Here is a 119,008-nt window from a genome sequence, read left to right on the forward strand (position 1 = left end):
CAGAAAAAGCCAGAAGTGGTGCTGTGGCTCGAGAGGTAGTGCTGGCCTTGAGCAAAAAGGAAGCTCAAGGACAGTGCCCACATCCTGAGTTCAAGCCCCAGGACTGGCGAAAATAAATAAAATAAAATGAATGGAATGGAACGGCATCCTTAGTTGTGGACCCGGTCTCTGGGTTTTCTAACTGCATTCCTTCTGAATCTGATCATCTCAGGGGGATAGGGGACCTGCAGAAATGAGAACCAGCTTCTGGGCATGAGATTAAGAATCCTCCTTCCTTCCCCCACCCCAGCAGAATTTGAACTCAGAGGCTGCTAGCAGGACTGGCTTCTCTCTTGGCTTGAACTCCACCACTGGAGTCACACCTCCAGCTCTCAACTGCAACTTAAGGGGGTCGCTGCTGCTCACTTCTAAACCTGCAAAGGAAGTGGAAAAGAGCGGCCAGCCAGGAGAGCTGTAGAGCGCAGTGAGTATAGAGTGACAAGCAAGAAGCCAGACAGCCATGGGGGCACGTCAGTTCATTGAGCTAAACTGAAGGCGCCAGTGGGGCCTAGAGAAAGCCTTAAGAACTCACAGGGCTCCTCCCCAGCTTCTCCACCCACAGTCAGAAGCATGCTCCTCAACATGCTGCACACAAAGGGGAGCAGGGACCTGGAGGTTGGGGGTCAGCGGGGTGGTGTCTGAGACCCAGAGGGGCAAAGAAGGCCCTGGGCCCCACCCAGCCAAGAAAGGGGCTAGTGCCATCCCAGGTCCATATGTCCAACTTCTTCTTTTTTTGGCAGTCTGGGGACTTGAACTCAGGGCCTGAGCACTGTCCCTGAGCCTCTCTGCGATCAAGGCTAGTGCTCTACCACTTGAGCCACAGTGACACTTCCAGTCTTTTGGGGGGTAATTTATTTAGGTAAGAGTCCCACAGACTTTCCTGCCAGGGCTGGCTTTGAACCACGATCCTCAGATCTCAGCTTCCTGACTAGCTAGGATTATAGGTGTGAGCCACCGGTGCCCCATCTTACTTCTTCTTGATGCTATGAAGCATTCTGGTTGTTCCATTAACAGAGATAGACACTTTTCTTGTGAGGATTGTAGTGGAAATGGCAGTGGAGGTTTTGATGCTTTGAAATCTCAGACTGTTTTGTGCCAGAATAATATTGGTAAGCAAGCACATAAGAATGCGTTTGGCCACTGTGGTGCCCAGGCGCACTGGTTTACCAAGGTAAATCTGGCCTGCTCTGAGATTCGAGCTGCTAACCTTAGTAGGGACATTCACGCCAATGAAATATTCCAGCTCCATTCTGGATTAAAATGACACTATCAGACTTGTGTGTGAGACAGAGCCATTCTTTCGATTCTGGCTGTCAGGAATATCAACAGAGTAACAGCTCAGAAGGCTGTAGACCGTGAACCTTTGGGAAGGATCACATAGGGAGATATACCCAAAATACTCTCACAGAGGCTTTCCGAACTGTGATGGGCGTTGAGTCAGAATGCGAAGGCAAGGACCAAGTATGTTTTAGAGCTTCAGTGATCATGAAGAAAAGATGACTCTTAAGGAAACAGATGTATAAAATGTAAATGATTAACTGAATCTAGATAAAAACACAGGATGTTGCTTTTAGCATATGATCAGAGAAAGTAACTGGGGAAAAAAATGAAACAGCTTTGATCTCCAAGGTATGACATATCTTTGTAGCTAATCAGTTGCTAAATGAGATAAATAAGTTACATTTTTATATTAAAGAAAAAGAACTCTTGTCTAAACTGGCTCACACCTGTAATCCTAGTGTTGTGCCAAGTTTCAAGACCACCCCAAGAAGACCACCGAGATTCAGACACTCCGAAATGCAAAAGCAAGGCAAGGCTTTATTTAACGAGCTGCCAACTCGGGCCTCGTCCTACCCACAGACACAGCGGAGGTTAGGAGGAAGCCCCGAGCTGTGATTACACAGGGCTTATAAAGGCAAAGAACAAGGTTACAACCATCAGCTGTGCAAGCAAGATTAGAACACAGGTACAAATCTGATTGGCTCAGGGTTCGATTCTAAGATGGGGTTCACGTGGTGGGGCCTGACTTCAAAGTCTGGCACCTCATTTCCCCCTTTTTCTTTTTGGTACCTTGGGAGCCAATCATGGCTCCATTCTGTCCATTTCAATGGCTTGCATGTCTAGGGGATGATATAGAGGTAAGGCATGGGCCAGTAGGACCCAATGTAGTAACCAAAGGGCCTGTCACCATTTCTTACAAGAATATTCTCTGTACCTCTGTTCTGCATGTCTCTAGTTTATCCTGCCTCATCTTCCCAAAAACAACTCTGGTCCCTTGATTTTAAAGGGGGGCTGATGGGTGAAGATCATCCATCTTCTGTAACTTCTTCAGGCTGACTCAGGGGCGTAGACCTTACCTAGCCAGGAACCTATAACCTTAGTCTCAGTCTAACTTTCTTTTCTTGAGGCGAAGGTAAAGCGGCTGAGTTGGGTGCTTGGAGACCTCCCATGTTCCATCACGGTAGTTGTCATCCAGGGCAAAGGGGTCAGCTGGCCTGGCGTGGGAGCAATGGACCCAAGTGGTGATGCCGTCTAGGGTTCCTTCCACCGTGGTTCTTAGGATTTCAGTCCCCTGGTCTGAATAAATGGGGGGTAGGGACAGAAGCAGAATCATATCTTTTAGAGTCCAATTCATTTTCTCTACCTATCCTGCACTCTGGGGTCTATAAGCACAATGCAATTTCCAATCCGTCCCCAGTGCTGCAGCTATTCCCTGACTTACTTTTGAGACGAAAGCCTGTCCGTTGTCTGACCCAATGGTGGATGGGAAGCCATACCTGGGTAGGATTTCTTCCAGGATCTTCTTAGCCACTACATTCGCAGTCTCATGCTTTGTTGGATAGGCTTCAACCCATCCTGAAAAGGTGTCTACAAAAACTAGCAAATATTTGTAATTTCTGTGAAATCTACTTCCTAATACATGCCTGGCCTATTCCCACAGAGACGAGCTCCTTTAGTAATCTGTTGATTGGGGGCATTGGTAAGCTGACAGATCTTGCAATTTTTAACAATATAGCTTTGCAGGCCTTTAACAGATCTCAATAAGGACACAATCTCAGGTCTACAAGCTTTCTTTACTAAACAGATGTATGAGCTTAAAATTCTCACTGCCAGTCAGGGCTTTGAGTAAATGCGGGGGGTGAGATTTTAATCTATCCTCTCATTTGACAAACTTACCCTTACTAACCACTATCACAGATGACTGGTAAATTCCTGCCCAGTAGACAGACATGGGCATTGGAAAGGCATGCTTATGAACTATTCTTCTAGGACTTCCCGGCTTTAACTTTTGAAAGGCCAACAGTAGTGACTCTAGGATCTGACACCATCTCTGCCATCCAAGCAGTGGCTTACTGCCTCTGGATGCTCCATCACTTTTGTCCCAGGAAGAGTGACTTTTGACTTGGACTCAGGGCCTGAGCGCTGTCCCTCAGCTCTCCAGCTCAAGACTAGCACCCTACCACTTTTGAGCTCCACACCACTCCGTTCCCAGCACTCTGCTGGCTGATTAGAGACAAGTCTCTCACAGGGACCTTTCTTTGCCCGGGCTGGCTTCCAACCGCAGATTCAGATCAATGAGTCTTATAAGGGGCCACTTTACTCCAATTATAAGCAACAAGGTGGTCCACACAGAAGTAGTTTTTAAGCATGCTCTCTTACCTGGAACTTATTAAGGGTCAGTATTAGATCTTGACAAACTTGTAGGAATCACCTGTGCTTCTCTGTGGGCCTGCTGGAAACTGTTACAAAAAACCTACAAAGAAGCTGGAATGGCAATTAAACATTTTGGTAGCCATAATTCTCCTTTTCTCACTTTGCAATAATTATTTAGGACAATTTTACTTCCAAATTTCTTATCTAGAAATGTATTCTTGATTTCCAAAGCCTTTTTAACACTAACACAACACTTTAGCTTTTATCTGCATCGGAAAAACTGAAGCTCACAGGCAATCTGAAACCAGGTGCCGCCCTTTGCTTACGGGCTGCTTGTTTCAAAAGAGCCTTTTTTTTTTTCTTCAGTCCCAGTTACTGCATGGCATGAAGACCTTTGAATTTAAACTTAGTTTTGCATCATACTGCAGTCTTGAACATGTTCACACTCACACATGCACACACACATTTTCAAAAGATCTTAAAGCACGCTGAATAAGCATCGGCCGTACATTTTAAGACAAAACCTTTAACAAATGATTTTAGCATTCTCCAGCCTCATTTTCCAGGGCTTGATAGTTTTAGTAAAACATTTTTAGTCTTAGTAAAACATTTTAGCGCACCAAACAATTTTCTGCTTAAGAAGGCTGGGTGGGGGTCCCCCTAGAGTTCTTTCTGTGGACACTCACACTCTGATTGTGAACCATCGCCTGTACATCTTTCCAATGAGCTATGCAGGTTTGACACAAAAGAGACTGTTAGACTTACAAACAACACAGAGATGACAACGCAGCATGGTGAGGTCACTCCCTGCCACCTGTGGGTGGCTTGGGCTGGCCCTACATCCACCCCGTCGGCGGCTGCGGGTCAGGACTTGGACTTGGGGCTGATGCGTCCGTGTCCTGGGCTGTCAGCGCCGGCGAGTCGACTGGGCAGGACCCTCCGGAGCGGAGGGCACAGCTGAAACATTTTCCTCAGAGTCCTCCTCTTGTAGAGTTAACTGGGATGGGGAGTATGGAGCGGGAAACATTTCCTCCTCCGTGCTTCCTCCCTATGTCAAAGCTCCCTCAATTTCCTCAAAGGTGGACCATTCTGACTTGCACAGGGTGATCCACTTTTCCTTTTTAAGGGCCACACCTTGGTTCTGAGCTATCTCCTTAACCTCCCTCCAGTGAGCTAGGATCAAGTCTAGGGGGCTAGATGGAGGTCCTCAAGATAGAACGTTACCCATAGCTCTGATCAGAAGTTCAGTCCAAAAGGCTACAAAAAACAAAACAATAAAAAAGGAGGAAAACACACAGGCCTGAGAACAAGAAAAGCTATGAGTTGGAGATCTCCCAAGCTGGCCCACAACCTCCTACAAGGGTGCAGAAGGAATGGACCCAAGTTGGCCCACAACCTCCTGTAAGAAGGAGTGGACCCGAGTTGGCCCACAACCTCCTGCAAGGGTGCAGAAGGAGTGGACCCGAGTTACGAGTTGGAGATCTCCCAAGTTGGCCCACAACCTCCTGCCAGGGTACAGGAGGAGTAGACCCAAGCAAAAGCAAAACAGACAGACAAATTACAGGACAAGACAAATGAACAGCGCTGTTTTCTTACCTTCGGAGTCTGGGATCTCGGGGTCTCTGGGGCTATCCCGGACGAAACCCCAAATGTTGTGCCAAGTTTCAAGACCACCCCAAGAAGACCACCGAGATTCAGACACTCCGAAATGCAAAAGCAAGGCAAGGCTTTATTTAACGAGCTGCCAACTCGGGCCTCGTCCTACCCACAGACACAGCGGAGGTTAGGAGGGAGCCCCGAGCTGTGATTACACAGGGCTTATAAAGGCAAAGAACAAGGTTACAACCATCAGCTGTGCAAGCAAGATTAGAACACAGGTACAAATCTGATTGGCTCAGGGTTCGATTCTAAGATGGGGTTCACGTGGTGGGGCCTGACTTCAAAGTCTGGCACCTCACTAGATACTTAGGAGGCTGAGATCTGAGGATCACAGTTTGAAGCCAACTGGTCAGGAAAGTCCAAGAGACTTTTTAATCTATCAGCCAAAATCCAGACATGGAGGTGTGGCTCAAGTGATAGAGTGCTAGCCCTGAGTAAAAAAGCCAAACTTCAGTACCAGCATGCACAAAAATGTCAACTTTCCAGCCATACAGAGTGTTTACCATTGTTTCCATCTTCAAAGTTTTCTGAGGAAAACCAATAGCCAGGATTCAATAGCTGAAGGGAGGGAGCTTCTTAGAGTGAAGTTTTTTTCTTTTTTTCCTCCTCTTACATTTCAGCTGCTGGAGAAGGAAGGGACAAGATGCAGAAAAAAATAAAATGGTTAAGAAGAGATAATGTAAGCCACGTATCAGTGGCTCATGCCTGTAATCCTAGCTACTCAGGAGGCTGAGATCTGAGGGTCATGGTTCAAGGCCAGCCCAGGCAGCAAAGTCTTACTCCAATTAATCACCAGAAAACCAGAAGTGGCACTGTGGCTCAATTGGTAGAGTGCTGGCCTTGAGCTGAAGAGCCCAGGGACAGTGCCCAGGCCCAGAGTTCAAGCCTCACAAAAGAGAGAGAGAGAGAGAAAGAGAGAGAGAGAGAGAGAGGAAGAGAGAGGAGGGAGTTAGTTCATTACAGAAAGGAAGGTGCTATCCAGAGAATCAGAGATTGTTCAGCCTCTTTGGGTTGAAAGGAAGAGCTCCTGACTTGATGAGTAAAACAATGTCAAGGGGACTTGCTTCAGCTGAGGACATGAAAAGCACAGGCAGAGAAAGGCGCCTGAGAGTAAGCCTCAAAGAGGGCTGAGGTCTACAAAGCCAGCTTTCTATTTTGTTAGAAATGAGAAGAAAGGCTGCGCGCTGGTGGCTCAGGCTTATAATCCTAGCTACTTAAAAGACTGAGATCTGAGGATCAAGGTTAGAAGGAAAGTCCAGGGGAATCTTATCTCCAATTAAGCACCAAAAAAAAAAGCCAGAAGTGGAGCTGATGCTGAAGTAATAGCTCAGGAACAACAGGCCCTGGAGTCAAGCCCCAGGGCTGGCACACACACAAAAAAGAAGTGGAGAGAGAGAGTAATGCTATTGACTGGACTTATTCCATGTCAGGAAGGGTTACAGGAATTACCCAACATTATTTTGATTTTAATTAACTATTCACAGAGTCAGCATGTTGGCCACAGGTGAGGAAATGTATGAGGAACCCAGGTCTGTCACACCACAAATATCTTAAGGGTTCTCTACTGGCTGGTCCAGATAATTGGTAATGCAAATAAATACTGTCCCAATCAATCCTTATTCTTCACACCCTAGGCTGAGTCTATAGACTGTGGATTCTATCTCCAGCAAAACAAAACAAAGGCTTTTAATTTGATCACTTATTGTGTTTGAACTCTGGGCTTGGCAGCTGTCCTTGAGCTTTTTTGTTCCTCTATCTCTTAAACCACAGCTCCACCTCTGGCTTTTTGGTGGTTAATTGGAGAGCAAAGGCTGACGGACTTTCCTGCCCAGGCTGGCTTTGAACTGCGATCCCCAGACCTCAAGCTCCTGAGTAGTTAGGATGACAGGTATGAGCCCCTGGTGCCAGCACAAAAGCCTTTTTTTTTTTTTTTAAACTTTTTTATTGTTATTATTAAGGTGCTCTACAAAGGGGTTACAGTTATTGTCTGACATATGTAAATGTAACCTCACTGTAAATCACCTCTAAAGTAACAATAAACTTAAAATTGTATTGTTAGAATGGTGATATACATAGGGGTTACAGTTACATAAGTCAGGTAAAGATTACATTTCTTTTGGACATTGTGTCATTCCTCTTGTTCACAAAAGCCTTTTAAATTCAGTTGGGGACAAACATGGATTGAATTGTGTGTATGTGTAGGTGTGTGGGGGGTGGGGGTTGTTGTGGGGGTTGTTATGGTGCTTGAACTTGGGACCTTGGCACTGTCCCTGAGCTCTTTTTCTCAAAGCTAGCGCTCTACCATTTTAAGGCACAGTACCACTTTCCTTTTTCTAGTGGTTAATTGGAGATAAAGAGTTTCTCTTGTACTTGCCTGCTCTGGCTGGCTTCAAACTGTAATCCTCAGACCTCAGCCTCCTGAGTAGCTAGGATTACAGGTGTGAGACACCAGTACTCAGATGGATTGAGGATTTTTATCTTATCGTCTCCCATTGTAATTTGTTTAATTTGTTTTGTTTTTGTTACCAGTCCTGGGGCGTGGACTCAGGGCCTGAGCACTGTCCCTGGCTTCTTTTTGCTCAAGGCTAATACTCTACCTCTTGAGCCACAGCTCCACTTCCAGCTTTTTTTCTGTATATGTGGTGCTGAGGAATCGAACTCAGGGCTTCATGTATACGAGATGAGCACTTTACCACTAGGCCATATTCCCAGCCCCCACTGTAATTTGGATATGTGTGCTCCTCCAAAAAAAGGCTTGTTTGTTGCAGACTTGGTCTCCTACTAGTGGTGCTTCTGACAGAGCAAGTGGTCCATGAGAATGCCAATGTCATCAGTGGAATCATTCATTCATGTGTTCAGCCCTGCATTGGCTATTAAGAGATGAGGCCTGGGACTGGGAATGTGGCTTAGTGGTACAGTGCTTGCTTAGCATGAATGAAGCCCTGGGTTCAAGTCCTCAGTTCCACATAAACAGAAAAGGCTGGAAGGGACACTGTGGCTCAAGTGGTAGAGTGCTAGCCTGGAGCAAAAGAAGCTCAGGGACAGTGTCCAGGCTCTGAGTTCAAGTCCCAGGATTGGCAAAAAATAAAAAACAAGAGGTGAGACCTTAAACCTGGTCCTGATGGCTCACACATGTTAGCCTAACTACTGAAAAGGCTGAGATCTGAGAATTGCAGTTCAAAGGCAGCCGGGGCAGAAAAGTCTGTGAGCCTCGTATCTCCAATTAGCCATCAGAAAACCAAGAGTGGAGCTATAGTTCAAAGTGGTAGAGCACTAGCTTTGAGCAAAAGAGCTCAGGGACAGCCCCCAGAATTGACCGCCCCCTCCCCCTCCCAAAAAGAGATGAGCCTGGTTGGAGGAAAAAAGTCTCTAGGGGCATTTTTTTTTTTTAGGGGCATGTTTTTCAAGATGCCTTTTCTCTGGCCCCATCTTGTCACTTTCTTTTTCTTCCCCCAGTCCTGGGCTTGGACATGGGGCCCGAGCACTGTCCCTGGCTTCTTTTTGCTCAAGGCTAGCACTCTGTCTCTTGAGCCACAGCGCCACTTCTGGCTTTTTCTGTTTATGTGGTGCTGTGGAATTGAACCCAGAGCTCCATGCATGCTGGGCAAGCACTCTACCACTGAGCCATATTCCCAGCCCCTCTTGTTACTCTGCTTCCTGGCTGCCATGGGTGCTGGAGCTTTGTTGCACTACATCCTTCTACCATGATGCACTGCATCACCACAGGCCAAAAACAACAGACCCTGCAACCATGGACTGAAACCTCTGAAACCCAGGTCCAGGAGATCCTTCCTCTTGAGTCGTTTTTCAGGTATTTGTCACAGCAATGAAAAGTGATCAATACAACCTACCTACCATCCCTCAGAAACATAAGGAATGCCTTAAAGAAGGCACAAAAGCCTTCTCAACTGTGAAGAAAATCGTACCATGAACTGACTCAGCATAATGGTAGCCTGGTTTCCCAAGTTCAACTGTGTGCTGCCAACTACCTAATGAGAAAGGTACAAACCCTTGACAGAAATTGAAGTTATGCTCAGAGACCATTAATTCAGGGATTACTGGCAGGCGTATATGCTATCTTACTTAATCCTCCCAGAGCCCTGTAAGGTAATACCACCATTTTTATGAGCAAAGCTGAGAGAGCAGTTCAGTGTCCTGTTTGAAGCTACACAGCTGCCAATAGGGCCAAGGGAAAAAAACAAAACTGTGGTCCTTTCATAGGCTCTGTCCTTGGGGTCTCTACACTGCAGATCCCTTCTATGAAAGAACCAGAGTAGCAGCGCCATAGGGCAGGTTAAGGTATCTGAGCACCGTCAACAGGCTTGGTTTATATATACTACCATCTTTTTTATGAAGACGGTGGCCACTGCAAAATATTAAAGAAAATGCTCTGCAGCTGTATGGTAAAGATCAATGGAGGGTTAATACTCCCGATTTTCTCTGGTGTCTTCCTTGAAATACTTTTCCCATGAGGGAGCCTGAACTAGATGAACCACAAAAATACACAAAATACCACAAAAATAGTGGTTCCAAAAGCAATGTTAGCGCGAGTGTTCCCAAGTCCTCCTCTTGGAAATGGACAACAAATAGTATGAACTCTAAAGATGTAGTGCAATAAATTATTCTGCTTATGTCGAATACACAGTTCCTCCAAGGTTCCTTGACCAAGGGAACTTTTACTACCCTTGATGTTTTAATGACCTCTCTAAACCTACAGAACACATCTTGGAGAACACCAAAACTAGTCTAAGGCATCTTCAGCCAGTTCTGTGGTCCTCCAGCCATGATATGACTCTGAATGACCTTTCATTCACTCCCTGAAGGCAGGAAGGATCTGGTGACCTGTCTTCTAGTTTCATTCATATTTATGCCCTCCAGAGCTGATGGAAACTGGGGATTTGCATGGGGAATGTTGCCACCTACTTTTTTTTTTTTTTTTTGGCCAGTCCTGGGGCTTGGGCTCTGGGCCTGAGCACTGTCCCTGGCTTCTTCCCGCTCAAGGCTAGCACTCTGCCACTTGAGCCACAGCGCCACTTCTGGCCATTTTCTGTATATGTGGTGCTGGGGAATCGAACCCAGGGCCTCATGTATATGAGGCAGGCACTCTTGCCACTAGGCCATATCCCCAGCCCCTGCCACCTACTTTTGCATAGCAAGAATTCCATGGAGTTGCCATGTGATCAAACATAATCAAGCTTATCCAAGGTGAAATCACATTATAAAGAACCATCTTCAGGTTGGTGAGTATGTGGTTCAAGTGGCAAAGGGAAAAAAAAAGAACCACCTTTTGACAACAGTACCTGCTTTGAAAACTTTTTTTCTGGGAAAGAGTATATGGCTTATATTTTCTTCCCTTAGTGTTGGTATATATTTATATGATGCTTAACATGCAAGCAGTCTTTGGAGTAATCTAACTCATTAAATTTCTATAAGTAGTTCCTATAGGGATGGGTATAGTCTAGAGTGAGGCTATGAGAAGATATGACAGTATATATTGACATGTAAGAAAAGTGAACCAGGAATAGTGAAACTAAAAATCTCATTTCTCCTTGTGTTCCAATGATTAAACAACTACTTTAAAATGGGGCTGGGCACTGGTGGCTCACCTCTGTAATCCTAGCTACTCAGGAGGTTAAGATTTGAAGATCAAAGTGTGAGTCCAGCCCAAACAGGAATGTCCATGAAACTTAAAAAAATTTTTTTTATTTGTTGTCAGAGTGATGTACAGAGGGGCTACAGTTTCACAAGTAAGGCAGTGAGTACATTTCCTATCCAACTTGTTACCTCCTCCCTCATTTTTCTCACTCCCCGCTGCAAGGAAACTCTTTTCTCCAAATAACTACCAGAAAGCAGGAGTTGTGTCTCAAGTGCTAGAGGTTTTAGCCTTGAGCAAAAATGCTCATAGACAGAGCCCAGGCCCTGAGTTTTGTGCCAAGACATGTACACGAGAAGGACTCATGTGCAGGTTGGGTCATGTGAGGTACATGCCTGTACACCTAGCACTTAGGAACCTCAGGAAGGAAGATGCCAAGTTTGAAGTCAGCCTGGTCTTACATTTCTGTCCTAAATTTTTCCACTTTGAAATGACTTTGGAAATCCTCTAGCTCCAAGGAGATACCCTGTATCTCATGAGGTTAGTCAGTCTTAAAAAGTTAGGTAATAGGTCCATTTAGCTTGTCTGTGGAAGAGATGGGGCTAGAACTCAGCTCATCTTCCTAGTGTTTCTTTTCCTTACTGTCTTCATTCTAATCTATTTTATAACATTTCAATTCCCCCCCTCCCCCTCTACTGGGGCTTGAACTCAGGGCCTGGATGCTGTCCTTGAGCTTTTGTGCTCTACCACTTTCAGCCATAGCCTGACTTCCAGCATTTTGCTAGTGAATTCCCTGCCCCAGCAGCTGGCTTTGAAGCACGATCCTCAGATCTTGGCCTCCTGAGTAGCTGGGATTATAGTCCTGAGCCTCCAGAGTTGCTTTCATCATCACTGTGTATTAGGAAATAACTTTTTTTTTTTTTTTTGCCAGTCCTGGGGCTTGAACTCAGGGCCTGAGCACCGTCCCTGAGCTTCTTAGGCTCAAGGCTAGCACTCTGCCACTTGAGCCACAGCGCCACTTCCACCCTTTTCTGTGTATGTGGTGCTGAGGAATCGAATCCAGGACTTCATGCATGTTAGGCACACACTCTGCCACTAAGCCACATTCCCAGTCTAGGTAAAACTCTACCTCATTTGTTTCCTTCCGTTTGGCGTGGGAGGCTAGTCCTCCTAGCACTCAGGAGAGGCTGTATTCATTCTTGGTGGTTCTTAACTTTGCCCCTTTTCTAACCTTTGTCCCCGACTTGCTCTCTCTCCCTTTGAAATAGTTATCTTTGGAAATATGTGTATGATTTCTTAAGCAGTTTGGAATAGTTTTGCTTTGAGTTTTTCTACCATGCTTGAATTTGGAAGACTGTGTGGAAGGCTGAAGAGCCAGCAATTAGTCAACTGCCACCCTTTCTTCATTGGCAGGTCTATGGCCTGTCATAATGAAGAATTATGAAGAAGGAAGAAGTAAGGGTAGAAATGTCACTTGGGGCTACTTGCCTACCCCTAGCCAAGTTCAAGGCTGTTCTTCAAGGTCTGACTGTCTCCCTGGTGATCATCTGTAGTCCAGTCCTCCAGTCATCTTCAGACATTGTGTCAAGAAAGCACGCGAAGGAAACAAGAAGCTGGGTGGTTGCACTGAAGCAGGCGTGCCACGGCTAATGGCAGCTGGTGGGAAAAGTGACTTTCTCTGAGTCTGGGGTCGGTGGACCCCTTTCTCATGGTGGGCTAGCTTTGGAGCATGGCCCTTCCTCTCGTTCCTCAGCAGCCTTTCTAGAAGCAGGCTTGTTTTTCCACTCCAGCGCTCACCCTCAGACCCACCTCAGCACCCTGGAGGGCCGCGTTTGTAATTGGAGGCTGCGATGGGGCCTCCGCCTGGGGGCTCCGGGGGAGTCCCCCAAGGGTGGCGCCCTGCGCCCTCCGGAAGGCAGCATCCGGGCGGAGGGCTCGGCCTCGACCCCGCGGCACCTCCCGTCCCCGGAGACCCCCTGCCAACCCGGTAGGTCCGCGGAGGGAAAGCGCGGCCGTCCCCCCCCACCCCACCCCCCCGCTCTGGGCCTCCAGGAGGGGTCCGGGGACCGCGTGGCGGCCCTGGGGAGTGGCCAGCCGGCGAGCCCGGGAACCTCGGGGGACCCGGCGAACTCACTAGCGGGGCGTCTCCAGGAAGTCCGGGCGGGGTCCGCCTCTCAAATGCATCCCCGCTCCGCTCTCACCCAAACTTGTGGAGAGCGGGGACGAGGCGGGCGCGGGGACCGCCCCGCTTCGCCGCGAGGACCCTCGGGCGCGCCGGCCCCCCCGCCCCGGGGCGCATCCCAGCCCGACGGGGCCGGGGGTCGCGGACACAAAGGCGGCGGCTGAGGCTCCGGGGCTCCGGCTCGGCAGATGGCAGGGCGCCCCGGAGCCGCCCGGCCGTCACTCGCGTCGCGGGAGGTCCGCCAGCGCCACTCGCCGCCCGCCCTCGGCCGCCCGGCCAGGCGCGGCCTCCGCGGCCGGCGCGGGGTCCCCCGGTTAACCCCTGCCCGCCAGCCCGGGCGCTGATTGGCGGAGGCGGGGCGCCGGGGCCGCGGGGACCCCCCCACCTTCCTGGTTTCCTCCCCCTCCTCCCCCACAGTCGGCGCTACCCCACCCCCCCAGGACCCCCCCCCCGCCTCCCAGCCGTGCAAATCTCGCGAGGAAACACGCGGTTTCACTAGTGTGTTTACACCGATCACTACTAATCCGGACCGAACCGATCCGGATTAAGGGGCCGGAGGCGGGTCCTGGGCACCAGCGGTTCCGACCCCCCCTCCCCCGCCCTCCGCGCCGCACCCGAGTGGCCCCCAGCCGAGCGGGCCCCCACCTCCCCGGCCGGCCTGGGCCCTTCTGCGCCTCCCTTGGCCTTTGTCCGGCGCCAGGAGGCCCGGTCCCGCGCCCCCCGCGGCCGCCCGGGCCCGGGCCCGCGTCAGGCGCCTGGCTCTGTACGCGAGCCCGGGGATCTGCGGCCTCCGCGGCCCCCCTCCCCCGCCCGCCCTCTCGTGGAGCCCGGCGCCGGCGGCGGCTGCCCGGGCGGGGGGTTGCGGCGCTCAGGAGAGGCCCCGGCTCCACCCCGGGCCTGCCCAGGGGGAGAGCAGAGCGGTCCGCAGCCGGGTCGGGTCGGGGCCCCTCCCGGGAGGAGCGTGGAGCGGCGGCGGCGGCGGCGGCAGGTGAGAGGCTCTGAGCCCCGGGCGAGGGAGGGCGCCGGGCCTGAGTCATTAACCGTCTCGGAGACCCCCTCGGCCCACGGAAACTGCGACCTGGGCCCGCTGTGGGGCCGGCGCTGGGCCGCGGCTCCTCCGCGCCGAGGCGGGAGGCGCTCCCCGAGGGCTGCGAGGTCGCCGAGGGGCCCGGTGAAGATGGGGCAGGCCCAGGCCTGGGAGTGGGGCTGGCGGTCGGCTGAGAGACGGGGGCCACCCCGGGAGCTGGAGGCCCCGGCTGCCGCCTCGGCGCCCCCCGAGAGCCGGCTGCTCTCTCCCTCCGTGACAGGTGGGCCTGGAGTTGGGGAAAGTTTGGAGGCGGTGAGGGGCGCCGGGAGCAGGCCCGGCGGTCCTGCTGCTCGAAGGCTGTGGGCCACGGGGAGGATCCGGGTGCAGAGCCCCGCCGGGAGGAGACCGAGTGGAGATTGGCTTAACATGAGTTGACATTAAATGGAGTAACCGCTGAGGCGTCGTTTTCCGGGTCAGGCCTAGGGATGGAGGTTTGTTCAATGTTTCAAGAGACCTTGGGGCTGGGGAGAGACTGCAACCTCTGCCATTTCCATTAGGGCCGGGCGAGACGCGAGGCAGGCCGGCCACTTCAGGAAAACTCACTCTCACTAGCTCCGTTTTAGTGTTTCTCTGTCTCTCTCTCTCTCTCTCTCTTTTTTTTTTTTCCCTTTCCAAGAATTTGCTAGTTCCTCTGTAACCTGTACTTGGATGTGTGGGTGAAACTTTAATTTGTCACCCTCTCATTCCTCTTTGCCCCGGGCTCTCCATCCAGGAAGGGAAATGAAAACTGGAAGACTTGTAGGGGTTGTTGCTGGCAATTGTGGAGTTGTTAAGATTGCAAATTGACTCACGTTTTCGGTGAACTTTAAAAGCACTCCAATCATTCCCATCACCACCTAATGGTCCGTGAGAAGTGGGGGGCGGGGGGAGCTCTGTGTAAAGGATCCATGCTGCTTTCCCACTTTTTAATATGGAGGAGATAATTTCCGTGCAACTTGCAAGAGTTGAGCGCTTACAATGGATGGACATATCTGCTCAAAGTGCCTGTGCATTATTTTGGTCAGGGAAGGAGTTTAAAAATGGTGTCCTCCACGTTCCTGCCTAGGACTGCTGGCTACCAGCAGATAGAGTGGAGAGAAACTTACTGATCCTGGGAGTGGTCAAGCAAAAGATTTTGCAAGAGGGATTGTTAAGGAATTATATTAATTTCCCGAATAAATGGAGGTTGATAGTTTCACCAAGGTTCTCTATTCAATTTAAAATAAAATTCCTTTTATTTTTTTTTGAAACGAGCTACTGTGAGTTCTGCAGAGAAAGGAGATATATGATGTTATTTGCGATTTCTAGTTCGTGCTATGTTTGAAATTATTAGTGGTTTATATTTTTAGTTTAAGGACTGGTTCCTGTGTGTTTGAGAAATAACTAAAAGTAGATAGAATCAAAGGTTGATGGAAGGAGTTTTTTTTTCATTTTGCAAGTTTGCCCTTGTTTCATTCCCTGTGCTCAACTTTTATAGTGATTTTGTGAAAGGTTTGAAGGTCTATTTTAGTTTTTTTTTTTTTTTTTGTTAAATTCATATCAGAACTTGGGGAGAGTAAGTGACCTTCGTGGAAGAATCTTTAAGTTGCTATGTAACTATTGATAACATCAAATAACTGTGTAATGAAGCTTATCATAGTTTACCACTTGTAGGGTGGTTTTTTTTTCCCTGTAACCTGTAATCATTCAGTGACACTATTTACTATAGTTTTGTTACAAATATAACTGTTTTTTTCCCATTTTCGTTTTCATAGTTTCATAGCTTTCTTTTTTCTTTTTCTTTCTGTAGAAATGATGGAAGAATTGCATAGCCTGGACCCAAGAAGGCAGGAATTATTAGAGGCCAGGTTTACTGGAGTTGGAGTTAGTAAGGTAAGTAAAATGATGATAATACTATTTATAGTGTAACTTAAACACATCTTAAAATGACTTATGTGGAACATACTGGGAGACTTAGCTTGTGGTATAAATGGTTTTAAAATCTAAAGTGTTCTATTTGGGAGAATATGTTTCTTTCCTCTTCTAATATAGAAGTTTCCCAAGGGGGTTGTTGCAAGAATATGAACAGGATGCATATCTAGATTCTGTGCTATATTTTGTTAAAACTCTCTAGTCTCTGGAAGTGGGGGGGGGAACCATAATTACAAGGTATTACATGGCTTCATTACACTGGATTTTTTGAAGATGGTTATGTGGTAGTGTTGAAGAAACTGCCTCTGTGAAGTCTGCTGATTCTCTAAATCTGCAGTTCAGCAGGTTTCTCTAGCTCCCAGATTGCTTTTTTCACTCCTATTTTCCTTCAGGTTTACTGTTTTTATTTTTGTTGTGGGTGTATAAACTGAGATCCAACCCCCAGTATTTGGTAGATGGATAGTTAAGCAGTATTGTGCTTTTTCTATGCATCTTTATGTAGTTGCTTGTCTACCTACCTCCTCTAAGCAGTCATTTTAGTACAGTATATAAGTATATTTATGATGTTTTGCTTAAAAGCTTCGATTCAAGATGGTTACTTAATTGGGTTTGAAACATGTGAGATAAGAATTTTTGATCTTGAAGTGACACAACATTTTTGTGTTTGCTTTTTAAAATTTCTGTATGGTAACTAAGATGTTAATCTTGTCCTTTGGTCAGTTTCTTCTACAAGAAGGGGTATGTTAATTTTTATATCTGGAAAATCTGGCTTTTTTGATGGGTCAGGCAGTTTTGTCGGTTGTGGAGCTTGAGCTTGTGGGCAGGGTGCTGTCCTTGAGCTCTTTTGCTCAAAGCTAGCACTCTACCACTTTGAGCCACAGCATCACTTCTGGTTTTTTGGTGGTTTAGCAGAGATAAGAGTCTCACGGACTTTCCTGCCTAGGCCGAGTTCAACTTCGATCATCAGATCTCAGCCTCCTGAGTACTAGGATTATAGGCATGAGCCACCAGCACCTGGTTAACTAGTTTTTGTGTATTAAACAAATACTGAGTGCTTAAAGTATGCTAGGCATTGTGTAAGGTGTTCTAGATGATATTGTAGCATAGTGCCTCCAAGCCTGCAGTATGTGTGGTGGGTGGAGAACACAAGAGAGAATACTGTGCTGAGAGCTAAATTACAGCTGTCACAGGTTCTGTGGGACACAGGATTTGATTACACGTTAACTTTCTTTCTTTTTTGTTTTTGAGACAAGGTCTTGTTTGCTATGCAGCTCAGGCTGGCCTGGAACTTAGAATCCTTCTGCTTCTGCCTTCTACTTCCTGGGGTTATAGATGTGTACCACCATGCCTTGCAACACATTAGTTCTTTGTCCGTTTTACTGATTTAGTAGCTTCACATAGACATGAGCAGTGTATTTGAGATTTAAATGGATCCCTGATTCAAATGATTATTTATGTGTTTGTGCATGTACTTTTTTGTGTGGCAGTACTCGGGCTTGAACTTAGGGCCTTGTGCTCTTGCTTATTTGCTTTTTAGCTCAAGGTTACCATCCAAGCTATACCCTTACTTTCTGTTTTTTGCTAGCTTATTGGAGATAAGCATGTCTCTAACTTGTCTTCCCAGGCTTACTTCAAACCACAATCCTTAGATCTAGCCTCCTGAGTAGGATTACATATGTGAGCCACCAGTGCCTAGCTTGTATTTAAGCAGAGTTCTGATAGATGTCTGTCTGTCTGTCAGGCTGACTTTGAGCTAGACCGTTAGCCTAGCCTTCTGAGTGCTGGAATTGCAGGTATATTCCACCATGCTTAGGCCTTTTTGATGTGTCTTTTTTCTTAATACAATTTTAGTCCTAGGGATTGAATGTATGTCCTTGTTCATGTTAGCAAGTCTTCAACCTCTGAACTATCCCCAGTCCTGATGTTTTTTTTTACTTGAGAATTTAACCAAAGGCTCATACCCAAATTTGTCCAGATGATCCTTCCTGAGCAAGTTGACAGTAAGTTTGTATTCAAATTGCATGTGCTTTAAACTCATTGGTCTTATTTGGGATGTTTTCAGGCACACGATGACTTTATGTGTAAATTTGGTGAAATAGGGTATAAGTCATGAGAATGAGTAACATTCTGAATTTTGCTGCCTAGGGCCGAACATTTTCAAAGGTTTCAGAAAACTTTGATGTACTGATTTATTGGTGTAAGAGGAAATTCTACCTATAACATTAAGAGAAAGAAATTTTTTTATAGATGGAAAGAATTTATATCCAGCTGCTTTTGTGCTATTTATTGTGTATTGCTTTGGTGTTTTTGTCGTGGTTAACATGGTTATTAAAATAAATACATTATTCTGGGCCTAGCAAGGGAGTATTGTTTTTCTTAGCAAAGAAACTTGGAGGAAAAGTAAGCAAATTACTAAGTAGTTTGTACAACTAGGAAGTGAAAAAGAAAATATCCATTTTGTATAACTTCACCTGTAGGACATTGTATCCCCTCAGGCCATAGATTTAAAATGGGGTCAGGATGGAGTAATGGTACTGGGAAAAACAAGGGTGCTTTTGGATGAACTTCTTCAGGCTGATTATTCTTCCTTATAGGTTATAATTCCTCAGTGAGGATATTACTATGTTGATGACAGCTTCCAGTTTTGCTACTATCAAGACAGGTTTCAACCCTTGGCTGCTCCAATGAGAGCAGAGAGACTTGCCTCTGATGGTGCCATCTAGTGGGATTGGCATGCCTCCTGGGCTCTTTTGAGTTTCTCCTAACATTTTCTGTACTCTTTGCTGTCCATAGAAGGAAAAGTCAATGCTATTGTGGATTCTTTCTTAGTGGATAAGACTTCTAATAGCTGTAGTCTTTGAACTTCCTGGTTATTGTCGATGTTCTAGCATAACCTAGTGTTTTTTACACCAATGAATTAGATATACTTCACAAAATTTATCAAAACAAACACATTTATCATTCCGCATTTATTCCCAGAATTTTAGTGCTTATTTATATTTAGGTTCCTAACTTACAAATGTCAAATATTCTTGTGCTGCAACATTTACCTTTTCTAAAAATTTTTTTTGGCCAGTCCTGGAGCTTGAACTCAGGGCCTGAGCACTGTCTCTGGCTTCTTTTTGCTCAAGGATAGCACTCTACCACTTAAGTCACAGCGCCACTTCTGGCCTTTTCTATATATGTGGTGCTGAGGAATTGAACCCAGGGCTTCATGTATGCGAGGCAAGCACTCTACCACTAGGCCATATTCCCAGCCCCCATATGTGGTTTTTGTTTTAAAGATAAATGATAGTGGAAAGATGCCTAATGTGCACTGAGAAGTCCATGGCAGATTCTTCTAGTTTAGCTTCCTCCTTTTAGAAGAACTTGGAACCATTCTTTGAGCAAATTTGAGGTAATAAGATTAAATTGAGATATGAACCTACTTCATATCTTATTGATATTTTGAGTGTTGTTTTTTTTTTGGTACCAGCACTTGAACTCAGGGCCTATGCTCTTGTTCCTGGCTGGCACTCTACCACTTGAGCCACACCTCTACCTTGGCTTTTGCTGGTTAATTGGTGATAAGAATCTCTTGGACTTATCTGCTTAGGCTGGCTTTGAACCTTAATTCTCAGATCTCAGTCTCTTGAGTAACTAGGATTATAGATGTAAGCCAGTGGTACCCAGCTGAATCTTTAAGCCTTGGATAATCTACTTTTGATCATGTGAAACTTCCTATATCTTACATTCGTATGTTTTTAATCAGGGCCTGTTAGAGCTAATATTCTTAATTTGTTCCCTTTGGGCAATATAAGTAATATAATATAATATAATAATATACATATATAAATAATAATATACAATATAAGTAATCTCCGATTATATAGTAGATGGACTATATGATAGATGGAATTCGAACCTTGCATGCACTGCTAACCTATTTGAGTACTGAAGCTAATATAGGAGCAAATACAGTTCTTACTGTATACCGGCTCACTACCCTAGGAGCTACAGAAGCAATAAGTGAATTTACATATTTTATAACAGGAATATTAAACTCACTGGATTCATGGACATTCTCCATTTTCTCCTTACTGTACTGGTTCCACTAGTTGAATTATAGGCTTGCGAAGGATCACTTTACTATATCTTGCCCTTTGTGTGTGTGTGTCTGTGTGTGTATGAAAGAGGGAGAGAGAGAGAGAGAGGGAGAGGGAGAGAGAGAGAGGGAGAGAGTGTACTGGGGCATGAACTCAGGGTCTGGATGCTTTTTTGTTCAACTACTCTACCATTTGTACCACAGCTCTATTTCTGGCCTTTTTGTTAAGTTAATTAGAATTAAGAGTCTCATGGACTTTCCTGCCCAGCTGGCTTCAAACTGTGATCCTCAGATCTTAGCCTCCTGAGTAGCCAGGATTACAGCCATAAGCTACTGGGTGCCCTGTTCTGCCTTTGTATTTGAATTACATAATATAATAAAGAGTTGCATAAACCAATGCAATATGACTGCAAAATAAATTTTTTATTTCTTTGAAAACTAAGCTGTTCTAAAAGCTCTGTAAAAATGTTTACACACATACTGTATTTATGTATATTTTTACTTTTTAAAGAAATCAAAATGAAATTGTTGTATGATATGGGTGTGATTTGTCTTAAGACCATAGTGGATCTATAAAGGCCTAACTCAAAAGACTGGCAAGAATGTACATTTAGGGCTGAAGATATAGCCTAGCCTGTGCTAAGTCTGGAGTTTGATCTTGAGTGTGTTGGTTAGCTTTTTCTTTATTGTAACAGAATACCTGCAGAATCAGCCTGAGGGATAAAAGATTTATTTTGGCCATTGCAGAGGTTTCAGTCCATGGTTGCTCAACTTTTTTTCTAGGTTTGTCTAAGGTAGAGTATCATGGTGGACAGAGGGCATGATAGAGTAGAGCTTACTTGGCAGCTTTAGGAAGCAGCGAGAGAGGGATCAAGGGAAGGGTTCAGGTACAAGATGCAGACCTCAAGCATGCACTCCTCTCTTCTAGGTGCACTTTCCATCAGCCCATTAAATTATGAGCCCATCATTAGATCCAACAACTTTCATAACGTCCCACCTCTGAACATGAGTGATCAAGCCTTGAACACATGAGCTTTTGTGGAACATTCCAGATCCAAACTATAATAGATAACCTAGCATTGCCAGTTTTAACAAATTTGTAAGGCTTGTACATGATCAGGTTACATGAACAAATCTGACTTTGGAAAGATATTTAAAAAATGGATGTCTTTTAGTCATATAGTTAATTGCAATTGGAAGCTTTTTATGTATAATCCATCCTGAGCTCTTTCACATTAGTAGTGCCATTTTCATTATGTTTAAATATGTATGCTTAATCATGCTAGACAATACAATAAGCCCAAATGACCCAAAGAGTCTACACTGCCCTCATGACTAGTGTTTTCCCAATATTCCTTATATTGAAAATGGCTGGTGCTTTCACATCATACCAATCTTTCTTAGAAAATGGATCAACCACTTTCTTCTTGGCTCCCATTTTACCGCCTTTTGTAAGGCGTTTGTTCTTGCCGAACTCTATGGTGCTGGTCAGAGAGCCTAAAGGGAGATCTTTGCCTCTTGAGTAGCTAGGATTACAGGCAAGAACCACCAGTGCCAGCAAGTTTTCAGCTTAATATAGGGAAAGAAAAAATGAGTACATTTTATGTTTATGAAATAGTAAAAGGAAAAAATATTCTAGTTTTGTGTTTCAGATATATGAAACTGCAAAAATAATGGTTCCTGTACGTTTTTTTTTTGCCAGTCCTGGGGCTTGAACTCAGGGCCTGGGCTCTGTCCCTGAGCTTCTTTTGCTCAAGGCTAGCACTCTACCACTTGTGCCACTTCTGGCTTTTTCTGCTTATGTGGTAATGAGGAATCGAACCCAAGGCTTCATTCATGCTACACACAAGCACTCTACCACTAAGCCACATTCCCAGCCTTTGGTTCCTATACTTATTAAGATAAAAGAGATAATGCATTTATTTATGTATGTATATAGGAACATATGTATAGTGTTCAGTAATATCTGTAGTTTCAGGTATCCATTTGTAGTCTTGAAATGTATATCTCTAAAAAAATAACTACCCTGCTGTACTGCAAGTTATATTGGAATGGAATAATTTCATTTGATCCTAGTATCTACTCAGAAGTTAATTAGCCGAATAACTTGCAAATTACTTCAATTCTTTGGACACTTCCAACTTAATTTTTTTGTGTGTGGGGGTTTCTTTTTTATTATTTAGTAAAAACTTGGAGTTTGAACTCAGGACCTCAAGCCTGCTAGGCAGGTATCCTATCACTTGAGCACTTTCTGTTTTCACTAGTTTTTTGACATAGGTTCTCACTTTTTGCCAAGTTGGCCTGGACTTCTGTCCACTTGTTTATGCCTCCTATGTAGCTGAGATAACAGTTGTGAGATGAGGTCTCCCTAACTTTTGCTGGTCTGCTTTGAATTGCAGTCCTTCTGATCTCAGTCTCCTGAGTATTTGGAATTACAGGTATAAAATACTAGTTCCATGGGGCTGGGAATATGGCCTAGTGGCAAGAGTGCTTGCCTGGTATACATGAGGCCCTGGGTTCGATTCCTCAGCACCACATATACAGAAAATGGCCAGAAGTAGTGCTGTGGCTCAAGTGGCAGAGTGCTAGCCTTGAGCAAAAAAGAAGCCAGGGACAGTGCTCAGGCCCTGAGTTCACGGCCTAGGACTGGCCAAAAAAAAAAAAAAAACAACTAGTTCCAGCTTATTATTATTATTATTTTTTTACATTTTTGAAGCTGGTGTGGTAGGGCCTACCTATAATCCCAGTACTTGGATTGAGGTCTGGGGATCTTAGAATTGGAGGGCACCTGGGCTACCTAGCAAGAAAGATTGGTCCTTGGACTTTATTTTTTATGTTGTTGTAAACATATATAACACAAAATGTAATATTTAAACCACTTTTATTTTTTTTTATTTATTTTTTTTTTTGGCCAGTCCTGGGCCTTGGACTCCGGGCCTGAGCACTGTCCCTGGCTTCTTCCCGCTCAAGGCTAGCACTCCGCCACTTGAGCCACAGCGCCGCTTCTGGCCGTTTTCTGTATATGTGGTGCTGGGGAATCGAACCTAGGGCCTCGTGTATCCGAGGCAGGCACTCTTGCCACTAGGCTATATCCCCAGCCCCTTAAACCACTTTTAAATCTATGGTGACATTAGTAATTTTTCCTGTAGTCATTCAGCTAACATTAGTATCCATCTGGAATTTTTTCATCTTCTCAAACTAAAACTCCACACCCATTAAATAATAACTCTTCATTCCTGTCCCCCTTCTTTTCTACTTCCCTTCTCCCCAGCCCCTGGTAATCACTATTCTATTTGAATCAATGACTTTGACTATGCTGGGGACCTCATGTCAGTGAAATCATTCAATATTTTTCCTTTCTTGATTGCCTTATTTCATTAAACTTTTTCTTTTTGTGATACCAGAATTTGAACTTAGGGCTTGAGAGCTATCAAGTGCTCTTTCAATAGAGCCATGATATCCAGTCTTCCTTAGTGTATCTTAGAGGTTCATTCATATAGACTTTTGTTTTTATTATTTTTTAAATATTTATTTATTTAATGTGATACCAAGGAATTGAACCCAGGGCCTCATGAATGCTAGGCAAGCACTCTGCCACTAAGCCACACTCCCAGCCCTAGACTTTTCTTTTTAAAGTTGACTAATAGTCCATTGTATGTAATCACTTGGATTGCTTCCACTTTTTTCTGTTGTGAATATTTATTGAACATAGTTGTTAGATATCTCTTCAAGTCTCTGTTTTGTATTCTTTTGGTAACTACCCATGAACAGAAGTAGAATTGCTGGGTCATCCTAAACCATACCCTGTTTTGTTTTGTTTTTGGCAAGGGATGGCATTTTGGACACAGGGCCTTGCACTTGGCTGGCAAAGACTCATCACTTGAACTGTACTTCTTATCCCTTTTTTGCTCTTTTTTTTTTTTCAAGTAGAATTTTGTGATTTTTTTTTTCCCCTCCCTGTCCAGCCTGGACTGTGATTCTCCCATTTATGTTTCTTACGTATCTTGAATGACAAGGGTATACCACCATGTTCAATTTTTTATTGGGATGTGATTTCCCTAACTTTTTGCTTCAGCTTGCCTCCTGATTTCTACTCCCCAAATATCTAAGATTACTCACAGGCCTGAGTCACCATACCAGCTTAAACTATGTTCTTACTGAGTTTTGACCTCCTCTTGGGCCTTATCAAAAGCATTGATGATGGACAGTCAGTAAAGGATGTGTCAGTAAAGGATGTTTTAGTTGGCTTAGATCACACTCTATAGAAGCGTTAGAAGTCTTATAAATTTTGCTAACATTTGCAGGTGAACTAATAATTTTTAAATTGTGGCTATTTTTGAAAATAGCAATATGAGCCAGTAAGTTGAAGACTTAAGCCATCATGCAACTTATTAACTTTTATTTTAACTAACAGCAAATGACTATTCAGATTTGCTCTGCTATATTTAATTTGTCTGTTTTGTAGTGCTGAGGATTGAGCTAAGGACCTTGTGCATAATAGGCAAATACTTACACAGAGCTGGATCCCTAGCCCTAGAATAATTGAATTTCATAGTTGAGTATTACCTTAAATATTTAGTCCTTTAAAGACTGGTGAAGTCCACATAAAAATAACAAGATGTGACCTAGTGACTGATAACTTTGTTTCAAAAAGGGCAAATTTGTTGCTTTTACCACTTAAATGACTACTAGAATTAGTGTTCATTCAATTTTTACCTTGCCTGACTACAGACTACTGCTATGGATTAATTATGAAATTAAAATGTAATCAGAAAGAATATCTAATCACAGGAGATGATTCTTCCCGGTTCAGGATATCTCTTGTTATATTAATAAACTTTAGCAGCCACATTTAATATCCCAATTTTTCAGAAGCTGCTAATATCAAACTAATTTGTCTAATGTCTGTTACAGAAACAATTGACCAGCTAGACTAAGATGTAAACTATTGTACCAACTTCTTGTGAAAAGTTATTTGAACTACCTGTATCTGGATAAGATGAAGAGAAATAGTTTTTCTTTTTTGGTTGTGGCGTTTGAACTAAGAGGCTGAGCGCTGTTCCTGAGTTCTTTTGCTCAAGGCTAGTGCTCTACCACTTCCAGCGACAGTACCACTTCTGGTTTTCTAGTGGTTAATTGGAGATAAGAGTCTCATGGACTTTCCTGTCCTGGCTGGCTTTGAACTGTGATCCTCAGATCTCAGTCTCCTGAGTATTTAGGATTACGGGTGGGAGTCACTAGTGCTGGCTTAGACTATATATAGAATCCCACCCCCTCACCCCCGCCCTCAGGTCCTGGGGCTTGGGTGCTGTCCCTTAGCTTCTTTTGTTTTTTTTTTGGCCAGTCCTGGGCCTTGAACTCAGGGCCTGAGCAGTGTCCCTGGCTTCTTTTTGCTCAAGGCCAGCACTCTGCCACCTGAGCCACAGCGCCACTTCTGGCCGTTTTCTGTATATGTGGTGCTGGGGAATCGAACCCAGGGCCTCATGTATACAAGGCAAGCACTCTTGCCACTAGGCCATATCTGGAGCCCACTTAGCTTCTTTTGCTCAAGGCTAGCATGCCACTTTTGGCTTTTTCTGAGTAGTTTATTGGAGATAAGCGTCTCATGGACTTTCCTGATTGGGCTGGATTTGAACCGTGATCTGCAGATCTCAGGCTCCAAGGTAGCTAGGATTACAGGCATGAGCCACCCACCAGCTTCTGGCTAGAATCTTCATATTCACATTCTCAGCCTTTGAGTTCAACCAGCTCCTGAGTCTGCATTGTATTTAGATGTAATAAAGGATTTGGAAAATTATTCAGTTGCACTCTCTTTTTTTTTGGCCAGTCCTGGGGCTTGGACTCAGGGCCTGAGCACTGTCCCTGGCTTCTTTTTGCTCAAGGCTAGCACTCTGCCACTTGAGCCACAGCGCCACTTCTGGCCGTTTTCTGTATATATGTGGTGCTGAGGAATTGAACCCAGGGCCCTTGCCACTAGGCCATATCCCCAGCCCCCAGATGCACTCTTAACGTACTCTTCTAACATATATAAAAATGTTCTTGAGGGCTTATATGTTGAAAGTTTTGTCCCTAGTTGGCGGTGTGTAGAATTGGATCATTAGGATGCTAATTTCATCAATGGATTAATCTATTGGCCCACTGGTTAAGTTCGTTGCTGAATGGGCTGTTAAGAAGCAGGCCCTCATTGGAAGTAGGTCACTGTGAGAATGACTTCAAAGGGTATATCTTCTCCCTTTGACCCTTCCTGTTGCTCTTTTCAATTCCTAGTTGCTGTAAGGTGAACAGCTTTCCTCTGTCCTGATTTTTTTTTGGGGGGTGGGGTGGGGCCTACGGTTCTGCCTTGCCACAGTCCCACAGTGATAGAGATGTTGACTATGGACTGAAATCTCTGAAACTATGAAGCAAAATTACTCCTTCTTATGGGTATTTTGTCCCAGTGATGAAAAAGTTGACTAACATAGACAGAGTAGGCAAATAGACTCAGATATCTGTGACATACAAAGACAAATATCAAGGTAAGAGTCCAAGCCAGGTATGGTGGTATATACCTGCAATCCCAGTGCTTGGGACCCTGAGACAGGTGAGTTTAAGGCCAGCTTGGGCTACATAGCCATCCTGAGTGGGATTTGATCTCCAGCATTGAGAAGAACAAAACAGAGCAGATATTATGAGTGCTGGAGGTGTGGCTCGAGGGGTAGAAAACCTGCCTAGCAAATACAAGCCTCTTGAGTTTTATAACACCAGTACCATATAAGAAGATCACATACATAATGAAACTCTCCCAAAGTTATTGAACAATACAGGAGAGGGAAGGACAACGAGTAAACTAGGGGTCAATCTGATTAAAATACAGTATATGGATATGTGAAGTGCCAAGGTAAAATCCCTTTCAGTAATTAATATACACTTAAAAAATAATGAATGGAAACATCCTGTTCTGGCTGTAAGTTCTAGTGGGAGAGCAAATGGAGAAGGTGAATGAGAGAGAATATGGTTGAAATGATCTATCTATGTGAAAATTAGGTGATATTGTATTGAGATTGTTGTAGGAAGGAGAGAGAGGATGAAGGAGAGGGATGGAAGGGCTGAGTCTGATCAAGGTTATTATTGTATGCATCCAGAGAAAGGTAAAAATGAAATCCTCTTGTATTACTAATGGATGCTAATAAAAAATGTGGATAAGGACTGGAGATGTGGCTCAAATAGCCAGTGGCTCAAATAGCCTGGGAGTGAAAAAAGCTAGAGGAGTGTAGGAAGTCCTGAGTTCAGGCTCTGGTGTACTGACATGCAAAAAAATGTGGATAAGCTAGGCACTGGTCCCTCACAGCTGTAATCCTAGCTATTTTGGAGGCTAAGGCTTGAGGATCATGTTTCAGGAAAGTTTGAGACTTTTCCCAATTAACTACCAAAAAAGTTGGAAGTAGCTGGGTGCTGGTGGTTCACACCTATAATCTTATCTACTCCCCTACTCCCAGAGGCTAAGATCTGAGGATTGTGGTTAAAAGCCAGCCTAGGTAGGAAAGTCCATGAGACTTATCTCCAGTGAACTGTGGTTCAGGTGATAGAATGCTAGCTTTGAACACAAAGAGGCTCAGGGACGGTGCCCAGGTCCTGAGTTCAAGCTCCAGGACTGTCCTCTCTCCTCCCCCAAAAAGCTGGAAGTGTCAAGTGATAGAGTACTAGCCTTGAGCACAAAAGCTCAGGGACAGTATCCAGGCCCAGAGTTCAAACCCCAGGACTGGCACATGCAAAAAAAAGCAAAGGTGGATAAAAGATGTTATGAGTCTAAAACACATAAACAATCAGTATATTCAAAGGTTGATTTGAGTATTGGTCAGAAAGCAATTGAGATCACTGTATGAACAACTTAAAAATTACAATAAGATATTACTACGAGTGTCACGGAATGTTAGTATAGGATGGCTTTTCTTTTTCTGTTGAAACACCCTCACTACATAGCCCATGCTGGTTTCCAACTTAAAATCTTTATGCTTCATCTTTCTCTCCATTTGTTCAAATACAAAAAAGAGTGTGTATGTACCTATGTATACTATCTATAAGTATCCAGTCTCTATTATATATATATATATGCTGCTTATTGTTCCATTGTACAGTGGGACATAATTTAACCCGTTTCCCTTTGAAGGTTGTTTAGATATTCACAACTGTATTTTGTAGATAAATATAGTTTTGTAGTTTAGCCTTGTATATAATGTTGTTTCACACATATTCAGATATGCTTAGAGGATAAATCCCTAGAAGTAGTATTACTGGGTCACAAGATATGAGCATTCGTCATTTTACTAGCTATCACTATACCCCTCTCCACAGAGAAGAGGAATGTAATATATTCTTCCATTAGTAACTGAGTGAGTCTATAGATGTTAAGATCTTCTTACCTTATAAAATGTTAGTGGGCCAGGCTAAAGCTCAAGACCCTATTGAAAAATAAAGCAAAACAAAAACAAAAACCCAAATAACATCTAATAGGGATGTGACTCAAGTGGGCTCAGTAACTCTTTGTAATGAATATAAATAAGAAAAAAAGTTCAAGGAAAGAATATGTAAAAATAAAATTTTTTCTCTTGATTGACATCTTGCACAGTGAGTTCCAACTTGTAACATAAAAAGCATTTCAGGGGCTGGGAATATGGCCTAGTGGCAAGAGTGCTTGCCTTGTATACATGAGGCCCTGGGTTCGATTCCCCAGCACCACATATACAGAAAACGGCCAGAAGCGGCGCTGTGGCTCAAGTGGCAGAGTGCTAGCCTTGAGCAAAAAGAAGCCAGGGATAGTGCTCAGGCCCTGAGTCCAAGGCCCAGGACTGGCCAAAGGAAAAAAAAAAAAAAGCATTTCAGACAGACAATCCTGAAGGTCCGGATTTGTTACAGAAAGCCACGTAGACCTTATAAGCAAACAAAAAAATGGACTAGTAACTCTGTTATTAATGTATAGAAACATTAACATTAGAGGAACAGTGAAGTTAAAAATAATGCTAAAAGCAACTAAAGTAATGATGGCATTTTATTCATAATTACTTTTAAATTCATAAACATGATCTTTAAAATTTCATAACCCAGGGCTAGGAACGTGGCTTAGTGGTAGAGTGCTTGCCTAGCATGCATGAAGCCCTGGGTTCAATTCCTCATTACCACATCAGCAGAAAAAGCCAGAAGTGGTACTGTGGCTCACGTGGTAGAGTGCTAGCCTGAGCAAAAAGAAGCTCAGGGACAGTGCTTAGGCCCTGAGTTCAAGCCCTGGGACTGGCAAAAAAAAATCATATCCCCAGGATTTCCTACCAGCAACAATGTGTCTGTAATGTAACAGGATACTCCTTAGTGAATAGGAAAAAAGAAATACTGGATTAGCAGACCCTCTCCCTTGTTAGCCTTAGAGAGAGAAGAAAAGCAAGCTATCTGCAGGAATTCTGCCCATCTCCATTTCCTTTTCCATACCTCCCTTTCTTCCAGTGTCTTTTCCTGTTTAAGGCTCACTATGTATGTTCTTTTTTTCTGATTAGGTAATTTCACAATCTAAATGATAGCAAGAGATACATACTGTAAAGTTTTGTCCACATCTGCCACATTCTTCTCAGTCCCTTAAGTGCATGTAAATTTAAATATCAGCTTTAAAGAATGGAAAAAGATACTATATAAAGGCTAATTAAAAATACTGAAATGACAATATTAGACAAAGGTCCCAGAACAAGCAAAATATTAATAGGAACAACAAGGTAAATCTCATCATGGAATAAGGATCAGTGTAATGCCAAGATATGGTAGACAAAAATGTGAGTGTCTTAAAAGAAAGAGTGAAGCAGGGGCTGGGGGCATGGCCCGGTGGTAGAGCGCTTGCCTAGTAGCACCTGTGAGGTACTGGGCTCAAATTCTCAATACTGAAAACACAAGAGTGAAGCAAAAATTGACCATTGAAAGTGGAAGTAGACAAATCCATAATTAAGAGTTGGAAGCGGCAACCTTTTATCTCCATAATTGATAGAGCAGGCAGATAAAAACAATCTGTAAGGCTCAGTGCTGGTGGTCACACCTGTAATCATAGCTACTTTGGAGGATCACAGTTCAAAGCCAATCTAGGCAGGAAAGTCTGTGAGACTGTTATTTCCAATTAACCACAAAAGCTGGGAGTGGAGCTGTGGCTCAAGTGATGGAATGCTAGCCTTAAGTACAAAAGCCCAGGGACTGTACCCAGGCCCAGAGTTTAAGCCCTAGGACTGGCGGGGTGGGGGATGGGGGACAGACCAAAAACAGTAAGAATATAGAAAACTTGGGCAGTATTCTCAATGTTCTGAAGGGACAGTACCAAATTGACATTTATTGAATGCTCTGTTCACATTCATTTCAAGTGCACAAAGAACATTTACTAAAATAAATGCCCATGTGCTGGGCTATAAGACATATTTCAACAGATTTAAAAGGATGGAAACAATGTAGAAACTATTTTGACTACAGTAGGAATAAATCAGAAATTGAGAAACAGAAGGTATCTATTAGAAGTGAAATGACATATTTCCAAATAGCATTTGGATCAAAGAAGGACTTAAAGGGAGTTTGAAAGTATTGAATCAAAACATAGTATTTTGAAATTTATAGGGTTAGCTTTAGAATGAATCTTACAGCTTCAAAACAAAGGTCTGAAATCAGTGACACAAGATTCTGCCTGAAGAAATCTGGAAAATAGAACAATCTAAACAGAGGGAGAAAAATATTAGAGTTGAAATAAGTTAGGAAGCAAGTCTAAATAACACTATACTTATTACAGAAATGAATTGGTAATCAATTGTTTTCCCACAAAGAAATTTGAGGCTTTTGACGTTGTTGAGTTCTATCAGACATTTAAGGAAGAAATACCACAGATTTCAGAACACATTTGTGAGATCAATCCTACTATGATACCAAATAAGACAGGACCAATAAGAAAAAACAAAACTACAATTCAGTAACCTTTATGCATATACATGTACAAAAATCACTAACAGAATATCAGCAAATTAAACTAAGCAAGGGGGCTGGTAGGTGCAGGGCTGATTTAATGTTGTAAGTCATTGGTGTTTACCATATTAATAGAATAAAGAAGAAAAACTAAGCTTTATGTATCTGATAATAGATACAGAAAAACGTGTCATACTTTATGAATTCCTCTTTGCAGGTGGCTGTGAGTTGTGGTGGTGCATGCCTGTAACTCTCTTTTGTCTTTCTTTCCTGTGGTTTCACCCCTGATATCACTGTAAATGATTTCAGTACCCTGGATATTGTATATACATGTATTGGAACTAGGGAAGGGAAAGGGAATGTCAAAATCAAGAGACAAAGGATAAAAAGATGAACAATGCAACAGCAATACTTACAAAACTATATGGTGTAAACCAAGTCTAAAACTCATGGGGGGAGAGGGAAGTGAAGAGGAGGGAGGTGGGGGAAAAATGAGGGAGGAGGTAACAAGTTGGATAAGAAATGTACGCACTGCCTTACATATGAAAATGTAACCTCTCTACATCACTTTGACAATAAAGAAATAAAAAAAAAAAAAAGAAGAAGAAGCTCTGCACCATGGTGCATCTTGAGATCTCGACCTTGGGTGCAGTCCAGGGCTTTCTCGCTCAATAAAATCCCCCCCCCCCAAAAAAAATCTGTGTACGGGTGGCTCTTGCCTAGCTAATCAGGAGGCTGAGGTCTGTAGGAAAGTCCGTGAGACTCGTTATCTCTCGTTAGTCACCAAAAAGCCAGAAGTAGAGTTATGGTAGCACCAGCTTTGAAAAAGCTAATGAGTGAAAACCTGAGTTTTGAAGCCCCAATGTGCAAAAACAAGCAAAAAACAAGCAAGCAGCTGTCAGCTAACTAGGGAACTCCTTAAGGTGATGCAAGGCAAATGTATGGAAAACTAGCAATTAATGTATTTTTTCATGAATGGAGTGCTTTTACTTAATATTCAGAGTAAATCAAGGAAATCAGTCCTCATAACTTTGTTAAAGTGTTCTAAAGGTTCTGGCTGATGCAATATAGGCAAGTAAAAAGAATAAACTCACAAGTTAGAAAAACAAGTAAAATACTTATTTTGATGTCATGTAGATGATGTGATTGTACACATAAAAGGTCCTATAAGTAAGCTGCAAAAAAGCTGCTAGGGCTTTTGCATTTAGGTAGGTCAGCTGTTTATAAGATCAGTTACAAAAACTGTGTTTCTTAAACCATCAGTGAACAATTGACAGTTGAAAAAAAAATTTAAAAGCCAGTATCATGAGTTGGCTATGTGGTACATGTTTGTAATCCCAGCTCTAGAGGCTGAAACAGGAAGAAGGTGAGTTCAAGGCCAACTTGAACTACATAGTGAGAACCTGCCTTAGTCCTCTATTCCTGCAAAAAAAAAAAAGTGTATTAGTGTCATTTATAGTATCATCCAATAATATGCAATATAAAATATTTGTCAAGAGAGAATATTCTCCATTAAATCTAAGGAACATTCCCACTCATGTATTCTCAGTTCAAGAGTTGAGATCATGAAGGTACCAAAAGTTAAGGAACTTTCATTTGTTCATGAGCACACCTTATAAACACCTTCTATTGAATAGTTACTATAATTACAGCTATCAAATAATTTCATTAAATATTCTTTTTGCAGTGCTGGAGATAAAATCTAGGGCTTTCTACAAGCTAAATAGGTGCCTACCATGGAGACCTGTTCTCAGCCCCATCGTATTACTTATTTTAAAAATGCATGTTTTCATTTCTTGAGACAGGCTGTTCTTGTGGAGTCCGGGCTCTGTGTTCAAACTCTTTTTTTGGCCAGACCTGGGCCTTGGACTCAGGGCCTGAGCACTGTCCCTGGCTTCTTCCCGCTCAAGGCTAGCACTCTGCCACCTGAGCCACAGCGCCCCTTCTGGCCGTTTTCCATATATGTGGTGCTGGGGAATGGAACCGGGAGCTTCATGTGTAGGAGGCAAGCGCTCTTGCCACTAGGCCATATTCCCAGCCCTTGTGTTCAAACTCTTGAGTTCTTTTGCCTCAGCCTCCCAATTGATAGGATTGATTACAGTGTGCACTGCTACATCTGGCATCCCATAGTAGCATTTAATAGGTAGTCTATAGTCTTCCCGGTTTTGTCCTAATAGCATGTCTCCCCCACACCCAAGGCCTTACTCACACCAGGCAAGTGCTCCAACCATTTGATTTCATCCTTTGACGTTAATGTATGAACCTTCTAGCTCCATCTCCCTAGTTGTTAGGATTAGAGAAATATACCATGGTGCCAATCCTCAACAAAATTCTTTTTCTTTTGCCTTTTTTTTCCCCTTCCATTTTTTTTTTTGTAGTTGTAAGTAATGGAGTTGAACTTAGGGCCTTGCCCTTCCTAGGCTGTCATCTTACCACTTGAGCCTGTAACTTTTTGTTGTTGTTGTTTTTTTTTAAATCAGTTGGGGCTTGAACTCTGGGTCTGGGCGCTGTCCTTGAGCTCTTCAGCTCAAGGCTAGCACTCTGCCAATTGAGCCACAGTGCCACTTTTGGTTTTATGGTTGTTAACTGGAGATAAGAGCCTCACAGACTTTCCTGCCAGGACTGGTTTTGAACCACGATCCTCAGATCTCAGCCTCTTGAGTAGCTAGGATTACAGGCGTGAGCAACTGGTACCCAACTCAGCCCTTAAGATTTTTATAGCTGCTTGTTTTTCCTTTTTGGCAGTAAGAAGTGTTAGAGTTTGAGTTTAAGCCCTTGACATGGCAGGCAGGATAGATTTTACCTTTAAAAAAAAAAAAACAAAACAATCCAGGGAGCCAGTAACTGGTAGCTCTCTTGAGTAGAAAAACCTCAGAGACAGGGCTCATGTCTCAAGCTAAGGCCCCAAGACTGACAAAATAAAATCCATGGCCACATCGGGTCTCATGCACTGAGTTGAATGCCTTTTAAAATTCTTTTAATCTAGTTCAGTGTTGGTGTATGTGTGTGTGTGTGTGTGCGCGCGTGTGTACGTGCATGTGAAAGAGAGATATGGGGGGAAGGAGAGGGAGGGAGAAAGTACACACAAGTCCTGGAGCTTAAACTCTAGGGCCTGGGCACTGTCCCTGAGCTTCTTTTGCTCAAGACTAGCTGGCATTCTACCACTTGAGCCAGAGTAGCTAGGATTACAGGTGTGAGCCCTGACACCTGACATGAAAGATAGTTTTGGAAGTTTGAAAATGCTTTTTTTTTTTTTTGCCTGTAAGTTTTTACTCAACAGTAAGCATTTCTAGGGCAGGAATCTCAGTTATTCTTGCTAATTAAATTTAATCTACTGACTTAAAAAAATAAGAGGGGCTAGGAATGTGGTTAGTGGCAGAGTGCTTGCCTAGCATGCATGAAGCCCTGGTTCGATTCCTTAGCACCACATAAACAGAAAAAGCTGGAAGTGGTGCTATGGCTCAAGTGGTAGAGTGCTAGCTTTGAGCAAAAAGAAGCCAGGGACAGTGCTCAGGCCCTGAGTTCAAGCCCCAAGACTGGCAAACATAACAATAATAACAACACCAATAGTAATATGAGATGTGCTGTATTTCAGAAGATGGAAAAGGTGAGATTAAATAATTCTTGCTCCTTTTTGTACTTTTGGTTAAATTGTAGAGATTTTTCTTAAGCCTCTTACATTAAGATTTCAAATACTACAATGTACATCAGCATATGTTTTACCTTTTTTTATTATTTGCAGTTGCTAATAAAAGTAGATAGGTTGGTTCTCTCATCTGTATTCAACATTCTTGCCATTTCCTTTTCAATGTGTTTGTTTTTTTTTTGTCAGTCAAGGAACTTGAACTCAGGGCCTGAACACTCAAGGCTAGTACTCTACCACTTGAGCCACGGCACCACTTCTGGCTTTTTCTAAATACGTGGTGCTGAGGAAACGAACCCAGGGCTTCATGTATGTAAAGCAAGCACTCTACCACTAGGCCATATTCTCAGCCTGGACATTTCCTTTTGAAAATGAGGGATATTTGGTGATAAAGTGGGTAGTTAAAATGTATCACATTGTTTCATTACTGTCCTAGTGTGAAAGTGCTTCATAATGGTAACATTAAAGACAATTCATGCTTGGATTGTGGCTGAGTGGTAATGTTTGCCTAGCAAGTTTAAGGCTCTATCTCCATCTAGCACTTCACCCCCTAAAAAGATAATTCATGAACTGAATAAGTTAAAAATTCAGACAGAAATATTCAAAGTAAGTTATTGTAATTATGTAAATAAAGCTCTTGTTTTCATTTTAAAACAATTTTCTTCATTCAGTTGTATTACTGAACTCTGTAAGAATAAGTCTTTTGTTGACTTATGTCACTGGAAATACATGATTTGATTTGATTTCTTCAGTTTTACTTATTTTATTTTCCACTTCACAAGATACCTCACTGTGACACTTGCTGAAAAAGTATGCTGATTATAGTTTTAAGACTTGATTTAAGGACATAGTGAGAGAAATAGGTAGTACAATGTTAGTAAGTATACAATTTATTTCTAACAGGAAACCTAGTAACTTTGACAAAAAGCAGCTTTATTGGGATACAATTTATACATCATACATATATTATATACTACAAAATTATACAATTAAACCATAATTCAGTGGTTTTTAGTTTGTTGCCAAGTAAGTATACAACATCAGAACAGTTTCAGAACATTTTCATTACCTTCAGAAGAAAGCCTATGCCCTTTCACTTTTACTCTTTCACCTTTCATTCCCTCCCACCCCTACTGTTATCTTCAGCCTTGCAACTGCTAATTTATTTTCTGTGTGTTCTAAATTTCTCTATTCTGGATTTTCATAGGAATGGAGATATTTGCTATATGGTCTATTCTGACTTTTTATATTTTCTTTTCTTTCTTTCTTTTTTTTTTTTTTTTTGTGGCCAGTCCTGGGGCTTGGACTCAGGGCCTGAGCGTCCCTGGCTTCTTTTGCTCAAGGCTAGCACTCTGCCACTTGAGCCACAGCGCCACTTCTGGCTGTTTTCTGTATATGTGGTGCTGGGGAATTGAACCCAGGGCCTCATGTATAGGAGGCAAGCACTCTTGCCACTAGGCCATATCCCCAGCCACACTTTTTATATTTTCAAGGTTTACCAGTAGCTGTATCTGTCCTCATTGTAATTGGATTTATAGTGAATAATACACCACTATGGATACTTTTTTTTTTTTTTTTGCCAATCCTGGGGTTTGAACCCAGGGCCTGGACACAGTCCCAGAGCTTCTTTTGCTCAAGGCTAGCACTCTACCCCTTGAGCCACAACACCACTTCTGCCCTTTTCTGTGTATGTGGTACTGAGGAATCGAATCTAGGACTTCATGTATGCTAGGCACACACTCTGCCACTAAGACACATTCCCAGTCTAGGTAAAACTCTACCTCGTTTGTTTCCTTCCGTTTGGCGTGGGAGGCTAGCCAGGCAGGCACACTATCCTCCCTCTAGCATTCAGGAGAGGCTTAACCTTTGTCCTCTACTTGCTCTCTCTCCTTTTGAAATAGTTATCTTTGGAAATGTGTGTATGACTTCTTAAGCAGTTTGGAATACAGGTTTTGGTTTGAGTTTTTCCACCATGCTTGAACTAGAGGTGTGTGTGTGGGGGGGGGGTGGCATATATAACTATTAAACAGTGGTGGTCAAAGTTGATCATTGGTACAGTCCTCACTTTTGTAAAGAATTCTGGAGAAGTTAGCTCTGTCATTACTGGTTAGGGAAAACAAGTCTTTGTTGGCTGATGGGTGGTCTGTTCTAAGGAAACTCTGTTCTCTAGGGGTAGTTTTAGACTCATAAAAATGTTATTGACAGTCACAAGTCCTGTCATTTCCCCAATTCTAAAGTCACTGCAGAGAGAATGACTTAAGACAGATACAAAATGGAGGCAGAGATGCCAAGCTTTTCTCCTGCTTTTAGCTTACTTGTGTGCCTAGCATATGCAGTGTTTATGTATCTCTTATAATCAGGTAGTTTTTATTTTACTCTGTGTGTGTGTGTGTGTGTGTGTGTGTGTGTGTCCCAGTACTAGAGCTTGAACTCAAGGCCTCCTGCTCTTGCTTAGTTTTGTTTTTTGCTTAGAGCTGGCATTAAATAACAGCATATTGTTGGTTTATTAGAGATGGAGTCTTATAGACTTTTGTACCTGAGCTGGCTTTAAACCTTCATCCTCAGATCTTAGCCTCCTGAGTAGCTAGGATTACAGGCCTGAGCCACCATTGTCTGCAACTCTTAAATTGCCTGTGTCAGCCTCCCAAGTGCTAAGAATACAGGCTATGCCACCATACCTGATCTTTTAAGAATTTATTTTTCATTTATTGATTGGTTGATTACTTGATTATTAGCAGCAAGGATTGAGCCACTGACTAGATCTCAAACTCTCATGTAACAACTCTGGGAACTGAATTTTCCCCTAGTTCCTGTGCTTGTTACTGTTACATTTGCTTTGGGGCTGGTAGAAGTGGGTGTGGAAGTGGACAAGTGGCGGGGGAGGGAGGGGAGCACCTAGCTGAGTTATTTTAAGGACGTGTTCTGCCTCATCCCTGCCTCTTAGTATTGACCCTCTGATCCTGAGAGAGGTACACCTTTCTGTGTGCCAATATTCATCCTGGGATGATTATAGTATGGATGGGACTCTATTTCTGTACCATATCCACCTGTTAAATACCACTAACATCTAGTTGTTCTTCCCCCGTCCCTCCCCCCCACCCATCAATATCCTGGGAAAATTCCATTATAATCTAATTTAATCAAATGTAGCATCTCTGAAGGGCTTCTGCACATTTTTTTGGTTAGTTATTGGTTCTGACCCTAGGAGGATTCCTCCCTTGTGCCCTGGTTCTCAGTTATAAACTAACTGGTTTACTGTTTAGAAGGTTTCGAGTCTAGTCTAGCTTCATTAACTTTCCTTTTATCACAATCTTTTCTTTTTTGAAGGGGGGAATGCACAGATAGATCCCAGAGAGTCTCATGTATACACATATTCTTTTACTATGTTACACCTGCATCTCTGCTGCCACTATTCTTTTTCTGTTGTTGTTGGTTATGAACTTGGGTGTAGGTACTGTCTTTAAACTCTTTTTGCTCAAAGCTAGCAGCTACTACTTTTGATTTTCTGGTGGCTAATTGGAGATTAGAGTCTCACAAACTTTCCTGCCTAAGCTGGCTTTGAACTGTGATCCCCAGATCTCAGCCACCTGAGTAGCTAGAATTGTAGGCCTGAGCCACCAGTGCTCAGCCAACGATTCTTAAGAATATTCTTTTTAGCTTGGTGCCAGTGGCTCAGGCCTGTAATCCTAGCTACTCAGGAGGCTGAGATCTGAGGATCATGGTTCAAAGCCAGCTGGGGCAGGAACGCCCATGTGACTCTTATCTCGAATTAGCCACCAGAAAACCAGAAGTGGTACTGTGGCTCAACAGGTAAGAGTGCTAGCCTTGAGCTGAGGAGCTCAGAGACAGTGTCCAGACAGAGTTCAAGCCTCATGACTAACCCCATCTCCCCTCCAAAAAAGTATTTTGTTGTTGTTGTTGTTTGGTTCACCTGGGCTGGCTTGGAACTGCGATCCTCAGATCTCAGCTTCCTGAGTACTAGGATTATAGGTGCGACCCACCAGTACCCAGCTTTTAATTATACACTTAAATTTGTTCATACTTGAAAATGAAGTCAAGTCCTTTGGATACTGTGTTCTTGTTTCTTCCCTTAGGCTCAAAATGCTAGTTAATGTTTTGAAGGCCTGGGATAGTGACAAGCTATTTTTGTGAGTGAAGTCCTCTTGGTTTCTTTCCTATGGTGGAACCACTGCCTTTGGAGGAATGAAGAGCTGTTGATTTGTTGTGTTTGCTGTGCCATGCCTATGGTAGAGCCTCTGTTCCACAGTAAGGGTTTGCCAGAAAAAGGAAGGCCCTTGCTTTTGATAGCACTTGTCTGAGGCAGCCTCAGCAGCAAGGCCTGGAGTCAGGAATGCTGAATACGTGGCTCTGGGGGGAAGGGAGCCCTGGGTTGTTGACCAGAACAACCTTGAGCCAGCTAAATCTTGGTTTGAGTACCACAGGCATTTCCCTTTTATGAATGAATTTTCATAGATTTTATTGAATAGTTGTTTCACTGTTTTCTTTTAGGACCACTTCCAGTGGTGTTTGTTTTGTTCCTATTCCTGGGGCTTAAATTTTGGCCCTGGGTGCTGTCCCCATTTCCAGGTTCTTTTTTTTTTTTTTTGCTGGTTAATTGGAGTTAAGAGTCTCACTGACTTTCTTGCTTAGGCTGGCTTTGAACTGCAATCATCATATCTCAGCCTCCTGAGTAGCTAGGATTACAAGTATGAGCCACCAATGCCCAGCTTCCAGGAGTTTTGAATGCTTGCTTTTTATATAATTCCACCAGTTCCATTGAGGACCAGTACCTGAAGCTTGTGTTACTGTACAGTCAGTCTCATGTAACTTTTTTTTTTTTTTTTGGCCAGTCCTGTGCTTTGGACTAAGGGCCTGAGCACTGTCCCTGGCTTCTTTTTGCTCAAGGCTAGCATTCTGCCATTTGAGCCACAGTGCCACTGGCCATTTTCTATATATGTGGTGCTGGGGAATTGAACCCAGGGCTTCATGCATATGAGGCAAGCACTCTTGCCACTAGGCCATATTCCCAGCCCTCATGTAACTTTTTTGTTCTTTGGTTTTTCTGAGGGGACAGAGCCCGTCTATATGGGTTAGACTGGCCTCAAACTTATGATCCTTCTGCTTTTAGCCTCCCAAGTGCTGGAATGTAACTTTTTTTTTCCAGCTTGCTTTCATGCTTCTGTAAGCATGACTTAGAATCACTTCCTTTATTGTGGTTCCTAACTCTCTCATAAAGAACTCTTAAGATACTCCTGAGCATCACAGCTTCTAGGTACTGCTTTTATGATACATAAGGCAGGGAGAATTGATTTCCATGCTTATTTTCCTTTAAGAATGACTTCAGAACATGTGAAAATACTTCGTCAGAGAAAACCTGTACATGAATAGTTTGTAAAGCAGGTGAAATTAGTAGTAGGTAGAGAATTTTCCTTTGGAGGGCATAGTTCAAGTTACTGTCATGTTGATGAAGAGGTATTGTTGCTACTTCCTGGCTTCTCTTACCTAACTTAGACATCAGAATCAGCAGGCTTCTTCAGTTTTGTAGTCATCTTAAATTAAAATTTCTTTTGTTTTTTGAATTTTTTTTTTCAGGGGCCACTCAATAGTGAGTCTTCCAACCAGAGCTTGTGCAGTGTGGGGTCCTTGAGTGATAAAGAAGTAGAGGTAAGAAACTATACTCCGTCAAGACTTCTACACTTCTAGTCTGGGTAAAAAGATAGCATACCCTTTTGACTCCATGTGAATTGTGTGCTGTTTGTATTTGTGTATCTTTGATGTGGTATTAATGGGCTTTTATCATGTTTTTATTTATTTTTATTTTTATTTATTTATTTATTTATTTTTGGCCAGTCCTGGGCCTTGGACTCAGGGCCTGAGCACTGTCCCTGGCTTCTTTTTGCTCAAGGCTAGCACTCTGCCACTTGAGCCACAGCGCCACTTCTGGCTGTTTTCTGTATATGTGGTGCTGGGGAATCGAACCCAGGGCCTCATGTATACGAGGCAAGCACTCTTGCCACTAGGCCATATTCCCAGCCTCTAACATGTTTTTAAAGAATAATTTTTTTATGTCTTTTTTGGGGTAGGGCATAGGTACCATCAGTAAGGCTCCAAGAGCTGCAGGTGTAGCTGAATTAAGTTTGGTATTTTATTTTCTTGAACTTGGCTTGTTCATTGTTCTGGAGCTTTTGTGCTCAAGGCTAGCTAGCACTCTACCATTTGAGCCACCAGTTCACTTCTGGCTTTTTGTTGGTTAATTGGAGTTAAAGAGTCTCATGGAGAAATATAGTTTTTTTAGTTCCGCATATATTTTAGATGTGAGGCTTTTGTCCGTTGTATGGCCAGTAAAGATCTTTTCCCAGTCTGTGCTCTGGACTTGAGCCATGATCCTGAGAGCTCAGCCTCCCGAGTAGCTAGGATTATAGGCATGAGCCCACCAGCGCCTAGATAAAGAACTTCCTGGTGTTTGTAAACATGAAACATCTCAAAGGTGAGCCTCCCATGACTGGTTGAATTATGTTTCATTTGTCAGAACTTCAACAGAGTGGGTCACTGGCTGACTTTAGTAATAGAGGTTTCTTGTTTGTTTGTTTGTTTGTTTGTTTTGAGGAGAGTGGTATTGGAGTTTGGACTTAGGGCATCACAGTGCTATGCCCTACCACTTGAGCCATACTCCCAGTCCTTTTACTTTACACTTTTTTTTAGATAGTCTTAGGTTTTTTTCCCATCATGGCCTCTCTCCCTCTCAAGTAACTGGAATTATGATATGGACCACTATACCTTGCTTACTTGTTTTTAATTTTTTCTGCTCAAATTTAAAGTATTAGACTACTCTAACTGCATGGATATAGATGTAAGTAAGTCTGCTGCGATCAGCTTTTATATAAGACTTGGAATTTCATTTGTTTGGCACATATTCCATTTTTGGAAAAAGAGTATTGGTTTAAATACTAGTTTTTTACTTTGTTTATATTTTGTGCTGGTAATGGGGCTTGAACTCTTATTCTTAGCTTTTTCACTCAAGGCTGCCATGTGCTACTTGAATCACATCTCTACTTTCAGCTTTTTGCTGGTTAATTGGAGATAAGAATCTCAGGAATTTTTCTGCCACTGTGATTCTCAGATCTCATTAGATCTAGATCTCACCAGCCTCCTAAGTAGCTAGGATTTTAGGTATGAGCCATCAGCTCCCAGCTGGGTTAAGCACTTAACGTTGTCTGAGAGTAAACTAGACATGCTACATTTGTGCTTTTAAAAATGTTTTTGTGGTTTTAGAGCTCACACCTCAAACTTGTGATCCTCCTGCCTCAGCCTCCCAAGTGTTGGCATTATAGGCATGCACCATCACACTTATTTAACATATATGGAAAATTTAACTTATATATCAGTAAATCAGAAGTGTAATATGTTAAGCAGCTTGCCAAAAATGTATTTTTTTCTTTGTCCTCAGAGTAAGACACCAATTCAGGAGGTGTTTTTGCCAGGGTTATCTCTTATATATTTGTTATTTTGTATATCCTCTATTTTTTGTAATGTGAAAAGTTTAGCAAAATACTAATTGTAACATATGTGATATTTAACAGACTCCTGAGAAAAAGCAGAATGACCAACGAAATCGGAAAAGAAAAGCTGAACCATATGAAACTAGCCAAGGTAGTATTTCATACCAATTGAAAATACTGAATCTTTATGTATTTAAATTTTTCTAATTCACAATAAGTTATTAGCTTGTATACAAGGATTCCTAATAAAGTTTTTGTATCTTTAGGCAATATCAGGCTATTTCATAATAGGCTTGCCTCCAATATATACCACACAAAATAATGTCAGTTCTTTGGAGGCTGTTTTTCCTCTTTTTTTTGTCTAAGACTGGGGGGACTCAAAATCTGACACTTTTGCTCATTGCTTGGTGCTCTGCCAATGAATACAAACCTCTAACCCCCTTCCTCCATTGTGTTTCAAGCTACTTTTCTATCGTAAGTTTTTCTTCAGACCAAGTGAGTTGTGTACAAAACAGGATACAATGAAGTTTTAACCATGTCTTAGATTAGATCAGTGATTTGTTAGTAGCCAACATTTAAAAAATGCACATTGCTGGTATTCCATGGCAATTATTTACTTCAGGATTGGGGTCCATTGGAATAAATCTATAAAGATGACAGTTATAATGCCAAATATGTACTCAAAGAATAGTTTGGCCCTTATTACTTCTGTTGTAAGAAATAGAAAGCCTGGTAGTTTTTCATTAATCTCACATCTTGGAAGGAAAATTCTCCCATAGTGATAAAGTCATGTGTTCTTCATGTGAAACAGAATCAACTCGTAAGTTTTGAATGGAGATTATAGATGAGTTTTGTTTTTTCTCTTTGGCATGTATGGTTAGTATATGTTAGTATGTTTATAAAAGAAAGATTATTTTCAGCTCGTTTGTTACAACAGTAAAGCCAACACTTGCATTACAGCAATGTGTGCAGTTATAATGCATTTTGGTTGTGATATTTTACATGTGCATTGGAAAAACTGTACTCACTTTGGTTTTGTTTTCAGGGAAAGGCACTCCTAGGGGACATAAAATTAGTGATTACTTTGAGGTAAGTTATATTTTGTGGGGGAAAACCTACAGTGAATCTTTAAAAACCTATGTCTGTATTCATTCGATACATTAGGTTGCAATATTTTGTCTTACTATAATTGTCCCCTTTTTCTTCCCATCTTTATCGCCTAATGCTGCCCCATCTCTTGATAAGAGGAAACTGCTGCTAACTTGCTAAATTTAAAATAGTGGTTATTATGTGTTTTGTTTGTGATGATACAAGAGTTCACATGAGGTTTTTTTTTTTTTCTCCCCCTTGGCCAGATGAGGGTTTGTGTCTTTCAGAGATTAAGGTGGAATGACTTCTCTTCTTTTGTCCTCTTCCCTTAGTCCAGAGGAATGTGTGAGAGCTCAGTGACCCATTCTTAGTGTTACTAAAAACAACTAACACCACTGGACCACTGCATTTCTGCTATGTGTATTTTGAAGCAAACAGAGAAAACATTCTTCTGCCTTTCAAAACCATGTGCATTTTCAGCTTTCCACTCATGTTTTCTATATATCTTGGTGTATTTCTGTAGCTCATTCTTTAAAATCTCATTGAAAAGAGCAGAATTTCACTTACATGAGATTTTCTTTCAAGAATAAGATATATGACTTAAAAGGGCCATGTGTAATTAAGACCTGTTTGTGTTTAATCTTTTACTCTCCTTATCTGAAGCATAGTACTGTTTTGAATTATTCATATCCATTTTTCCCTGTTGGCCAGTTTGCTGGGGGAAGCGGGCCAGGAACCAGCCCTGGCAGAAGTGTTCCACCAGTTGCACGATCCTCACCGCAACATTCCTTATCCAATCCCTTACCGGTAAGCATTCACCTGGAGAAATATGACACCTGTTATAGGAGACCAGAAGCTCAGGAACACTCAAGCAGTTTCTCTTCCATTAGTTACCCATGGGGAATGAGGCATGAGGGAAAAAAAAACTCCCTAGGAATAAGTGATTCACTTACTTCAATTCAAATCTGTATCACTAAATTCACTTTAGAAAAGAGCTAACCATATTCACTCAGTATATAAATTGCCTCTAAGATTATTTAGCTTAGTAGTCAGTCAAGGAAGTGATTCCAGACCAAACAATAATTCTTTTGTTGGTTGGTTGGTTGGTTTGTGTCTGTCCTAGGGCTTGAACTCAAGGGCCTGGGTACTGTCCCTGAGCTTTTGTGCTCAAGGTTAGCTTTCTACCACTTGAGCCACAGCTCCACTTATGGCTTTTTTGGGGGGGGTGAGGGGCAGGGTAGGGGAGGTTGATGATTAATGGGAGTCTCAAGGACTTTTCTTGCCCTGGCTGGCTTCAAACCAAGATCAGATCTTAGCTTCTTGAGTAGTTAGAATTACAAACAATACTTTTTTAGTGGCCCGTCCTCCCTCCGTACACACACACTGGTCCTGAGGCTTGAATTCAGGGCCTGGCTGCGTTTATTTGCTCAAGGCTAACACTCTACCACTTGAGCCATGGATTTACTTTTTTGTTATTATTGTTGTTGGTTAATTGGAGATAAGTGTCTCTTTTACTTTCCTGCTGCTGGCTGAACTGAGATCCTTAGATCTTAGCCTCTTGAGTAGATAAGATTACAGAGTGGGGCACTAAACTGTAGGGTTGTTTTGTTGTTGTTTGATGCTGATCTTTGGGCTGGAGCTTAGGATGTGGGCTCTGTCCGATTTTGCTCAAGGCTAACATTCTGCTACTACTTCACTCAGCTCTACTTCTGGTTTTCTGGTGGTTAATTGGAGATAAGAATCTCTTGGGCTTTCCTGTCTTGGTTGACTTTGAACCTTGATCCTCAGATACCAATCTCCTGAGTAGTTAGGATTACTGGCATGATCCAGCATTCAGCTAACCATAGTTGTGTATGTGTGTGTGAATCCTGGGGTTTGAACTCAGCGCCTTTTGCTGTCCCCGAGCTTCTTTTGCGCAAGGCTAGTACTCTACCACTTGAGCCATAGCTTCACTTCTGGCTTTTTTGTAATTTATTGGAGATAAGAATCTCACAGATTTTCCTGTTTAGTCTGGCTTTAATGTGATCCTCAAATCTCAGCCTCTTGAGTAGCTGGAATTACAGGTTTGAGCCACCAGTGCTCAGCAACAGTAGGTTTTAATTCTTGTCAAACATACATGTTTTTGTAACTAAATTCTTTTTCTTCCTTTTTACAATTTGGTCACCACGTGGTATTCAAGTTGCCTCTAGAGCTTACATAGAAAGCAGAAAAGCTGGGCTGGGAATATGGCTTAGTGGCAAGAGCGCTTGCCTTGTATACATGAAGCCCTGGGTTCGATTTCCCAGCACCATGTATATAGAAAATGGCCAGAAGTGGCACTGTGGCTCAAGTGGCAAAGTGCTAGCCTTGAGCAAAAAGAAGCCAGGGACAGTGCTTAGGCCCTGAGTCCAAGGCCCAGGACTGGCAAAAAAAAAGAAAGCAGAAAAGCTAATACCATACACATTTGGGACTGGCTCTTTTCAGCTTTTCAATGAGACCACAAATTCTTAAAATCATTAGAGAGCCATTAGTGGTTTTCAGCCAGAGACAGTAACGATATTTGGAGTTATTTTGGTTCTTAAAGCTAGGGAATGGAAGGATAGATGTCATGACATCTACTGGGCAATGGCTGGAGTGATGGTACATATCCTACAAAGTTAGGACAGTTGTTCTACAAAGAAGAATTATCTGATTGAGATGTCAGTAGTTCTGAGATTGGTAATTACTGAACTAGCTAATGTCGGAGTTCGGTTAATTTGCTTTAGTCCCTTTAGATAATTGGTAGATAGTAATAAAAACTCCAATACTCTGTCCATAATGCCATGGATAGTGCCTTTATTGGAATCTTAAGGATCAGAGTTGCTACTGTTGGCAGTTGTCATCTTGGATCCCTGTTTGTTTAGGAAAATTGTTTTCCTTTGCCTTCTTAGCACACTGGATAATACTTCGCTTTTCCTGAGTGACTTAAGCTTTTATATTGTTAAAGCATTTAAGATATACTTCATTCTCCTCTACTCCTTTATAGAAGTATGTTTGTATTAGGATGAGGGTAATTGTTGAAGTACTTACAAAAATATAAGTTAAATTTATGAAACTTGACATTTTTTCATCACTGCCATATTTTAATCATGTTAAATGTGTATATCTGCTTGCATAGATTGAGGTTTGTTAGGTAATGGTTGAGGAGACTTGTCTGTTGTCTCTGTTGCCTGTTTCCTTAGGATGTAAGCCAATTAAAGTTAGAAAATATTATATGAGGTTGCAGAATATTTGGCACAGATATGTTTTGTAGAATGTCTCAATGTTGTTTCCTTCTTTTTATTGTATTGGTCCTGATTCTTGAACTCAGGGCCTGGGCACTATCCCTGAGCTTTTTTGCCTAAGACTAGCATTTTACCACTTGAATCACAGTTCCACTTCTGGCTCTTTTAATGGTTGATTACAGATAGGAGTGTCATGGACTTTCCTGCCATGGCTGGCTTTGAACCTCAATCTTCCGATCTCAGCCTCCCGAGAGTAGCTGTGCTTATAGGCATGCGCCAAAAGTGCTTGTCTCTTTTCTTAAAATTCTCTCTCTTTTTTTTTTTTTTAAAGTAGTGGGACATCTGTGATGTGTCAGTTGACATAATTATTTTTATTATCTATCTATAAAACTCCATAGTACCTCTTGTAATTGCGTTACTAGCTTTGCTATTTTACTTTATTGAAAAAATAGAACTATGCAGAAGGGACTTCCACATTCTGTGCACCCACCATGCTGCCTGCGTCAGTGCTGGGCAGAGACTGTGATGCTGGTAAACATCCCATGCACAGTCAGAGCAGCCCTCTAGTAACAAACAGCTACTCATTTAAAATGTCAGTAGTGCTGAGGTGGGTATTTCCTGAGGTAGCTAATATGGCTAGCTGTCTTTTGCATAATATCCATATCTGCTTTTGTGAATGAGTGAACTTGTTTGCCCTTCACTTAGGTTCTGGTCCCCCTGGTGAGTATATCTCGCTTTCCTTCTTGAGATTGCCACTTGTATTCAATGCACAATTTATATTTTAACATGTTGGAAAAGGGGCTCTGCATTACCTCATGTAAAATAACTTCAGACTACTTTTCCTATTGTCTAGGCTGTCTTGGTTGGTGACAGTTTGATCTGCTTTTTAGGTCATGACTTAAACTGCAAAGTATATAATCCATCAGAAACTTACATTTTTTTCCCCTTAAAATATATTGGAATCCAACCACTTTTATTCTTTAAGATCTCTGCATTATTTTCTAGCTTCCACCATAGACTCTTGTTTTTGCCATTTCTGATATTGTTTCAGTGTCCTAGTCTGAGAGATAAGAAAGTTATGGTTTACCTTGCCTCTCCTTTGCTTGCAGTTGTGCAGGGGCTTCCTATACTGAAGCCCCCGTGTGACCTGGTAGCCCGTCTCACCTGGGTTCCGCTTCTCTGTCTATTGTCCATGTTGTGTGTGGCGGCAACACACGGTCTTCTTCAGTACTGTGAAGCACTCTTCTGCTTCAAGGCCTTTGTTGCCCTATTCCTTATTCCAGAAACTTTGTTTTCCAGAATTGGCAAACTCTTCAGCAGGTTGTTGTGCAAAAATGACCATAGCTAGTTCATCCCTGGCCAACCTTTCTAAAATGGTATTCTTATACCTTGTTATTGTCTCTTTAGTTCTTAATTTCTCCCTTCCCCCTTACAAAAACACATGCTAATTTTTACACTTAAATTTTTTCTTGATTCATATTTATAACTAACAGAAGAATACACTTGTAGTCTACAGTATAATTAGTTCTTTTTTTTTTTTTTTGGCCAGTTCTGGGCCTTGGACTCAGGGCCTGAGCACTGTCCCTGGCTTCTTCCTGCTCAAGGCTAGCACTCTGCCACTTGAGCCACAGCGCCGCTTCTGGCCGTTTTCTGTATATGTGGTGCTGGGGAATCGAACCTAGGGCCTCGTGTATCCGAGGCAGGCACTCTTGCCACTAGGCTATATCCCCAGCCCTATAATTAGTTCTTTCTTTCCTTTTTTTTTGCCAGTCCTGGGCCTTGGACTCAGGGCCTGAGCACTGTCCCTGGCTTCTTTTTGCTCAAGGCTAGCTAGCACTCTGCCACTTGAGCCACAGCGCCACTTCTGGCCATTTTCTATATATGTGGTGCTGGGGTATCGAACCCAGGGCTTCATGTATATGAGGCAAGCACTCTTGCCACTAGGCCATATTCCCAGCCCCCCCATTGTCCTTATTATAAATCATCCATTGTCATTTATGTGTGGTATAATTGTATTTTCATCTAATAATTTATTCTAATTATTTTTTTCCGGTCCTGGGGCTTGAACTCAGGGCCTAGACTCTGTCCTGAGCTTCTTTTGCTCAAGGCTAGCACTCTACCACTTGAGCCACAGCACCACAACTGGCTTTTTCTGTTTATGTGGAACTGAGGAATTGAACCCAGGGCTTCATGCATGCTAGGCAAGCACTCTACCACTAAGCCACATTCCCAGTCCTCAGCATACTTTTAACTTGTATGTACTTCACCAGTTCTCTCAGTTTGACTCTCTCTGTGCTAGTTTTTGTGTCATTCATTTGCTTTACAAAGAAGAAAATTGCCAGGTGCCAGTGGCTCTCCCGCCTATAATCCTAGCTACTCAGGAGGGTGAGATCTGAGGATAGCCTTTCAAAGCCAGCCCAGACAGGAAAGTCTATGAGATTCTTATCTCCAGTAAACCACCAGAAAACTGGAAGTGGTGCTGTGGCTCAAGTGGTAGAGTGCTAGTCTTGAGCAAAAGAGCGCAGGGTCAGTGCCTAGGCCCAGAGTTCAAACTCTACCACCAACAAGAAAGAAAGAAAAGAAAGAAAAGGAAGGAAGGAAGGAAGGAAGGAAGGAAGGAAGGAAAGAAGGAAGGGAGGAAGGAAAAAGAAAAGAAAAGAAATTAAATTGTACTGGGCCTGGGCACTAAGCTTCTTTTTGTTCAAGGCTAGTGCTCTACCACTTGAGCCACTACTTCCATTTTTGCCTTTTTGCTGGTTAATTGGAGATAAGAATCTGGCAGACTTTCCTGCCCAGGTTGGCTTCACACCACAACCCTCAGATCTCAGCCTCTTGAGTAGCAAGGATTACAGGTGTGAGCCACTGGTGCCTTGCCTGGCCGTTTGCTTTCTTTCTTTCTTTTATTTAGTTGAGTCATCCATGTATGGTATGAACACATTTAACATAAATGGTTGACTTGTACTCGTAATTTGATGCTCTTAATTTGTGCTCTTAATAATAAATCTTCAGTAACTTTGGCTAGGGTATGGGTATGGTTCGGTGGCAAGAGCCCATACTTAGTATACTTGATTTCCAGTGCTAAAAGAAAGAAGTAGAGTTAGATTAAATAAATTCATTTTTTATCGTTTGGTATTTGAATGTGTTCTATCAGCTACTAAGAGATGTATATTTCTTTCTCTGATTGTAGAAGTCTTCTTTTTTTCTAATTAAATGCAGATTATAACAGTTTGAGTGATAGAGGTACTGCTCAAGTGGTAGAGCATCTGCCTGGTGAGTTCAAGGTCCTGAGCTGAATCCCTAGTTACACAAAAGAAAAAGTTTGACAATGGTTGAAATGCAAAGTTCCCTCCTAAAGAACTGTCACTGTGGAATATAGTGGGCAAATGGTTATGTGAACCTTTTCTTGATATACAAACATGTATGTTCATTTTATAATAGGTTTTGTTATTTCAATTTAATATTAGTTTGTGTGTGTGTGTGCTGGTACTGGGGCGTGAACTTAGGACTTTATGTTCTTGCTTGGCTTTTTTGCTTGTGACTAACCCTGTCATTTGAGTGGTACGTGTGAATTCCGGCTTTTTGCTGCATAATCAGAGATGTGAGTCTCATGGATTTTTCTGCCCATGCTGGCTCTGGACCTTGGTCCTCAGATCCCAGTCTCCTGAGTAGCTTGGATTATAGGTGTAAGCTACTGTGTCACCTGGTTCAGGAGGGAGGGATTTTTAAAAACATTCTATGTGCCAGTATTAGGTCTTGAACTCAGTACTTCACACTTTTCCTTTAGTTTTTTTTGCTCTGGGCTGTTGCTCTGCCACTTGAGCCACACCTCTAGTTCCTCCACTGAATTATTTAGTCAGTATCCTAGAAATATTTGTTTATAGTCCTGTAGTGGACTGAATAGCCTTGAATATATTTCTCTCCTTACATAGTATTTTTCTTTATAATCTTTTAAAAATATTTAAGTATTTGTACAAAATTTGTACTTCTAAAGTCAGATTTTGAATACATGTGCATCTTGATCATTATCACTGCTTCCATCCTTCTCTCTGTCTTTCCCCATCCCATCCCTACCTTCAGATTATGTAGTTCAGTTTTTATACAATATCTATTGAAGATAATGACTGCATTTGTTCTCCCTTCTTACTTCCATTGGTATAACCCCCCCTCTATTGGTATAACCTCTGGTCTTGTTGCCTCCTCTTTTCCCCATGTTCCAGCTTCTATGGTATTCATTGTGTTAAATGGTTTTGTTCAAAGGAGTTACACCTTTGAGCTCCTCCCCCAAGTATACCATCCTTTTAGTCAGTTGGTGTGTATATGCATATAAGTGTATTTTTATAATCTTTAACTAGTGAGAAAAATATTTTGTTTTACCTTTTCATGTCTTCACTAGTGTTGCTAAGCATCTTTTCATATATTGGATGGCTTTTTCAATTTCTCTTTTAGTGCATATTTTTTGCATCTTTTCCTGTTGGAATGTTTGTTTATGCTAGTGTTGGATAGGAGCACTCTATTAAGATTACTAACTCTTTGTGTCAATAATTTACTTGTTTGTGTTCCCATAACTTTCTATTGAATTTTCCATTCAGAAGTAAAAAAAATTTTTTTTTGGCCAGTCCTGGGCCTTGGACTCAGGCCCTGAGTACCGTCCCTGGCTTCTTCCCACTCTAGGCTAAGCACTCTGCTGCCTGAGCCACAGCACCCCTTCTGGCCGTTTTCCATTTTTGTGGTGCTGGGGAATCGAACCAAGAGCTTCATGTGTAGGAGGCAAGCGCTCTTGCCACCAGGCCTGTTTCCAGCCCCAGAAGTAAAAATATTTAAAGAAGTCAAAGTGATCAGTTTTTCCTTTATTACTTTATGGCCTTTTGTTATTTATACATGTTCTTATGGTTTACAAATACATACACATATGTTTGGCATTGCTAGAGCTCTAAATTATGACCTTGTACATGTTAGGTAAGTGCTATATCCCCAGCTGGGGTGTGTACACACACACACACACACACACACACACACACACGTATATATATATATACACACATTTATTTTTTTGTCAGTCATGGGGCTTGAACTCTGGGCCTAGGCTCTACCACTTGTGCCACAGCACCACTTCTGGTTCTCTGGTGGTTAATTGGAGCCAAGAGTCTCACTGACTTCACTGCCTGGGCTGGCTTTGAACAGCGATCTCAGCCTCCTGAGTAGCTAGGATTACAGGCATGCCCAGCTTACACATATATATTTAAATATAATTTTATTGTTATTCTTTAGATGTTATACAGATGAGTTACCATTTTGGTTTATGTTTTTAATGTTAATGCTTGAAAGGCCTCACAACCATGTGCCAGTAACTCATGCTTATTCTCTAGCTACTTCAGAAGCAAATGAAAGAATCTTAAGTTTGAGGCCAACCTGGAAGAAAAGTTCTAGAGATTCCTTTTCAACCCAAAGCTGGGGGCTGTGTTGAGAGGCCAAGACTAGGAGGATTTTGGTTCAAGGCTAGTCTGGGCAGAAAAAGTCTGAGAGATTTCATCTTGTCTCCTCCCCTCTGCTCCCCTGGTGGCAATAATAAAGATTAGAACTCAGGGCCTTGTGTTCCCCTCCCCTTCCTCATATTTCTACCCTTATCACCCTGGCTAAAACTTCTGTAATAATGTGGCCAGGTATGATGTCACACACTTGTAATCACAGAATTTAGGAGACTGAGGCAGGAGATTTTTTAGTTTAAGGCCAGTCTGTACCAGGAAGCTAAACCTTATCTCAAAACAATAGTAAACAGTAACAAAAAGAAAACCAAATGTATTAACTGTTTGATTCCTAGCTTTAATTTCTTCTTTTAATTCTTTCTTTTTTAATTTGGTGGAGGTAGGGGCTAAGCTCAGGACTTTATGCTTGTTAAGCAACCGTTCTAGAATCATGCTCTAGTCTTTTTTACTTTGATGATGATGATTATTGTTATTATTATTATTTTGCCAGTCCTGGGGCTTGGACTCAGGGACTGAGCACTGTCCCTGGCTTATGCTCAAGGCTAGCACTCTACTGCTTGAGCACAGCCCCACTTCTAGCTTTTTCTGTTTATGTGGTGCTGAGGAATCGAACCCAGGGCTTCATGCATGCTAGGCAAGCACTTTTCCATTGAGCCACAGTCCTAGCCCTTTGATTATTTTTTGAGGGTCTCACTCTTTGTGCAGGCTGACCTGAATCACGATTTTTCTGATTTTGCTTCCTGTATTTGGATCGTCATGGGCATACCACTGTACTCAGCTGCTTTTTTTTTTTTTTTAACTTGGTTTTTCTTTTTTACTTTTTATTGGTTGAGATGAAGTCTTGTGAACTTTTTTCCCAGGCTAGCCTCAAGCTTGAATCCTTCCTATCTTTACCTCCTACCTAGCTAGGATTTCAGTCCCTGGCAAAATTGATATTTTTGAAAAAATACTTCGAAGTATTAAACTGAAGAGTTTTTAAAAATTGGCCAAAAAGGTACCTACTTAATTGAATTAGATTGGTGATTTTGCTTATGTTTTAACTATCCTTACATTTCTGAAAGAAACTTCATAATTATATTTATTCTTTTAATAAACTGTGCTTGTTTTGTTTGCATTTATTGTAGTTTTTTATACAAAAGATTTGGTATATTGAGATTCTAATTGCAAGTAATATAAGGTCTATGTATAAAAGCATAGACCATCAGTTGTCCTAATTCTTTATTTGCAGGATTGAATAAGCTATCTTGTCTGGGAGAGAGTATTATGAAGTGGATTCTTGAGCTCTACCAAGTAATCTGTAAATTCAGAGTTCTATGATAGAATATCATTAGAATGTCATTACATGGAGTTGAATTATTTCCTCAGGTTTATAGTGACATAAATGAGTGACAGTATTGGTGCATTCTCTCTCTATAGGCTTTTTGTAGATCATACGTCTTACAGTCTGTAGCTGTATGGTTCCATATTTTGGTAGTATTATTATCTCATGAAAGATATTCCTTTAATGTTTTCCAGCGGCGAGTAGAGCAGCCCCTCTATGGCTTAGACGGCAATGCTGCAAAGGAGGCCTCGGAGGAGCAGTCTGCCCTGCCAACGCTCATGTCAGTGATGCTAGCAAAACCTCGGCTGGACACGGAGCAGCTAGCACAAAGGGGAGCTGGCCTCTGCTTTACTTTTGTCTCCGTAAGTGTAATACTATGTTTTTATCCAAATGTTTCCTGAAGCTTCTTGATGAAGTTGCTTGCTTTATTTATTTATTTATTGCCAGTCCTGGGGCTTGAACTCCTTTTTGCTCAAGGCTAGCACTCTGCCACTTGAGCCACAGTGCCACTTCTGGCCGTTTTCTATATATGTGGTGCTAGGGAATCGAACCCAGGGCTATTCCCAGCCCCTGTATTAGTTATTTTAATAGAGATTATAATTTTTATTCTATGTCACCTCTAAAAGGTCTTTCAATCACTTGAAGCTCTGAGGAGAGACTGTTTTGTCCAAACTGAGCTTGCAATGGAGAAAGAATTAATAAGTTTAGGTTGACAAAGAAGAAAAGAAAGTACAGATTAAATTCCATTACAAGAAAAATGTTTGTGTAATTAAAAATAAAACCTCCAAACTTTATCTTTCACATCCATCAGCTAGTGTTCAGGTTGGTATTGTGTAACGTGTAGGTTCTGCAGAGGTCTTTTCTCCTGTGTGATTTGTGGGCCATCCACTTACTTGCCTTCTCACTCCTTTGAAATATTTAATAGTTACTTTTTTCAGGACCATTTGGCTGTTTTCCTCTTTCTTCTCCCTTTTTAAAGAACCAAGTATTCAGTATTATAAAGGCTTAGCTCCATTTTAATTTGACAAATTACAATTCAATATGAATAAAGTTATTTTCCTTGGTTTCTGTGTCTGTTTTTGTCCGCAGTGCTATAGGAGAACGCCCTATTGCCCCAGTCTTCATTTTCAGTGCTGTGTTTCAAAGCTAATGTCATCACTAGTTCAATTTTTTTCCTCTTATTCATTTTTTCCAGTTATAAGTCAAATTTCCTCTTTGCTCTGTGGATTATTCTTCATTTAGAAAAGTAAAAATGGGATTTCTTGAGGAAAGGAAGTAAGAATATAATTAGCTGGGAAGGAAATCATTGTGTATTGTTGGGATTTTTTTTTTTTACAGCTATTGTAGCTTTGCCTTGAAAAACAGATATGACTTTTGACAAAAGAACTACAAAATTGTTTAGTAATTCAAGGAATGGGAGAGCTTCCTGTGTAAATGTAGAAATGTTTCTAGCACATGTGAATTAGAAACGGGAGAATGGGTCACGATGACACTGTGGAGGGCAAGAGGGTAGTGTGGAACAACTATGCAAGAAAACAATAGTTTCCTATAAGCAAATATGTGTTTATTATTCTCTGTCTCCGATCTCACTTTCCTAGGTAAAATGCTGGATAAGACTTGTTTGCTTTTGCCTTAAAAATGATGACTTTTTCACTTCAGTGGTGTCTTTGTTTTTCCCACACATTTACCCAGTGCCATGGGCATATAGTTAAACACAGGATTTTTTTTTTTTTTTTTGGCCAGTCCTGGGGCTTGGACTCAGGGCCTGAGCACTGTCCCTGGCTTCTTTTTGCTCAAGGCTAGCACTCTGCCACTTGAGCCACAGCGCCACTTCTGGCTTTTTCTATATATATGGTGCTGAGGAATCGAACCCAGGGCTTCATGTATGCAAGGCAAGCACTAGGCCATGTTCCCAGCCCCTAAACACAGGATTTTTATTTTTATTTTTTGTCAGTCGTGAGGCTTAAACTTGGGCTTGAACTTAGCCTGGGTGCTGTCCCTGAGCTCTTTTGCTCTAGCTTAGTGTTCTACTACTTTGAGCCAAAATGTCACTTCTGGTTTTCTGGTGGTTAATTGGAGATAAGAGTCTCATGGACTTTCCTGCCAGGACTGTTTTGAACAGTGATCCTCAGATCTCAGATCTCAGCCTCTTGAGTAGCTAGGATTATAAGCGTGAGCCTCCAGGGCTTGGAAGCACACAGGATTCTGATTACCAAACTGTCCTCTATGTAAACCTTCCTTACAAGACGACTTGGGTCTGTGGGGTGGAGTGGGTGTGTCCATGAAGGATCATGCACTCAGTCCTGTCATCTAGAATACTCAGGCTCTCAGAGGAGTTGTGGGTACTCTAGTAAGACTTTTCTCTTAGGGCAGAGAAGAGTAACATTGTTTATGTATGAAGATTAAATGTGTAAAGGGTACAAAGCCAAAGATCTAAATGCTTTGATACAGCTTTTTTTCTTCTTAGCAATTCCAGCCATTACTAATATGATGAAAGAAAAAAATTAAGAGGGTTATTAACTTTAATATACAGCAGTAGACTAAATATGTAATTTCCAACAGACCAAGGGATAATTTCCAACCCTAGTACTATAAAAATAAATAAGTAATTTTTAAGAGTGTAGGAGGTTCTCAGTTCAAAATAACCTCCCCACTCCAATAATAAGCAATTTCCTGGAAAACAAGCAGTAAAGCAGCTTTAAAAAAAAGTCAAGCAACTAATAATGTGAATAAAAAAGTTCAACTCAGTTTGTATACATGAATACAGAATAAAACAAGGTAAGATTTTATACCAATTTAATTGACCAACAATTCAGTAATTCTCAGTGTAGTTGATAGATTTAGAGACATAGGCAGTTTTGTATAGACTAGAAACTAGTAGTGTAGCCATTTGGACAAACTAGTAATGTATTTTCAGGTTAAATTTGCATATATTTAGTCCAGATTCTATTATTTGTAATTGTAAAAATTTGGAAGCAGTATTCCCTACCAATATTCCAAATGATGTAATTTCCACATTGTTAAATCCAACAAACAATTCTCAGCTCGTTCCAACATGAATTATTAGCCTTTGTTGGTCTTTCCCGTCTCCTAACTCACACTTTTTGCTTGACTTTTAATCTTTCCTGTTTTTAATCTGTAAACATTAGAGTGTCTTAGGGCTCAGTCTTCAGATTCCTTTATCTTTCTTCATTTTCTGCTTAATCTTACCAAGTTCTTTGTTTATTAAAACCTATCACCATTATTCTGTGGACTGCCACATTTATTTCTGTAGTTAAGGTTCCTGCCTTGAATTCCAGGCCTGTATTGTCTGTTGCTTCCAGTTATCAACAAGCAATTAGATTTAAAGTGTCCACAACTCTCTTTTCTGTCTCTAAGCTTAGAATGAGTTTCTCCTACAGCCTTCTATTTCTCAGTAACTGTGAATTCTTCTAGGCTAAAAACTGTGGAGTTGTCTTTGTCTCTGTATATACCTCAAATTATACTACTTTTTAATTCTCTCCACAACTGTCCTTCTAATCTAACCCATTGTCTTCTGCTGAGATGTTGGCTTCCTAATTAGTTTTGTATCTACCTTTGTTTCCTTTTAATTTTTTTCTCAACAAAACAGTGATCATATTGTAATGGTAAGTTCTGTCTTGTCTCTCTCCTGTTTAAAAATCCTTAAAATGGCTCTACATAGTTTACCCCCTCTGCTCCCATGTCATATTACTACTACCTCCCTTTCTTGTCCTGTTCCATTCACACTGGCTGCCTTCTTTCTTCAAATACTATCAGCCATGTTTTCACTTCAGGGCTTTTATATTTAATGTTGCCTTAACATTCTTCTAGATATCAGCATGCCCCAATTCTTTAGTAGAGAGGCCCCACCCTGAGTACACTTTATAATGTAGCAACCCCTCTCCTACCCATTATCTAGCTCTTAGACCCTACTTTGTTTTTCCTTCTTTAGTTAATCAAGATGGCCTGTTTCTTTGTACTTTGTCTAACTTCCCCCACTGGAATACAAGCTTGTCAGCTCAAGAACTTTGTTCAATTCTGTATCTTCAGTGACCCATGGAATTTGCTCCTGTAGGAACTCAGTACAGTTATATGTTGCATGAATTAACAAAGGCAACCGGGTGCTAGTGGCTCAAACTTGTAATTCTACCTACTCAGGAGGCTGAGATCTGAGGATAACAGTACAAAGCCAGCGGAGGCAGGAAAGTCCTTGAGACTCTTATCTCTAACTAACCAGCAAAAAGCCAGCAAAAGAAACTCAGGAACAGTGCCCAGTCCCTGAATCAAGCCTCAAGATTGCTGTGCAGAGACAACACACACACACACACACACACACACACACACACACACACACACACACACACACACGGATTCTTCATAGAGGGTTTGGTTAAATAAATTACAATACATTTGAATGATAGAATCTAGCAATATAACTGACAAATATGCACTAACAATGAAAGATCTGTAAATTTGTATGGATAAAAAAGCAGGTTAGGCTTGGGCATGGCTCAAAGTGATAGTATGTTTTTACCAAGCTTGATGCCCTGAGTTCAAATCCTGTTCAGCTTTTTTTCCCCCCCTTCTTCTTCTGACTGTCTTGGGGCTGAACTCAGGGCCCTGGGCACTGTCTCTGAGCTTAATATTCCACCAGTTTGAGACATAATTCCACTTCTGATTGGAGATAAAAGTCTCAGGTCTTTTCTTATACCACTCCCCTGGCTTTGAACTTTGATCTTTAACTCTCAGCCTCTTGAGTAGCTAGGATTATAGGTATGAATCACCACAGCCCATTCTGTTCAACTATTTGATTCATTCCTTCAAAATAGGTTTGAGGGGCTGGGGATATAGCCTAGTGGCAAGAGCGCTTGCCTCATATACATGAAGCCCTGGGTTCGATTCCCCAGCACCACATATACAGAAAATGGCCAGAAGTGGTGCTGTGACTCAAGTGGCAGAGTGCTAGCCTTGAGCAAAAAGAAGCCAGGGACAGTGCTCAGGCCCTGAGTCCAAGGCCCAGGACTGGAAAAAAAAAAACACAAAGCAAAACAGGTTTGATCTTTTAAAAATTTAAATTTATTACATCATTTTATGTTTTAGCATAGAAAGTTTGTTTTTAACTTTAAGCATATAATTTCTAAGTTGTAAAAGTAGTACATGTTCTTGACTTACAAGACATTTTAAAAAATGGAGACTGAAATTTCCTCCTTTGGACCTTCAGAGACACAACCACAATTTATATTTTAGATTTTCTAGTGATTACCATTTTAACTTCAAATACCATCTCCTATTTAATTAACTTTAATTGTCTGTTCATTATGAAAGATAAATTTAATATATTCATAAGATTCAGTCTTCTTGCCTTCAGTTTTCAGTTGTTACATTGTGAGTGACATTTGTTATTTTAGCTATAACTGAGTCTTTTTTGCTTTGTAAATTATTCCAAGACTTGAAAATGAATATTTACAATGTTATGATTGTTTTATTGTTGGATATTATAAAGCCAAATGATTTTATTGAACTCAGTGAGAAGAAACTGAATTAGTTTTCATTAAATAAAACACTTCTTATCAAAACCTACTGGATTTTTGAAAAAAGTACCAAGCCTATTATTTCCTTGAGAGCTGTAGCTTTTTTTTTTTGCTAGTCCTGGGGCTTGGACTCAGGGCCTGAGCACTGTCCCTGGCTTCTTTTTGCTCAAGGCTAGCACTCTGCCACTTGAGCCACAGCGCCACTTTTGGCCATTTTCTGTATATGTGGTGCTGGAGAATTGAACCCAGGGCCTCATGTATATGAGGCAAGCACTCTTGCCACTAGGCCATATTCCCAGCCCCAGAGAGCTGTAGCTTTTAAAATTATATAGGTCTTCTTAAAAGTGTGATTTCCCCCCCCATCCTCCTTTTACCTACCAGGGATTCAACTGAAAGCTCTGTGTATACTGAACAAGTGCCCTATCACTGAGCTATAATCCCTGTCCCTGAAAACTTGATTTATTTATTATTTATTTATTTTTGGTGCTGATCTTGAGGCTTTAACTCTGGGCCTGGGTCCTGTCACTGAGCTTCTTTTGCTCAAGGCTAGCACTGTACCACTTGAACTGCAGCGCTACTTCCAGCTTTTTTGGTAGTTAATGGACTTTCCTGCCTGGGATGGCTTTGGACCAAGAGCCTCAGATCTCAGCCTCCAGAATAGCTAGGATTACAGGTTGAACCACTGGCACCGGACCTAAAGCTTGATTTTTGAAAAGAAGAATTTGTAGTTTGCTTTTATTTATACTGAAGTATGATTCAAAAATACACCTCAGAATTCTTGGCCTCATCCAAATAATTTCATGGCATTTTTCTCTTAAAAACCTGACATTTCCTTAGATACCCAAATTAGCATCCTACTTTGTAGCTTGTTTTACAATGTAAATTGAACTTTCATCTTCTCCTGCTTCTTAGGGTGTGCTCACATAGTTTCACTGGAAAGTCAGTGTCTAGTTTTGTTCATTTATTTTTTTTTGTATGGTCCTGGGATTTGAACTTATGGCCCTGGTGCTGTCCCTGAGCCTTTTTTTCCCCCCTGCTCAAGGCTAGCCTTCTACTACTTGAGCCACAGCTCTACTTCCAGCTTTTTGATAGTTTATTAGAGATAAGAGTCTTACTGACTTTCCTGCTTGGGCTAGTGTTGAACTGCAGTCCTCAGGTTTCAGCCTCCTGAGTAGCTAGGATTACAGGTGTTGATTTCTTTTTTTTCTCCCATGATTTAACAATATTTATTGCTTATTTTCATAAAATCCATTACAGCTCTATGGACTCTGGAGCAGCTACCTTCATTGTGCAGATTCCAAATTTCAGAATATTTTAGTCTTTGATCTCATGGCTCTTCTCTCCTCTCTCCATCTTCCTCTCCCTCCCTCCCTTTCTCCCTTCCTTCCCTATTCTTCCTTCTCCCCTTCATTATTCCTCTCCCTCCTCTTCTCTCTTCCTTAGGAGAAGAGAGTTTGTTCCAAGAGTCTATCTATAGATGAGAGGGTATTGAATAAAGAGCTATGTATACCAGGGCTTTAGAGCTGATTGCACTTAAGAAATAAGTCTTGTTATAACCGAGTAGAATAAAACTATTGCTGAGAGCTTGAGACTAATAGTAGCTCTTTATGACATAGACGACATAGCTTTGAAGCCAAGTATTAAATTAATTTAGCATAACTGCCATCACAAGTACTTACTAGCTCTTGAATAGAGCCACAATAGCCACAGATGCACCTCTTTTTTTTTTTTTTTAATGCAGTCAGTCCATCCAGCATCACTGGAGAACAGAGAGAAAGGAAAGAAAATACATTGGCTATGTTTTACCATGACCAGGACTTGTTTTGGATGCTCCACTTTTTCTATCTGTCTAATAACCCAGAGCAGCCTGAGTTGAATGCTGTTTCTGTTGTAGAGAGAAAATGGAGACTTGAGTTTATTTTAGGAACCCATGATGAAACAATAATGTTTTGTAAGCTAGACCTAGATTCAGGCCCATTGTTCAGAGATAGCATAATTAATCCAAAACTAAATGATAACCAACACAGCCTTTAGTGGTGGTGTCTTAAGCATATATATATATATAGTCTTTGAGCCTCAACTTCATCATTTGTACTATAGTCTTGGAATAGGTGATTTCTTTAACCTTTGTGAATAAACCTAAATGCTTAGTGGGCTCATACCTTAAATCATTGTTATAGCTACACAAGTGAGTTGTAAGAAGATAAGTTTTTTCCTTTTTATTACCAATTTTAATTTTTAAGTAAAAATTTAAAATTCAAAGTAGAGAATTGACTTACTATTAGTTTCATTAAGTAGTGACAAATAGCTTTCTCTTAATTATAACAGTTTCACTGACTTTTTTTTTGCCACTATTGGGGATTGAACTCAGAGACTTAGACTTAGTAGGCAAGTGCTTTGCCATATCCTCTCTACTTTCCTACCATTCTCCCTTCCTCCCCTTGAGGAAGTGGGGAAGGGAAGATTGAGTCTAAGACTTCACACATGCTAAGCATGTGATACATCACTGAGCTGTATAGTTCTCCCTTACCCTCTCTTTTCTTTTCCTTCTCTTTTTTTTTTTTTTTTTTTTTGTGGTAAGGGGGAAATTTGGGCCAGCTTGGCCTTTGACCTCAGGTTCTCATGTGAGCATTCTACCACTGAGTTACATCCTGGCTCTAAGGTCAGGTTTTCAAGCCACTAAAGTTTAAAAAAAAAATGTTTTGGGTTGTTTCAGTTTGTTGAGACAGTCACACTAAATAGCCTAGGCTGATCCTGAACTTGTGATCCTCGCCTTCATTCCCAAGTGCTGAGATTGTAAGTATGTAGCACTATTGCCAACTTCGAGTTAGTATGTTGATAATGATTATGTTGAGACTGTAGATGCATTTTTAGACTCCAGGAAAAAAAGATAATTTAACATTTCATTCCTCTGAACAGGATTTCAGTTTTTGTTTTTGGTTTTTTTTTGGCCAGTCCTGGGCCTTGGACTCAGGGCCTGAGCACTGTCCCTGGCTTCTTCCCGCTCAAGGCTAGCACTCTGCCACTTGAGCCACAGCGCCGCTTCTGGCCGTTTTCTGTATATGTGGTGCTGGGGAATCGAACCTAGGGCCTCGTGTATCCGAGGCAGGCACTCTTGCCACTAGGCTATATCCCCAGCCCAGGATTTCAGTTTTTAAGTATGTAGATCTTGTGCTGCTTTTGTTAAAATGATTTCTAATTATTTATTCTTTTTTGTTTATTTGTTTTGTTTTTGTTGCTAGTCCTGGGGTGTGGATTCGGGGCCTGATCACTGTCCCTGGCTTCTTTTTGCTCAGGGCTAGCACTCTGCCACTTGAGCCACAGCGCCACTTCTGGCTTTTTCTATATATGTGGTGCTGAGGAATCGAACCCAGGGCTTCATGTATACGAGGCAAGCACTGTACCACTAGGTCATATTCCCAGCCCATCTAATTATTTACTCTTTTTGATGAGATAGAATCACATTGATTTAGTTTTATTTTAATGTTGTTCATTGCCACAGCATAGAAATACAATTGATTTTTGTACATTGATCTTGCATCCTACAATCTTGCTGAAATTCATGTTCTCATCATTTTTTACAGCTTTTTATGTCTAAAATCATGCTGTCTGAAAACAGAGATAGTTTTTTCACTTCTTCCTTTTCAATCTGGATGCCTTTTCTTGCCCTGGCTAGAAACTCTAGGACAGTGTTGAGTGGGAGTGGTGAGAATGGACAGCTTTGTCTTTTTCCCAGCCATAGGGAAAAGTGCAGAGTCTTTGACTAAATGATGTTCAGTGTATGTTTTTCAGAATTCTCTCTGTGAGTTTGTTTGTTTTTTTTAATCGGTTGTGGGGCCTGAACTCAGGGCGCTGTCCCTGAGCTAGCTAGTACTCTACCACTTTGAGCCATAGCTCCACTTCTGTTTTTGTGGTAGTTAATTGGAGGTCAGAGTCTCGTGGACTTTGCCTGCCCAGGTTGCCTTACAACCATAATCCTCAGATTTCAGCCTCCTGAGTAGCTAGGATTACAGGTGTGGGCCATCAGTGTCTGGCTGTAAGATGCTTTTTTAAAAAAGTAACTATTGAAATGATCATATGGTACTTTTTTGTTCCTAAAGTCTACCTGCTATATATTTTTTTGGTGGTATAGTCAGCTTTGTCCATTTCATTATTTAACTTGTCTATTCAGTATTTAAATTTATGATAATCTTTGCCACACTTATATTTTCATGTTTTTCTTAGTATTTTTTGATGCTCTGAACATTTTTCTTTCTATCCATCTATCTTGTGGTACTGAGGCCTAAACTTCTTATGCTGCTAAGTAGCCACTCTCACTTGTCCTATTTCTTGAACTTTGAGTATATTCCCTTGTTCTTTGAATATTATTATTATTTTCAATGCTGGGTGTTGCGCCTGTGGGTACTAGGCAAGTAAGTGCTCTACTACTCATACTAGCTCATGTAATTCTTCAAATTGCTTATGTTCAGTTATCTGTGTTCTCTGTGATCAGGTTTTTAGTTTCTTTTTCTTTCTTTCCAGTCCTAGGGCTTGAACTTAGGAGCTGAGCACTGTCCCTGGCTGCTTTCTGCTCAAGGCTAGCACTCTGCCACTTGAGCCACTTGAGTCACAGTGCCACTTCTGGCTTTTTCTGTTTATGTGATGCTGAGGAATATAACCCAGGGCTTCATGCATGCTAGGAAAGCACTCTACCATTAAGCCACATCCATAGCCCTGTGGTCAGGTTTTGATCTATTTCTTATTGTTGGTTTTCTTCAAAATGTGTATTTTTATTGAATAAAGGATTTGCTGATTCGTATATATTGTTAGCATGGATTTTTTTTTTTTTTTGTAGCTTAGTTCTGTTTTTCAAATAGTTCTCCCATGATAATGGTGGTAGAGTTGGTGGTAGAGTTGGCTATTTTTATGTTTTGAAAGCTCTGAGTGGGAAAACCAGCTTCTCTACAGTTGTTGAAATGTAGAGCTTTATTCTGATGGATAAGCTTTTTTTTTTTTGGCCAGTCCTGGGCCTTGGACTCAGGGCCTGAGCACCATCCCTGGCTTCTTCCAGCTCAAGGCTAGCACTCTGCCACCTGAGCCACAGCGCCCCTCCTGGCCGTTTTACATATATGTGGTGCTGGGGAATCGAACCGGGAGCTTCATGTGTAGGAGGCAAGCACTCTTGCCACTAGGCCATATTCCCAGCCCCCCCCCTTTTTTTTGTATTGGGATAAGATATTGTTGGCCTTGAGCTTGCAGTCCTCCTTTCTGTGTGTATTTCCTAGTGTGTGTATTGCAGGTGTGTGCCTGTTTGCTACCATTCCCTATCTGTTTTCCTTCTTAAGACACTCTTCTTTTTGTCCTTCTTAAGACAATTTGAACTATAACTTTCAGAATTTCATATTCTCCATTAATTTGATCATGTTATATATATGCATATCTATCTATCTATCTGGAGAGAGAGAGAAAGGAAGAGAGGTATCAGTTATGGGTGGCTTGAACTGAGGGCCTGGGCACTGTCCCTGAGCTTTTTTGCTTAAGGCTAGTGCTCTACATTTTGAGCCATAGCTCCACTTCCCAGTTTCTGGTGGTTCATTAGAGATATGAGTCTCATGGACTTTCTTACCTAGGTTAGCTTTGAACTGTAATCTTCAGACATCAGCCTCTTGAGTAGCTACAATTACAGGTGTGAACCACCAGCACCTGGCTTGTGATATCTATGCGTTTGTGTGTGTGTATGTGTTCTGGTTTTTGTGTGTGTGTTTTTTTTATACTGGTACTGGCTAAAGTTTACACTCTCACTTGGCTTATAACTGGTGCTCCATCACTTAAGCTATGTCTCCAATTTCAGCCTTTTGATGGTTAATTGGCAATAATCTCTCAAATTTGTCTTCCCAGGCTAGAATTGAAATGTAGTCCTTAAGTCTCAGCCTCCTGAAAAGCTAGGGTTATAAGTGTGAGCGTGTGAGCCTATAAACTTAACAATGCTCTCTTAAAATTAAGTATAGCAGTATACTCTTGTAATCTCAGTATTGAGTGGGCAGGGCAAGGAGTGCAGAGATACAGGAGGATTATAAATTCAGAACCATTCTGGGCTATGTAGTCATAGGCCACATAGTGAGATACTGTCTCACAAAAAGAATTCTGATCCTTATCTCGCTCTTCTTTCTTAGTGCTATCATGATTTTATCCAAATAGTCTGTGGCCAGTTAGTAGCACCCAAAAAATTGGAATATAAAGTTTTTAAATGTTCTGTATTTCTGTGGGATTTTGGAAGATCCTACCTGTCATCATGAATTATAATTAATATTATTCTCACAATAGGACTTAATTTACAATTACAGCAGCTTTCCTGGCTAGTGAGGTGGATTGTGTTCTTTTCCTGGGATATGTTTGATTACTGATTTAGGAGAGTCCCAGGTGTCAATTGGCAATTTTGTTGGTTTGGTTTTGCTACTGGGCTTTAACTCAGCTCCCCAGTGCTGTCCCTCAGCTTTTTTTTTTTTTTTTTTGCTTTAAGAGCAAAAGCCAAAGCTCCACTTCCAGCTCTTTGGTGGTTTATTGGAGATGAGAGTCTCAGAGATTTAGTTAGCTGTTAGGGTTAGCTTTGAACTGTGATCCTCACATTTCAGCCTCCTGAGTAGCTAAGTTTTTTTGTTTTTGAAGTATGAGGATCAAACCTAGGGCCTCCCCTATGCTGACCACATGTTCTACCATTAAGCCTAATTCCCTAAAATTCACATATTTGGAAATACTACATTCTCTGATGAGATAGAGGTAGAAGGATTTCTGTTTGAGACTAGTGAGAGAAAAAGCCACGACTTCTAAAAGCAAAAGGATTGGGTTTATGTCTTAAGTAATAAAGTGTTTAGAAGTTCTGAATTCAATCCGCAGTACTACAAAAATAATAAGAAAGCCAGCCAGCCTAAGGGCTAAGGTGTGTTGCTCAGTGTCATGGTGCTTGGTTAATATGTGGGTTTGGTCTGTACTGCTGCCAAAAGAAAACTTAAAAAGCCAAAGAAATGATCTATCTTAGAATGCTAAGTAAGTGAGTGGCAATATTGGAAACCAGTTGTATTCCAAAGTACTTAAGAGCACTACATACTGAATTCAAGGCTTCATGCTCTATTGCAGTTTTCAGCTTGAAGTTTTACACCAGTGTGTTCATAGCTAATATTGGTATATGTAGATTATTCTGAATATTAGTTCATAGTCCTTTCTGCTTTCCCTTGGGTCTGAGATGCTTTTCTTTTCTTTCCAGACCAAAAAAAAAAAAAAGTACTAAAACAAGTGAAAACAAGTTATTACAGGAGTAACTATCCATATTATCTAATTTATGTATTTGAAATAATTTGGATATATTTGATATTTAAAGCCTGCTTATAGAAACATGGTCTAAGCCACCATATCTAACTCTTAATGTCTTTGATTTGTTTTATTTTAATCTTAGCTATAACTTCTGACTTTCATCAGAAAGAGTTTGTTTTACATAGAGGTAATTGTTTTCATTCATACAAATGCTTATGGAGAAAAATGCAAAACTTCCTGTGATTGGTGATGTACCTTTATTATAGGCTCAGCAAAACAGTCCTTCTTCTACAGGATCGGGCAACACAGAGCATTCCTGCAGCTCACAAAAGCAGATCTCCATCCAGCACAGACAGACCCAGGTAGGTCTTAATCAACCAACAGTGGAGATGTACTCAGAAATAAATTTCATCATTGAGAAACGGCAATTTTTCCACTTAGTCTTCCCTTTGTTTATTTGTCTGTACTTCCTTACTTGTGTGCACTGTAATTTCAACTTTCATTATGAGTATTAAAAGTCTTTGGAAAATGCTTTAACTGTTTGAGATTTTCCTTTATCTTTCTGGTGTATTATAGGACAAGTGGTACAGCATCCTATTGAGAAAAGAATATATGCTTTGAAGGACTCTGGGCTTGGGTTCAAATTCTGTCTCTGCCACTTGTACTTTATTTTCCTGGTCCTCAGTTTTACTTAGTAGAAATCAACTAAAAATGTACTCTTGTTTATCTTAGTGTTTACAAAATGTTTGTGAGGTTAATGTTTATAGTAGGCTTTCAATAAATGTTAACTCCCTGCTTTTTTTTTTTTTGTCCAGTCCTGAGCTTGGACTCGGCATGAGCACTGTCCCTGGCTTCTTTTTGCTCAAGGCTAGCACTCTGCCACTTGAGCCACAGCGCCACTTCTGGCCGTTTTCTATATATGTAGTGCTGGGGAATTGAACCCAAGGCTTCATGTATACAAGGCAAGCACTCTTGCCACTAGGCCATATTCCCAGCCCAACTCCCTGCTTTATGAAAGGAATTTATTTCTTGTACATGCTTGCTTATTGCAAAACTAAGTTAAACTTCTTTAAGGTGCTACACTAACATAATTTCCTTCTTAAATTTAAGGAATCTTGTGAACATTTAAGTTATATATACTCTGAGTGTGGTGCATGCCTGTATTTTGGCACTCTAGAGCCAGAGGCAGGAGGATTGCATATTCAAGGCCAGCCCAGGTTACATACCAAGTTTCCAGGACTACACAGTGAGCCCTGTCTACACAATGAGACCATGCTTAAAAAAAAAAAAGTTAAAAATTACATCTGACAGTTGGGTATGGTAGCACACACCTGTAAAGGTAGCACAGGAGGCTGAGGCAGGTGAATTCATATTTGAGGCCATCCTGGGCTATCTAGAGAGAACCTGTCAAAACCAAGAGAAAGAAGTGATGGGGATTCAGGGAAGGGAACTGGAATCTCTTTACGTTTCAAGAACTATACAAACTCCTGGAGCAGATTTTTTTAATTCAGAGAATAGACTTGGTTGAACATGCAGAAAACTTTCTCCTTCTGATTTTTCTTTGTTTCCACTAGGTGGCATTTTTGTTCCTTAGCAATTTGGGTCATGTCTCCATACAATCATTTTCTATTCAGTTTTATTTCTAGAGTATTGTATTTTTGTGTGGTTCAATGCATAGTAGTTTTAAGAATTTATTTGCTTCCAGAACTCACATATTTTCTAAGTATTTGTATAGTGGGATGGAAGGAACCAGTAGCTAATGTTTGAAGTATGGGATGAATAAAGCGTATTTAAATTTCTTCAGCTATTCTAGGCTGTCTGGGATAGAAAATGCTTTTAGTTCCTTAGAAAAGTAATGACAAATGTGAACATGTAATATTTTGCTACTAATCCTAAATTTGTTTTTCCTTTGTTTCTGTAGTCTGACCTCACAATAGAAAAAATATCTGCACTAGAAAACAGTAAGAATTCTGACTTAGAGAAGAAAGAGGGAAGAATAGATGATTTATTAAGAGTAAGTATCAAAGTATAAGGCATTTTATAACTAGGATTATAAGCATGAGCCACTGGAAGCCTGCATAAAATAATGTTCTTAGACTTGAAATTTAGTAAGTCTCATCTTAACTAGCATATCTTTTATGTTTATATTATTAATGATAACTATTTTATTCAAGAATAAGTTCTTGGGGGGCTGGGGGTATGGCCTAGTGGCAAGAGTGCCTGCCTCATATACATGAGGCCCTGGGTTTGATTCCCCAGCACCACATTTACAGAAAATGGCCAGAAGGGGCGCTGTGGCTCAAGTGGCAGAGTGCTAGCCTTGAGCGGGAAGAAGCCAGGGACAGTGCTCAGGCCCTGAGTCCAAGCCCCAGGACTGGCCAAAAAAAAAAAAAAAAAAAAAAAAAGAATAAGTTCTTGGGCTGGGAATATGGCCTAGTGGCAAGAGCACCTGCCTTATATACATGAAGCCCTGGGTTCGATTCCCTAGCACCACATATATAGAAAACGGCCAGAAGTGGCGCTGTGGCTCAAGTGGCAGAGTGCTAGCCTTGAGCGGGAAGAAGCCAGGGACAGTGCTCAGCCCCTGAGTCCAAGGCCCAGGACTGGCCAAAAAAAAAAAAAAAAGAATAAGTTCTTATATTTATAGACAGCTTCAAGTTCAGATGTTTAGAAGTTGTTCATCGTGGTCATTAGCAATATATTTTTATATCTTTTGTCATTTTGTGTCATCTCTTGATTGAGTGAATTACAATTTTTAATAAATATTTTTCAGGAAGGTTACATCAGGTTAAAATTTCTGTGCTCTTCCTAATCTATGAATTCTTTGCTTTCCTCCTCCTATATAACAAAGCAGAGTCCATAAGGTTTTCGTGTCATAGCCTGTTATAATTTTCTTCCTGCTTCCTAAACACCATCCCCTCTTTCTTTTTCTCTCTTTCTCCCTCTCCTTCTCCCCTTCTCTTTCCCTCCCTCCCTCCCTCTCTCTCTCCCTCTCTCCCCCTCCCCCCTCTTCCTCCTCCCTCCTTCCCCCTTCTTTTTTTGCCATGAGGCTTAAATTCAGGTCCTGGGTGCTGTCCCTGGGCTTTTTTCACCCAAGGCTAGCCCTCTACCACTTTGAATCACAGCACCACTTCTAGATTTTGGTGGTTAATTGGAGATAAGAGTTTCATGGACTTTCTGTGCAGGCTGGCTTTGAATCTGATCCTCAGATCTCAGCCTCCTGAGTAGCCAGGATACAGGCTCGAGCCACCAGTGCCCAGCTCATAGTGTTTAAAACCACAAAAAATGGAAATTCTTCACATTTTGAACTGCCAGCAGTTGATTGAGTCTATACATTTCATTAGGATTTTGAGAAAATACTGACTTCCCAAGTGAATTGAATTTCATGTAAACATTCCATTATCGTTGACTTATAGATTCTTTATTATTAGAGGTTTATCTAAATGCAGTTACATTTTGATAACATAATCTCTAGGATTCTGTAAGAAAAATGGATAGAATTGTGCTTATGGAGACTAGACATATTTGGAGATGGAAGCTGTTTCACATCAGTCACTTTAAAAATGAAGATGGGCTGGAGGCGTGGCTCAAGTATGAAATAGCAGAACTCCAGCACTGCTAAACATAAAAAGAAAGAGAGAAGGAGGGAGTGGGGAGAAGCTGAAAAGCCCAAAAAATGAATATCTTGTAATTATCTTCTGTTTGTGCTTTACTGTATCAGAAATGCTTGTATCATTTGATTGGGAAATAACATTTTTTTCATCATTCAAGGAGGTTATTATAAAGTAGCATTATTTTCCAAGAGTAGAAATCCTTTGTTTAATGCAAGAATAAATTCAGGATTTGCAAGCCAAATTTAACCTTGGGTTAGTGGTTCTTTCCTTTTCTGTTATTGTTAGAGGCTTGAAAAATTCATAGTATTCAGTTTGTAACGGAGTTCCCCCCACCCCCAAGGGAGGGACCATGACTTAATGGGGTCTAACGGGGGATATCCCCCATCCCTCCAAGAGTCCACCACTCAGAGACAGTCTCAAACAAAAAGATGGATTTATTGGGGAAGTAAAAAGTGAACTGACTGGCCAGGGTCACCGCCCAGACTTGGAGCTGGGACCGTGCGCAAACACTGCACGGTCAAGCTTGCCACACACAGGTGGCCAATGGAGTTACAATCTGCCTCATAGCAACTGTTTGAACCAACCTATCATTTTAGTTAGACTTGGTGCATGGATTTGGCGGGGCTCACATGATGCAAGGGGATACACCTACTCATGGGAGGTTTAATCTTGAATGTTCCATGACTCTAGTGGTCTAGCAGTTTACACAATCTTATCACAGTGAAGGGGAACTTCCCTGGATAGGGTGGGGGAAATCTTAAGGAGGATGAGTCAGCTTCTGCTCTCTTTAACTAATCTGAGATGGAGTCAATCTGACACCCCTCAACAGCCAGTGATTGCCCTGGCCAGAACTGACCTCCATATTACAAGTTCATCTTGCAGGTTTCTGACCACAACTAAATTAACAGTGTATTTACATTTTGGCATTCATGAATTAGGACCTTCTGTGTTTGTTCTGTCTTTTGTGTGTTCTGTCTTTTGTGGATATGCGTGTGTGCCTGGCTTTTCTGATGAGAATCATTTATAAACTCAAATTTGTTATATCTTTAGAAGTAAGAGCTGCAGAAAGAATAAAATAAAGCATGAAGAATATTATGTGGTTTAAAAAATCTAGTTCTTGTAAATGCTAATCAGACTTTATTTAATCTGTAAATGCTTAATCACCTTTAGTGTATATTTTGAACATTGGCTGTAGATTGTTTTAAATTTTACTTCCTGATAATTTAAACTCTTTGCATAATATTAGATGTAACTGGTAATTGTGAGAAACATTCAGAACAAAAGAATTATTGACAAATATATAATATTGAGTGGTTAAAGGGGCGAATAATTTCACCTTTCATAAAGTCATGCTTATCTCTTGAATCTGAATTTTGCTTTTGATTTAATAACGTGATTTTTCTCTCTCCTTAGATGCTACTTTTCTGTTAATCTATCATTTTGGGGACTAATTTAAAAATATTTTCTATTAAAGGCTAACTGTGATTTGAGACGGCAGATTGATGAACAACAAAAGATGCTAGAGAAATACAAGGAGCGGCTAAATAGATGTGTCACAATGAGCAAGAAACTCCTTATAGAAAAGGTTAGTGAATAATGGTGGCTTGAATGCTGTGTCTCAGGGTAGTTAATGTCTGTCATTGTGTGGTTCTTTCTTGACTGAGATGCATCTGTTTAGGGCTTTATAGGAAAAGATTTGTGTTCTGCTCTCCATATCAAACCCAGGACCTTATGTATGCTAGGCAAGTGCCTTATTACTGGGCCATAACCTTTAGTCCAGGAAAGGCTCTTTTCAGTTCTTATATTCATTCTGTCAATGGAAGTGAGGGTACTTATTAAGACTACAATGTTTTAACTGTATTTCCATTTTAGAGCTGGTATTTGGATATGATTATGTGATAATTAGGCACTATGTGTTTCACAAAATAATATTGTCATGTGATTGTATATAATTACTTTAATTGGCTTATGTTTACCTTACTTTGCCTTAAAATGGCAGTATTTCCTAGAAAAAAAAAGATTAAAATCTAGAGGCTTGAGATACACTGTGGTTATTTTTCTTACAGTCTTTGGAATGCTGTTAAAAAGACAAGGAGCTCTCTTTTTCAGTGAATGTGAAAGGGATTATTTTACTGAGGCCAAAAATACTAGGTAGACCAGTGCCCCATTTCTTTAATCATTAATCAGTTTAAAAGAAAGGAAAAAAATCTTTTTTCCCTTTTTGTAGTATTGAGAAATAATAAAGCTAAATGATATTAGAATATGCTATTATAGCCCATTTATTTAAAGTTTTAAAAGACACTTCCTGAAATCAGCCTACATCAACCAGTTGTACTGAAATCTGAACTACCAAAAAATAAGCATAATTCTATTTCTGAATTTTCATGGTACTTTGTTCTTTTTCTTCAAGTTCTTTATCATAATGTATGCTTAGAATTACAAATTAATGCATTCAGTGATGGTAACTCTCTTTGGTCATAAACACCTGCTTTTTTCTTTTTTTTAAAGCAGCCTTACAATCCTTATCATATAATTGGTTTTTAGTAAATATATGTAAAATTAGTGATATTCTTAAGAATCAGAAGTATTTAAAATGTCCTGAAATTATGGGAAGTTGATTTGATCTTCCAGTTCATGGAGGACTTTTTCATATCATGATTCAAAGTTTGCAGCCAAAGAACTATTGTAGGTTTGGAGCACCAGCCAGGAAATATGCAAAGTGGTGTTTTTTTCGGCCAGTCCTGGGGCTTGGACTCAGGGCCTGAGCACTGTCCCTGGCTTCTTCTTGCTCAAGGCTAGCACTCTGCCACTTAAGCCACAGCGCCACTTCTGGCCATTTTCTGTATATGTGGTGCTGGGGAATTGAACCCAGGGCCTCATGTATACGAGGCAAGCACTCTTGCCACTAGGCCATATCCCCAGCCTAAAGTGGTGTTTTTGACATAACAAGTTATGTCCCAGTTTTCTAGAATTGAGTGCACAGAGAAGAAACTAAAGATAGGACAGTGTCACAGTTGGACATTGCTGCAATCCAAATATCAGATGCTATTAAGATAAAGAGATCTAAGAAAGTTTACTAGGAAGAACCTACAGTTCTTCATCACCCTATCATGTCTACTCTGTTGAGCTAGGAATAGTTTACTCTGTTGAGCAAGGAATCATTGCTGACTAATCTGAGATGGTATATTGTTTGTCAACAGTATTTTCCCAATAATCTTAATTTTTTCAGTTTAAGAATTGCTATTAAGGCTGGGGATATGGCCTAGTGGCAAGAGTGCTTGCCTCATATACATGAGGCCCTAGGTTCGATTCCCCAGCACCACATTTACAGAAAATGGCCAGAAGTGGCGCTGCGGCTCAAGTGGCAGAGTGCTAGCCTTGAGCAAGAAGAAGCCAGGGACAGTGCTCAGGCCCTGAGTCCAAGCCCCAGGACTGGCCAAAAAAAAAAAAAAGAATTGCTATTAAATTTTCTCTTTCTTTCTCTCTTTCTCTATTTCTCTCATTCTTTCTCTCTCCCTCCCTCCCTCTTTCTTTCTTTCTTTCTTTCTTTCTTTCTTTCTTTCTTTCTTTCTTTCTTTCTTTCTTTCTTTCTTTCTCTCTCTCTTTCTTCTTTTCCCTCTTAAGTCAAAACAAGAGAAGATGGCTTGTAGAGATAAGAGCATGCAGGACCGCTTGAGATTGGGTCACTTCACTACCGTCCGACATGGGGCCTCCTTTACTGAACAATGGACAGATGGTTATGCTTTCCAGAACCTTATCAAGTAAGTCAGTTCTCATGACTAAAAAGTGAATTGGAAAATTTGTTTAAGTTTTTTAAGTTTTCTGTAACTGTAATCATTAAGAATACTGGTTATGGCTGTCATTTTTATTTGTTTGTTTTGGGTGTTCTTAATTTTGTTTTTATGGTGCTGGTACTGGGGCTTGAACTTCAGGCCTCTTGTCAGATATCAGAGATAGTCTATGAGGCAGGGGTCTAGGCATTTAGTCATGCTGATGACTAGCCACACTTGTCTGTGTTTATCTACAACTTGCAATCTTGAGCATTCCATTTTTTATAATACCATTTGTTTTGAAATATTCAGATATATATCCTAAGGAGGGAATCATCATTTAAGATCCTAAAATTCCAATGGTATGAATAGCTGTTATTAGCTTAGGACTTTTTCATCTTCATGCCTGAAATACTAGCACTTGGTATAGAAACAGGAGGATTAAGAGTGTAAGACCAGCATGAGCTATATAGCAAGTTCCAGGCCAGCTATCAAGCCAAAGATACCTAGGAAGAAAAGCAGACCTTTGTATTAGGACATATGTGGTTCAGAGGAATATCCTGTGTGATCTGTAAGCATAGGAAGGAAGTTAATGATGACCAGAATACCTGGCAGTAGTCTCACTAAAGCACGATACCCATTTCGTCAGTATCCAGACCAAGAAATGCAAATTGCCTGGTTTCCAGATTTGTGAGAATGGGATCAGAAGATGTTGGAATTGACAATTCCATTTTTCACCAAAGCTGTGTAGTACTCAGATGGTGTCCCAAATGGGTTAGTTTTCTCCTACCAGCCCTTGACAATGGCTATTTATTAAGCAACAGTTATTGTTTTAATAAGTAACTGACATTTTTGTTGATAATAGTATTTTATCTTTCTGTTCAGTAAACAATCTAATGCCCAGAAGGTTCTGAAGTTTCTGGTTATTTTCCCGTAAGAGGAAATTGAGACTGTGTGAATAAGATTTGTCACCTTAGATGGATAGCATGTTTTTCATGGGTTTAAGACACATAAATAATAAAATATCCATTTTTTTTCTCTTGAGAACTTGTTTCTACTTCTTGTCTATTTTGTAATGTTTAGCTCCCCCCCCCCCACTCCCCTTTCTCAGTATTGAAGTTTGAACTCAGTTCTCATGCTTGCTAGGCACTTAAGTACTTTAGCACTTGAGCCATTCCTCAGACTTTAGTATTCCTATGTTCACCACCATGGCCGAGTTCAAGCCCCACAATAAACAAAAAAATAAAAAAATATTTCTTGGCCAGCATGAGCTTATATATAGCAAGATCCTTTTCAAACAAAGGAAAATATGATTTAAAAAATAAGATTTTGCCATTCTGGGGCTGGGGATATGGCCTAGTGCGTATACATGAAGCCCTGGGTTCGATTCCCCAGTACCACATATACAGAAAATGGCCAGAAGTGGCGCTGTGACTCAAGTGGCAGAGTGCTAGCCTTGAGCAAAAAAAAAAAAAAAAGAAGCCAGGGACAGTGCTCAGGCCCTGAGTCCAAGGCCCAGGACTGGCAAAAAAAAAAAAAAAAAAAAAAGATTTTGCCATTCTGCAAAAAATGGTTGGTTCCAGAAAAGAGGATGGGAATAAAAATCTGGTAGAGGGAGAAAGAGACAGGAACTTGCAATTTGATTATAGGTCATTTAGAGACACTTAACCTTGCTTGGGATGTGCCTTACTTCATAGCCCTTCCCTCATAAGTGTGAGTACCTGAGTTCAAACCTCAATACAGCCAAAAAAGAACGCAAAACTTTTTAGTCTCATAAATAGTCTTAAATTTGGAAATATTTTTAATACTCTAGTAAAATACATAAATGAACATGTCTTTTCTCATAATGGAGATTTTGTCGATTCTGAATGTATAGACTATAAGTTGAATATCTTAACCAAAATGTTTAGTTCCTTGTTGGGGACAATTGCCCACCTAGCAAGTGAGGTCCTAGTACCAACCAACCAGCCAACAAATGAAAAAAACCTCAAAAATGCTTGGGAACAAAAATGTTTCAGATTTCATTTGTAATATTTTATAGAGTTTACGGATTAAACATTCTTTTTTTATTGTCCAAGTGAAGTACAGAGGGGTTACAGTTTCATATGTAAGGGAGTGAGTATATTTCTTATCCAACTTGTTACCTCCTCCCTCACTGCCCCTCCCCCCCCCCCAATTAAACATTCTTTTTTTTTTTTTTTTTTTTTTTTTTTTGGCCGGTTCTGGGGCTTGGACTCAGGGCCTGAGCACTGTCCCTGGCTTCTTTTTTGCTCAAGGCTAGCACTCTGCCACTTGAGCCACAGCGCCACTTCTGGCCGTTTTCTGTATATGTGGTGCTGGGGAATTGAACCCAGGGCCTCATGTATGCGAGGCAAGCACTCTTGCCACTAGGCCATATCCCCAGCCCCAATTAAACATTCTTTTTGTTGGTCGTGAGTCTTGAACTCTGTGCCTGGGCACTGACTGAGCACTTCAGCTCAAAGCTAGCGCTCTACCACTTGAGCCACTTCTGTTTTTCTGGTGGTTAATTGGAGATAAGAGTCCCATGTACTTTTATGCCTGGGCTGGCTTTGGACCTTGATCCTCAGATCTCAGCCTCCTGTGTAAGCTAGGATTATAGGCATGAGCTACCGATGCCAGTGGATTAAATATTAAGTCAAAATAAAAGCTCTGAAATCTGAAACATGTAGGGAATACTGAATCTGTAGATTATTAAAAGAAAATAAGGTATCATAAGAAATGCTCCACAAGCTGAAGGTGGCTCATGCTTATAATCCTAGCTACTCAGTGGCTAAGATCTGAGGATTGCAGCTTGAAAACAGCCTAGCAGAGTCTCTTAACCTGCAATTAACTAGCAAAAAGCCTGAGTTCGGGCTGGAAATACGGCCTAGTGCTAAAGTGCTTGCCTCTTATACATGAAGCCCTGGGTTCAGTTCCTCAGCACCACATATATAAGCTGGAAGTGGTGCTGTGGCTCAAGTGGTAGAGTGCTAGCCTTGAACAAAAAGAAGCCAGGGACAGTGCTCAGGCCCTGAGTTCAAGCCCCAGGACTGGCAAAAAAAAAAAAAAAAAAAAAGCAGCCAGAGTTTAAGCCTCCCCACAAAAAAGACAATCAAGCCAGGATGGCGGGAGGTGGGGGGGAGGAAGGAGGGAGGGAAGAAGGAAGGAAGGAAAGGAAGAAGGGAAAGAAAGGACTCAGCTGGGCACCAGTGGCTCCTGCCTAAACTACTCAGGAGACTGAGATCTGAAGATCTCAGTTCGAAGCCAACTCAAGCAGGAAAGTCTGTGAGACTCTTATTTCCAGATAGCTAATAAAAAGTCAGAAATGGTGCCATGCATCAACTGGTAGAGTGTTGTCCTTGAGCAAAAAACCTCAGGGACAGTGCCCAGGCCCTGAGTCCAAGCCCAGGACTGACACACACACACACACACACACACACACACACACACACACACTCGTAAGACTTCATTGGCTTTGTCTGAACTTTTTTTTTGACTTGAATAAGTGATCTAAACAGACAATCTGGTGGTCTTTATTTGGTATCCTACAGACTATATGAAATTTGAGGAAGACATTGAGAACATTTATACTTTTTTCTCTTAATTAAATATAAATCTTTAATGGACATACTAAGGTTGTTTTCTTAGCTGTTGAAAGTCAGACAGGTCATAATAGAAATTCAGTATGTTCTTTCTCAGCTGCTTTTAAGATGTTACTAGTCTCTCTGTCTCACTCTCATCTCTTAAAGTTATGTCTTACCAAGGGGGAAAAGAAGCTGAGAGTTAACATACTAAATATCATTTCCAAAAAAACCTTTCACCAGTTATTTAGCTCTTATACCTTGAAGGTCAGGTACATATCTCTATTTAAATTAGGGAATTTTATTTTTATTATATTTTGGTTTGCCAGAGATGTAGATGCCAAGTTATGTTGTTGTTAAGTGTTTGTTCCGCAGCAATGATAAAAAAAATTTTGCTTCTCTATGCCAAATCTTTTATATCTCTAGGCAACAGGAAAGGATAAATTCACAGAGGGAAGAGATAGAAAGACAACGGAAAATGTTAGCAAAGCGGAAACCTCCTGCCATGGGTCAGGCCCCTCCAGCAACCAATGAGCAGAAACAGCGGAAAAATAAGACCAATGGAGCTGAAAATGAAACGTATGTTCTCCACTGATGTGAACTGAGAAACAATGTCCTCCCCCTAAGCCCCCAAATACAAGTAATCCTGTTGAATGCCACTGGAAACAGTTAAAAATTACAGAGATCTCTAGGGCTTAAGCAATTCATATTAATGGCTTTGTTCAACTCATATAAAAATTAAATGATTTTCTTAGTCTTGATTTTTGAGAGTTTTGAATGAGAGGGAAAAGTAATCTTCCTGACAGCATGATTTTTGGCCACCTATAACAAATATGATGTCAGCAGTAATTACTGTTTACATATGACTCTAGGTTATGGTAAACTAGTATCATCTTGCCAGGGTTGCCTAGCTACTATTTCAGACTGAAGAATGTTCTTTATTGGTCAAAAACTATTACTTAATAATTACAAACTTAGGAATAAGCCAAGAAAAATAAAACTATTGTTTGAAGAAAAACACATTTTTATAATAAGCTTTAAAAAAGTATATTAAATTGAAGAACAGTTGTTTTTTCAGTCATTTTAATTATTAGCAATTAGTTGATATAGGAAGGGTAGAAAATCCTGAGCACAAATGCCTTTCTTTTTTATTTTTTTCCCTTTCTCTTTTAGTTGCAAGTCAATTTTATTTCCAAAGATTGGCACATAATAAAAAGTATTATATAACTTACTAATATGCCTTTTCAAAATATTTTTTATCAGTTTACAAGACACACTAACTTATAATCCACTTCAGAAATATTACTTGTATTATAGCATTTCTAAAAATCTCAGAAAAGCAAATTCTTCTGTTCTAGTGACAAAGATGGCGTAACACCAATCCTCACCCTATACATACTTGATGTGTTGGGAAGTCTTTTCTTTGCATTCATTTAGTAAGTCTGTGTTAAATGCGTATTTTATATTAGGCCTTTTTTAGGGACAGCAGAGTTTAAATATAAAGCCCCAATTTTTGAACTTTAGTTAACCTACGGGAAATGAGTTGATAAATGAACTAATAGGTAAACATAGTGGTAAATGTAAATATCATAAGCCAGCCACTGGTGGATCATGCCCACAATTCTAGCTGCCCAGGAGGCTGAGATTTTAGGATTGGGGTTCAGGAAAGTCCATGAGACTCAACCACCAAAAAAGCCAGAAGTGGGCTGGGATGTAGCTCAGTGGCAAAGTGCTTGCCTAGTGAGTGCAACATCCTCCGTTCGATCCCCAGTACCAAAAAAGAGAAGACAAAGCCAGAAGTGGATCTGCAGCTTAAAAAGCTTAGGGGCGATGTCCAGGCCCTGAGTTCAAGCCCCAGTACCAGCAAAAACAAAACAGCCAAGTAGGCCAGATAATAGTGCTTACAATTCTAGCTACTGTGGAGGCTGCGATCTGAGTATCTCAGTTCAAAGCCAGTCTGAGTAGGAAAGTCCATGAGAGTCATCTCTGATTAACCACTAGAAAACCCAAAGTGGAGCAGTGGCTAAAAGTGGTAGAATGCTAGCCTTGAGCAAAATTGCTCAGCAACTGCACTCTGAGCTCAAGCTCTATGACTGACAAAAAAAAAGTAAACATACTAAACTATGTTTGGAAAAGATTTTCATATAATTATCTTACAACTAGAATATAAAGTATTTTCTTTCAGAAAGTCCAAATAGGAGCTGAGATTTGAAAACTTCTCCAGATAAATTAATCTGATCAACTTATTTTAGCAACAAAATAGTAATTGGAATTGACTGTAGGCCAGTAATGTGTCAATAGGCAGTTGCTATCTGGAATGCTGTATAAAATCCATGCTGGAAGGCTTTTAATTAAGAGTGTCTACGACTTGGCTCTTTCCCTTGACCAGAAGCCAAATAAGTCTTTGGAATGACTCACATTATCTTGTTCTGATATATAGAATCTGTTGCATTTAAAAAGATTCCTTAGCTATAGGTTTTCATCCCCCCCACCCCCCATTTTTTGGTATTTCTGCCACTATGAGGTGAAAATCTAACAATCCTGTTGAATGTCAAAGACTCTTTTATAGCCCTTCCTGTTGGAAAATGGCTATGTTTCCCTCTTTCTTCTGCTATTTAGAATATATTTAAGGGGCTGGGGATATAGCCTAGTGGCAAGAGTGCCTGCCTCGGATACACGAGGCCCTAGGTTCGATTCCCCAGCACCACATATACAGAAAACGGCCAGAAGCGGCGCTGTGGCTCAAGTGGCAGAGTGCTAGCCTTGAGCGGGAAGAAGCCATGGACAGTGCTCAGGCCCTGAGTCCAAGGCCCACGACTGGCCAAAAAAAAAAAAAAAAAAAAAAGAATATATTTAAACAGTGAGGTTTAAACTTTGAAGTATTACATGTATGCTTCTAGAATGTGAAGCAGGTAGATGGAGAAGAAAGATAGCACTTTTTGTTCATTCTTGAGATACAAGAATGTGACTGGAATATATGGAACATGAAATGGGTGATTATCCCTCGAGTCAACCCTTTGAGAATTTGTTTAAATGGCATTTTCAACATTCTTTGCAAGTTTTTATTAAATAGACACAATGCTTTGTTGTTCTTTGTTCCTCTTTAATTTGTTTTGCTTTGTTTCAGGAAATTGAGTTAAGGGGTTAATATTGCTTGCCCAAGGTCTCATGGCCAGAGTCCAAATCCTGGACTCTAATTTTCCACCATGTCTTTCTCCTCCTTATTATAGTATCAAAAGTCTAGGAGGCTGCATGTCATGGTACATATCTGTAATCTCAGTTACTTGGGAGAATCATAAGTTTTGAGGCCAGACGAGGTTATATGGCAAGGCCCTGTATTTTTTTTTAAGAAATACGGGGGTGGGGGGAGCTGACAAACCAGGAAACAAATGTCTTAGGAATTACCAAGAATAATCAAAATTCTTTGACTTATTTGACCCTTAAAATATTTTTAAGATAATTTCTCTGAGCTTTTTACCTAAGTAATTTATAACAAAACTAGTTTCATAAATAGTATAAAAATTTGGCTTACAATTTTTTTTCATGTTTTACAAGTTAAACTTTTGGCTTTTGATATTCATCATATATAAGAAATCATAGAGGTTTCTTGTTGTCAGAGGATTGCAAAATAACCTTTTCATGTTTTTCTTGGTTGGTTATGGGGCTTGAACTTAGGGTCTGAGTGCTGTCCCTGAGCATTTTCACTCAAGGCTAGTGCTCTACCACTTCCAGCCACAGTGCCACTTCCAGTTTTCTGGTGGTTAATTGCAAATAAGAGTCTCATGGAATTTTCTGCCTGTGCTGGCTTTGAACTCCAGCCCTCAGATCTTAGCCTCTTGAGTTGCCAGGATTATAGGTGTGAGCCACTGGTACCCAATTGGAGACCAAATATATCTTGTAGCACACTTGTTTCTCTATAGACACATTATTTCAACTAATTTGTTGAATTTTCTGTTATTGATTTTTCAGGTTAACTTTAGCAGAATACCATGAACAAGAAGAAATCTTCAAACTCAGATTAGGTCATCTTAAAAAAGTAAGTATGTAGTTAGCCTATAAACCTGAGTAAACACATTGGGTGGTAGGCTAGTGGTTACAAATGCATTAATGAAAAATAAGGTATATTCAAAAGAGAGCTCAAGTTGTGTCATTCCTCAGAAAAGTAAAGTCAAAGCCCAACAAAATAAGTACCAGGAAATGGGTTCTTGTGAGAGGTGGGAGAAGGGTCCAAATGAAGAAAAGACAGCGGAGAGAATGCAGCCAAGAATCAATGTGTGTACTGTACAATTAAGAAGTGTGAGGGAAGGGTTGGGTTGGGAGGGTGGCAGAGAATGTTGAAAGGGATGACACTGATCATAAACTGCTTTGCTAAGTGGCAACTCCTTTGTACAACTACTTAAAGATAATAAAAAAAAATAAACTGAGCCATCAGTCTAATAAAATGAATAAATGTTAAAGCCTTCCTAAAGGCAAAAGAAAGTAAATATTGTAGGAAAATCTTCCCAGAAAAAGTGTGATTTCTACTTTACCTCTGACAAGGAATCTATTTGGTCATTTAGGCAAATATAATAGCTTCATATCACTGAAGACATCTTGAATAGCTGCTCTTACTATGTGTAAGGATAGGAATGATTCCTTTAGGTTTTCAGGTCAATTTCAGCCTCCCAGTGAGAGTGCTTTTTTTCCTCAGTGGACTCTAATTAGTAGATTAGTCTGTCCATGTTATAACACTACATAAGTGGCTGTCCCTATACTAGAGATTAAATATATAGAGCAGAGTTGAAGTTGATGTTAAGACTCTTGTACTATTTTAAATTGCATAGCAGCTCTTACTTTTTGCCTAAAGTACCTATAGAGAAGACATTATGCCAACCATAATATAACTAAAAGACACCTAACAGCTGTTGAGGATTGATATTTGTTGAGAGTTATTTGTTGTTTTTTTTGAGAATACAGTCTTGTTATATAATAGCATAGCTAATCCTTGAACTCCTGATCTTCCTACCATGCCAGCCTAAAATATTTCTTTTCTTTTTCTTCCCTTCTCCCCAGAATTGGAGATCAGACCTAGGGCTTCGCTGAGTGCTAGTGGCTCACACCTGTAAACCTAGCTATTTCAAGAGGCTGAGATCCAAGGATCATGGTTTCAAGCCAGCCTAGGCAGAAAAGTCCAAGAAACTCTTCAATTTATCACCAAAACCCCCAAAATGGAGCTGTGGCTCAAGTGGTAGATCACTAGCCTTAAGCAAAGAAACACAGTGATAGTGCCCAGACTCTGAGTTCAAGCCCCAGGACTAGCACACACACACACAAAAATCCAAACAACTCTAGGGCCTTGAATATGCTAGGCAGGTATGCTGCCCTTGAGCTACATCCTTATTTTCAAGATGTGCTCACTTTCTAAGTTCAGCAGCCTGTATTTTTAGAATAACAGTGGTCAGTAAGCATTTAATCTGCTATTGATATGTGTGTGTTTACTTCAGGTACTAAGTTAGTGGAACTTAAGGCACAGGTGTAAAGCATACTAAAGAAAAGAACCAGAAGGCAAAGCTAATTTTTGTAAAAAGTATTTACATACTCGTAAGTAAATGCACAAATTGTTTGTGAAGACTTAACACAGACACTAAAATTTGCTTATATCCTAGGGAGTGAACAGGAGAAGAGAATAGAGGATTTAATCTTTTTCAGTGTGAAATACTTTGCTTTAGATTTTTGCAAGAGAAATGTTTCATTTTTTTAAAAATGAAAATGTGAAGTTTCCTATATTCTAAGTTTTCTTTCCTTTTCAGGAGGAAGCAGAAATCCAGGCTGAACTGGAAAGACTAGAAAGAGTTAGAAATCTACATATCAGGGAACTAAAAAGGATACATAATGAAGATAATTCACAGTAAGCATCTTGGGATGTATTAGGGTAGAGTTGCTGAGTACTTTCTGACATGAATGGTAATAAGTGTGTATATACATATGTGTATATATACACACATACATGTGGCATTTTTACACAAGTAGAAGTTACTAAAACTAAATATAGCATTGTAGTTCTAAGTGGTTGGGATGTGTACTATTCATATCACCTACGGAGCCTTGAAAAAGAGAAACATGGACCACACTGTGACCGTATAGAAGAATATTAGGTTGAGATGACATCTCATTTCCAAATAACCCTTAAAGGCCACTAAGGTGTTGGGATTTTTTTTTAAAGTAAAACTCTTAAATTTTCATTAATTAGCCAGCACTAGTAGCTTATACCTGTAGCTATTCAGGAAGCTGAGACGTGAGAATCACAATTTAAAGCCATTCTGAGCAAGAAAGTCCATGAAACTCTTATCTCTACTTAACCACTAAGAAAAACGGAAGTGGAGCTGTGACTCAAGTGGTAGAATACTAACCTTGAGGGACAGCACCCAGACCCTGAGTTCAAGCCCTAGGACCAATACCCCAGCTCCCCACAAAAAAGAATCCCATTAATTTAATTTCCACTTTTGTTTACAAGTCATTCAAAGCCCGAATATGGGAAAATTAGACTAAAAAGAGAGAGGCTTTATCTCTTACCATTCTTTCACATATTTTTGAGTCTGAAGCATTTTTTCACATGGCCAAAAGCTTCTTGTTTGGTCATTGTCAGCCATGGCCCCTTTGCCAAAGGTCAAGTACCAGAACTTGACATTCACAGAGAGATCTTGTATGTCAAACATGGTGCTAAGTGTCTACATTCTCACACATGACCCTCATGATTATCTATCATTTTTAACACAACTAAGAAAACAAGCTTAGAGGAATTAAGTTAATTTGATCAGGAGTTCATAACAAATGTGACCAAAGAGTCAAACTTGGACCTATCAAATACAAACCACTTTATTGCATTTGTTGTCTCCCCTCCCAGGCAAGGTACTCTGTTAAGTCAAAATACAGTAATTTTAGGATTAATAGAATTGCTGTTTTAAGATCAGGAAAACAGATTTTGTCTGTTTGGGTTTCTTTTTGTTTGTTTGTTTGTTTGCCAGTCTTGGAGCTTGAACTCAGGGCCTGAGCACTGTCCCTGGCTTCTTTTGCTCAAGGCTAGCACTCTGCCACTTGAGCCGCAGCACCACTTCCCGCTTTTTCTTTTTTTTTTTTTTGGCCAGTCCTGGGCCTTGGACTCAGGGCCTGAGCACTGTCCCTGGCTTCTTCCCGCTCAAGGCTAGCACTCTGCCACTTGAGCCACAGCGCCGCTTCTGGCCGTTTTCTGTATATGTGGTGCTGGGGAATCGAACCTAGGGCCTCGTGTATCCGAGGCAGGCACTCTTGCCACTAGGCTATATCCCCAGCCCCCCGCTTTTTCTATATACATGGTGCTGAGGAATCGAACCTAGGGCTTCATGTATACCAGACGAGCACCTTACCACTAGGCCATATTCCCAGTCAGAGAAAACAAGGGAGGAAGGATTTATTTTGTCTTGTGGATTTGTAGTCACTTGGCTTGGTTGTTTTGGGCTCCTGTGTGGTAAGACACAAAACATTTTGACAAAGAGTGTATAGCAGAGCAAAGCTGCTCCTCATGACAGCTGTGAGTGAGTGAAGGGAGGGTTAGAAATAAAGTAAAGGCACATCCAGTAACCTACTTTTTTCCATGAGGAACCATCTCCCAATAGCCTAATTGTCCTCACGATCCACTTTTTAATAGTGACAGCAGTTTGGAGACGACACCTTCAACACATGAGCCTTTGGGGCCATTTTTCTATCTGATGTATAACTTATATGTTAAAATTTATTTTTTTTAACCAGACTATGCCATTTCTTTATTATATTATTAGGCAAATACCTCAGGATAGGATCCTGTTTTGTTTTATGGTGCCTAGGGATTGAACCCAAGGCCTTGTACATAAGAGCAAGTGTCATACCATGTATCCATATCCCTAGACTTTGTTTTTTGGGACAGGATCTCACTATGTAAGTCAGGCTATCCTTAAATTCATGATTGTTTCCCTCTGCCTCCTGAGTGCTAGGATTACAGGCAGGCCCCACAGGTGGAATCTAATTTGTAGAACATGCTGGTATCATAGACATTCTGTCTTTTTTTTTTGCTAGCCCTGGGCTTGAACTCTACCAAAGCACCACTTCCAGCATTTTCTATTTATGTGGTACGGAGGAATTGAACCCAGGGTTTTATGCATGCTAGGCAAGCACTCTACCACTAAGCCACATTCCCAGCCCAGACTTCTGTCTTAAAGAAAAAAAATGAACTGTGTATTCTGGTGCAGACATATAACCTCAGCATTTGGGAGACTGAAGCAGAAGGATCACGAATTCAAGGATAGTCTGAGCTACATAGTAAGCCTGTCTCAAAAATAAAAACAAATATAGAGGAGGAAGGAAAGGCATCAGAAATAGAGAAATGACTCTACATAGAACATGGTCTCACTTTGTAATTATCCATTTTTAAGGCAGTAAATACTACCTTCAAAGTTTACTCTATGGTCTTTTTTTTTTTTTTTTGAAATAGTGAAAGTATGTGATTCTTAAATGGTTTGGAAGAGTCAAGTAGCAGTTTTGAGAATTGCTGCTCTAGTCTACAACTATTCCTTCTCACTTTGTAGCAGGAGAGGTAGCAAGAATGATGAAGAAAGTCAGAAGATGTAATTGTGTCTACTTATGCGTCTGGCTCTATAGCCATCATTGTTGTGATTTTGCTTCCTCTTTAAACCATGAAGCTTTGTGCTCAGAGTTCAGTGCATTGGTGTCAATTGTCCAGTGGTCAGCAGCACCTGTAATGGTATATTGTGTGGTTTTCTGGGAATTTTTGATATAATGAAAGGCTATCGTTCTTGATGTCAGAATGTTACATGTTCCCTATTTCCACAGATTTAAAGATCATCCGACGCTAAATGACAGATATTTATTGTTACATCTTTTGGGTAGAGGAGGTTTCAGTGAAGTTTACAAGGTAAGTATGAATCACCCAGTACAAGGACAGAACACTGACTATCACCAGTTTGGAAAATATGTAGAATAAATTTTAAAATCTTAAGAACCTGTCTCTTTAGGAAATTTATTTCCAATAAATTTAGGAGACTTTTCAACTTGGAAAAATTAGTAATTGATAAGACAGACATATTTGGCTTTGGTACTGGTATTGGGACTTGAACTCAAAGCCTCCTGCTCATACTTAGCCTTTTCTACTCAAGGCTGATAGCTCTGCCACTTAAGCCATACCTCTGCTTTTGGTTTTTTGCTGGTTAGTTGAAGGTTAGAGTCTCTTGGATTTGTTTGCCTGGGCTGGCTTCAAACTTTAATCCTCAGATCTCAGCCTCCTGAGTAGCTATAGGTGTGTGCCCTTGTGCCTGACTGGTCTATTGACTTTTTTTTAGGGGGTGGGGGCAATCCTAAGGTTTGAACTAAGGGTTTAGCTGCTGTCTCTGAACTTTCGTGCCTAGAGCTAGTGCTCTACCACGTGAGACACGACTCTAGTTCTGGCTTTCTTTATGGTGGTTAATTGGAGATAAGAGTCATGGATTTTTCTTGCCCATGTTGGCTTTGAATGATGATCCTCAGATCTCAACCTCCTGAAGAACTAGGATTATAGGCCTGAGCAACTGGTGCCTGCCTCCTCCAGTTGATACTTTACCAGCTTTAAATACAGCTACAGATATACATATTTGCAGCACCTGGCTATAAAATGCAGAATTGATTTACTAAGTGGTTAAAGTATGGTCTTTATTATGAGTTCTGTTTGGACCATAAGGAATTTATTATATGTGAGAAACATTTCTCTTATTTATTTTATTTTGGTTTTTTTGGGTAGTGCTAGAGATTGAACCCAGGGCCTTGTGTACATGCTAGGCAAATGTTCTACTGAATTATATCCTTAGCTTGAGAAATTGTTTGAGTAAATAAAAAGTTTTCATTTAGGAAGAAACCATAAAATTTGGTGCTTCACTAGAGTTCAAACCAAGGTCCTCACACATGCTAGAAGCACTCTAACTGAATTACATCTCAAAACTGTTTTCCTTTGTTTATTTCTTTGTTCATCCCAGTTACTGAGAAGGCTGAGATCTGAGGATGGCAGTTCAAAGCCTACCTGGGAAGGAAAGTCTGTGAGACTCTTATCTCCAGTTAATTAACAGAAAACTGGAAGTGATTCTTTGGTTCAAAGTGATAGAGCACTAGCCTTGAGCAAAAGAGCTCAGGAACAGGGCCCAGGCCCTGAGTTTAAGCCGGACTGACCAAAAAAAAGAAAAAAAGAAAAAGAAGAAGAACCTAAGAATTCATGCAGAAAGAGTTCCTTAATTAATTAATTCCCCCCTTTTCTTCCTGAGTTAAACCCATACCCTTACTCTGCCTAAGCTATATACTGAACTCTTCAGGATCAGAGGTGTTTGTTTACTTTTGAGATAGGATCTTGCTAACTGCCTGAGCCAGCCTCAAACTCACACTCTTTCTACCTGTTAAGGGGACTATCAGGCCATTGTTAATGCTAAAAACTTGTCTTTCTAAATTTTATTTTCAAGTGACATATAGAGAAAACTTCCTTCTCTGTGCAAACCATGGTAGAAGTTACAGCAGGTCTGCCCTTTTTTTGGGGGGTGTGGGGTGGGGTGGGGTGGGATATGGGGCTTTAACTCTGGGCCTGGGCGCTGTCTCTGAGCTCTTCAGCTCAAGGCTAGTGTTCTACCACTTGAGCCACAGCACCACTTCTAGTTTTCTGGTGGTTAAACTGAGATAAGAGTCTCACAGACTTTTCTGACCTGGCTGGCTTTGAACTGTGATTCTCAGATGTCAGCCTCTGAGTAGCTAGGATTACAGGTGTGAATCACTGGTGCCTGGAGCCTTTTGTCTTCTTTCTTTTCCCTTCCTTCCTTTCTTTTCTTTTCTTTCTTTCTTTTTTTTTTTTTTTTTTTGCCAGTCCTGGGCACTGTCCCTGAACTTCTTTTCTTTTGTTCAAGGCTAATACTCTACCACTTGAACCACCTTTTTCTGTTTATGTGGTACTGAGGAGTCAAACCCAGGGCTTCATGCATGTTAGGCAAGCACTCTACCACTAAGCCACATTCCCATCCTTCCTCTGGATTTCAAAAGCAGGAAGACTTTCTGAGTATGTGAAGTCCTGGTGTCAGCTGAGGGGCTAGAGACAACCTAAAGGGAGAAAGGTCTGAGATGAGGAGGGTGCTGTCCCAGAAGGAGCATTGCTGGAAGAGTGGGAAAGGCATGTGCTGGCTTTCTGTTTGCGGTGTTTGCTTGGGTTTGTCTTCTAAACCCCTTGGTGCCAGTGCGTCTGGAGACTTCTAAATTATCTAATCACAAGTTTCAAGATGATTGCAACACTGAAGGAAGTATGTGATGTGTTGTCATTTGCTGCTGTTTTTATTTAATAATGTATTCTGCACTTTGTGTTTATCTGTTAAATAGAAGCTTCTGTGCATTCCCAATCATTCTTGTTAATGTTTATTCAGAATACAATCTATTCCTCCTCTTTATAGGCATTTGACCTAACAGAGCAAAGATACGTAGCTGTGAAAATTCACCAGTTAAATAAAAACTGGAGAGATGAGAAAAAGGAGAATTACCACAAGTAAGTATTACTAATGTATCTGATTTTTTTCTAAATTTAATAGTAACTCTAGTTTGAACATTGTGCCAAGAGATTTAGATGTTTGTTTTGTTCAATCTTCCTACTTGCCCTAGAAGAGTGACTATACTTTGCCTCTTCCTGATGGAGAAAGTGTACATACATACTATTGGAGTAACAGTTCTCTGGCTGAGCTGTCAGCCCAGAACTCATGCTCTTAACTCCCTTTTCTTTCTTTATTTCTTCTTCTTCTTCTTCTTTTTTATTTTTTTGCTAGTCCTAGGCCTTGAACTCAGGGCCTGAGCATTGTCCCTGGCTTCTTTTTGCTCAAGGCTAGCACTCTGCCACTTGAGCCACAGCGCCTCTTCTGGCCTTTTCTATATATGTGGTGCTGAGGAATCAAACCCAGGGCTTCATGTATACAAGGCAGGGCTTCATGTATACAAGGCAAGCACTCTTGCCACTAGGCCATATTCCCAGCCCTTAACTCCCTTTTCTATTGCATCTAAAAATAGCTACACTAAACAGGTAAAGCTTCAGAAACAGTTGTTGCTGATCTATAAGAAAGACCCTGGGGCACTGCTCCCTCAGTCATGTGGTCATCTAGGAGACATTGGGGGAGAGGCTTGTCATGTGCATCAGTGTTCGTGTTTGACTTATTTATTTAGCCCTTAGTGCCATGCTCCTGCCCCAGTATAGTTTGCCAATCTCAAAATTCTATGTGTTTCCTTTTTTTGCTTTTTTTTTTTTTGCCAGTCCTGGGCCTTGGACTCAGGGCCTGAGCACTGTCCCTGGCTTCTTCCCGCTCAAGGCTAGCAGTCTGCCACTTGAGCCACAGCGCCGCTTCTGGCCGTTTTCTGTATATGTGGTGCTGGGGAATCGAACCTAGGGCCTCGTGTATCCGAGGCAGGCACTCTTGCCACTAGGCTATATCCCCAGCCCCTCTATGTGTTTCCTATCTCCCTGTGTTTTCTCCTCTTCAAAATGTGGTAAGTGGAGCCCTTATCCAAGAGGTTCCAGGTTTGTCTGCAACTGCCTCTGAGCTTCAGAACACCAGAGTTCAATGGTTCATTTGCTTTGAGAGCCTCAGACTTAATTTCCCTTTAGGTTTCCAGCTAAGCTGACCTGTATTTCCATGTGATAGGTACAAGTATTAAATGAGCCAGGTCCTGCCCCTGAAAGGGAAACAAGCTCCTTCTGATAGAAACAAACACCTTTTGACTATAGAGGCAGCTCTGTGCCTTTTTTCACAAATATTTCAGGGGCAGAGGTGTGGAGAGCGAAAAGCCCTTTATTTGACTTCTAAATCTTTAAACCAAAGTATTTCTTTGTCATAAGTCAGTTCTTCAGACCTAACCCCAAACAACTCTTGCTTTATACCTGTTGCTTATCAGGGATCTCCCCCCCCCCCCCAATATTTTTTTAAATTGAGTGCTGTGATTCAAACTCAGGTCCTTGTGCTTGCTAGACAAGTCCTCTGTGACCTACATCCTGGCCTGTTGGCAGTGGGGCCCAACTCTGGGCTCCAGAGAGGTTTCGTGCAACGCTAAGAGATCAGGATTAACGGAGGTAGGTAGAGGAGGAAGGGCGCCTTCCACATGGCTCCCTGCACGTGTGGCTTATGTGACAAGCAGCCGCAGTCCAGATGCTCCCGAGGAGCATAGATACATTATTGCAAGTGCGTTCCAGTCACTTGACTGTCTGGGAAGAATGGCATGCAGCAGTGGATGCCAGGAGCATTTCAGTGATGGAAAGCACACATTATTCAGACCATTTATAAAAGAATTATCCCTATGTTGAAGCTCGTGAATGGCTAATGGTGTCAGACTAGGTCATCCTCGGTGCTCTTTCTGTAGCTTACCTGTGCATGGACCACTCCACATAGTCGGCGGTACAATGGTCAACTTTGAAAATACAGTTTCTATACCAGGACTTGTACATATTTTTCCATTTTATGCTGACTGTAAGAGAACTGTAGTAAGTAGTTTCGGGAGAGCAGTCAGCTGAGCTAGACGTCTCAGACAAGAGTTGAAGCCAGGCTCATGGCTGTCTGTCAGAGAAAGCAAGTTAAGAGACGGTCTCCTTTGTGCACGCTCTGCTGTCCCAACTCTACTGCCTGTGGTCCCTTCTTACTGTTTCCTAAGCAACGTACCCCAGAGAGCACAGAGAGCCCTCAGGTCACGGACTGTTTCTCAGTTGATAGACACATGAGGGAGAGAATGTGCAAAATGGTGTGACCTTCTTGCTTGGGAGGAATTCTTGAACATTTCTACTTTACTTTGAAAGATTTTACTTTGTAAGTGATAAGAAGTTATATTATGAATTTTAAGCTACAAATAAGAGTGAATTGGCTAAGTCATCAACCTTTGAGCAGAAAGAAGGCTTAGATCAAACATATAACACTTTGAAGAGTCCTTCAATAATTTTCAGTAAACAATGGAAAATAGTATACGTTGGTATGGGGCAACAATATAAAATATAAAAATGCTATTGCTCTACATAATATTGTCTTTTAAATTGTATTTCCATTCCTTTTTTTTTTTTCTTTTTGCCAGTCCTGGGCCTTGGACTCAGGTCCTGAGCACTGTCCCTGGCTTCTTCCCGCTCAAGGCTAGCACACTGCCACCTGAGCCACAGCGCCTCTTCTGGCCATTTTCCATATATGTGGTGCTGGGGAATCGAACCCAGGGCTTCATGTATATGAGGCAAGCACTCTTGCCACTAGGCCATATTCCCAGCCCTGTATTTCCATTCTTTAAAGCAATTTCCCAGGCCTGATCATTTGGGTAAAAAAAGAAAGAAAACCTAGAATTGAAGGATTCTTCTTTTCTTGAATATTGAGCTCAGTTCTACTCATCCTTTCCTCTTTTCCTTTTCTCAAATTAAAAAAAGCCAATTATATTACCCTTCTTCTTTTTTTTTTTTTTGTATGTCCTGGGGCTTGGACTCAGGGCCTTGGCATCTTTTTGCTCAAGGCTAGCAAGCACTCTACCTCTTGAGCCACAGTGCCACTTCTAGCTTTTCTATATATATGGTACTGAGGAATCGAACCCAGGGTTTCATGTATATGAGGCAAGCACTCTACCACTAGGCCATATTCCCAGCCCCAATTATATTACTTTTGCATTACGAGAGTAGTAGTTACTGTTGCTACATTTAATTCCCCAGACATTAAAAATTCTACAATATTTTATATAGAACTATGTATAAAAATAATTTATAGCTAAAGTTATATATATATATATATATATATATATATATTTTTTTTTTTTTTGCCAGTCCTGGGCCTTGAACTCAGGGCCTGAGCACTGTCCCTGGCTTTCTTTTTGCTCAAGGCTAGCACTCTGCCACTTGAGCCACAGCGCCCCTTCTGGCCGTTTTCTGTATACGTGGTGCTGGGGAATCGAACCTAGGGCTTCATGTATGGGAGGCAAGCTCTCTTGCCACTAGGCCATATCCCCAGCCCCTAAAGTAATATATTCTTGTATGCAAGCAAACATTTTGAAATTCATTGTGTATCTACCTGTAATAGGCTAAAGGTGTAGAGGATTTCTCCTGCTTTCTTATTTAAGTCTCCATTTACAATGCATTGATCCTTTGGATGCTAACTGGCAAGTTGAGCCTCTGTGGAACTGCCCTGTCAAGCCTTGCCTGAAGAAGGATGAGAGCTGGCTAGGAGTTGACTAGTAGCTGGTGCTCTACTGGTGGAACCAGCCTCTGGCTGTGAGATTGATGTCACTGAGCGGCTGCTGCTGTCAGTGAGGCTTGGCAGGTTCCTTTCGTGGTGAGGATTTTGAAAGATCCTTCCATTGATTATTGGTTTCCTTTGTTTTCTGTACTTTCTCAGAGAAATGGGCCTGTCCTTTGAACTGTACAAACTGAAGGAACCTATTGGATAATTAATTGCAGAGTTCAAAAGCATTTTCAATTAATTTCTGACTTGAGCAATGATCTACTTGTTTTTTAAGCGTCACTACCCCCCTCCCCATTCCCACCCCCAGTGTAATATTATGTGGAATATTGACATATTCAGAAAGGCAGCTGTGATGGGAGGGAAAAACTGGGAGAGAGCTGGTGAAGGGGTGATATTGTCCAAAAAGGAAGGTACTATTTGCCTGATTTAAGTAATTGTAACTCCTCTTTACATCACTGTATAATAACAATAAAACATACAAACAAAAAAACACCAAAAAGGCAGCTGTGGTGCTGCTACCTTGGTGACATGCTTGAGCCAAAGCTGTGTGTGCTTGTAATTAAGGAGTGTGTTTCTGAACTTCCACCCAAGGACAAGGAAACCACAGCTCTAGGAACCAGGTTCTTGCTTCCTTGTGCAGCAAGGATCTGACACTGCTCTACTGGCCCATCTTTTCTCTACAGAAAGACATAATGAAATGAAGCATTAGAAAAAGCAGAATGCCCAAAGTGGCAGCTTCAAGAATAAGCCTAAAGTTTCCACCAGGAAAGTTCATTTTTAAGCATTTACTTTAAACAAATATTTCTAAACTAAATCGTGTAGGATTACCTAACAGTTTATGGGTTTTGTTTTATTTTTTTCATGCTGTTGGAGAATGAACCCAGGGTCTTGCACAAGCTGGGCAATCTGCTAATCTACATCTCCAGCCCAGTTACAGTTGTTAGAAATAGCTCAGCTTGAGATGTTGGGATGTGATGTCAGAATAAGGACAACAGCTGAAAAGGAACTTGGCAAGGCAGAAAGTAAGCACACAAAGCAGGCAGGCTGCTCCCTCAAACTGGCTGAGTTAGGTGTACAGTCTATAAAAGGACATGGCTTAATTAACAAGATATAACTAAAATTTTTCTGTTATTTTAAAATTCAGCATGTGAATGCATATGTATGCAATACATTTTTGTTTATAATCTTAAAAAATTATTTTAAGCCACAAAAGTGCTTTTAAATCCATGGTGGATTGGTTCCAGGATCCCCACAGATGCCAAAATAATGCAGAAGCTCAAGCTCCTCATATGAAATGGCACAGTGTTTAAAAACATGTGTGCACCCTCCTGGATGATGCCTTAGAGAACTTATAACACCTAATACAATGTAAATACTGTTTAAATTGTTGGGGAGTCTGTACATATTCAGTATAGATGCAATTAAGTGAATGTTGATTGGATCCATTGTTGAAGGGGACTGTACATGTGTTTAATTTTTCTTTTTTTATGTCAGTCCTGGAGCTTGAGCTCAGTTGTCTGAGTGTTGTCTCTGGGCTTCTTTGCTGAAGACCAGCACTGTACCACTCGTGTCGCAGCTTCACTTTTGACATTTTGCTGGTTAACTGGATGTAAGAGTCTCACAGACTTTTCTGCCCATGTTGGCTTTCTGGATCCTCAGATCTCAGCCTCCTGAGTAACTAGGATTTATAGGTGTGAGCCATCATTGCCAGCTGTATTAAAATTTTTTAAGAGATCATTTTTTAAATAACTTAGAATTTCTTTAACTTTCACATTTCTTAGAACAAAGTATAACAAATCCTTTTTATTTTTGAAATTTTGCATGCAGTTTTGACCTAACATGCTTCCCCCAAAAAATAAAAGACGAAGCTTGGTGCTTTATGCTTATTATCCTAGCAATCTAGGAGGAGGATTAAGGCTTGAAGCCAGCTGAGACCCTGTCTCAACTAATAATTGGTCATGATGGCACATACTGTCATCCTAGCTGTGTGGAAAACTTTAAAGTGGGAGGATTTTGGTCAAAGCTGGCTAGGATGGAAATGTAAGACTAGTACCACACAAATAACTAAAACCTGAGAGACTAGGATCCTGGCTTAACTGCCTGCTTGAGGAACTGAGTTCAGGCCCCCTTACTATTAAAAAAAGAAAACAAAAACTCAAAGGTTTTATATATATTTGTTTATTTTGTGCTGGTCCTGGGGCTTGACTTCAATGCCTAGGCACTGTCCCTGAGCTTTTTTATTTAAGACTAATGCTCTACCATGCAAGCCACTACTCCACTCCTGGCTTTTGGGTGGTTAATTGGAGGTAAGAATCTTACAGACTTTCCTGCCTGGGTTAGCTTTGAACTGCAATCCTAGATCTCAGCCTTCTGAATAGCTAGGATTACAGGAGTGATCCACTAGTGCCCAGCTCAAACCCCAAAATTCTTATATGCACATTATACTTAGCTCAGTTGACAAAGAAATGCTGAGTCTTTTATTATTGGCATTTGTGTTTGAATTGTTGTGTGATCTGCTGAGTGTCTCTCTGTTCTTAATTATGCAAAAATGTGCCAACCTAAAACGGATGGTAGCCAGGCTCATGCTGTAATCCTAGCTAGGATTGAGGTTTGAAGCCAGCCTAGGCAGAAAAGTCCATGCAAAAATGTACTAAAGGCATGGCTTAAGTGGTACAGTGCCAATGTGAGCAAAAAAGCTAAGTGAGAGCATAAGGCCCTTAATGCTCATGCCTTTCTTAAAATGTAAATCATCTTTACGTCATTGCTATTTCACATTTCCCACTTCATTACTTATTTTATATTTCCTACTTCCTATATCACATATATGCATTGAATATTCTTACTATACAAATGTGTCATGTTTGATTAGTGAGAGCTACCTAGGTGATACCAAGTAATGTCTCATTGTTTCAGACCACAATCAGAATACATCATTTCAGACAAAAGTGGTGGCCAGGCAATGCTCATTGGGATATATTTAAGGATCAGTATTTAATAATTCACTCAACCACCCAAGAAGTAGGAGAGATATGTTATTACTGTACTTTGTGTTCAACTCAATATTTAAAAAAAAAAAAATATATATATATATATTTTTTTTTTTTTTGGCTAGTCCTGGGCCTTGGACTCAGGGCCTGAGCACTGTCCCTGGCTTCCTTTTTGCTCAAGGCTAGCACTCTGCCACTTGAGCCACAGTGCCACTTCTGGCCGTTTTCTATATATTTAGTGCTGGGGACTCGAACCCAGGGCTTCATGTATATGAGGCAAGCACTCTTGCCACTAGGCCATATTCCCAGCCAATATTTTTTTCTTATTTATTGTCAAAGTGATGGACAGAGAGGTTACAGTTTCATACGTTAGGCCTTGGGTACATTTCTTGTACTGTTTGTTACCTCCTCCATTATTATTATTATTATTATTATTTTGCCAGTCCTGGGGCTAGAACTCAGCGCCTGAGCACTGTCCCTGGCTTTTTTTTTTTGGCCAGTCCTGGGCCTTGGACTCTCAGGGCCTGAGCACCGTTCCTGGCTTCTTTTTGCTCAGGGCTAGCACTCTGCCTCTTGAGCCATAGTGCCACTTCTGGCCATTTTCTGTATATGTGGTGCTGGATAATTGAACCCAGGGCTTCATGTATACAAGGCAAGCACTCTTGCTACTAGGCCATATCCCCAGCCCCCCAGCCAATATTTTTAAATCTTTGATACTTGGCTATAAACAGAAAAGGGTTGTTGTGGAAGGAACTTGAAAGAGATAAAAAGTTGAGCCTGGTGCCAGTGGCTCATACCTATAACACTAGCTACTCCAGAGGTAGAGATCTGAGGATCACAGTTCAAAGCCAAACCAGGCAGGAAAGTCCATGAAATGCTTAGCTACAGTTAATCACTTAAAAGCTGGAAGTGGAGCTATGTATGGCTCAGTGGTACAATGCTAGCCTTGAGCTGAGAAAGCTCAGAAACAGCCAACATACAGGCCCTGTGTTCAAGCCTAGGACCAGCAAAACAACAATAAAAACAACACCAATGAATGTCCATTCGTTTAACCCATGTTTGAGTGGTATATACTCAAATATATATCTATAGTTTTATCAGCGATGTACTCAAATGCCTTCTTGTTAATTTTTTGTTCTGTTTACAGGCATGCATGTAGGGAATACCGGATTCACAAAGAACTGGATCATCCCAGAATAGTTAAGCTGTATGATTACTTTTCACTGGACACTGACTCGTAAGTCTATGCCATTTGCCCTAGCAGTGAAATCAAGACTTATGTGAGCTATTTGGCAATTTTAAAAATAATCCTCTATGCTATTACCTGGCATAGCAAGTAAGCTCTAGAGCCCCTGGGCTCATCTAGGAGTGTAGGAGTCTGGCCTGAGTTGGGAAAACATACCCTAGGTGTGGTTTACAGGTATCCCCTTTGCCTCCTGGGATGATTCTAGGAGTTTATATGTTAGATGACTTATACAGGCAACTAGCCTACATTTAGACTTACCTCAGAATTCTTGTGGTTTTCCTTTTTCATTAAGGAGCTCTTGTACCAAGAATAGGATGTGTGTTTCTGAATATTGTTCAGAAAAATAGAAAGTACGAGAGAGAGGACCAGTCAGGTCTCTGCAGGGAGACATCACTTTGAGTAGACTCCTTGCTTTGAGTGTGTATTCCTTGAATACTAGCTAAGGATCCCCCTGCCTCCTGAAGTGTAAATACTAAAACCATTTCAAAAACTAAAAACAATACATGGAGTATCTTCTCTTTAAAATTATTCACACACTTTGAACTATTGTGATGAATTGAGTTGATTCCATACTATTCTACTATTCTTGTAGCATTGTTCTTCCCATTTGTGTATAATGAATTTTCACCAAAAATAAGTCAGACCATTGGTTATTAAAAGTGAGATTTTGTTGCTATGTTTCATTTTGATTAAATGTGAAAGTCTGTCTCAGATTTTAGCATTTCAGATCAGAGAATATACACTCAAGATATTAATTCTCAGAGCACCAGCATGTCCTGCTGTGTTTTGTTGGATGCCTAAGTTATTGTTCAGTTTTGAGATTCCACAAGACATGTGTTTACAATCAGTGGCAGTGCATTTTGAAAGTTCAGCCTCACTTGCCCACCTTGAACACCCAGTGCTAGTCCTGATCTACTTGCCCTTCCCTGCTCTATGTTAAGGAAAGAAAGGGGTTGGCCCTTGTAGGCTGTGCTTAAAACAGACCCACATGTCAGGTGGTGTCTATCTGGATTCAGCTGACAGGGAAACACAGTTTTGAGTTTCCTTGGTGACCCTGAGTTCTAGTTGTACTATCTTTTTCCTCTGATTATCTGGTCTTAGGTTATTAAAGTCTTCCTGCTATAGATGATTGCTGGCATGCCTCTCTGGCCAATTTGTCTTCTCAGATCTTCCATCATTTGTGTGATCAGTTTCCTGAATTCAAATTTGTTTTCTGTCTTAAATACTCAAGCTTTATTTTTTTTCCTGACAAGACCTGACTAATAGACACACATTATCACAACCTAAGTTCAAAAGGTAATTTATCTCTCAGGGTCCACAGGGATTCTCAGACAGTTTAGGAAAGCTTACATCAGGGTTTTTAAATTTTTGTTTTTGGCTTAAACTCAGGGCCCAGGTGATGTCTCTGAGCTTTTCTGCTCTAGGCTAGTGTTCTACTTGAGCCACAGGTCTGCTTTTGGTTTTTTTTGGTACTTGAGGTAAGAGTCTCAAAGACTTTTCCTCCACAGGCTGGTTTGGAGCCCCTGTCTTTTGATCTCAGCTTCCTAAGTAGTTGGGATTATAGACATGAGCCAACAGTGCCTGGCTTTACATCAGTTTTTAATACCTTGGAAGATAGACACATGACCTATAATGCCAGCAGTGGTGTCTAATTTTAAATATAGATCTGTATGATATATTGACCATAAAAAGAACACATACCATATAGTAAATATGTACACTACTGTACAAAACTCCTGGGAGATACAGTATGCAACTCATTTTTGGGATCTATGTAAACCCTAGGTTTTTCTTAGTGTCAGCACTCACGGTTATATAAAATGTTTACAAGGAAACGTGTACTTGATCCCATAGGGTTATTTAGAAATGGGTATATGTCATATGTAAAGGAGAACTTTCCTAGAAGGTGTTTAACTCATATACATTGTAGTTTGTGCCAATATCCTTAATGGTGTAGATTCAAGAAGAGTTATACCCTGAGAACTTCAGTCAAGTCAGTGCCAACATACAAGGGTACAAAATACAAAAGGCTCTTCTTCTCCTTCTTCGAGAGCAAGCATTTTTCCTATGATATGTCACATAGTGGATATTGAGTAAAGCAAAGTATTTTAAGGGACAAAGGAGAGAAAGGAACGAAAGAAGCCAAGGTTTCTGCTAGGAGTGGTTAAGATTGTTGTAATCTGCTTGTTCTTACCCCAAGGTTAAATATTGGTTTATTTGTCTTTAGGTTTTGTACAGTATTAGAATACTGTGAGGGAAATGATCTGGACTTCTACCTGAAACAGCACAAATTAATGTCGGAGAAAGAGGCCCGATCCATTATCATGCAGATTGTGAATGCTTTAAAGTACTTAAATGAAATAAAACCTCCCATCATACACTATGACCTCAAACCAGGTATGTCTAACTAGGAGACAATATTGGTGACTTTTTCAGTCTCTGAAGTGATTGGGTTTTATTAAGTTAGACGATTTGACAGGAGTCAAGAAGACTGGACAACATTCAATTTTTGTAGATTGCCTGGGTAGTGTGGGAAGAAAGGCTCCCTGAATGACCAGGACTGGCTTTCGGAGGGTAAGTGAGTGGGATTAAATAGTCTGAAGAAACAGTGCCTTTGTCTGCAGAGCCAGAGCCACTTACGATCTCAGTTCCATTGAGTAACAGTTATCCTGGCAAGTTCAGTTTTGTTTTTTCCTATTACTCGTACTACGCAGAAGTTCCTCTTTGATAAATGAACCCAAAATTAACAATTTACTATGCACATATTTCAATAAATGGTGGGCAGCTTTTTAAAATCTTTTTGCATTATCATCTTCGATGACAATAGTTATCAGTAGTAAAGAGCAGATACACCCTTCTTATCTCAGTTTTTCATTGCTATCCCCAAGAGTTTTTTATGTTATTTATTTATTTAGCTATCTATCTATCTATCTATCTATCTATCTATTTATTTATTTATTTATTTATTTAGGTTATCTGCATATGTTCTATGTAGATTACTCGAACCATTTTAGGACTATCTTGGCATGGTCATTAGAAAAATAGTCCTATTACCTCCTTCTGTTCCAAAGTTGTTAACTTTGCTTTACTCTTCTGGTAGCTACATATTAAATTTCATTATTCAGTGTTCTTTAATGTTTTTATACAGTTCACATGACAAAGAAAATCATTTATGCTGAGCTGATTTTTAAATCATGCCTGTTAGGCCATCTAGTTTTCTGCCACTGAATTCAACACATCCCTGCCATAGGACATATAGGTGGCGCTGTGGTACTAGCATTTTCTTAATCCCTCCTCCTTCTCCCCCTCCCCCTCCTCCTTCTCCTCCTACACCCTTCCTCCCTCCTCCATCCTCTCCTTTTCTTTCTTTTTTCCCCTCTTCCCTCCAAAATTACCATTCTTAACAGGGTAGTATAGCAATCGTACTGGAAATTAATAGGAAAATCCCACACATTACCCATCTATACAAGTGATACTTTACTTTGGCAAGTTATTTTTATTTCCAATGCTTATAGTAGTGGTTTTGGCAGATTAAGCAGGTAATTCTTGGAAAACAGAAATTTCTAGCAGACACCAAGGACTCTTCCTCCAGCTTCCAGAATTAAATTGTTTTATTGAGAGATTTAGAATTCAGTTTTTCCCTTCATGTCTGTTAATGCATTGAATTTTTCTCTTAAGAAGTAAAACAGCTTATTCATGAAGTTTTTTTTTTTTTTATCTTTTTAGGTAATATTCTGTTAGTAAATGGTACAGCGTGTGGAGAGATAAAAATTACAGATTTTGGTCTTTCCAAGATCATGGATGATGATAGCTACAATTCAGTGGATGGCATGGAGCTAACGTCACAAGGTGCTGGTACTTATTGGTAGGTATCCAGGAGGTCTGCTGGGTTCTCTGGTGGAGATATAACTGCTGTACTGAAGTCTTGAGAATTGACAGTTTCTGTTTTCTGACTACTAAGGCAGAAATGTTACAACTCTCTTTTTAGCAGTTTGATTCCTTTCTATTAATTTATCTTACTTTTTTCTTTCCTCTCTTGAAACACTTTGGTGAGAACTTGTGTGTGACCAGGTTTTTAGAAATATGCATCTCCATAAGGCTAACCTCCCAGGTTCATAGAGAATGAATTTGGTCATATGCAAGTAGAGGTCTTCATGAGTTAATGAGATGAAGGATTTATTTCTACAGTTACCTGAGGATGGTAGACTGTGAGGAAATAAGGAATTCTAAGAATCAGAATTACAATAAAACAAACAAAAAACCCACAGCTGGACGCCAGTGGCCCACACCTGTAATCCTAGCTACTCAGGAGGCTGAGATCTGAGGATCATGCTTCAAAGCTAGCTCAGGCAGAAAAGTCTTTAAGACTCTTATCTCCAGTTAACTACCAGAAAATTAGAAGTGGCGCTGTGTGTGGCTCAAAGTGGTAGAGCGCTACCCACAAACACAAAGCGGCTCATGGACAGCATCCAGGACCAAAGTTCAAGCCCCAGGATCAACCAAAACAAAGCAACAACAACCCACAGCATACCATGACATCTATATGGAAAAATGTGAACAGTTTATCAGAAGTGAATCTGTATATATTAGCCATGTTCTAAAAGGTTTTGAGGCACATTTCTTTTCACCATCTACTATTACCCTACCTCTGTCTGCCGGGTCTGTGCCCTCTCCTATTCTTGCCTACTCGTCTTCACCCCCCTCTTACTGTTGCTGTTGACACTGAAAATCGTAAGGTATACTTGTGGCACACCTGTGGCATATAACTTTGTGATTGTAAAAGGGTGTTAAAGGCTCCTTCCTCTCCTGAGGTGGTTACTCAGAGCCACACGTTGGCATTTGTGATTCTGAACCTGGAGAGGGCCCCCCCTTACCACTAAAAGAGGCATAAGTGCTCTTGTGCCCAAAGGTCTAGGAGGGCAAGTCACTCACCTCTCAACTGAGAGCTCTGAGTGTTAGCAGAACACTGTCTAGGAAGAAAGGGGCATGACGTGAGACAGGGAAGGAGAGTAAGCCATTCACAATAAGCAGGATGAACCCCATTCTCCACAGTTGATCCTGCTGCTAACACCACGTGCATAGTACTCTGCTTTCTATTTCTCCTTATTCCTTGTAGTGGAGATGGCACCTATACTAAAAGTCACTCTGTAAACTAATACTTCAGAATCCTAAGTTCAAAATAGAACCTATACTTACAGTGTTTATCCATTATGGTGGCTATTGTGGGTCAGTATCCCTGTCACTAAGCGATGAAAAAATATCTGGTTTTGGAGATCTAGGAAAAAAGGTCTATATACCCCCGTTGTATAAAGTTCCTGGAACTTTTTGGATTCGAGCATTGTGTCTGATAGCTTGTTCTTGAAAGGTGCAACATTTTCAGTTTAAAATAGTTATCTCATTGCTTCACTGATGCTATATATTTGCTTAGCTGTAATAATTCAAAATTGAAGCTGGGCACCAGTAGCTCATACCTGTAATCCTACCTACTCACAAGGCTATGATCTGAAGATCCTGGTTCAAAGCCAGCTCAGGTGTGAAGGTATATAAGGCTCTCTAACCACGAAAATGTCAAAAGTAGGAGCTGTAGCTCAAGTGATAGAGCAATAACCTTGAGCAAAAAAGCTCAGGGATAGAGGCCAGACCCTCAGTGCAAACCTAGGACCAGCATACTTGCCCCTCCCCCCCCAAAAGAATTCAGAATTGAAACTTAAATAAAAATATTGTATTGTTTTATTTTAGAGTAATCTGTTAGGGTAATATGAAGGGTGTGTATGAGGAAAGGTTGGACACAGTACTAGATGGTGTTTACATGGGGGTTCATCTTAATATTCCTTCTATAAATTATGAATTTTTTTCTGATGAAAAGGAAGAACTTCTGAGAATCTTTTTTATGTGTTTTTGTAAAGACTTGAAGAATCTCTCTACAGGTGGAAACTGTTGTCATAGTCACCATCTTCAGTATGGCATCCAAATGATCAGTATGACCCAAAGACATATAAAAGGTTAGGAGGATAGAACAATTTAATTTAAGTAACTATTAGCAGTGTCTAGTTGTTCCATTGTTCTACATTAATGACTTTGTCTTAAGATACGTGAGCTTAGGCTACAGCTTGAGCATCATTTCTTCTTCTTCTTCTTCTTCTTCTTCTTCTTTTTTTTTTTTTTTTTTTTGCCAGTCCTGGGGCTTGAACTCAGGGCCTGAGCACTGTCCCTGGCTTCGTTTTGCTCAAGGCTAGCACTCTACCACTTGAGCCACAGCGCCACTTCTGGCCTTTTCTATATATATGGTGCTGGGGAATTGAACCCAGGGCTTCATGTATGCGAGGCAAGCACTCTTGCCAATAGGCCACATTCCCAGCCCCTTGAGCATCATTTCTATATGAGGACTTCTATTGAGATGGAAATGCAGCTGCATGTTTGTTTGTTGTTGTTGTTGTTTTTAATACATTTTTGTCCCAACTATCTTCTGTTCTCTTTCCCTAAGTATTTGGTAGGAAATGAGAATATTTGTTGTTTTCTGTATTATTTGGGTGAAGTACTTGCTCACTTCTTCATTTACAGATGGAGGAACTGAGATTTAGAGGGTAATTTACCAGGCATGAACTGTCAAGTTGGTGGTGTCTTTTACGTTCTAAAAATTTTACTAAATTATCACTTGTCTGGATGAGTTCATCAACCCCTCTTTTTCCCTACCACCTCCACAGAAGTTATAAATACAGCAAAATGGTCATTTTAGAATCAAAGTTATATTTGCTGCTTCCTAAAAAATCGTATTTAGCTGGGTGCTGGTGGCTTACACCTATAATCCTATCTACTCAGGAGGCTGAGATCTGAGGATTATGGTTTGAAGCCAGCCTGGTCAGGAAAGCTCCATGAGACTCTTACCTCCAATTAACCACAAAAACTTGGAAGTGAAACTATGGCTCAAATGGTAGAGTTTGCCTTGAGCAAAAAGAGCTCAGGGACAGCACTCGGGCCCTGAATTCAATTCTAGGACTGACAAAGAAAAGAAGTCATATTTAACTTATGTGTGTTAAAGAACCAAGAACTAGGACTAGAGATATGGCCTAGTGGCAAGAGTGCTTGCCTCCTATGTATGAAGCTCTGGGTTCAATTCCCCAGCACCACATATTCAGAAAATGGCCAGAAGTGGCTCTGTGGCTCAAGTGGCAGAGTGCTAGCTTTGAGCAAAAAGAAGCCAGGGACAGTGCTCAGGCCCTGAGTCCAAGCCCCAGGACTGACCAAAAAATCAAAACAAAAACAAAACAATGAAAGAATCAATAGCTAAACCTGGTGTCAGTGGCTCACACCTAATTCATAGCAATCCCTGTGTCTCTGTCTCTTTCTTTTTCTCTCATTTCTTACTGTCTCGTTCTTTCCCCAACCCTCACTCTCCTGCCTCAGACTTCTGGGTATACCACAATGCATACTATATATATATTTTTTTTTATATTTCATTTTTAAAATATGGATTTGTTGGCTGGGAATATGGCCTAGTGGCAAGAGTGCTTGCCTCATATTCATGAAGCCCTAGGTTTGATTCCCCAGCACCCCACATATATAGAAAATGGCCAGAGGTGGCGCTGTGGCTCAAGTACCAGAGTGCTAGCCTTGAGCAAAAAGAAGCCAGGGACAGTGCTCAGGCCCTGAGTCCAAGGCCCAGGACTGGCCAAAAAAAAAAAAAAAAAAAGAATGCGGATTTGTTTTGCCTTTTTTTTTTCTTCTCATGCTAGTATTGAACCCAAGGCCTCATGCATGCTAAACATTTGCACCTCTTACAGAGTGCTTAAGCCAAAAATGTTCACTGTGAAATAATCTGGTCAGTGGTTTTAATCATCCAGCATTCCTAGACACATTCCCAGTCCCTAAACTTTTTTTTTTTTTTTTTTAAAGAAAAGAAAGCCTGTTATCTGAAACTAAGTTTGGTAGAGTTGGTGAATGAGAGATGAAACATTTTCTGCCTCTTAACCTTTTGTGACCCTTTAAAACTGTAACTTTATGGGCTGGGAATATGGATTAGTGGTAGAGTGCTTGCCTAGCATGCATGAAGTCCTGGTTCCATTCCTCAGCACCACATAAACAGAAAAGGCTAGAAGTGGCACTGTGGCTCACGGGGCAGAGTGCTAGCCTTGAGCAACAAGAAGCCAGGGACAGTGCTCAGGCCTTGAGTTCCAAGCCCCAGGACTGGCAACAAACAAACAAAAACCAATTAAGTTAAGATTTTTATATCAAGAACACAGCAGGATCCAAAATAAAGATTTTTCTGTAGAATGGATTTTGTCACATGAAATCTGCAGAAATTGATCTGTTATCTTCAGGATTCTGTCTCCTAGCTGTACTGTGGCTAAGACTGCCAGAGAATGTATTTGGTTTCCTAAATGCCCAGAGGCGCTTACCTTCCACACCATACAATTTGGTGTGGTCTGCCATTCCTTGGGTTCTTCAAAGACTAGTGGTCGGAAGGGAAAGAATTTAGATCAAGTTGTGCTAACTACTAGTTTGCATGGTTTTTGCTACACTATTGGTTAGTGTTCCAGTAAACCCCATCATCCTTAAAGTAAGAAATATAAAATATCTTCTGATAATGTAGACTTTAATGTCATCTTCAATTTTAGATTGGCATCATTTTTAATAGAATTCACAATTCCAAGAGTCTACCTTAAGAAGGCAAAATAACCTTTCCTTTTAGAGATGTGTACTTTTAGAACATTTATTAATTTTAGGGGCTGAGCCCACAGCTCATTGGGGTCCTTGGCTTCAGCCCCTGCACCGTGAATGAACGAACGAATGGATGGATGAATGAGTGCTCATTTTAGAGAACCCTGCTTTTTAGGCACCACCAGCATCATTTCTAGTTAGGTTACGATATTTGTTGTTGAAGTTATCTTAGAAGGGAATTGCTTTCTTTTATGCCTCCATTCCTTTTAAAAACTCACTGTGGGATGTGGATATTGCTCAGTGGTCGAATACTTACCTAGCAAGCATGAGAGCCTATGTATGATCCAAGCATCACACAAAAACACAAACCCTTGTTGAGTGACACCTAGATTATGCCCAGCTCTGTGAAAGGCAGCTGGGGGTGGTAAGAGAAGTAGGACTAGGGACAATATTGACCTGTTTCTATAATTGAGAAATGTTTTCCAAGAATATTGCTACCTCCCTAAGTTTGAATGTTTTTTTCATTGACTTGTATGTATTTCTAAGTTGACTGTTAGACTTGAGTATATCTTTTTTCACTGAGGTCTTTTATTTAGCCTTTTGTGCACATCTTAAGTTTCTATATTTATTTTTCTAAGTGTTTTCTTTTTCCTTTCTCTCAGGTATTTACCACCAGAATGTTTTGTGGTTGGGAAAGAGCCACCAAAGATCTCAAATAAAGTAGATGTCTGGTCAGTGGGTGTGATCTTCTATCAGTGTCTTTATGGAAGGAAGGTAAGTAAGAAGGACAGTACAGTAGCTTCACTTCCTTCCTGGGTGGAATGTGTCCACAGTGCCTCAGTGTGGATTGGTCCTTGGAGTTAATCATTGGGTTATACTAAATGTAATCCTGAAACTAATGATTTAAAGAAAATACAGATTTTAAGGCCAGGCTGGGTATCTCAAACCTGTAATCCTAGCTACTTGGGAGGTAAGGATTAGGGATCACAGTATACAAGTTTTTGAGTGAGAGATTGGAGAGAATGATGAAGGAGTGACATTGATCAGGATGTAGTATACTCACACTGGCATGTTGAATTGAGACCTCTTGTATAATTACTTAAAGATAATAAAGTAAATTTTTTTAAAAATTAAAAAGGGAGAGTGAAAAGATGCAATAAAGATTTGAGATTGTGAAGAGGAAAAAGCAAAGTTTTCAAGCCCCCATCTCAACCAATGGCTAGGCACAGAAACATGGGGGAAATACAGGTGAAAGGATTTTAGTCCAAGCTACCTTCGCCATAAAGTGAGACCCCCACCTTGAAAACAGCCAATGAGAAAAGGAGCTAGAGGCATTGTTTAAGACAGTCTGCTGAGCAAGTTCAAATCTCTGAGTTTAATCCCCATTACCCCCAAAAAACTAAACAAATGAAACATTTTATGTGTAAGCATAAGTTCTTGGCTGTAGGGCAACCAAAGAATTCTTCTGGGCTGTTGAAAACATGTTATTTTTCAGTTAGATCCAAGACATGTTTTGGTCCAGATTAATATAGAGAAGGGCATGAAATGAAAATGTATTAAGATGGAACAATTTTCAATCCCAGTACTCCCCCAAAAAAGAAAACTATCTTCTCAAGAGCCATTCCTCTTTGTGGATACCAATGCTGGGTTTTGAACTTAGGACCTGTGATTTATCCTTTAGCTTTCTCACTCAAGGCTGGAGCTCTACCACTTGAGCCACAGTTCCATTTTCCACATTTTGCTTGTTAATTGGAGTCTCATGGACTTTCCTACCCAGGGTGGCTTTGAACTAGAATCCTTACATCTCAGCCTCCTGAGTAACTAGGATTACAGATGTTAGCCACCAGGGCTCAGCTTCAAGAGAGTCAGTCTTTAGGATCCCAAGAACCAAAACTCAGAATTGCCCCACTTCATTTATTTCTAACTACTCTATTAGTTAAAGCTATCGTTTAGAAAGGAAGGGGGAGGAGAAGAGAAAAGATACCATATACTGAGAAGGTGGTGTTGGAAAATAGTCCTTGGCTAGGCATGGTAGTTGATACTTGTGATTCCAACACCCAGGAGACAGAAATAGGAAGATGTGTACTCGTGCTGTCTTTCTTGCTTTTTCTTGCTTGCTTGCTCTCTCTGCTTAAGGCCAGACTCAATATATAATGAGATAAAAGGACTGGGGATGTACCTTAGTGCTAGAATACTTCCCTAGCATGTGCAAGGCCTTAGGTTCCATCCCAAGCACCACAGAAAGGAAAAAAAGAAGAAAGATTTATTTGTTCTCTGGATTGAACAAGTAATAATCCAGGTCGTAAACTACATCCAATGAATTTTTGTATTTGTTTTCTTCTTTTGAACATAGTTACATAGAATAGTGTGTGTGTATGGATATGTGTGTATGCTATATATATGTGTGTATATATTCTGTAGCATATATATCTGTATTTACACACTGTAAATATCACTTCTGAGTTATTAATTTGATGACATTCCCCAGAACAAGCTTTTAATTCAGGTGATACCTTCTTCCCATGTTTTTTCTTTATCCTAACTCTCTAATATAGGAAAACCATGTAGAACTAGTGGAGCTTAATTACTGTTTACTCTTTTGATAATGTTAAACTGCTGCTGATAGTGGTGGTAGTAGAGATTATCTAGAAATAGCTGGTTTTAATCTGTTCATAAAAATACTATAGATAAGACAGTAAGCTTGAACTATCTGTCTCTCTGTGTCTCTGTCTCTGTCTCTGTCTCTGTCTCTCTCTCTCTCTCTCTCTCTCTCTCTCTCTCTCTCTCTCTCGTCGTGGGGCTTGAACTCAGGGCCTGGGTGCTGTTTCTGAGCTCTTTTGCTTCAAATCTTGATTTTCAGATCTCAGCCTCCTGAGTAGCTAGGATTACAGGTGCCTGGCTTCAGCTTACTTTTGTTTTTGTTTTTGTTTTCGTTTTCCCAGTCCTGGGCCTTCAACTCAGGCCCTGGGCACTGTCCCTGAGCTGCTTCTACTCAAGGCTAGCACTCTACCACTTGAGCCATAATACCACTTCTGGCCTTTCTGTTTTTGTGGTACTGAGGAATCGAACCCAGGGCTTTATGCATGTTAGGCAAGCACTCTACCACTAAGCCACATTCCTAACCCTTGAACTTTTAAGAATTTATTAGGAAATTGCAACTTGGGGTATAGTTAAAACCACAAAGTGACTTGAGCACATTTTTTTGCTCTCATTCTCTCAGTCTTCTGTTTTATTTCCTTCTCTGTCTCTTGTTTGTACCTGGGTTGGCCAGTGTGGGGGGTACATGGGCCTACAGCTATCACTTGGAGCCCAAGAGGTTGCTGATTGCTGGTCTGACTTCCTTTTCTTTGCTGTCAACAAAAGTTGAGATAGGAGATGCTGCTTCTAGTCCCTGCTCAGCTTTGACCTAGTTCTTAGAGTTCTGGGCTCCCCCTTATCTGTTTAAGGTGAGAATTAGAAGAGCATCTCTAGATTCTGAGGCTCCTTCTAGCCATGGTTGGGAGATGTCTTCTTTCCTTACTGGATTGTTTTCTGTTTAACTTTACCAGAATCCCACCTTTATTTGCTTGTTTATTTTGTTTTTATGACAGCCTTTTGGCCATAACCAGTCTCAGCAAGACATTCTACAAGAGAATACTATCCTTAAAGCTACTGAAGTACAGTTCCCGCCAAAGCCAGTAGTAACACCTGAAGCAAAAGTAAGTTTGACTTATTTATTACCAGCAGAAATAACTACCCTGCTGCCTTGCTTTCTGTATTAATGCTTTTTCAATGGTAGTAGATGGATTATTTGATATGAAATTCAGAAGTACTTAAAAACTGTAGGATAGGCATGAAATATTCTAAGCACAGTGGACAGACAACTTTTGCTTTCACTCTCTGCTCACCTCATCCTCAAGTCCAGTAAAAGGATTGTTGATATGTGGTGCATTTGAATGCACAAAGACGCTGTAGGGCAGGGCAGAACAAGGAAGGGCAAGCAAACTCTTCTCTAGAGATACATACTAGGCCTTGCGGGTTACTAGGAAGGATACGCAGCTTGGTTCCTGTCCAGTATGATCTGTTTGGGGAGTTAAGATCCACATGGGATACACAATACAAAAGTGCTAACATAGGGAGATGAGAGCCGCTTTTTTTGGTGGCATGGTTGGGGAAGGCCTTGATGATGAGGTTACATTTTGAGCATTGTCTATAGTGATGTGATGGTGCAGGTTAGGTGTAATTTGGGGACTAGTGTGTTGCAAAGAAAGAAACAAGCATAGCTCATAGGTCCACTGAGCAGGTAAAGCAGGGGGTCTTGGAATAGAAGAGGCATAGAAAGTAAAAGGCATTTTTTTTGACGAGTATCTGACCCAAGAGAGGCCCTGTTAAATTCTAGTTACATGTATCTCGCCAAGAAAGGCTCGCTTTATTTATTTATGTATTTATTTATTTGTTTATTTATTTATTTATTGCTTGCTTGCTTGCTTGCATGCTTGCATGCTTGCATGCCAGTCCTGGGGCTTGAGCTCAGATCCTATGCACTATCCCTGGCTTCTTTTTGCTCAAAGCTACCAAGCACTCTGCCACTTGAGCCACAGTGCCACTTCTGGCTTAGAAAGGTTCATTTTAAAGGCCCAGTTGCTTTTTTATGTTTATGACTTTGTTCATATCTTCCAAATACTTTAATCAATCATCTGTAAGTGTCTTTATGGGCACTGTTCCTGAGCTTTTGTGCTCAAGGCTAGCACCCTACCACTTGAGCCACAGCTCCAATTCTGGCTGTTTTGGTGGCTAATTGGAGATAAGAGTCTCACAGACTTTCCTGTCCTGGCTGGCTTTGAAACACCATCTTCAAATCATAGCCTCCTCAATAGCCAGGAGTATAGGCATGATCCACCTGTGCCTAGCTAAGCTTTACTTTTAGAGTAGTTTTTAGGTTTACAGCAAAACTGAGTGTAGGGCTGGGAATATGACCTAGTGGCAAGAGTGCTTGCCTTGTATACATGAAGCCTGGGTTTGATTCCCCAGCACCACATATATAGAAAAAGCCAAAAGTGGTGCTGTGGCTCAAGTGGCAGAGTGCTAGCCTTGAGCAAAAAGAAGCCAGGGACAGTGCTCAGTGTTCAAGCCCCAGGACTGGCAGAAAAATCCCTCAGTATAAAATATAGTTCCCATTTACCCCTTGCCCTTCTCCCACAACCCCCTTTGTCATCATCCCCTACCAGAGCAGTCGCCTCGTCATCGCCAGCAAGCCAACTACATTGCTGCATCATTACCACCTGGTGTAAAACTGGGCCAGGTGATGCTGACATTTTAGATTTCTTAAAAAACTGTTTCAGTCATGTACAATAGTTACACTATAGAACTTTGAGTAGAGAGAGAACTGTCTGGTTAAAAAAATAGGAAGAAGTAGAAAAAGACAAATTTATCTTTCATGAAAAGCATCATAGAAATAAGGCTACATATGTCACTGTTCAAAAACATATTTTTACTGTTATTATAAAAGTCATACAGGACTAGGGGCTTAGTGGTAGGTCATGTCACCCCTCCCTCACTCTGTTCTAGTTCTCTCCCATCCCCACCGACAAGTTGTGTAGTTCATTTTCAACATAGTATTTGCTCATCCTTTGTCCCTTCATTTCTGTGCCTCCCGGTACACTCCCAAAGACTTATAAATGAACAGAACAAAAAAGGAGGGGAAGAAAAAACCCTTGTTTTTGTTTTGTTGTGCCAGTCCTGGGGCTTGAATTCAGGGCCTGAGCACTGTCCCTGGCTTCTTTTTGCTCAAGGCTAGCACTCTGCCACTTGAGCCACAGCACTGCTTCTGGCCTTTTCTATATATGTGGTGCTGAGGAATCGAACCCAGGGCTTCATGTATGAGAGGCAAGCACTCTACCATCAGGCCATATTCTCAGTTGTTAAATATTATGTTGTGTGATTAGATGCTCATAGGCTTTGTGCCCATCTGTTCCTTTCCTACGAGTATCTTCCTTTGGTCTTACTGTGTGTGAGTGCCTAGAGACCTGTGTAATTTATTATGTCCTGATATTTTATTTATTTTTTATTTTTTTATTTTTTGGCCAGTCCTGGGCCTTGGACTCAGGGCCTGAGCACTGTCCCTGGCTTCCTTTTTGCTCAAGGCTAGCACTCTACCACTTGAGCCACAGCGCCACTTCTGGCCGTTTTCTGTATATGTGGTGCTGGGGAATTGAACCCAGGGCCTCATGTATACGAGGCAAGCTCTCTTGCCACTAGGCCATATCCCCAGCCCCATGTCCTGATATTTTAGATCTAACTTCTGCATATGAGAGAAGACATGCACCGTGTGTCTCTCTGAGCTTGGCTTATCTCACTTAACATGATTTTGTTTTAGGTCTGTCCATTTCCCTGTAAATGACAAAATATTATTTTTACTAATGGCTGTGTAAAATTCCATTATGTATAGGTACCACATTTTTGAGATCCACCCATCTATTTTTGGACATATGTAGTCTTTCATACTTAAGTGGAAAGGAAGCCACCCATTTGAATTCTGTGTCAAAACCCCTCACAGTATAATATGTTTTGATGTCTGCAGTACTTATGGATATAATCCTATTCAAGTTTTCTTTGCTACTTAGGTGCTTGCCTGATCATTTGCTTTAACTGCTTAACGATCTTTCAGGAAAATGAGGTACATAGAAAAAGCATTCCATAGCCTATTGTAATTTCAAGTTGTTGGTCTCTTTACACTGCATGGGTGGTAGTATAGCTTTTGAATTTCTTCTCAAGAAGTTCACATGAGGCCACGGTTTGTCTAGGCAGGACCATGTAGTCAGACTGTTCCTATGCAAACCAGTTGTGTTAGTGCTTTGGTTATAGGAGGATTTGGGGAGGCCAACAACCGCTTACCTACATTCTGGAATGACTCAGTCTCCATGGTGAGGGAAGGGCAGGCCATAGCAGCAAAGAAGTGTTGCTGCAGTTAGTGCTGTGGTCGCAGCAGCTCCCATTCAAGTTTTCTTCTGTAGATTCTGTTTTCTGGTGACTTGCAGGAAAGACCTTAAGCCTCTTCTCTTATGGGGATGTTTGGTCTAGGCCCTGGCAGCGGATCCTCAACCTCAGGTTCCTTGTAGGGCACCAGGATTTTTTTATTCAGTCTTCTCCAAGCAATTTTCCTTTGCAGGCATTTATCCGGCGATGCTTGGCTTACCGAAAGGAGGACCGCATTGATGTCCAGCAGCTGGCCTGTGACCCCTACTTGCTGCCTCACATCCGGAAATCGGTCTCCACAAGTAGCCCTGCTGGAGCTGCTATTGCATCAACCTCTGGGACGTCCAATAACAGTTCTTCAAACTGAGACCGACTCCAAGGCCACAAACTGTTAACACAAAGTGGACAAATGGCATTCAGCAGTGGGTTTGGAACATAGCGAATCCGAATGGATCTCATGAAACCTGTACCAGGTGCTTTTATTTTCTTGCTTTTTTTTCCCATCCATAGAGCATGACAGCATCGATTCTCATTGAGGAGAAACCTTGGGCAGCTCTGGCCAGGCCTCATAGGAAAAGGCCCCGCCCGAGGTCCCAGCGTCAACGGCCACTGTGCGTGGCTGCTCTGAGTGAGGAAAAAATTAAAAAGAAAAACTGGTTCCATGTACTGTGAACTTGAAAACATGCAGACTCAGGGGGGTCCCTGATGCATTGCTTCAGATGAAGAATGTGGACTTGAAAATACAGACTGGGCTAGTCCAGTGTCTATATTTAAACTTGTTCTTTTCTTTTAATAAAGTTTAGGTAACATCTCCTGAGAAGCTTGTAGCACAAAGGCTCGGCTGGGGATGGTATTTGACTTCGGAGGAAAAAAGTTGCTATTGCCCGTTAAAGGCACTAGAGTTAGTGTTTTATCCCGAAATAATTTCCATTTTTAAAAACATGCAGCTTCCCTCCCCCCTTTTTTTATTTTTGAAAGAATACATTTGGTTATAAAGTGAAACCCGTATTAGCAAGTACGTGGCAATGTTCATTCCAATCAAATGCAGCTTTCTCCTCCGTCTGGTCTCCTGCTTGAATTGCCTCCCTCATTTCAAGAGGGAGAAACAGAGTGGGAGGACGGAGATGCGTGGTTTGCCATTGGACAAAGAATGAGGTTAGAAGACTGCAGCTTGGAGTCTCTGGGTTTTCAAATATTTCTTCACAATTTGAACACTTGACGGTTGTCCCTTTTAATTTATTTGAAGTGCTATTTTTTTAAATAAAGGTTCATCTGTCCATCAGTCCTCTTGGATTCACTGAATGTAGTCACTCTCAGAACTACCCAAAGGTAGGCAGAAAGCTGGCTGGGAATCCGGACACTCTGGGGATGACCAGTCGTTTCCACCCACAGTCTTTGTGAGCTTGCTAAATGGTATACGTTTCTTGTTAACCACATTATTAAAACTTGGTCAGTGCATAAGCTTTCTTCTGTTAGATCTTTTGGCAGGAAATAATTTTCCTCCACCCCCTAAATTTGGAAGATATATGCTGGTGTGTATGTGTGTCTGTGTATGTGTATACACACATACTTCGTGTGTGTGTGTGTGTGTGTGTGTGTGTGTGTGTATACTTTAGATACATCAAGTGGGATTTAAAAAGATCATCTCAAGGAAATAAGTATTTCAGCTATAAACATTCTTTTAGAACTAAAGTTTTCAAAATTGGTTGTTTCTGAGATGTGTGTTCAGCTGAGGATAGAACTGAAATGGAGACGTACGGCCCCACCATACCCTTGAAGCAGCAGAGTGCTCAGCAGGAGAGGGAAGGAAGCCAGAGCCTGAACATGTGGTAGCCAGCTTGGAATGTTACTGACATATGTGGCAAGAGGGCCGGGGCAGAAATATTTAAAGATGGAGCATTCAGGCGGGGGAGGGACGTCAGGAAGGGCAGAGGCTCTCAAATAACTCATGACTCTAGTGTTTCTTTTACATGTGAAGAATGTCTCTGAGGACACTTTTTCTAGGATTTTTGTTTATTTAATGGGCCTGGCCCCACTCTCCTCAGTACCAGCTGAAGATAGAGTGTTACAGACTGAGAGAGAGATTCATAGGTAGATCTTGTCACATGGAGCTCTGAAGGAAGTCACCCTTGCGGGTGTTAGTGCCCCAGCTTTAATAAGCCTTCGTATTTTTTAAGCTGTCAAAACTAGTTATTGAAATATGTATTTATACATACATACAAATGATGGGGTGTGTCAGCCTTCGCCTATTGGAGATCAAACTCATGGCCTTGCTTGTAAGATTTCTACCACCAAGTTGTACATCCCCTGCACTGTGTTATTGTTTCTGGTATCAATTAGTTTACAGGGGGGCAGGCAGTGTCATTTTGACACGTCCATATATGCATACGATGTACCTTGATCAGACTTGCCCCTTTGATCATTTCCCCCTTCCTTCCTTCCTTCCTTCCTTCCTTCCTTCCTTCCTTCCTTCCTTCCTTCCTTCCTTCCTTCCTCCCTCCCTCCCTCCCTCCCTCCCTCCCTCCCTCCCTCCCTCCCTCCCCTCCTCCCTCCCCCCCCTCCCTCCGCCTTCAAAACTGTTACACAAAGACCAGCCATGGGCTCTCACATGTTGAACAGAAGGCTGAAAAGGGTTGTGTCCACATAGGTAAAGAGGTGGATGAAGTGAAGATGATGTGTAAACTCACAGTAATTCTGTTTGTAGACTGGGGGCACAGCTCATGTGATAGAGCCTCTGCCAAACAAACATGAACCTTAGGTTCAAATCTCAGAACTGCCAAAAATAAATAAAGTTCAGTTTGTGCCTTTTATTCTTCTCCAATGACCTTATAGTTGTTGTTTTTTTTTATTTTGAACTTTTTAAGCATGAAAAAATTGCTAGGTGTTTAGCTACTCTAACTTCATGCCCACTTTTTGTTTGGGCCTAGTGGTGTCTCTCAGGACTTGATTGTAATCTGCCTTTCCCCCTCTTATCCTGAAGAAAGGTGTCCTCTCTCTGCACTGTAATTGAGTCTAGGGCCTGGCTAAGTCTGGGCGAGACATCTTTCTCCTGTATGGTCCGACCCCAGAGAGCACATAGTGTCCATACCTTCTGGCTTCGAAGGGGCCAGTGAAACTTAAGTGGAGTTCCTTGTGATATACTTTGTTAAGATGGGTTTTACTTCCTCCAAGGATAGTTCCTTAGTGCTATAATGTTGATTTTATTTACACAATAATAAAAATGTGTATTCATTTGTGATTAAACCCAGCCAGACTTTTGGCATTTCCCAACAGGAGGTGTGGTGGAGAAAGGATATTAAAATCAACTTTAAGAATTGCATTCTGCAGCCTCCTGCTTTTCACTTCAGTTCTCCAGCTTCAGATGGGTGTAGATATGGGGATTCCAGTAGTGTGTAGAGTCACCTTGGACAATGGCAGGCATGATGGGAAGGTGTTAATTAGTGCAACCCCACCTGCACCACTATGCCAGGAACTGGCTTGTTGATGGGGATACAGCAGTGAGCAGCGTAATGAAAGCCACACTTTCCACTTACAAGCCTAGTTCAGAAAGAGACTAAATGCACAGGGATGGGCAAGCGGGTATGCTGTCCACTTCCTTCCCTCTAGTGAGAAGAACCAGCTTTCTTCTACCTGAGATTAGTAGTCAAGAGCTCTTGGGTTTCTTAATTTAGAAAATAACTCTTCAAACAAAATAATCTGGTAGAATCTAGAGTTTTAAAAAAAAGCATTGACTTTCTTCTAAGGCCAAGTTGATAAATAATGATGCAGCTAGGTGTTTTTCTTTTTGAGCATCTTTCCCTGTGTTCCTTGCTTTATCGTAGTTCACCAAGCTTCACCATACTTCACCAAGCCATCTGTTTTCGGGGTGGGGTGAGAGTGTAGTTTTGGGTTTTTTTTGGGGGGGGGGTGTGACTGTCTGTCTGTCTGTCTGTTTTGAGATGGTCTTGCTATGGAGTCCAGGCTGGCTTCAAACTCATAGCCTCTGTGCCACAGCTTCCTAATCCTGGGACTACAGGCTTGTACCACCATTTCTATCCTGTTGTCAGTACTTTAGGCAGAGTAACTTAGAGGTTAAGAGTTTAAACTTTAAAATTAGATCTGGGTTTAAATTGCATGTCTTCAAGCTTCAAGGATGTCGCCTTGTATTGTAGGAGTAAGGTGTAGAGGTAAGATAGGCAAAGTACCTATCTCAAAAAAGAAGGAAATAAAAAAAAAATACCATGATTTAAGAGAAATGACAAAGCTGGGCATAGTAGTAACTCCTGAAATACCAGTGCTCAGAAGGATTGGGAGTTTGAGGCAGACCTCAGCTACAAAGTGAGCTCCTATCTCAAAAAACAAAACCAGCAATCACTAGGGAAGAAGAAAAGAGAAAGATTGGTTGAATGGATGGATGACAAGAGCCAGTATCATCAGCATTACTAGGAGCTTCTTAGAAATGCAGCCTCAGGCCCCTGTCTTATTGCTGATCAGAAGCTAGAGGTAGATCTTAGCCGTCTATATCACTTACACATGTTGCTGATTCAGGAAGGAGAGTGGAGGATTTAACAAGGGAATAGCACTGGTGAGCTCTGGGAAGATGACTGGGAAAACCTGCCAAAGCTGGGAAAACAGACCCACCTACGAGCAGGTCTGGGACCTGATGGGTTTAGGGAATACAAGAGTGCTATTGTGCAAGAACCACCCAGGAGGAGGAGCCCAGACAGGCTGGAGTCACGGCCCGAGGTGTATGTGTGAGACTCTAGGCAGAAGACCCCCATGGTGAGAAAGGTCAAAGAGCAGCTGGTTGGCCGACAGGGTGTGGTTGGCAGTGCCAACCACGCTAAAGAATCATGCTAGCCTCGGAGTGTGGCTTCCTGTGTAGCCTAAGCCTGCTCCCCTGGGAGAGACCACTTGAGGGCTGCAGAAAGCAGTGCTGGCAAAAAGAGAAGAGGCTCTAGCCCTTCTGTTTTACAAAGAAGTTTCTTGGGAGCATCTCACGGGTTTTACAGGCTAGGAAACAGGCCTAGAGAGGTTTGGATGAGCTGCAGCAACTGGGAAGAGGACTGCAGGTTAGGATTTTTGTAAGGTGGGTTTTCTGAGTACTGTCTTTGGGTATATGGGGTGATGGATAGGGGTGGAACCTGGGCTCTCTCAGCTGGAGGCACATCCCTAATCTAGGCCAGTCTGAAGCTAGGCACTTTTTTTGTCCTAATCTAGACAGTGTCCCTTCCCTACTTCCTAGCTAGCAGTCCTTAGAAATCTACTTGAAGATCTGGGCAGGAGCCCTACCTCTATTACCCTTTGGTGGAGGGAAACCGGTGGGTGTGCTTTCACCGAACAGTGCTATGGGGTCCCTAAAATCTGATTCTGTTATTTTGTTTATTGATTAGGAAGCCATAGTCCTGCCCTCCTAGGAGGCAGGATTGTGTATGTGGGAATGGGATCTCGGCTCTGATTTTTTTTTCTTGAGGTTGCTGTAATCTTGAAGGGGGTGAATAAGAAGTTGTGGCCCGCTGTGTGCCCATGGCTCATGCCTGTAATATTACTCGGGAGGCTAAGACCTGAGGACGGCTCAGGGACAGCACCCACCATGCACACATGCACATACAAGTTGTGGCTAGCTGCCACTTCCGTGTCACATTGGGTCCTGGAGAGATGTTCATAGGGCACAGAAGACCATCCTACTGTTGGTGTTGGCCTGACTCACGGGCAGGTCTGCGCCCTTTAGCCTGTGCCCTAAGACAAGGACACACCACTGGTAAGTACTGAGGGAGGGGTGCCACTACAGATTAATTTCAGGAGCCATGGCTCTTGAACCCTTCACAGGAACTGTTACTCAGGAGTTTCTCACCCACCTTAACCAGGCAAAACATTCCAAGTTGGAATCACAGCTATCCTTGTTCTGTGATTCCAACTTGATAGCTGGGTCAGGTCACCACTGTACAAATGGCAGTGTGACTATGGGCCGGGCACTCACACACGGAGCCATAGTTGACACACATGAAGATGTCATGCGTCTTCAGGAGATGCTGTGGAGAGCTTTCTGTTGATGGTTTGGTGGACCAGGCTCCATGGCCGATGAGGAAATACAGGGGTGTAAGCCTGGAGGTGTAAATTCCATAAGCTTGAGATCTGGTCTGAGGAAATGAGAGACGTTACAGAACTGAGTGGAATTTCGAAGATGGGTAGAATTTAAGAAGTACAAGAGGGCTGGGGATATGGCCTAGTGGCAAGAGCGCTTGCCTCGTATACATGAGGCCCTGGGTTCAATTCCCCAGCACCACATATACAGAAAACGGCCAGAAGTGGTGCTGTGGCTCAAGTAGCAGAGTGCTAGCCTTGAGTAAAAAGAAGCCAGGGACAGTGCTCAGGTCCTGAGTCCAAGGCCCAGGACTGGCCAAAAAAAAAAAAAAAAAAGAAGTACAAGAAAGGAAGAAGACAAGAAAGTGACCTTTGCACTTCATAAAAACAAGTTTATCCTTTTAGGACTCTCCAGCTCCTCTCATAGCCCCAGATCCTAAAAACACTGTTCAGTCACCTTGGCCTTCTGAATGTTTTTGAAAGCTGGCCTCAGGCGGCAGCCCCAGCCTGTCCTCTTCTGGGCTCCCAGCCCCTTGATCCCTGCACCTTCGTCACTCCCTTCCCCCAAATCATGTTGTTGTAGCAAGGCAAGCCCAGGGCTGGCTGAAGGAACTCTTCAAGAGTCTGGGCCTGTTGCTGTCTTTGAATGTCAAGAAAGGCCTG

At 41.1% G+C, this 119,008-nt stretch overlaps 1 protein-coding gene across 5 annotated transcripts; it reads left to right on the forward strand.

Annotated features, from left to right (window-relative positions):
* The first annotated feature begins 13,633 nt into the window (after positions 1–13,633).
* Positions 13,634–113,564, forward strand: Tlk2 (tousled like kinase 2). Of its 5 annotated transcripts, none has more exons than XM_048367148.1 (22): positions 13,634–14,115; positions 15,983–16,065; positions 40,374–40,445; positions 42,362–42,431; positions 43,326–43,369; positions 44,081–44,176; positions 53,610–53,777; positions 66,500–66,595; positions 68,155–68,247; positions 71,322–71,432; positions 73,472–73,608; positions 77,625–77,777; positions 81,168–81,234; positions 82,988–83,085; positions 86,040–86,121; positions 88,655–88,746; positions 96,572–96,661; positions 98,898–99,067; positions 100,397–100,535; positions 105,991–106,102; positions 108,919–109,026; positions 112,476–113,564. In XM_048367148.1, exons 2-22 carry the CDS (start codon positions 15,985–15,987, stop codon positions 112,647–112,649), a joined length of 2,253 nt encoding a protein of 750 aa, XP_048223105.1. In that variant the 5' UTR covers positions 13,634–14,115; positions 15,983–15,984; the 3' UTR covers positions 112,650–113,564. The 5 variants fall into 5 exon arrangements, with proteins under 5 accessions (XP_048223105.1, XP_048223106.1, XP_048223107.1 ...); XM_048367149.1 differs by having other exon boundaries at positions 13,634–14,110; positions 15,981–16,065; XM_048367150.1 differs by having other exon boundaries at positions 13,634–14,107; positions 15,981–16,065.
* Positions 113,565–119,008: the final 5,444 nt, after the last annotated feature.

This window comes from Perognathus longimembris, chromosome 17 (assembly GCF_023159225.1).
Source record: "Perognathus longimembris pacificus isolate PPM17 chromosome 17, ASM2315922v1, whole genome shotgun sequence".
NCBI classification, from domain to species: domain Eukaryota; kingdom Metazoa; phylum Chordata; class Mammalia; order Rodentia; family Heteromyidae; genus Perognathus; species Perognathus longimembris.

Excerpts from the sequence above, each read along its gene's own strand:
- Tlk2 (XM_048367147.1), top strand. The coding sequence starts at position 14,305 with ATGGGGCAGGCCCAGGCCTGGGAGTGGGGCTGGCGGTCGGCTGAGAGA. Across the intron at positions 16,066-40,373 it reads CTGGAGTTGGAGTTAGTAAG|GGGCCACTCAATAGTGAGTC; the intron begins GTAAGTAAAATG and ends TTTTTTTTTCAG. Across the intron at positions 73,609-77,624 it reads GCTTTCCAGAACCTTATCAA|GCAACAGGAAAGGATAAATT; the intron begins GTAAGTCAGTTC and ends TTATATCTCTAG.